This window comes from Haliotis asinina, chromosome 5, assembly GCF_037392515.1.
Source record: "Haliotis asinina isolate JCU_RB_2024 chromosome 5, JCU_Hal_asi_v2, whole genome shotgun sequence".
Lineage (NCBI taxonomy): Eukaryota > Metazoa > Mollusca > Gastropoda > Lepetellida > Haliotidae > Haliotis > Haliotis asinina.
The window spans coordinates 39,014,055-39,158,233 of record NC_090284.1 but is presented as its reverse complement, the minus strand read 5'-3'; the positions used below and the strand labels follow the sequence as shown (position 1 = coordinate 39,158,233).

Below are 144,179 nucleotides of genomic sequence, written 5' to 3'. Positions count from 1 at the left end.
CACTTTTGCACGTCTTTACATATTCGTGACGGGATGGCGATAAGTGAAGCTGATATATTTAATATAAATAGTCGTATAATGGCAGTACGTAGTACGTACATGCTTCTGCACAATAACCGTTTTGGAATATACCATCTACGGTGGATTCCACTTCTGGTTTAAATCACAGAATTTCGGCTCAGCGCCTTGATTAGTCTGTATTCTCCACAAGGAGGGGATACTGTGAGGTAGTAACTTCCTTGGATGGGTGACCGTGTTTGGCAGCTTGATTCCTTAGAGTTTCTAGGAGTTTCCAGCACCACGAAGCACATGTGAATACACACACATTCACAGACACACAAGCACGCACGCACACACACATACACACACATTATACTATAATGTTCTCGAAAGAAAAAAAATCTCATATAGCAAAATTAGCTTACAACAGTAACTCTGGAATTTGTCGACCACTTGGCTAGTCAAACAATATCCCCCGGTTGAACTTGTATCCTAACATAACTCTTATGTTGGATATTTGATAAATTGATGCTTGTGCCAGGTGTAGTAGTGTAATACGGATGCTTATATGGGACAAGAATAGAATTCAACATGATGCGATTTTAAGGCGTCTACCTTGCATCGTCATCTATGGTTAAACATTTTTAGATCTCATTATTAGTTCCAAATAAGAAATCTGTGATAATCTAGTTACTTTATTGTTCTTCTATGACAACTATGTCTAAACTTAATTCTTCTCCTCACGATATGGCTGAAATATTGACGATGTGACAATCAATTTTAACTCACTCACACACTTTAACGCATCTAACATCGTTAAAGACTGTTTGAAAAGTTTGTTTTGTTTGTTATTTAACGCCGCACTCCATAAAGGTGGCGGCCTGTAAATATACGAGCCTAGACTAAACAATTCAGTATGAGCATCGATTTTCCGCAATGGGGACACGATCAACTCAGCACGCCTGACCATCCAATCCCGTTAGTCACCTCCTGTCACAAGCAATGCTTGCTGAAGACCAATTTTAGCCCTAATCTTCAGTGGTTTATTCTTAAAGTAATAATTCAGTTTTTGATCAGTTCACGTGATAGGTCTGCTCAAGGATGTCATAAGGTAGTCACTGTCCAGGTGGACAATATTATTTCTTCACTGTGATGAAGATGAAGGATTATGTTTGCTGTCTTTGCCAGGGCTGGGCAGTCTGTGACCCGTGAAAGTCCGGGGTAGAATGGGTCTTCAACAACCCAACGCCTTGCCACAAAAGGCAACAATGCTTCTCGTAAGAGGCGATCGGGTTGTGAGTGCGGCATAAAACCAAACTCACTCTGATCACTCCCATGGATTCTGTCCTTTACGATATGATGTAAAATGAAAGAAACCCTCATTACCATAGAGTCAATATGATTATTCAAAGGATCTTCGGCGGATTATTAACTCCACGTGAGCTGACGGAAATGCTCACCGTGTAAGAAGTGCCTTAAAATTCGGTCACTGCAACGTACTATTGATATTACGTGTATTAAAGAGAGTTATGAGATAAATTTCAAACTGAAACACAAAGAATAGCCCCGAAATCTATCAGTATGACTGTAAGTTGGCAATCAGTAATTTTCAACACTTTATTAATGAATAATCGGAACGTGCCTCCAGTAAAACACTCAGTTTTAGTTTTACAATTGAAACAGTCAATACTAGCTCTGTAAGCGCACCCACGATGTCCAGACGTTGTCGATTTCGAGTGTTTTGAATGAGGTGTTTCTTGAGTTTGGAACTATTAACGGGATGTCAGGAATTAGGTAGATGTTTTCCTGTTCTCGGTTTGGCATGTGCGGCTACAGCTAGTTTTTGGAAACTCTCACGTCTGGAATCGTCTCTCGAGATTAATCTTGCTATCGTTTTAACAACCAGGGGAAGTAAATCTAATCATAGTTCCGTTTAAACTCCGGCCGGAACAGGAGGCGACATTTTACGAGGATTTCAGTCATTTCTTTCCCCAGAAACTCACCGCTAACAAATCTGCAGCAGCACAAAGAAGGATTTTCAACTCTGTCTCCGTGTGAAAAAGGAACATCTGAAACTAAGATCTTTAATCGTGGCTAATTCCGTTTAAAGATCACAACACGTCTCTGTAATCTGACAGAATCCGTCTGGAATGTCAGTGCAATATCTGTCTTAAAGCGCCAAAGGCTCCTCAAATAGCAGTGTGTTACTGTCTCATGTATGGATATTCAGAAGGTCAGTGTCTGTGGCGTGAATCTTCGTCATCATCACCACAACTACCATAATTACTCTCTCTGTGTCTTCCTCATCCACCACTTCATTATCAACACAACAGCATTACCATATCACATCTTCAGCATATTTTCATAAATTCATTCTGCTATAAGTACAACTTTGACGTAAGTATTTCATTTTCCAGGTACAGCATAAAGTGTTAATTCCATATTGTACTTCTTTCATTCTGCTTATTTATCGCGTTGATTCCTTAAACGCACGGGCTAATTCCGCAAATGAACCGCGTTATTCCCATTACAAACCCCTATCGTTCCGCCACTGCATCGCGCTAACTGCTCGTCAGTTCCACAGCAATACACAGCTTTCTCGGGGTTTTGACAATGATAGCACAGTGTGATGATCTGAGAATCTGAATTTCTTTTCCATTATTTTCGTCAAAGCAACAGGTAATAATGCGTGGACCTTGATTCCAAGCTATGTTGAGAACAACCTTGACAGTTTCTTGACAAATTCCAGCAGATATTCAGGGGCTTGTTCAGGAATACTGATAAATATGCTTATACTTTATGTATGAATACATGTACTGTAAAATCTAGCTCGTATCAATATACAATTTATTCTGTTGCATACAGTGAACCATAGCTGGGCGGTTACAACAAGGAATGGGCATACGTACAAAACGTATCTCACATCCATTTCCATGATTTGATATCACGAACACATATTTATCTTGTTGTTTCCAGCGATTCACGGGGTTCCACTATGTATCTTTTTTCAATTAATGAAACGATGGTCGTTTGAGACAGCCGAAAATCAGTACATCACCTCACGGAACCATACGCCAAGGACATATCCGGCAGACGATGATACTGACATGTTCGTTGATGGTATGACCACAATAAATTATTATTATATATAGATGTGTAGGATGGCTGATAGGTCTTCAGCGTTTCCAAACATTGTCGTTATTATTTGAGCTTCTATTGCTTATGCATCTCTTATAAAGTATCTCGTTGCAGCCTGTATACATTGTGCACCAAGTGTTAAAGGTAGACATAGAACACTTCTGGATATTTTGAAAGCATCCTGTTTTGTTTCTCAGTGATTTGGATGCATTGCTCAGAATCCATATAAGGTGTCTACAATCCAACCAGGATTGCGTCTATATGCCAACGTCTTGAACGAGGTATTTAGGTATTACACGTTTAGAAGTCTCTAAAGATCGTGAACAACCAACGCTAACAAAGTGCATAGTGCTAAAGTGATGCAAAAAGAGATATGGTCTCAATGTCATATTCTTTTGCCCTCTTGGTCATTTCTGCCAATATTCGAGGATATATCCTGATTGACTAGTACGTCTTTGATCATGTGTGATGGTCTGTCTCGTGTCCGCAGCTTAGTGTCATTGATAGTGTGGTTTCTTCAGACGCCTGTCTCATACCATGTCGTCCGTTCATAACAACCTAAAGCCTATGATGGACGCTGGTCAGTTCGATAAAACCGCCCGTCACACTTACACCACCAGCAGCTTAATATATATGGAAATACTCTTACCCAGACTTGGTAATAAATGGGCAATTGTTTTCCAAGCTACCCATGGTTGATAAGCTGGAGATATTAACCGCGCCTCGGTAGACGTAATAATGACGTGTGTGTGTTTGATGCCAAATATAATGAACTGTCCTATGCCTCTGTCTTTCATCCAAAACATACCACGCGTATAAAAGAAGGAACACCCTGTTTCAGAAAGGCATATACTAAGTGCCATTCACTCTCGCTTGCTTTACCTAACAAAGATGAAAATAAACGAAACAATTAACAAACATTATTCGGTGTCCTGCCTGAATCTTAGCATTCGTTTTCCAAGTGAAGGCAACCTCTGTACCAGGCTGTGCGGCAAGAGGGGTGATTTCGAGATTTTCCCATTCACGTGAGCAATGTTTCAGCAACACATTTTTATGGCGTTTGATCGTTGCATGGCAGTTTTATTTGGTTAACCGAATATTCGTATTAATTCGAGACAATAGTACTTGAATGTGACTTTTGTCAGTGTTATGTACAGCTTTTGCTTATGTCTCACTGATAAATACATTGTATAAAACAATTGAATCTTTTGTTATTACAATTAGCAAGTTAATCTTCAATACATAACGTACCTCAAAGTCAGAGTGCATCAAACATTGTTTCACGCTACAATAAAATGGGGGGTATAATATGTATAAATCGAATATACGTAATAATGTTATATGTAAAGGAAAGTTTGATAGAAGAATTAGTTTTGGTAAAAGTTCCATCAGTAAAACCCAGTTTTGTTTCAGAGTTGCTGAGAATGTTCTCGTTACATAAGAACGTGTTTTGGTCTTGGAGCTACACATGTGATTGTATATTTTTATGACTTTATGGAACATCTGGACTACAACAGGTATTTAATATTTGTGTAATGAAACGGGATCGGGGGGTCAGACAGGGTAACTTGTTTCGTTGATTGTCACATTGTTTTGATTGTACTGGTTTGTCTGGTCAAGATTGCTTTCAAGCCACTGTGGTATACTGCTTTGTGTGGTATACAAAACAAGACATGAAATCGATATATTTGTTTCGGCCATTACATTCAGAGTGTCAAGTCCATGCCTATTTATGGCAAATGCACCAGATGCCACAGCGTTTTTTTAAACACTTGGCTCACAAAGCTAAAAAGACAACAGTATTGACAAGAATGTATAAAGAGTGAATATAATCATACTTATTTAAGATATTGTATTATTATCATTGTAAAGCTTTACTTTTCCGTAATTTTAAGAATAATTTAATGATGTCTACCTTACTGAAAAAAACAGGACGAAGCCAGTTTTTCGAAGGAATCCTAAAGGTGTCCAGTTCTTCGGATAAAACATTGGGAGGTGTCAGGGAAAACGGAAAGGGTTTTTTATGCTGTGATTGTAAAGTACAAAAAGGCTGTATGAGAAGGCATAAGAAATGTTTCCAGGGTAACTCAAAGAAGCGTTTCATATTTCAGCGGTCTATTCAGCGAAGTAAGGAATGATGCACAATCATCAGACGTTCCCTATATATTGTCAAGCTAGAGTGACAAAATTGAGAGGAAATTGAAATGATCTTCACAGCAGTCATGTTTATTGTCAAAAACGTATTGAGAAAAAGTTGAGCCATGTTTTCAGATGGCATCAGTAATGGAGGACAGCAGTACCCATAGTAAAGGGCTGAAGCGTTTAACTTCATTTAACTTCTCCACTCGAAATGGTTCCTGGATCTATTTTCACATACGGTCGATATTGTTTGGTAGTCAAAACGTGAACAAATCTTTTTTTTCAATCAAGGAATCCTGAAGAAACTTCGATAGATAAGAGCTCTGATGCAGAGCCGGTGTTGGAATTACATACCCACGATAGACATCACGAAGTCTTGCATGGCTGATATATGTGCCTATCGCCAAATCACAAAGTGAACTGTAACTCAAGCACTCCCTATGTCTCAAGCTTTAGCTTCCAGTTAGTTCCGTCTTGGTTTGAGTTCTTGATCAACTGAGTGATATCTGTTTTGTCATGGCACTCAAATGTTTAAAACAAACAACTATCGTGCAAAACATCTCGGATGTGGCAACGGAATACAATGCACGTGGCAGGAAAAACATGAACAAACAAAGCAGACAACGAAAGAACCATTGAGTTGTCATTTATGAAATCTGGACGTTAAATAGACGTTGGATATACCCTGACACAATCATCCCATATAATGGCCAGCCACCTTCGAGATATTCTCATCTGGATCCAGAAGTGACGAACGACACCGAACCCAATACTCCTCTCTTCTGTATTTGTAACTGATACTATTACGCTTGCAAACATCTCTCCTGAAAAATGCGATACTATATACATTTCATTGCTCAAGTACACCAAAGGCCAACTACGCCTCTTCCAGACAAGAAGGCCTGTGAGGATCCAAGTAAGAATAACTTATCTTCAGCAAACCGTGCCCACGCTTGTCCTGTGAGGCGACTGACGGGTTCGATCACTGGATTGTCCGGTCGATTATTTACAGACCGCCGCCATATGGCTGGAATACTGCTGAGTGTGGCGTAAAGCTAACTCACTCCCTCACTCTAGGTCGGAATACTCTCAAGAAGCTGTGCAACGGTTGCGAGGGAAATATAGATTCAATTTTCTCTGTGGTTATATTACATGAAAACCTCTTGATATGAGGAACTATTTCCAATAGTTCGCACAATGTTGTATATGCAAGCAGGTCAGACCACGAATGACCTTTTTACCATTTTTTGCTTCCACAATTTACATACATCTCTAGTACATTCAAATAAGTATAGGTATAAGTACAAGTGAGTTGGTACTCAATACAAACTTAATACACTTTCACATATCCCGGTCGTAAAGTGAATAAACGTTTTTGAATATATTTATCATACTTTATCTGTCTTTCCAATTACAATGATCGTAGTTAAAAATCTTACAGGTTTTCTGACGTAGTATTTCCTGTAAATAGAGCATGGAAAGATGACCAGAAGGTAAAGAACCTATCATTGCTGCCCTCTTAGCAGGACAAATAGCTGGATTCGTTGATAAAAGCTGAATAACTTTGCTTCACACAAACGATTTAAAACCCTAGGGCAGTATAAATATTTACAAATATTTACAAAATCAGTTTCGTTATTCAGTCATTTGTTGGTGTCCTGTGTCGGTGTCCTGTGTCGGTGTCCTGTGTTATTCTCTTGCCTTGGGAGTCCTCGAAGATCCGGGTTGCAATTGATCTTCAGCAACGCAAAGCTACTTGACAATATCGGGTATCAGCTTCTCATTGCCTCCCAAACGACTGAATCACCTTTTCTCACAGTACATTAAGATGGCAATGGAAGCTATATTAGTGTTCCAATTGTCGCTTATTAATGTTGATATTATTTGATGTTCAACATAGCCAGCATTTAAGACCATTCATAAATTTGCAAGATGAGGTAAGGATCCGTTACTTCTAGCACATCCATGATATATATGCCGCACCTATTAGGTCTGTTAGAATCCTCTGACATACAACAATATTCAAAGCGCAAGTAAACCAAACTCAATGGCTTTCACCTGAATATGTTTACAGTATAACATATACTTTATTCACTGAACTTGATGTAATCAGCATCATACAAATCGATTTGTGTTTCCGCTTCAATGAACAAATTAATCAAGGCTTGTCATTCGTTTCCACTGAAGGGGAATGAAGGGCGATGTTCAACCCTGAACCAAAATTGATTTACGTAATCCGATATAACTGATAAACACGTGTGGTGCCTGTATTCTCATGTCCATGAACATTTAGGAGAGCGTACATCATAAAGAAGGGAATCTATGATGGAACTACTTAAGACAAACATCAAATGATTTTTCACTTGACGTACCAATGCTGGCAAACGGCAATGACCCAAACTCTGCACTGGAAGGCTGATGTGATCTCATTAGAGGTCTGGGCGTGTGAAGGGGAGATATATCACCTCGAATATGTAAACTGCGTCAAAGAACCACATGGTGTAATTCATGTATCTCACGCGATGCATTGCATTGTATGTTTGACACAGTCATTGGCTATGGTTTATGATAAACGTTAGAATATATTTCAAAGAAAAGTCCAACAGATCTTACATTGCCAAGGTTGAAAGTTAATCGTTTATGTTAATTTAAGTCAATTTAAAGGAACTTGACATAAATCAAACACTTTAGGGTAATAACTGTCACGTCAGAATAATGAGGCTTTTGAACGCCACTATCGTAGAAAAGGTATAAGTGTCTTATGTGGCCTTGGGCGCCAAGACATGCCTGGTCACGACGGCATTGGTCATGTACTGCTTCTCCTCCAGTGGTGCCCGCTCCAGGTACTGTTTGCGTTTAGGTGTGCTTTCATAAGTGATTTCCTAAATTACGTTTCTCTTGCATTCTGAAACTTGATGTCGGTACTTCGTCACCAAAAGGTTGATGCAACAGCTCTCAGTCGGTTATGGCTGAAATTTAGTTCTGCAGGAAATTGTTACAACTTGGCATTGCGTGATTGATTAATGATCCTATTTCACCTCTGTCGTGGCAACGGAACCGATAAAACTGCTAGCGTGTGGTAATAATATAATGAAAGTGTTTTAGTTTCCTTTATAAAATGTTGAAAGATAATACTGTGTGCAACATATGTTGAAAGATAATACTGTGAGCAACATATGTTGAAAGATAATACTGTGTGCAACATATGTTGAAAGATAATACTGTGTGCAACATGTATCATCGTTGCCTTGTCATGTTGTTGACATGTATGTGCTTATGTCTCTGGGCCTCTGTATGTGTGTGCTTGTAATTCTGTTTTCTTATGTCTTTATATGTGTTACGTTATAATTGTTAAATAATCGACGTAAAGATCGTTTCTACCTAACCTCTCCTCTCAGTGTGAGACTATCCCATCAACTTGGCAACATACAGTGAGGGGTTATGATTAAAGTGACATGACGCCCCGTTACAGCAATATAAATCCACGGGCGTTTGGGAAGACCTGCAGAGAACTGACGGATTTCTTATCACCAAATACCTCTCAGCATGCAGCCCATACATTTTTCCTATTTTGGACATTCAATTTCAACAGCGTCAAGCAGTCACACTAAGATATATATTTAGCAGAAGTAGTTTTGAAAACTCTCACCAAATCATCACAGACACACACACACACACACACACACACAGAGAGAGAGAGAGAGAGAGAGAGAGAGAGAATAGAATGACATGATATCTTCTTTCGTACATATAACACATAAACATACATTATACGCTGCAGTTTAAAATATGTTATTGTTTCAAACAAAAAGAAAATTCCAACATACTTAGACCTTCTGGTGACGGAGGTTTAGTTTTTGACATCTTAATTACGTCTCCAGCCTTCATAGCAATAATGAATGTTGGTTATGTTCTGGTGAACCATTCGAGGGTGTACAACTGAATGTGCATTAATCATATTCAGCTGTTCTTTCGCTTTATGTCCCACGCCAACCTGGAAACGACATGAACCGTAACCTACTTCCAGTAATGCTTGATTATGACACGTTCACATTCTGGGTGAGAAACGGGCGGTCCAGTCGCCAGAGACCAACCACACTATTCCCTTTGTTGTCGTCATTGAACATGCCAGAAACGTATGGCGGTGGGTCCGGTTACAGGTTAGCAGTGAATATTTTCCATGTTATTCAGCATCGTACCTCTGCTTGCTCGTTTAACCAAGTTATCACATCTGGGTTTCCTCTCACATTATGGTGGTAGGCCGTGATGTAACTGGAATTCTGTTCAATGCCATGTCACTCAAATTCAAAGATTCATATTAGTTGTAGGCGCCACTGCATGCCCCGTGGGTATTGTCCGTGAGAATCGATCCTCGGCAACAGGCGATCGTCATAAGAGCAATCGTAATGTATGCAGTGGACATAGTCAGTGGATGGATATGGTCTGATTGTGTGTCTGTTAACATGAAGTCGTCGGACTCGATGTAGACGGCTGTAATATTTCAAAAGTGCCGTAACAAACAACAAAGAAAAGTCAAGTCATGCCATGTCTTTCTACAGTGAAACACAAGGACTGAATACATCATGGGTATGCCATACGTGTCCTAAAATCCAATGTAAATGTTTCACTTCATCGTCCATGTCATTTAAAACATGCTTTGTGAAGGATTCTTTCAACAACCTAATTCAAATCTTTCATTCCCAGTTGATACCCCTCTCCATCAAGTCCTGACATGCAACTCTCCTGGAGGTCCTATCTGGAGTTCTTTCTGATGACGAGTCTTAATATTTGGCACGAGTGATGTATTCAGAACAGGATGTCTTATTTTTGCATCGCGGAAACGAATGCAACTTTAGCACGATATTTTTAATATCGTACTCCTTTCATGTTGGAAGTAGTAAACTGCTTCTGAGACCACTGACATCTTTTCTTCAAAAGGTGTTACGAAGACTACCGGGCCAAAAAAAAACAAAACAAAACAAAACAAAATAAAAAACAAGAAAAGAAAAACAAAACAAACAAACAAACAGGGGCGTCAGTTGCCATACCCAAGACTGCAAAAAAACAATACACCAATATCCGGAACATATTCGTGACGTCAACACAACTAGGACCCACCATCAGTAGATGCGCAGTCCTCCTTCGACGAGATATGTCTGGTAAACAAACCTACCACCCATGCCATTGAATTGGGTGATTGTCATTTTTTACCCCGACAAAGCTTGGCCTCACACTGCCAGTATTGTTTGTAAACAAAACCTCAAGGTATTGCCAGCTCCTTTTCCAGACATAGACACCACTGAACATTTCTCGGGTAATTTCGTCAGCCGAGACATCATGTACCGCTTCCAACGAACCTCCAACAGGAAGTTAAATGGACTCTCCTGGACTTATGGAACAGGAACACAGCCGACGTGAAGTTGGTTTAACTTTCTTTTGCCTGGCTGCTTATGCACAACATTTGAGTTGTGTACGTTCTGTGTGGTTAGATTCAATTCATCGAATGAAGGTGGTGCAGAAATTCAGTCAAACCATTTTAGAAATCTGATTTCTGGGGGGTTCAAGACCTGTTGAGCTGATGCATCTTTTATTTAGATTGGATGGTCATAGTTAGCTCAGAACCCGTGAAAATATTTGCATGTCTTCATGCATAGGCATCCTGACAGAATGTAATTTATAATGAAACTTGAAGGCTTAGTCCGAAAGACTTACGCGACCCAGGGTACATACCGCGATGCAATTGCGGTCATCTATCAGATGTTCTGGGATGTACTTGTGTTACGATTTCAATCTCTTGTTAAATATATTTCAAAGAAAACTCTTGTTTTTTTCGATTGGCTATACTGACTGCCTGTAAGTAGCTTCATTTTCATTATGTTGTGAGTTCGAGAAAGATGGATCTGATGATGTAACTAGTTGAAGTGTCCATCCCCAAATGGATGAAATCAGTGTATGCTCTTCTTGTAATGGCATAACTGAAGATCACTTAGTGTTTGTTTTGTTCCAAAAAAAGTCATCTCTTTCGTCATGCCGCTAATTATTCAGGAGTATCTTTCATAGGTTTTTGAGGTAAAGAGGCGCAACGCTTTACATAACAAAAGATTCAGTATCAATGAACTGTTTACTTCGATATTATATATAATGGAACTGGGACTTTGGCAACGAAAGGATACCATTGCGTTGGTCTTGCATACACCATACATGTAATATAAGCTACTCAAAAAAAAAAGAAACGCATAGGTATTATTTTTCCGTGTAACTTTTCGAATTCGAATCATTGGTGTCTGTGTAATCAGTATATCCATGGTGAACGTTGTCTGCAGACATTCCGAGTCTGAATCCATTGTCATTGAGGACAGCTCGCCAAATCGCACCAAAATCTGTTTTCCTCAATAAATGCGATAAATTGCGAATGGGAAGAATTTCATACGTTTCCTTTTGCACACACATTCCATGCATCATTTCCAATAAAAGTCGGGGGTTTCAATGCCTTTGCGACATTGACAATCTTAAATTTGGTGTTAAAGTCGTACTAGACTTACTGAGGCTCAGCGCAACAATGCGATAGGTCATTTGGAGGCTGGGGAGTCTCAGTCTGCGATTGCAAGGCAACTGAATGTGTCACGAGTACCATAACAAGACTTTGGCATCGCTACCAACAGCAAAGGTCAGCACGTGATCGTCCCAGGTCAAGTCGACCCCGTGTGACCACGCCCGCTCAGAACAGGTTTATTCGTCTTCGACATTTGCGGAACAGGTTCACCACGGCATCCTCCACAACACCGGTAGTGCCAGGACTCAACATCGGCAACAACGCAGACAGTGGTGTCACCGACATCTCCCATGACCATTGCCAAGGTGGAGAAATGTTATCTTCAGTGATGAGTCACGTTACATGCTCCTACGTCCCGACGGAAGAGCACGTGCATATCGACGTCGTAACGAACGCTACACTGCAAATAGTGTACAGGAAGTGGACAGATTTGGCGATAGGAGTGTCATGGTTTGGGCTAGAATCTCATACAGTGGCAGGACAGATCTCATTCAGGTTCAGGGCACTTTGATAGCTCGACGTTAGCGTGATGAAATCATCAAGCCGCATGTCTTTCGTTTCATGAACCGCCAGAACGTTGTTTCTCAGCATGATAACGCTCGGTCGCATACAGCAAAAATAAACAGGGGTTTCCTTGCCCAGAATAACTTTCATTTTCTTGATTGACCCTCATGATCACCGGATCTTAACCCTACTGAACACTTGTGGAACGAATTGGAGCGTCGTGTGCGACAGCATGACCCTCAGACACCGACGTTACCTGCTCTGTTTGTGGCCTTGAGGGAAGAGTACCAACTCATTCCCAGGCACTTCATCCCTGGTCTGGTCCAGTCTATGGGACGCAGATGCCAAGCAACCATTGATGCTAACGGTGGCCACACAAGATACTGACTGCTTTGCGACCTTGACCTTGGAACCGTTAATGTTCATTCAGGTTTTCTTCATGACTGCCCTCTATTACTGAACCTTAATTATAAGTGTATAAACTGATAACAATTTTCAGCTATGCGTTTCTTTTTTGAGTAGTATAGTTTCTTTATCAATGTAATACCGACTTATGTGAACAACTCGGCCTCTTTGTCTTGCAAGATTTTACAGACAAGAGCCAAAATGGTATCAATAAATATCCTACTTACATCATGTACAGATCCTAAGCAGTTTTTTTTTCAAACCCTTGTTGATATCATGTCACAGATGGATTGCAAATCCGATCCGAAACCCTCAGGGCAAAAATACTCTGAAGCAACCCAGTTCTCAATAGCAAATGTTGTGTTACTCATAACCAAAGTCATTGAAACGATTGTGAAGGTTGTGTTCTTAGCTATCGTTTCGATTATAGTACCCACCGTACTTTCTTTTTAAAAATTGATGCACCTACTCAAAATCAAGTGGACGTGCTCAGTCCACATTTGCGCCAGAATATCGGTTATGGTCAGCTATACGTACTGGTAGTCTGTACATAATGGAGTGTACCAGGAAAACACGTGATGGAAGATGTGAGCACCGGTTCCTTCATGATAACACGCCATCGTAGAGCCTGATCACCCGATTCCAATTCGACAAACGTTTTTGGAATTGTTAGGTTATTCCGATGTGTAGGCCCCAATGGCGCATGCTTATGGAAAGGTGTCCGTAAAACGGAAATGGAACTTGTGTTTTGAAAATTTCAAGATAAAAAAAAATCATGTGAGGAGGTATAAGAAATTCCACGATGTTGCGAGGGTAATTCAAAACAGCGTTTCATAGTTCAGTGCCCTAATTGAGGAAACTGGGATGACCTTTATATATAGCCCTATATATATTGTCAACGTGCATTGAGAAAACCTAGAACCATGCTTTCAGAAGGCGTCAGTAATGGCAAATAGCAGAGACTACAGCAAAGGCTTAAGTGTTTAACTTCCGTCATCTAATCCACTCCAAAAGAGTCCCTAGTTCCATGTTCATAATGCTAGATTAACATATAAACGGTAGACATGATGCAGTCATGCATTTGAATGTCTGACGACAAAACACAAAGCGCTCTAATTATCACTTTAGCACTTCTTCCATGTCAAGCTTTAGCTTCCAGTGTGTTGGTTTAGGGTAGTCTCATGATGTTCTGTATCAACCCAAATCTTTCTCGTTTGTCATATCACTCAAGATGTAAACGACTGTAGAGACTTGAGGCCTGGAAACGGGAATAAAATGAACGTAATAAAAACTATAACAAACAACGAAAAACCTATGAAGTTGGTACTAATTATTTATGAACACTTAACCATATTCACCCCACACAATATTTTACAATGTAATGGCCTGTCGCCTTCTACATGTAACCATTTGAATCCGCGAATGGTGGTGCAAAGGTGACCTTAGGAAAGACACCGAAAATACACTACCCTTTGATGTTTGTAACTTATCATATTAACAGAAGTTATGGTTGAAATTGTTGACACCACTCGTGTGAGTGGTTGATGTTTGCTATATGCATTTGTTTGATTGTTTAAGCACATCAAAAGAAATCTGCATCGGAACACTGGGCAACGGTTGTTAAGGAGACACAGATTCGATTCTCTTTGTGGGTATATACATGAAAGCCTCTTGGTAAGAGTAAATGAATACCAAAAGTCAGAACTGTCATGACTGAAATCACACACGTGTCTTGTTAAGTCTATTTGCATATAAGGAGGTGGTTACAAAAATGCCAGGTCCATGCAGGTAGCAAAGGTACTGTAAGTCCCCATGGTTCCTGGTATGGTGATCTACCTTCAGTTGTTGGCGATCTACAGCCCGTATTTTATGTTGTATTGTCCAAATAGTGGCATTTGTTTTAACTCTCCACACTAGTTTTAACTGGAAATGTGATATTCTAGTGGTTTTACTGTCCTTTGACGACAGGTTCTTATAATGTACACATATTTCATTTCAGTATCCAAAATTGTCTCGTCACGATATGGCTGAAATATTGCCAATGTGACGGTAAATATTAACTCACTCCCTCACTCACTCAAAAATGCCAGCATGTATGCTCTACTCTGGGAGACAGTGTACACAAGGAATCATTTATAAACAGTGTTTTGTAATAGTTGGAAAATTCAATCGAGAGAAACCTTTTAATGGAACAGATCAAATTAGGAGCCAGTGTCGCTGTACGTAAATCCAAGACAATATGCTCAAATTGAACACTTGCGTGATACAGTCACCCCAATTCAACAATGAGTAGTTTTACTCCACAGCGGTGCTTGATGCGGATCCTCCTATTAAATTGTTAGTATTAATGAACAAAGAAATGTGTACGCCTTGTCCTCTTCCATTCAATTTCTGTTGGTCGGTAAGTTCGTAAACTTGCATGGAAGACCGGCTTCATTAGAATCAGTCGACCGTTTCCTGGTCTCGAGCTCAAATAAGGATGACCTGAAGAAATGGCGCCATTAATGTCAAACGATGAATATAGATTGATACTCCTGTGTTTATTTCTGAAATGTCTTGAAGATGTCCTCAAGAAGAGCAGACATCTTCCCTTCGTCTGTGGTACAACTTAAGTCACACAAATGTGGAGGAATTACTGGCTCTCCATCGAAGTGGCAAGGTTATTGTAAAGTTTTACATCGCATGTACAACCAAAGCTAATTGAAAATATCAGGTGTCAGCTTCTCATTGCCTAAGAAACGAGAAGGATGCATGACTCAACATTTCGGACTTGACAACAGTGCATTAAATGTGGCAATAGAAGCTTTATTAGTTTTCCAACTTGGGCGTATTAATGTTGACATTATTTGATTTTCAACATAACCAGCATTTAATATCCATTCTGAAACATGATTGAATTCGCAGAGGTAAGTGTCCGTTTACTTCAAGCACATCCATGATATACATACCGCACCCATTATAGTCTGCTTGCCGTGAAAACATACCGATGAATTTCACTTTAATCAAATAAGTAAATCGAATACAGTGCAAATAAGACTGCGAAACCTCATGATTGTACCTTGCCAACTGAACCCTTAAGAATTGTATTCAACTTAGGATAAATGATCGGCACGCTTTCACTGACTACGGGTGTGTTGGATTCCTCTGACCTAGAACAATATTCAAAGCGCAAGTAAACCAAACTCAATGGCTTTCACCTGAATATGTTTACAGTATAACATATACTTTATTCACTGAACTTGATGTAATCAGCATCATACAAATCGATTTGTGTTTCCGCTTCAATGAACAAATTAATCACGGCTTGTCGTTCGTGTGTCGTGAAGACAAGTGATGGGTGATCTTCAGTCCTGACCCAAAATTGATTTACGTAATCGGATATAATAACTGATAAACACGCTAAAAGAATGTGTGTGATGTCTGTATCCTCATGTCCATGGACATTTAGACTCGCGTACATCACAAGGAAGGGGATGCATGAGCGAACTACTTAAGACAAACATCAAATAATTTGTCACTTGACGTAACAATGCTGGCAAACGGCAATGACCCAAACTCTGCACTGGAAGGCTGATGTGATCTCATTAGAGGTCTGGGCGTGTGAAGGGGAGATATATCACCTCGAATATGTAAACTGCGTCAACGAACCACATGGTTTGGGGGAGGTCACTGATGTAATTCAACCATGTCACGCGAGGCATTGCGTTGTGTGTTTGATCAAAACGAATAACATCACTTCGATGAGCTGCTGCAGTGACACAGCCATTGACATAAAGTATTGAACTGAGCTGACTATGGTTATGATAAACCTATATACTTCAACGAAATGCCCAATACATGCGTAAACCAATGTTCGTTACAATTTGGCATTGCATGATTATTTAATGATCCTATTTCACACACACACACACACACACACACACACACACACACACACACACACACACACACACACACACACACACACACACACATATATATATATATAATGCTGAAGGATGAAGGATAATACTGAATGGAACGTGTATCATCGTTGTCTTGCCATGTTCTTCACATGTATGTGCGTTTGGTTGTGTACCTGTCTGTCTGTGTACGTGTGTGCATGTAGCTGTATTTCTTCCGTTGTTAAATAATCATGATCGGGATGTAAAGGTCCTTTTTACCTGACCTCTCCTCTCACCTGGTGTGAGACTATTCCATCCACTTGTCATACAGTGAGCGGTTATGCTTGAAGTGACACGACGCCTTGTTACAAGAACATGAAGTCACTAGCGTCGGTTTGTCAAGACCCATACACTTTTTCCATTCTGGATATTCAATTTCATCAACGTCTAGCAGTCACATTAAGATTTATATTTAGCAAAAATTGTATTCAAAATCTCATCAAAACTGCAGAAGCAGCATCGAACTTATTCCATCGTGTTAGTGCACAGTTTATACTGAAAATCAAAGCTACTTATATTGTCGTTGTAATATAAATGAAGAGTGAGTGAGTTAAGTAAGTCACATCGGCAATATTGTAGTCATATCGTGACTAAATCAATCAATATATATATATTAACAATCATAGATAAACTATAAAAAAGCCTGTCAACGAACAACAGTAAAACAACTATATTATCACAGATATAAATATAAAATAAGTAACTGAATCTATAATGTTTGAACTATGTATGCGAATACAACATAAACATAGACTATAGATTACTAACGACTGAAGGTAGATCACCACACTGGGAACCATGGGGACTTACAATACAATGGGTCCCTGCGTGGGCCCTACCTGGATATAAATGAAGACATTCCATCTATCCTGGTTATTACTGTGTACCTGTGTTGCTCGTGGCTGTGATGATATTAGGATACTTTCTAAAATTTGGTTCAAGCAAGGAATGGTCCATGTAACATTAGTTTACAGTTATCACTTTTCCAAGGCTGTGGGGATTCTCTTGAACAGTTCCGATTGGCGTTTGTATACACCTGGAAATTAATCAAGCAACACCCCAATTTTTTCTATTGGAGCAACTTTGAAGTGTTCTGACAATCAAAATATGCCGGGTTGATATAGTTTGACACTTTTTTATTCAACAGACGATCCCTGACAAACAACTTAAAGGGAAAAAGTATCAAGACTTTGCTTTATTGCAACGAAATCCAAATTCTTAAAACTGTCTTAAATTCATGAAAAAATGGACACAATTTACTATTCATCCACAGACGTTGTTGTCAGGTGTATTAACACAAATGTCACATGGAAAGAAAGAACAGTCATCTGAGAGTCTGCACACCGACTTTCATCAATATCTAGTGTGTCCTCCCTGCGCACGCACCACCGATTCCAGACGCCTCCTCATTCCTTGGATGAGTCTCCGGATCTGATTCTGGGGGATCCTGTTCCACTCCTCATGCAGGGCAGCCGTCAATTCGTTGAGATTATGGACTGGTGGGTCTCTCTGCCTCACACGACGGCCAATAAAGTCCCACAAATGTTCAATGGGGTTGAGGTCAGGGCTCATGGCAGGCCATGGAATTCTGTCAATTGCATTTTGCCGCAAAAAATCATTTACAGCATGCGCCCTGTGAGGTCTAGCATTGTCGTCCATAAATATGGGTCTCGTTGCCAGAGGATGGTTCTCAAAATGAGGTACCACAGCCCTGTCAAGAACCTCCTGTTGGTAACGAACACCGTTAAGGTTGCCACGGATGGTAATGATATCCAACTTGCAGTTCATGGAAATGCACCCCCATACCATAACGGAACCTCCCCCAAAGGCCACAGTCTCCTGGATGTTCCGTGGAGCCATTGCTGTGTTCCTCTGCCTCCAGACCCGAGTACGACCGTCCACCATGTGCAGCAAGAACCGGCTCTCATCTGAGAAATGGACCTTCCTCCAAGAGGCAATGTTCCAGTGCAAACGGTCATTACACCAGGCCAGTCGGGCTGCCTTATGGGCTGGAGACAGTCTGGGTCGCTTGATTGGCCTCCTTGCCCGGTATCCTGCAGCTTTCAGACGATTCCGAACAGTCCTGTTCGAGATGGGTCTCCCTGGAAGCCACTCCTGTCTCAACCGAGAGCTCGAGTCGAAGGACCTGCGCCGTACAAGTCTCAGTAAAGCTCTGTCCTCCCGGACTGTGGTCTTCCTGGGTCTTCCTGGTCTAGGCAGGTCTTTAACTTCATTAGTGGCCCGGTATTTTTTCAAAAGTTTTGAAATTATGGAATGATGTCGTCCGATTTGAGTCCCGATTTGTCTTAGAGACATACCAGCATTCCTCATGCCGATTATTTGCCAACGAGTGGCCTCTGATAATTTCCTACGTGCCATGACATTGAAATGAATGAAAAACCGAATGCAATCGACAACCTGCGCTTGTAAACACCCCAGGGAAAAAGTGCATTTTTCGAAAGTTGAGGTTAAAGCAATGCACGTGCGCTGTGCAAGCTTCACGCGCGTCATATCAACCCATGAAAAGCTCATGCTGTATGTCAATACATCAAAATTGAATAATCAATCATCAAAATTACTTCGTTAAACTTTGTTAAGTTTTTATGTGTCTTTGAATTTGGTGTTGCTTAATTAATTTCCATATGTATATTTAACACATACACATACCTTACACGCTGACATTTCAACACATGCTATTGTGTTAAATAAGCTTTGCCGATAAATTTCCAACATACTTAGACCTTCTGGTGACGGGGGTTAGTTTTTGACATCTTAATTACGTCTCCAGCCTTCATGGCAATAATCAATGTTGGGTATGTTCTGGTGAACCCAGTCAAGTCGTGAGTATATAACTGAAAATGCATTAATCATATTCAGCTGTTCTTTTGCTTTATGTCCCACGCCAACCTGGAAGCGACATGAAACCTGATCTATTCCCAGTATGCTTCATTATGACACGTTTATAATCTGGGTGGACAACGGGCGGTCCAGTCGCCTGAGACAACGCTGTTCACTTCGTTGTCGTCATCGAACATGCCAGATACGTATGGCGGTGGGTCCGGTTACAGGTTAGCAGTGAATATTTTCCATGTTATTCAGCATCGTACCTCTGCTTACTGGTTTTAACCAGGTTATCACATCTGGGTTTCCTCTCACATTATGGTGGTAGGCCGTGATGAAACTGGAATTCTGTTCAATGCCATGTCACTCAAATTCAAAGATTCATATTACTTGTAGGCGCCACTGCATGCCCCGTGGGTATTGTCCGTGAGAATCGATCCTCGGCAACAGGCGATTGTCAAAAGAGCAATCGTAATGGATGGAGTGGACACAGTCAGTGGATGGATGTGGATTGATGGTGTGTCTGTTAACATCAATTCATTGGACGTTCTTATGAATGACTCGATGTAGACGGCTGTAATATTTCAAAAGTGCCGCAACAAACTTAAGTGACATCATGTCATGTCTTTCTACATTCAAACACATTACATTACAATGAGATATATAGGTTATCATGCGAGTGGCTAGTGAAGGTCCCGGGGTAGAATAGGCCTTCAGCAACCCATGCTTGCTATAAAAGGTGACTATGCATGTCGTTCCCAATTGCTCAGACGGATGCTCATGTTGTTGGTCACTGGATTGTCTGTTCCAGACTCGATCACTTACAGACCGCCGCCATATGGTTGGAACATTGCTGAGTGCGGCGTAAAACTAAACTCACCCACTCACTTACTATCACGCGAATATGTTTTGGGATGGTTTATAACCTGCATTAGGAAAAAAACATTGTAAACATTGTATTTAGCGAGCCTTAGCGAGCTGTATACAGTGTTTATTCTTAATGCAGCATAAATCATCCCCCAAAAGAGTGTGATAACCTATTTATCATACAATGTCATTCTTACTTTGGATTTTATTTTACAAAAAGGCGATTTCCTTTGCCTCAGATCATGAAACTTAGTTTCGTGGGATGTACCCGCATTATAATGAAGTCACAAATAGGTGCGTTGTAATACGTGACATCACAAGCTCAGAGACGCAATTTTCTACTGATTTGACTGCTTTACGTCATCTAGTTTTCAGTCAGCTTTATGTTATGTTTTCAACAACTCCTAACTTACGTTTGAAAAATAACAAACAATCTCGCGTGGAATTTCAGACAACTTCAATTGACCATTTGAACAAGAAATACACTTTAATGTGACATTGGATTTCCATGTCGTCCTCTCGCTAACACTGACAGTCGGTTGGTAAACTGTCGTTGGTATCTTCGCAAGCCAATGGATTTCTGTCTTCGCTCTGCAATCTACTCCATCTATCATAACCAAGCACGAAGTTTCTGAGATCAAAGCACCGTCACAACGGCCGTCAATCCGGACACGATCACCGACCTTTGACATCATGTTTTACACTCTGAAAGTAGTCACAAAAATTTGCATATGACCTCACTCATTTGCATCGATATTCCTATATGTCTAAAACGGATACCAAAAATATCCGTTTGCTTTATCCTGCAGAGAACGCTATCCATTGTATGATAAAAATAAAAGATCAAGACTGAATACGTAATTGGTATCCCATACTTGTCCTAAAACATAACATCATGACGAGGATGTCCTAAAAATGTGGGACATTATTACTCATAACATTAAGCATTGGTCAGTCTCGCCTGTATTTGAAAGCTGCAACTTAAACCAGTGTTTACTCACTCACTTGATAATCAGTTCAAAATGTAAACAGTTAGTGATACTTCACCGATGACATCCAGTCAACCGACGACTGCACTATTGACAGGATATTGTATGATGTTTTTGAAGTAGCTTTGAAAATCAATCTGAGGAAATGAAAAAGGTTTTTGAAAAATAATGTAAAATAAAAATGTTTCACATCATTTAAAACATGCTGTTTCATGTCATTTGAAACATGCTGTGAAGGATTGTTTAGACAACCTCATTGAAATCTTTCACTCCAAGTCGATACCCCTCTCCATCAAGTCCTGACAAGCACCTCCACAGGAGGCCCTAAATGGAGTTCTTTCTAATGAGGATTCTAAATTTTCGGCACGAGTGATGCGTTCAGAGCACGATATCTTATTCTGCATCTCGAAAACGAAACCCGTGAAGGTCCCGGGGTAGAATAGGCCTTCAGCAACCCATGCTTGCCATAAAAGGCGACTATGCTTGTTGTAAGAGGCGACTAAAGGGATCGGGTGGTCAGACTCGCTGACTTGGTTGACACATGTCATCAGTTCCTAATTGCGCAGATCGATGCTCATGTTGTTGATCACTGGATTGTCTGGTCCAGACTCGATCATTTGCAGACCACCGCCATATAGTGCGGCGTTAAACTAAACTCACTCACACACTCAGTCACTCGAAAACGAACGCAGCTTGGCAATTTCGCATGAAAAATGTAATGTCTTAATCCTTTTATGTTGCACGTAATAAATATACCTTTCTGAGACCACTGACATCTTTTCATCAAAAAGTGCTACGGACTAAACCACCGGTCAAAAGAAAGTTATCAATTTACCCAAAGAGTGATTATGTAAGTAAAAACAAAACCAAAAGAACACAGATTAGAACCTATACATAAAACATTCGCCAAAACGCAATGTGATCCCGATAATGACAGAACTGTCAAAACATTTCGCAAAAATCGTGCAGATTTCAAAACGTGAGACACGTAATTGTGGGATATTTTCCCAGTGCACGTGCGTGCCTGTGCCACAAATACCGATGTTGGACAGAGCAAGCATGCGGCAGTAAATAATAAATTAAATAATAAAAAAAATAAATTAAAAAAAACCAAACAGTTACGCAAACTCAACTAGACAGGACGGTCGGTGTGGACAAAATGGGAGCTTTGCAACGTCAGCTGGCAGGCCTGTTTCAGCAAATTGACAAACCGCAACCAGTAAACTATCCAAACCCAAGGCAACCCAAGAGTCACGACACGCGACCAAAGTCCACTATAACCACCTCCGGAACATTTTCGTGACGGCGACGTCAACACAGTTAGGACCCAAAATCAGCAGACGCACAGTCGCTCGACGATTTGATACGGCCGGTATACAAGCCTACCACCCCTGCCGCAGAATGGAGTCATTTTGCAGCCCGACAAGGTTAGCCCTCACACTGCCAGTATCGTTTGTGAATACCTGCAACACACCAGCATCAACGTATTTCCAGCGCCTTCTCCAGACATTGAGAGAGCGAGAGAGTTACAGGTCTTCCACAACGATTTCCCGCTTCAATAGAATACACCTTTAAACTGGAAAGACTTACACGACCGAGGGGACATACCGCGATGCAACTTCGGTCATCTATCAGATACTGTGAGATGTACTTGTGTTTCGATTTCAGTCTGTTGTTAAATCTATTCTAAACATGTAATGTTTCAGTGAATGGTTGAGTCGACTGCCTTTGAGTCATTTCATTTCGTTGTGAGTTCGCGAAAGGTCGTTCTGATGATGTAACTAGTTGAAATGACCATTACCAAAATCGATGAAATCAGTGAATGCTCTACCTGTAATGGCCTGTTTCAGCTGCAACGAACTGATTTGGAAGATCACTTAGTCTTCGTGATGTTCCAAAATGATCATTTATTTCGTTATACTGATAATTTTCTTTCAAAGGTTTATGAGGTAAAGAGGCACAACGTTTTAAATATCAAAAGGTCCAGTGTCAATATAGCATTTACTTCGATATTTTCTGTGATGGGAGTGGAACTTTGGCAACGAAAGGTTACCATTGCGTTGACCTTGCTTACACAATTTATATATAGTTCCTTAATGCTAAATCTCTAGTCTCTAGTCTACAAACAACAGCGCCCTTTATCATGAAAGACTTTGCAGACCGATTTACGACCTTAAAGTGAAAAATGGTATCATAACACATCCCATGGAGCACTTTCCAAACCTTTCATTTTTTCAAAATGTTGGAGATGTCTTGTCCAGCTGTACATTTTAATATTCTTTAAATAATCAAGTGTAGCGTGCAAACAAGTGATAGAAGATGTGAGCACCAGTTCATTCGCGATGACACACCATCACAGAACTTGACCACCAGAGTCGAATTTGACAAACGTTTCTGAAGTATTAAGTTTGAATGACACACGTGGAATCCCCCAATGGAGCATGATTATCAGGGACCGTACTGCAAATGTACGTCAGGCCCTATTTATTGTGTGAAACAGGAATGACAGCAATTTAATCATATTGCATTCACTTGGTTTTAGATCTGAAAGTAATAACGTCCACTTATTTAAATATTGAAGTGTATTGATTGTTTTAAAAAAAACAAAATAATGGATAAAGCCTATACGGACCTTTGGTCTTATGTTTAATTTATTTTTACCATTGTATATTTAACTTTAAAATATCATTTCCGTTTCTGTTGTCTTCTTCACTGTAATACCTTTTTGTCGGAAGTCGCCATGTCGTAGTGTTTCCGGGGTCCCACTGGACCCACTTTGCCCCAATATTATGGAATGAACGGAGTAGAGTTCAACTGGGCTGGTCATGATGGGGGGTTCCATGACCTCGCCGATACTTTGCAATACTACCGCTATGCCACGGCTCATTTTTCATGTCAGTTATGAGGCTGCCTGTTCCAGAATCTGTTATTTACATCTCGGGAATTGTTGATTGCGATGTTACGCCATTCATTCTTTCAAACACGCAACGACTAAAATATACATGTACCGTCGCAATCAATTCCAAATTTATTATATGTCTGCTTAAAATTGTAATGCATAAATGTAATCAGGAACCGTTTTATATAATAAACTGACGACGGTTCAATACCTGCTTTTATGCAGTGTACAACGTAATCCATTTGGATTGAACGCAGTTAATGTACTTTAATCCCAAGTGTTCTCGACAACTGCACGGCAACGCCACTGTCTATTACACCGTAACTTCGCTGGGCATTTGTGAGGACTTTGATATTCTATCGAGGTATTGACATGACGACAGTTGCAGGGTCGCCTTAATGTAATCGTATCAGTCACTAACACCAATACCCTATAATCGAATACATACAGGTTTCGTCTGCCCTGGTCAACGTGAAACAATAAGGTCAATGACTTGTGACGTTTTAATTGTTAGATGTCCGGTCTTGTTAAGTGCCTAATTGTTAAAATCACAACAAGTCACCTATATGTTAAAGTGGATACCACAATGGACTGCAATTGTTAATACAAATAATTTGACAACAACTTACTGTACTTGCGAGTGTGTTATTGTCGAAAATGAAAAATATCGATTTGGGCACGCCGGTTCAGCACCCAATGCATCAGCTTACAGTGCGACTCGCATTAATGAATACATCAATCTGGAGTTTTAGAATGGACAGGTGATTGATAAGGTGTCAAGGAATTCGTTTTACCTGCATGATAAATAACCTAATGAACATCCTGTGTCTTGTTGGTCTGTCAAAGACACTTTTCCGTACAGTTTGGTTTGTTGTAATCTTGATAAACATCCAGTGACGTTAATACAATCAATCATCGTTTCTGGTCGAGACAAACAGAACTTAGTTCTAGGTAACTAGATCATTACATTAAAATGAATGAATGGGTTATGGTCTTATTCCGAATGCAACAATCTACTTCAAACGATTGCTATCTCGGGCACACAACGGACAGGTACAGAAAGACTGAGTTTAATGCTGACTTTTTCATCTGACAAAACCAATTCTCATAATATCAGGTGTTATTGCAAATAAGCATGCATGGCTGAGTTTCCCTATCACAGTGTGAGTGGAATTCCTTAACTAAGATCACGTTGTAACTACTTAACCAACAAAAAGGACACATGATATAATGAACAGCGCTGATGTCATTTCAAGATAACGGATTCAGAGGATGACAATGATAATTCTTTCAATCATTGCTTGTCAACACAAGGTTGTGTTAAGTCACGTGCTGTGTTTCTTGTCATCTGCAGTAATCACCTCCTTGGTCCACTTGGGAAATGACAGTCTCATCCATCTGACTGAGTTAATCTACCAAGGGTTTCGAGGTGCTCCGACACAAAACACGGCGGAGGTGTTAATCGTACGATTTAACTTCATAGGTAAAACTGGTAGTTTTGTACTGAGACTTGATACTATATGTTGATATTTAAAAGCGTCATGTTGACACAAACATTGAACTAAAATCATTTTATCGAGAGTTGACGACAGCTGTATGCGTATTATCTCACATGTCGGTTTGTATAGACGTTTTCGGACATTTTGACCGATTGTTGGTGGCGAGTGAGTCAGTGCTGTTTAACATCGTTATGGTAGTTCAGCAGCATGGTAATACCAGACAGGCCAGTGCAATCAATGAGCAACGCCATTCAAGGTCATTAGGCAATGTCATCCAATTCTCTTTTTCCGTCGTTAAGACTGGGAAAACATTTCACATGAGAAACTGTTGGGCATACACGTCCCTCAAGTTTCCTGTCCTAAAGTGATCTTGAACGATGTACGTAAAATAACGTATGACGTCAACAAATTCACATATCAATGGTTTATCTCCAATACGTTGTCAGACCATCGAAGGGGTGGCCCTGTCAGCAACGAAGAATACATCAAGCTCGGCTCGGAAATTGAATTTCTGGATTTGTTGGCATAATCACCGTTTCCTTAGGTTCAACAAAAATGCCAAAAGTTTGAGACCTTAGCTTCTTCACACTGTGCTTCTCTCCCATGTCAAAGCGACACGCTCTACTTGAACAGGAATACTGTTTAAAGCAGTGCTACACCAAACTTAGATCAATATGGGAACTGAGTCCTCGCTGAAGCATGTAGAGCTCATCTCATGTTTTGACATGGAATTCTAATACAGACATCGTCTAGGTAAATGCTACAATATAATGTACATACATTTGTTACACCTATTGTGGCATCACGAGTGTTAATTCCAAGAACCAATCCTATCAGCTAATGGCTTTTTCGTATGTTTGTCAACGGGGTCAAAAGGCTGAATAGTTTCCCCTTAATCTAATTGCTGTTCCGTAGATTCGTGTCCCTTGGGGAATGAAACACATTTGATATATATTTGTCTGTGATTATTTTGAGTACAGTCCCATTTTTAAAGCCAGCAAAGTTTAATCCCAAGTTGAGCAGCGTGTAGTTTAACCATAGATGATGCCTTCTTTGATTGGCGTTCTGGAAGCTGGGTTAATGAAGAATGGAAGAGTTTTGTTACTGGATATAACTTTTTTATTCTGTCTAAACGAGGTTTCGAAACAGATTCTAATGTTGTCAAGTAATTTAGGGCGATAATATATACATGAAGTGTTTGGACAATAGATGAGGGATTAGACAAATGATCTGTTTTACAATAGAAAAGGTAGATAACACAGGTGGTATACGGGGTTAAGTAGGTTGGTCGGAAGACAGTAGAAGATGTACATTTTGTTGTATACACCAGAAAACCTTCCTTATTCTCCTTTTAGATGATGCATTGGATTCCTTGAACACTGATGTTTTCACCTTTTTTTATAAAATCCCTCACAATCTATCCATTTGAGCTGATAATGCGTCTGACTAGTATGAGTGAGACACCAGAAACCCCTTTCGTGTATTTAGTCCTTTCAATTTGAAAAAAATGATATTTGATATAATTTTCTGCTTAATACAGAGAAGGGTTATCATCTCGGAACTCCAAAGTACAGATCTCGAACACTGCGTACTTATCTCTTGGATGGCATGCCAACGGAGGCGCTAGTCTTGAAATATAAATTTAGGAGAAGCTCCAGAATGTCTCGATTTAAGATAAACATTGGGCCGAGTATTTATATTCCTGAAAAAACCCGTGGAGCTAAATGCTTCAAACCAGGTCAAAGAAACAAAAACTTTTGTTGTTCCTTTTTTGTTCCGTGTAGTTGAATACACAAAGCAAAACTCCGAGAGTCTTGACCACCTCACTAGGAGGAGCATGTCTGAAAACAGAGTCCACAACCCTTTCTTAATCATATATGTCAATCAGATCGGAATGCCGGGTGCGATGCTTTGTGGAGACCTTTCGTGATAGAGCACACTGAGGCTGTTGGACAGAATATCAACATTGAGTTAATTTTGTTGATGACAGTATACTACTCCTATCAGTGTAACGATGGGTGTAAATCAGGTGAAATCTTTCATAAAGTCTACCCAGAGTCGGTCAGTTAAGGAGAAACTTTCTGGTAGGGCACATATCCGTGTATATATATAGTGGGTGGAACAGAATAGCAATCCAACCTTTGCCTGGTAGAAATCGTGGAATCTTAAAAGTGAAGTAGTGGGCGTTCCTGTTGCCGCTCGTAATCCGATACTGAAAGAACTGTAATTATCAAATGTGTAATGAATGAGCCGCGATTGGTCAACACTTTGTCAGTGGTTGCCTATCCTTTGCAAAAACAACATATGGTGAACGACACAATGGCATGCGCGTTGTTTCTATTGCAATTTTGCCATGTGGATTTGATACCGAGGTGTTGAATATGTCAAAGACGTAGCTGACAATGATGTTTAATAGGCCACATACACCGAAAAATACGGTTGGTCTCGGCGCCCAGATACCACACCAGGGCCTGGATTTTCGAAGCTCTCTTAGCGCTAAGCTTCTCGTAAGTTAATGTTAATGTACGGCATTTACGACTTTCTTAGTGCTAAGAGAGCTTCGAAAATCTAGGCCCTGGTATGGTACCAACTGATCTGTTGATGTATGTCAGGGGTGTGCCTAGTATCCGGTTTTCTTCTCTTCTGACACGCTAAGAGATACAGAAAGTTCTTGGTGGTTTCAGCTAGCAGGTAGGCAAAGTTTTCTGGAAGAATCCCTATTCCTTGTCTGGCCTGCGTCTGAAGGAGGCAAAGTTCAGCTGATGATGAGTTTATCAGCCTAAGCCATGTTCACCCGAACCGTCTTTCATTTACTTTAATCTGTAAAAATAAAACAGTATTATAGACATTACGTTCTTGACATATAGACTTGTGTTTCAGTGTGGGGTAGGACCGAAGTCATTCAAACATTTCAGCCTGCCCATTGATCTTGTGTTACAACGTGTAAGTCTGAACATATCTAGATTTCAAGTTTCAAATATACCATAATCTGAAACTTGCTAAGAAGCAGTGAATCAGGAAAAGTCAAAGCATCATGAATTTTGCGGGAAAAGAATCAAACTGACAAAAAAGCTATATACAACTGGGGACCATAATTGCAGTTCGATACTCAAACGATTTCCGCAAAGATCAATATAATGCAACCTCAGACCTTGGCACGGTAACAAGTATGTGTTCTTACTAAATGTCGACATCAGGTCGTCGGAACACGGAGCCGGAAGAAACACAAAGTGAGGTTACCGCTCAAGGATATCCTGCAATTTGCACCTGATTAAATCCTTTGCAGATCTTGTGATATGACGTCATCTGATTAAGTGAACTCCACAAAAGCTACTGATTACAAGAAGTGGCTGAAGTGGAAAGTGTCTTCGATTTTTGGTCAGCTTTGCACTCAGCAATATTTAGCTGTCTATGTGATGGCGACCTGTAAATAATCGAGTGTAAACCAATCATTCCAGTGACTGATATGACGAGCGACGATATATAAAATCTGCGTACGATGACCTGCACTTAGCCAAAACACCGAACAAGTCCATTCGATCTATGGCGACGCTTCTGATTACCATTAGTGATTGCCTCAACACCTTTGAAGAAGTGGAATATAATTCTGAACTAACCATGATGCTTTGTTACTGTTTGAAATAATGAATTTAAAAAACATCTATGGGTGAACCGTCAGTTAAATAGTACTGCTAAATGTAATTGCATAATACAATAAAACTCATTCTGTCTGCTAGGAAAGTTGTAAAGCGTTGTTTAGAAGTTGTATTATCTTGTATTCATCATCCCTTCAAAAGTAATATTGATTGTGAACATTTCATTTCATTGCAATTTTCTGTTTCATCCATTTTGGTAAAATAACTTCAAGGCGACTCTCTGTACAAAGCTCATACAACTCAATAAGTAATATTACGTTTTTATCTCTCTGTCTGTCGATACAAACGTAGTTAAATCTAGCAGTGTGAATAGTTCTGCGCCGTAAACGACAACAAAGTTTGAATTAGAGTTTCGCATTCCAGATGGGTACCCCCGCAAACAGACTCGGTGAGACAAAGAACAAAAGGTCAAATCTGCCTTTTATGGTACTTGTTATTACGCAAGTTTTACAAATGCAGCCATATATTACTTTTTGAGATTGTCCAAACACGGTCTGCTTCGAAAACGACAGGCGTAACACCAAATCTCTTCCAGAGACAACGTTTAAAGTTGTATCCAATAAAACCGATAAACAGAATAATTGAGATAATCAAGATAAAAGGTTTGTAACATCTTCATACATTTTCTGCCGAACTTGACATAAGTAATATCAGTATCCTACCCGAAACCGTCTCCATCTGTGTGAGTTGGAAACTAAACGGACACTTAGATTGTCAGTTGGTGCGTACAGAGCATGGGCGTATACTTGCATGATTAAATCGATGTCAAATCACACAGTCTACAAAAGATATTTTGCTCTCCCTGATAAAATGTCAGCATTAACACGCATTCAGTGGGTATCATTAGACACGACTAGTTGGAAAAACGTTTTGGAACATCTGCATTAAAGACTAATTCTTACATCTACTCTTTCAAACAAATCGTCAAATAGTTTTAACTTTTTATATATCTTTTAATACCCGAAAGAGAATGTTGCTTCAGGTTGCTTTTATTTCAGCTAATACGAATATGTCATCGTTCAACATAAACGACAGGGAGTGTGGCGAAACCGAATCTAACGGCCAAAAGAAAATGACTATCATCTGAGTAGTTATTTATACCCAGGAACCAGTAATCAATCGAATACCAAACTGGAAAATCGATACAAGTGACATGGCATGTGCCTGTGAATCGTCGGGCAATCATACACTATAGTGGTTGTGAAAATCAGGAGTTTATTTTTTCCAGCTACAGGGCTTGGCAAGCTGTTGATCGTCCAATAGAGACGGGGGTAATTGACAAGCCTGTGTGAAGAGGCCTGTGCCTGTCGAAGACGGGCATTTGATTGCAGCATCAGTAAAGCCGAGGGACTCCGTCTCGAGACCGTGGCTTGTGTAAGAGCTGGTCTATCGCGGATTCTACAGTGCTGTGCAACAATCACGTGTCCGTCTTCGGCTGAGACAGCGCACCTGGTAGTGCGTTTATGCGAGAGAAGGAACTTTAGTCATCTTTGACGCTGTGTGGTATAGCGCGTCCTGGGTTCGTCTTATAAATGGCGGACTTTTAGTCCAAGTGAGGTTTTGCGAAACCTTGGATTTACATTCTACTTGCCTTGATGAATTATCGTTGCCGTTAGTGTTAAGACCCTTTTCCCATCGGAACCATACAAATATGCCTGACAAGACAAAGCCTATTGAACTTTCTGGAACTCCTCATGTCCACAAGATCGCTACGGGTAAGTGATGTAACCTGTCGGTGTACACCACCTTTCAATACCTGCGCTGCTTCTACGCATTGATCCATTTCATATCTGATCACATGTCATTAATTGCCTTCAGCTTGTTGGGTGAAATGTTGCATACTTATATTGTATGCATGGACATTGCAAGACATGATATCACTACAAAACTACACTTGATGTCCGCTTAAAGGCTGGTCAAACACTTAACCAAGTCACTGACGTTGACTATGTGATATCGTATCCGGTTGTTCAGAGTATCAGTCACTAGTTCCTTCAAACGTTTGAATACCGCTGAGTTTACCTAAAACAGCAAACTACCTTGATACTCTGAAGAAAGCTGCAATTGTTCAGATGTCTTATAAATGTTTGCAAATAATCTAATATTGGCTGAAATACTATATATTTCAGATGCAACTTTAAATTTCAGCCTCCGTGATTAACTTTTGGATAGCTGTTTAGACATTTTGAATGGGGAGTCACCGTGGTGTATTCCGATGATTTTTTTGTGAGAGGAAATCTTTTCAACACTAGTTATGAAAGGTCATATTTTGTGAATGACAAGGTAACTCAAAGATGTGGGAGGTTGTCACTTGATTATCTGGTCCAGGGGCGATTCAAGTTACTATGTTTTGGATTATTTTAATCACAAGCGACAACCGAAGTGAATAAAAGGCACGAGTGCGAATATGAATTCTCACTGTTATACATATCTCAGACACAGCACACAGAGTGACAACACAGTGAAGTCACGACATATGTAGATGTGCTTTTTAAAATACGGGCATCTTTTTCTAATAAAGAAAACAAAGTGGTCTGTCTGTTAAATGTACATGTTCCATGAATGCTCATTCTGAATTATATTCTGGTGGACTGTGTTAACTCATGTGTATGATCTTCAATTCAACATACTCCTTCTTCTAATTTTGCGATGAAGTGCATAGTCCGACTCGTGTAGACGGCCTCGTCTCAGTGAACAATGTTACCCGCGACAGTGACATCACTATAATGTGCATAACCCTTGCCATATGTTTAGAAAGGGGTGAACATGAATAAAGCACATTGGCATACCCTTGGATATCCTTTATGAACTTTGATAGGTAAATTGAGCATGAAAATGTATAATTATTCTTGTAAATGTATCAGCAACATATACATGTTCATGTTGACAATTAGTGATCTGACCTTTCAGGAGCTGGGGTAACAGGAGGATTCATTCCAGACTTAATTAGCACAAATCCAAATTCATCACTGAAACCTGTGTCATACCGAGTTCATTTCTCAGAATAGTCTGAACTCTTTTATACAGGATGCATACTGCACATGCTATGTGGCGTGTCGTCCGTCGTCATTCTATACTCATTCATCCAAGCACGTTACCAACATGTGCCTTATTAGTGGCAGTTTGAAGTGTTTTCTTTTTACTCTTGAATCATCCTTATTTCTATCTTGCTGTATTGAACTCCGCTGCCCGCAGAGTGACGGGAAAGGAAGGAGCACTACTAACCATCTGTAGCTGACGGCCTGATCAGATGGATGGATGTTTGAAGAAGCCCATTCAATTAGTGATTCCGCAACTGGGAATAGTCACTGTGTGCAGATTTAATTTGGATGGTTGTGTAAATGGTTCAAATACATCCTTTACCCATCAGAAGTACTGTACAGATTGTTTGGGGTACACAGTCTTTGTGACGCGCATGGCTTTTCAGCCACATCTGGTATGTAATTAAAAATACCAAGTACTGAATTCATCAGATATTTCCAAGAGCTGTAGCTCACCTATGTGGAATGTATCTGTATGCTTAGGGCACGGTTTGTCCCAGACACTCAAGTAGACAACAGACGGGGGGCAAATAGCAGCCATCTGAGCAAGAACACGTTCTCTCTGCTAATAGACAGTACATCTCTGTCATATTTTACTTGACAGCTGACACAAAATCAATGGCGGGCACATTTAATGTCTTTGTCGCCCTTAATGATAACAAAATACACAAGGCAGTGGACGAAAGGCTTGCGAAACATCGAGTCTAGACTAACATTGACCCACGCCCTTCGGGATACGATGACACGCAATAGACTAAGTCATCTACAGTGATATGTCTTTCAATTAAATCGAATTTAGCGTATCACGAGATTGATGGGGACCAACTCTAATGCGGTAACCCCACACGTTCTAATGTGTATTGTATGTGGATAATGGACTGTCACGTATCAATCCACCCAATCCCCTCTCTCTTACTTATGGAGCTATGACAAGTTATCGTCCAAGAATGAGTTTCCACAATATTATGTACAAACTAAAGCTCTTATGTTGTGTACAGAAGAAATACGTTTTGGACATTCCATGCACTTAACCGAAAGATAGTGTACTTGAACACGTCTTTGAAATATAAGCATGATATAGGAAATGCCAAATCAAGTTCATTGGTATAAGTGAGTGACCAGATAGCTCATTTTTCTAGGTGGGTCTTACGGTTTCTGTGAATGTTCAAAGCGTAACAATAATTGGCCAGTGTTTAGAACAGATTGAACTGTAAGGGATAGCCTGAAGTTTATTGGTGTAACCCGTGTCCAGATACACCATGTTTCTTTTCTGTGTACCATGTGTTCTGTAAACATTTAAAATGAACGAGAATGATATTTTTTTAAAAGTCACAATTTGTAATTTGACATTAGGATATAAAGATTTCTTATGGCTAACAATACCATCTCATCTCCATTGACCCTGAAGACATTCTGAAGGAAATGAGAACACTGTGCTTGTAACATCGTCCACAGTGGCCGATCTTATTAGTGATTGAGTGAAAGTTGCTTAACGCCAGAAGCAGCAATATTCCAGCTCCATCTGCAAATAATCAAGTCTCAACCAGCCAAATATGAGTAACAATCTACGCCAACGGGGTACAAAGTCACAGAGATTGATACCATATATGACTGCCTGATTCCGATCTCAGCTTGACATATCAGAGACTCATTCAGAATCGGCATCACCTCGGCATCATCATAATTAGTGCCTCAAGTAAACAGGCAACAGTTTTGGTGTCCTTCGTGAAAACATGTATCCTAAGATGGCGACTTAATTTCCGAGGTTCACGTACAAACCTTTCTTCTTACCATTTTACCTTTTCGATTCTTCATTTTCAAACTAAAATTCACGTTTATGTTGAAAGCAAAGCAAGATGTGACTTGCTAAATATGAATGAAGACCCTTAATTATTTTTGTGGCACATACATAATGCATAAATGATACATAGCTGAACGACATTTTCCGGGGTTTTTTTCGTTCTGAATATTTAGTTGCTTTTAGTATTTAAGTTGCTAGATGGAATACAGATCCTTCCATCCCCGAAAACGATACCCGATATATATACGATATAACTATATCCTCAGCTATACACGACTCCAGTACATATCTGATAAACTATGACCCGATATATATTATCTAAATATACATATGTGTTATCTCTGTGTATCAAAATAATGAAAATTACACGACCTCATCAACAGCCAGCCAGACCTCTCTGTTTCACGGTAATGCTCACTCTTAACAAATTAATTTTGCCCTTGTCGACTTAGTCATATCTGGATTGTTTCAGAAGAGCATTGAAATTAAGCCAACAAACAGGGTCGTCAAGCATGGATTTCATAGACATATGTGCTCGTAAAGCTCGTTGCTCAGTGCGACTTCATATGTTTTGCTTACCTTGGATTTATTGTTGTTTAACGGACATTCGGTGAAAATCCCTGCTGAGTTAGGATGTACTAAATAAGCCTGCGCCGGAGATGACACTATGGACGAATTTCCATGCATTTTGGATGGCTTAATATCATCACAACTCTAAACATTTAGCGGCCATGTATGGTTAGCGGAGGCTTTCTTACCGGTATCATCACGGAGACGACATATCTTGTATATGTACATTGTACAGTCTTCTCCATATACATTTGATTTATAGCTGTATTACCTATGTTTAACTAACATATCAAGACATGAGCAACATGTAGGTAGATATCCCGTCTCTGAAATGAGTATATTTTACTGACAATAACCCAGTTCTTTACTTGTCTTAATAAAATATAATGAAAGAAGCCAAGAGACGTTCTTATCTTACAGACTTGAATAGGCGTCCTTTAGGGTATATTTGTTGTTGTGTCTGGAGATAGTTAATTATCTAATCTATTTTAATTATGGACAGAGGACACAAACTGAATAATGTTCAACTTGAAAGATAATCTGATTGCTGACATAAATTGCACCAACAACGATAATGAAAACGTCCAAGTGGAATTGGATTTTACTCTTCTCCGTTGTATGTACTCACACGAAGACACATGATGTTCCCCAGATGCAAGGCATTGCATAGCTTCTTATTAAAATGTATGAGTATAAATTGTACATCTTGCAACGACTGTGACGTGCGTTTCTTTTGTGAATCTAGTCATTATCAGTTGTTCCATCAGTAATGCATGAGCCCCGTTCATACACAAAAGTCCGTTATTATGCTGGTATAATTCCCGGACAATTAATTACATATATACATTGTTTGCTGAAGTTGAGAAATATTGGGAAAGGACATGCATAAACATATTATTTTCATAATATGTTATTATGTATAAGTTGCATGATATGAATAATCTTGATCGGAGAGACACGGGTGATCTAGTGGTCAGTGACGGGGAGTTACGCCCCTATACGCTGCCAGGATCCGCTCCTCGCGGGTTTTAACAATGAGGTAAGCGCCTGAGGAACTGTGTGGCTTCAGCTGACGCCAATGGTATGCTATATACATGGTGCTTTCATGCCAGACCAGATGTTCAAACATTTCTGCTGATTTATGAAACCCTTTAGGAATAGGAAATTTTAATGTTAATCCATTTCAACTTTAGTTGTGCAATGACGAGGTAACACATGACATATTATTAAAACAGGGGGTCTCGACTTGTATGAATATACAATGATATAATGGCACCATTGTCCGGAACTCCATACAATTTGACATCAAAACGTGCTTCTGAAAGATGCGACCACAACAATGTTACGTTCAAGCATTACATAAAATAATGTTATGTCATATATGTCTCATATATATGTATATGGATGTAAGCAATGCTAATGCGCCACCCATTATTTGTGACACAGAAGAACCGAAGAAAGTTGACACATTTACATCCTCCTCTGAAAGCTCTAGGAATAGACCCAATACAGATTTTTTAGCAAACACTTGGATTATTTTATAGGACAATCCATGCAATTACTGCCTTGGTGAAGTTAGTGGATGTAATTTGGTACGACCATGTCTGATGCCATGAGTCCAGTACTCCATTCAACCTCGTTTGCAAATACTCGTTACTGTGCTAATGAAATTGTCCACTAATGTGTATTGACTTAGGTGCTGGGCAACTGGAGAAAAGGAACCTAAGTACTTTAATCCTGTTTAGCCACATGTGGTTTGGGATTCGGGATATTTGGTGACCCAATGTCTTGAGCCTATGTAAATATAACCTACAAATCGAAAGTATAATTACTAGATAAAATCCTTTCGATAGGGTTAAATCATTAATCGGGCCTACACAAATGACGAAGAACGAATGTTATAAATATACTTCGTGTTAATGGAATGATGTGTACAAACAAATGCAGTTTGAAAAGTAAAAGGGTTGGTGTCTAAATTGATTTTTTAAATAGTTTAACTACTTTACAAATTATGAACCAAAATGATCATTTATGAAGAATTTATTGTTTTCATCTTCCTGATGCGCATTAACATCGCTGTTTCAAACATCCTATCTACAAATGATTGTCTATGTCCTGGTTTTATTCGCCTTAGTCCAAATGGCTATGACGATGTGCTAGGAGTGTGGGGCAATACAGCAACGGTTAAAACGTTATAAACGGCGTTTTGGATGAAACATCCGCTCTGAAGGGTACCTTCTGATTAATTTACTGATGATATTAAGCATGGTGTCACTCCTGAATTTGACTCTTTCGGACCATCATTTCTATCAGTTTATTGAATTCCCTATACTGGAGTAAAGAGGTACATATTGGTATTTGCACTAGTGTGTATGAACGTGCGATGAGGAGACTGCAGTGGGCAGTTGACATGCTGCAAACTACTAGTCAACTAATACTAATTAACTGAGGAAGTCGATGTAAAACTGACTGTAACTTTCATGAGTCTTCTGGAGATACGAATCAGGCCAGTGACATACCTGCAATATTGTTGAGTGCGTCCTTGACCAAACGGATCAGGCGTTCAGGAATCATCCACATGCACTTCATCTCGAGGGCGGTGGGGTAGCCTAGTGGTTAACGCGTTAACTCGTCACGCCGAAGACCCTGGTTCGATTCCCCACATGGGTGCAATGTGTGAAGCCCATTGCTGGTGTAGCATGTCGTGATATTGCTTGAATATTGTTAAAATGGTGTAAAACTAAAGTCACTTCATCTCGGCTTCAAACTGCCATATTGCCAACATACACCTTTGATATACACAACTTTAAAACTAGGATATTTGTCAGGTCAAATGTCATGTTTTCAAATGATTGCACCTCAGTGAAGGTTGAGTCTGACAACATAGAAGGAAGGATATGTAAGAGTATAGTACTGTATATCAGGATAACATTATGACAGCTTTTGTTGTCCAGCTTGAATCTTTAGGAGTCACATAAAAGTCACAAATCGTAGCAGCACACCATCCGTAGAATGCCATGAACAGCAGTGAGAACTTTTCCCCGCTGAACTTGTCAGAACGGGATAGGAAGACGTATGGTCAGGGACAAAGGAGCCGTGTGCCTCAATGTCATAGGCCGGCTACAATGTTTATTGGTCTTGGTCAGGGTCCTTGATACTAGAAGGGTGTGTGCGTCAGTGTCTTAGGCCGACGTCAATGTTGGTAGACTTAGGTCAGGGACATGATACTAGAAAGTCGTGTGGCAACAATGTTGGCTGAACTTGGTGAGGCGCTGCGAGAGGTGCGGAAGAAATTTGAAATGTGTCTCGTCATCCCTAATCAGAACATACATGTATATGATGCAGTAACTGTTTTGTGAGCGTCGAAACCAACGACATATGTCTACTAAGTCAGCGAGCCTCACCACCATCCCGTTAGTCGCCTGTTACGACAAGCACAGTCGCCATTGTAGCAGGCATGGTTTGCTGAAGGCCTGTTCTACCCCGGCGTCAGAATGAGCAGTAACTGACCCGTCCTTCGTATGTTCTCTGAAGACTGAACATGCTCATGCATTTTAAAACTCCTAATGCCTTCGATATTAATGTCATATTTAACAAAGTTAATTCCTTATCATTTACCTTGCAATTTAGTCTCAACTGTTAAGAGTATCCGAAGACCGACGCCTCTTGGAGGCTTTCTTTCATTTTTGTCGTGGTTGATTTTCATTTACTTTTTTCATTCCGTCAGAGGATTGTACTGAATTGGCAAGATATGTTGAAATATGTTGAAATGTGTGCCCCAAATCTTAACCTTCTCTCGCGTAATTATTACTTTGTCACCATATGAAATTCTAAGTTAACCCCAAAACAAAGATTAACAACAACGTGAGCAACAGAAAAGAACCCCAAATCAAACCAACGTTGAGAATATGTTGTCAACATCTTTTTTTAATATTCACTTAGTTCACTTAGATAACTCGGATATAGCTAGCTGCATAACCCCTAAATTAGAGCCTCAATCGTGTCAGTAAATGGTAGTGTCTGTACATGGATATAGCCCCGGGATAAGATTTCGTTACCATAGTAACAGTTTATCCATCACATTGTCTTACTGTATCCGAGAACAGAAAGAATACAAGCTTTGTTATCAATCTTAAAATCATAAGACAAGAATGTTTTCTACTGTTGTCCTATGTCTTTATATTTTGGTCCTTAAAATATCGATTGTACGGTATCACTGGTAAACATGCGGAATGTGACGATCAGATCAAGCATGTTCTTCGATCATAGTGGAGTAGTTGACACCCCCTCTCATTCTCTTTTCACAAGACACTGTGTTAAGATACGGTCGACTATCTTAATATTTTAGGGCATTATACTCAGAAATCTCAAAACATTCAGGGCGTATCGACAATCACAGGTTCCTGGTGTACTTAAGGGGCAGAACTCTGCAAACCATTACGGCGCTTTAGACGACTCGGCCACACGTATACCATACAGTCAAAGATCACCACACCACCATCAGGATACTTCATCGATCACACTGAAACTTGATTAACGATGGAAATTATGCATGAGGGACAAGTAAGGAAGGCCTCATTGAAAGTTAATGCGATAATGTTTCAATCAACAATGATATAGAGACTGACATCATACAATTTGGTGATTCGATTTGGGTATTGTGATGTAAATTTCACGAGAAATGAACCTCAAGACGCCGTCGACCGATTGCACAGATTACCATCGCGGTAAGAAGGACCTTTGTGTCCAGACTGACAGCTATTGATGATTTACGTCACCTGCGACCTTAATTAGGGTAGGATGAAATCTACAACATCAATAAAATGCTTGGTGGTACCATGGTTACTTAACCAGTTGACATACCCACGTTCGGTAACGAACTTAATCAACTCAGTGTTTGAACATATCACTGGCTCAAAGAATGAATTTTCCTATTTTACAAAGGTTCCAATTTTATTAGTCTTCCTGTCTGACAATTCAATGTTCAGGAGGTGCCAACATTGTCCATCCACATGTGTGATACTTGTAATCATGACTGCACAGCTGAGAAGAACTACATGGTATTACCATTGCTGTTGTTTTCTAATTGTGCAGACAATCCATTCAATGTCTCAGAATTATTGCTGTAGACGACATGATTCTCCTTTACCCTCACAGTAAAGAGTTTGGGTTACATTTTCATTTTCAAAATGAGATTGACCTTTACTTGTTCCACGTCTGGAAATCTCATCGAAAAGAAATTTAAGATTTGAATCATGTGCATATATAACTACAACGGGTGATATCAAATCAAACGTGATGACAGTTGTTCTTGCCTTCATATGAGTTCATATCTGACGTAAAATTAGGATGTGGTTAGGTCGTGCAGAGCACCTAATTCATCTAACTGGCTCCCTTGGGCGTACCAGAAATATGTAATCGCAGGTTCGAATACTAGATTCGCCCTAATTATCTATGCAGCCTTGCTAACATCATACCCATGCTGGTGTTAAACGTTGAATGCCGACGTTATCTCTGATGCTTTATCAGATCTATCTAACACGCTATCACATCACAGGAATCCTCTTCAAATCTCGTTTAACCAATCCCAATCATTCATCCGGTTGATATGGAGGTACCAAGACAATTGCAAGTAGGTAATACAGCTCAAATTAAATGTGTTGTGCCACCTGATTCCTAAGAAGGTGTCGCTCCAGTTCGAGCCAGAAAACGACATTAGTGAAACAAAAGCGAAATGTGTAATACTATCTTGAACATGTGAATGAGTGTCTAGTTTTCTATTTCAGATTATATAAATTATTAATATTCATCTGGAAACAACTTTACACACATTTAAACGTCCTAGCTGACACAATTTAACAAGGAATCTTGTGTGAAGATAGTTGCATTAACAATATTTGTTAATGGTTAAGGTTAGAACGTTAACGTTAGGCATCTGATGCGTTCATCTATTAAGACACATTTTATCTTATGCATTGTTAATGGAATGCATTGTTGTTAAAAGAACAAACATCATCTACAACTTGTTTCAAATGTGAAAATGTGATTGAAAAATTTCAGGCACAAATATTCTATTGGTATTCATTCATTCATTCATTCATTCTATAACTAAGTAATGACTTGTGACAAAAAATAAGAATAACTTTTATGAACACACTCAAATTCCTTCTAAAACATGTATTAGATCTCTAATGGTCCATCGTAATCGTGCTCACAAGGCATATGTTCAACGCCATCTCCTGCTGTCTTTTCGTAAAGAAGCATGCTACTGTAGCGCTATCACAATCGCCGATAGATATGCTCATCCGATACGCGAAGTGCTGTTATCTAAACCGGTCACTGAATCTTAAATCTCAATTCTATTCGCTGTAGGACATGTCCACTCGCTTTGCGAACACCAGCTGTCCATCTGGTTTCAGAAATAATTATCACTGTATCGCAAACAAATCATACCTTCAGTAATACTTATTAATTTGTCCTAATTTTAGGACGTTGTAGAGACAAGAACCACATTCATCAAAGGTTTCAGTCACAAAACACTGTACAAAGAAATAATCACGTTTCAACATGTTGTTTTGCCACTTTCAGCAATGCACGCGCACACGATGTGTACTATTTATATGAAAGTACTTAACGAAACAAGCCCTTGTGTGCTAGTTGGACACGATTTGTATCTAGTTAACATAGTTTTTTCGAGGACGTGAAAACTCTCATCACGTAAGTTCTGCGTGTTGGTAAACGTCTCATTTTCATCTTTGTATGGACTTTAGAAATGGGTACTTCTTTCCGCTTTGTCGCCGTCAGGCCGGGTCTTCAACTGGTGAGTACGTTCACTTCACTTGATATTCTTGTTAACAGAGATGCATGGTCAGGGCTGCAAGTTCTCTGAAGATGGCTACCCAACGAGGTGTACACACTTATCAACTTCATAGTTTTTATGGAGACAGACAGGCGCTGAAAGGGCGTAAAATTGAGTGAGACGTATGTCTGCAACGCTGAACATTTCAATTTTTGATTGGAACTTCTATAAGAATCGATCATTTCTGTTCCGAGTGGGTTATATTCATTGTCAGAAACGAGAAGGTTTTGCTGTACATGTAGCTACGGATGAGAACTTCGAAAGAGTTCCACTCAAGGTCAACAGGAAGGACAAATGCTGTAGTCTGTGTATACCTAATTCAGCGTAAAGTAAAGTTCTTAAAATACATTTCAATAAGGGTCTTGACACCAGTATCTTAAGGCATAACATAAATGCGCTACGTATTTCTTCAGCAACAAAGCGCAATTATAGGAAATTCCAACACCATGTCCATTGGGTGATGGACTATGTAGCTCTGTTTGTGGAATTCAGTTCCAGAATAGATTTTATGCATTCTTGTTTTCCCACTGTAAATAACCATATTGTCTCTTCCATGTACTAAGAGAAAAATGCGTTTAATATGCACTTTCAGCGAAACCACAGGGACATGCGTGCAGAGTTTCATATCCCAGTGACGGCAACAGACGGCTATAAAAGGATTGGCACTTAAAACGTAACCTAACACGGTACAGCAATTTCCTAACACAACACATCGACCGTTATGGTTGGGGTTGTCGGTACGGAATAAAGCATCCATACCTAAATCAAAGCTGCCATCTATCAAGTAAGGTCAGGTGGGGAAGGGATGACTTAGGCGCTGTGAGGTGATTCTGCAACTACATGACATCAACCAGGTCATGCATGGCAGTGGTAAAACCATCTTGAAAATCATTTCATATTTAGTGCACTGAATACATAGAAAGAATTAACATTATCAAGTAGTTTCAGAAGAAGTAATGAAAACGGAGTGGATGAGTGAGTTTTACGGGTCGCTTTTAGCAATATTCCAGCAATATCCAGCGGGGAACACTAGAAATGGATTTCACACATTGTATCCAAGTGGGGAATCGTACCCTGGTCTTTGGCGTGATTAGCGGACGCTTTATCCACTGGGCTATCACTCATTTAGAGTGACATCATGCCAGCTACCCGTGAAGATCCGAGTTAGGATTGGACTTCAGCAGCCCATGCTTGTCTTAAGAGACAGCAGGGGATCGGGATGTCGGGTCGTTGGGTAGGTGGTCACGTATTATTATCTTATTGGCGTAGATCTATATGTGCAAAATGTTGATTACTGGATTTACTGATCCAGACTGGATTATTTCTGAGTTCGTTGTTAAACAACACTAAAACAATCACATCAACACAACTTTTCTTTCTGTACAAGCCTGGAAATACTGAATACATGTACACCGACGATGATGTAAACGCAATTGTTCCAAAACAATCAATATGTAGCTCAATATTGTCTCCGACGAAATTACACTGTGACGTAACAGAAGTGAGCATACTCTTCAGTCGGTCGTAAATTGGTATTTCACTCGATTTAGTAGGGCTGATGTACCTCAGGCATATAGCACAAACCAGACATTGTTCATATTTAACAGACTTCATACTCGACATGCAACATGTATTTAAAGCGTTCAATTAGACAGAGTTCAAAATGGGGACGAGATATTATTGCACTATGCAGCATGACATCTCCAAATGTGGCCTACATTATCGTAATTACAAATGTGTCAAACCTAGATTCCTTTGATGTAATTATCTTGAAATGATTCACTAATCCACCATCAAGTGATTGATATTATACGAGTTATTTAACGTATAACGACTTGTATACACAGACCCAGGGGATGTCATCAAGTGTAGATACTGAGTAATCAAAACATTATTCGACTTTATACGAGACCTATTAAAATACTACAGTAGAAAAAACATGCAATTATCACTTAAAGCGATTTCAATCACTCAGTCGCCTTTGACGCTCAAAATGCGTTTGATCATAGGAGCGGTACGCGTATAAGCTTTCATGTGTGTACGGTTCATCAATATCAAAGTTGAACATATCTACTACTGTTATGTTGTATTGTGCATCCCGACTGAAGCTGGAGCCTAGCAATGCCCCAATACTTTACATGTCGTCAGTAAGATAATGTTTTGCCTTCATATCGACTCACTTTGAAGCATCGGTATCCCTTTCTCCTGTTTCAAGGAACATGCAATATTACTGCACAAAGAGTAAAACTATCGTGCTATTTTTGCAACCATGTTATTTTCCTTCAAGACTAATTAATATTGTTGGACTCGGTCTTGGACTTAGGACATACTTTTTCTACCACTGCATGCTTCAGGAGTTGCATTTTCTTTATTAATGGTGGACAACAATTTCGTGTTCTTTTTTAAAAGTCATTTGCTTCGTGACAGCGTGGATATTACTCGAACGTTTATTTTCTTTGTCGTTTAATAAACCCAAGGCAGAGTCCGAGACCTTCAAACAAAGACAAACACGGCTTCGTACATGCGTCTAATCATAATATAGTGTTACCAATTTAATACGAGTGTCGACCCAGAGTCAATAATGCGAGTAGGACAGGAACTGCGTCTTTGGACGTGAAAGTACATACCGACGACTATGGACTACTCTTACCTATGAGGTTACATGCCAACTATGGGGTTGAAAAGCCATATAGTTAGTTAAACTCATTATTATTATGTACTTTCAGTAATCAATAAACTCTCACAGCTTCTCTTGCCTCTGGTCTTTGATAAAGTCGGGTATTTTTTTATTACAACACGATGGAGTTTATATGTGACTGGCTTGAATGAAAAGGATGCACTATAAAAGCTCACTATGAGAACAGATCGTGTACACCAATAAAGATATTGAGATCCGCGAGCGCAGTTATGTAATCATTGGCAAACAGGCGTCCAAATTTTATATCTTTTGTGCTTGTCGGTGTCGAGGTATAAATCAACCCGCAGAGAATTTTACTATAAGCCCGAAATTTTATACCGAGATGAAATGCTTCACTGGGTTTTTTTTTGCGTTGTTATTTTTGCAACTCGAAAGCATCTTTGTTGTAATGTATGTGTGTGTCATAATTCGTCACGCCGAAGGCCCTGGTTCGATTCCCACGACGTGTGAAGTCTATTGCTTGTGTTCCTCGCCGAGGTAGTGCTGGAGTAAAGCTAAAATAGCCGTAAAACCACAATACACTCTCTCATTCGACTTTCTGAACTCTGAGTGAATGATTTTATTTTTGCGTCGCACTCAGCAATATTCCAGTTATATGGTGGTGGTTTGTAAATAATTGAATCTGGACCAGACAAGCCAGTGATCAACAAAATGAACGTCGATCTACACCGATGGTAGCTGATGCATGACGTGTCAGCGAGCCTGACAACCCGATCCCGTTAGTCGACTCTTATGACAAGCATAGTCGCCTTTTGTGGCAAGCATGGACTCTATCCCGGATCTTCACGGGCATTCTGAACACTGACGTCAAACATGAACGATATGGCAACGCTGAATGACCCCTTGTAAATGTTTACGATTATATTTGAAATGTCAAAACAAACTGAACTGCAATATGACGAAGACGTCTGGAATTTTAACAACAGCTTGGATATAGTACGAAGACGTTTATTCGTGCTGAGCAATGAAGATTTAATACATAGCTTCAAACGAGCCCCTCCCGTATGACAGTATGATTGCAATTTAATTTTATCACATTTGATTTTAATGTATCAGAAATCATGCACACATTTCCAAACTTGCATTAGGCATGGCACAGCAAAGCGTTGTATTTCGTTGTTAGGCACCAACAGTCTGTTGCAATACATCCATGGCGAATGTGTTTTTTTTCAAGTTCGGCGTAATGTAGTTCCCAAGTTATTGCCGTTTCTTTACTTTTGGAGCGGAATGGACAAAGAACTAACACAAATTTTGTGACAATGATATTCAAACCCATGATCAGCATATGCTTACGTAATGCATATCGGCAGCCCAGACCACAAGCCCTTGATGATAACATCAGCACATCCCTTGATGATAACATCAGCACATCCCTTGATGATAACATCAGCACATCCCAAGTACATATGCTTAATTGATGTATTAAGTTGTGTACTGTGGGTTATATCAAGGCAACAGCTGACAGGCTGTCCTTCGTTGGCATTCTATGCTAAACTAAAATAGAGAGCATATTGTTTGAAAAACAGAATTCAAATCAAGATAATTAGGGATTTGAACCTCAATCTATGACTGAAAAAAAGCTACGAAATCTGAATAATATATATATGAAGTTCGTTTAAATTGCTTTGATCATTATTTCACTTTCACCAGTGTTTGATGTGGGACGGATGACCGTAATGTATGTCTACAGCATTAGTGAGTTTATTAAAATAAAGTAAATGATGCGTCAGAATGTGACCTTACGTCTTGAGAGTATCCATAATACACGTGTGAAGATCCGGCTTAGAACTGGTCTTCGGGAACCCATTTTTGTCTCAGGAGGAGATTAACGGGATCGGGTGGTCAGGGTCGCTGACTTGCATCTTATTTTCATAGATCGATGCTCATAATGTTGATCACTGGATTGTCTGTTCCAGGCTTATTGTATTCACACACCGCTGGCATGCTGGACTATTCTGAATGTGGTGTGTAACAGCATCAAAAGCAACAGCAACAACAGCAGCAACAGCAGCAACAGCTGCAACAATACGTTGCATATTCGACCACTTCATGCGTAACGGTTCCTTCCACATTCCGCATCTACTGACTCTGACCATCGACTGATCTTTCATACTGTTAACGCTCTGAAAATGTTCAGCCAAATTGAGCGCTAATGGCAATTATCGTAAAACGCAATAGGCACTATCAGATATATCCAGCTTCTCGTCAAGAAAATGCAATAGAAAGTAACAGTCGATATATATGTATATTTTAAATGTAAAACTTCACTCCCTCATAAGCTGATCTATTTTGTGACATAAAAAGTTTTTAATACCACCCAAAATAGACACCAACCCATAACTAATCTTCTTCCAAACATGGCTAGAGCCGTTCATCCAATTGACCTACCACGTACAACATTAACGCAAATGCTGATCTCAACAAAATAATAAAATCCAACTGACTTTCTAGACCTGTGATCTACAACGCGGAAAGAAATGTTTGCAATTTATTCTTTGAGGGAATATATCGATGACAAAAGTGCGGATTTCAAACAAGACGTGCCAAGGCTCATTACCCAAAGGACTGAATGCCACATCATGGCGATCAATGAAACCGATTTCTCGTGTGATCTTTATTTAGACCGTCAATTACATGTCCACATGGAAATTAATGGCATAAATTCTATAGAAAACATGGATTTACTTCAACGTTTATATTGACGATGCCAACGTTTCAGCATCGTGCTAATGTCTAGAGGCAGCTCATTCAAATCCCGTGTTCGCTGTATTTACCAAATGGTATTTCATTTTGATCTTTTTTCACTGCGTTCAATGTTGAAATTCGTTACAGTGTCGCCCGTGATGTCCATTTTCAATATTCTTCTACCTGAATTTCTTAAGAGGAATTGAACTGTAATTAATGTTGGCATTTTCTGTCAACGATGTCAGGTTTCGAATTTCCTGGATAAATATAATCATTAGTGGATTGAAATATCTATAAAGACATGTAAGACTGAATGTCACTGAAATATTGAATACGAAGGAAAGCTATAATCTGTGAGAGACAAAAAAAGGTTTCAATCATTTAGCTATTATTTCTTCTGTATGCTTTTATAAAGACATTTAAGACTTAAAGAAGCATAGAAGTGTACAGTGATCTTTGTGATCAATAACGTAATGACATCATGTATCGTAAAAGATATGAAAAAAATCATGATTCATTATCGAAATTGCGTTTGATGTTTGTATCGTGAACTTTAAAATTTGAATTCAAATATGTGATTTAACTGAGTGATTATTAAATATTCTTACCCATGTATGGAAACTAATGTTATATTTCTGTCTTATTATGAGTATGATCCCAGGAAGTTGAGATTGACACATCTATGTGCCGCTGAGATGGTCGAGGGAAAAACAAAGAGTCTTTGAGCAGCTGAACTGGATGCTGGCGCTATACAAATGTTAGCATGAAATAAAATTGGTGTTGAATAAGAAATTGTTAGTTGCCTCAGGGCAGAGTACCAGGACACCGATATTTTGACCGAGACATTGGAATATAAGACGTAAACGCCAGAAATTACCTAATCTCGATTATCCACCAAAACAGTGCACTGGGTGTTACTGCCAAATTGGTAACACTGACAGTCGCACAAGAACTCCTCTCAAAGTACGGTTCTTCTGTTCTAAGTCACCTCAAGGAGTAATATCAAAGATCGACCACATGTATCTTCGACGGACCGACATTCCCTTCAGTCGAGGTCAAGGCGTTGCAATACGTGCCGTGTATTAAATTGGGACACTGTCTCTGTATAATTACATGTACGTGTTAGGAGATCGGTTACTGCCACTTTGATGTATATATCATTGACTTCATGTTACGAGACGGGAATAAGGGTTATTACTGACTTGAATCAGTTTGGGCTGTACTTCCAATTCGCCCCAATGCGTGAGGGAATATAATTACAAGCAACATCACGTTTTCATCATCTAAAAAAGAAATTATCTCTTTCAAAAACACTGACTTTCACGTACCTTGTGCACATGTCATCGAACCCCAACTGCGTAGATCGACGCTCGCGCTGTTTTGATCGCTGGAATGCTTCATCCGGACTTGATAATTTACAGACTGTCGCCATGTAAGTGGAATATTGCTGAGGGTGTCGTAAAACTAAACTCACTCACACACTCACTCACGCAAGCACGCACTCACTCACTCATCCGTCACTTTCAATCCTGAACTTTTTATTGTGTTTATTTATACGTTTATGTTTTACACCCAGCATAACCGGGCAACCACCAAGATCAGGGTGAGAGTTCAAGGTCATGACCTTCAACGTCCAGTGCCTGTCCTCAGATGCTTCTGACGCTATCAGTGTCGACAATATCATTGTCACACCAGCAGTTGCCACTGGGTTAGGGGCGGTTTCCGTCAATTTAAATCCTGACCTTTTTAGTGATTTTTGTTTTTATTATTATTAATATGTTTTATTGTCACAGTCCTTTATCGTAAAACGTATACAGTAAGTGTGATATCGTCATAAACTGTACTGGATGTTCAACATGCTCTGATCTACTGAAGGTATCAGGGTCGACCACCTCATTGACTTGGTTGAGGCATGTCATCGTATTCCAACTATGTGAGTGAGTGGGTTAATATTTAGCGTCACTTCGGCAATACTGCAGCCATATCGTGACCCTAATATGTGATCGATGTTCAAGAAGGCAAGCACCAGCTCGTTTGGCCCACATTATGTACAGACTCTCACAACGATGCAGGACTGTTCTTAAATGCGACAAGAAGTAACAACAACAAATGCATTCAATACTTACTCTTTGTATTTTTCTTTTTGTTTGTTTTGGGTTTTTTCCCTGCTTTTTTTTAAAATTCAAAACAGCATCTGGCGTTGCTCAAACGATGTTTGACACAAGGATCTATCACCACGTGGAGGTTGTGGCTCTGGCTTGGGATATAAACCATGCATGAACTCATAAAATCGAACTTCGGTAAACCGTTACTCACGTAAAAGGCTGCAGCTGACAGTTTTATGGCGATTGTCCCCAACATTCAGGAGCCTAAACACTTACAATCTCTCTTTAACAACACTCACCACATCAGTGGTATCAACGCAGAACCTGGTCATTTTTAAGACCATCGCATGATGTTAGGTCTTTCAGGACAGTGCTAACACGCTTTGTCGAGTCATTGATGTAATTGACGATACAACAATTGCTGCCTATATCGCCTGAATTGCGATCCTCAACAACAACACTCGGTCAGATTGAAGTCTCTGCTTATTATCGTGTTCTTAACACTTGTTTGATGTGCATTCTTTGTTGGCAAGACGCTAAATCAGATCCTTGGCAGGAAATCGTTGCAATCCTCTTTGATCAGCGTACGTTTTGGTGAACCACTTAGCCAAGAAACGCAGACCTGAGCAAATAGAGTCATCTTTGTCTCTGTGTACAGCGCATGGAATTGCAAACGTCATCCGCGGGATCATTTCGTAAACTATTAGAAGTACCTTTGGACTATTTTATCACGGAATGGCATGAGCTGTTCATGATAGTGATGGTGATTAGTGCCACCACCTTCAACACTCAATGAACATTGTCTCCTTCACAAATATACATACAGACAATGTACAAAAGTCTTTGAGAAAATTGGAGTGAGAAAGTTTTAAACATTTTAACTTTTAGCCTGTGACTCAAGTTCAGGTTTGTTTGTCGTTCGACTCTTTCGGCTGTATGACGAGAGCTTTCTGACAATTAAGTCCGAGACCAGGGAGAGATATCATACGCATCGATGCATCGACAACACGCATGTAACGCTGTATGCTGGCTACAAGCTGGTACTGTCGGAATCGAATACAGGTTCATCGGTTTCTAAACGTGCTTGAGGGCAATTGGAATCACAACAGGAGCCACCATTGGATATCAAACTGATTATTTATTCTCCTGAATACACCATGCATTTGGGCATTCTCTGTATGAGTGGCTTGCGTGAACTAAACTGACGAACAAACGAAAGAAAATGCAAAGTCACAATGAAAAGACTTTCCTGAATGTGTTCGTTATTGTTATAGCACACCACATGAGTACTTGTGTGCGTCAGATTACTTTCAGAGACGTCAAGGACTCAATATTATTATACGTATTTGCGTCTACAGAGGTAGGAACGTAAAATTACATGTCATCAAAACCAGCCTTAGAGACTCACATTTCACCATTAACAAAAGAAAATGTAGACAACAATGCTAATATTTCACCGTAAATAATAACCAGCACCGCCCACGCTTATTATCGACTAATTAGGAAAGACTATCTCTTTCCGATCGTGACCGTCGTCACCTTATGTTTGTGGACAGATGAAAGAAACGAAATGCGGGGTCTGTAAACGACTGTAATTGAAGAATTGCAATCTCTTGAAAATGGTTGTCTGTATTCCTGCTTGTCCTGTCAACAGAATGGCGACGTCCTTTTTGATCAAAATATATTTCATCTGGAAATTCTTAATCGTTCATCTCAAATATCTAGGTATACACAAATTCATTCTTTCAGCAAGGCATATCATCTCTGCGAAGAGGACGATTCAGTATAAATTCCTTTAATTCCATTTGTGGTGATCATGGACCGATTTTCTTAAAGATCATGATAATGATGCTTGGACATTGAATATCACCAATTACTCTTTAAGGCACTTGCTGATTTGCACACAGGTTCAGTATTTATTCCTGTGGAGAGATTCTGCATTAGTCCTCAGTAAGTAGCACGCATGCTCGTCTTACCAGGCGATTTAATTGTTGCATGACGTCGTACCCTTATGGGAGATTGTTCATTCACCTCATTATATGGTCTTCTTTTTTACTGTCCTCGGTCACACAGCTGAACTATTACCGAGTGCCCCAAAATAAATAGTTTCATCAAAGGCTTTTTCATTGCTGTAAATGTTGCAGACATTTATGGGTGCACATTGATGCTTCGATATCTTAATCTAATCAAATTGTATGAAGGACAAAAGTTGATACTAAATCTGAGGTGCGCATTTGGAAAGAATAATATTTTGCTGAAAATACAAAAAGGATACGAGCACAAATCATTAACTTGTTCACTATTCTCTTATACTTTGAAATGTCTGAACCCAGATGTGAATGTGTGTCCCTAATGTGCCAAAATGTATCAGTAGTGTGACGTAAAGGTTGGAATACTGCATAGCCTGCTAATATGAAATAGATTCCTTGTCAATTATGGTAGACCTTGGGTGACAGCGCCATTTGTTACATCACTTCGTTCTTCTATATGTGGCGTGTTCCAGTATAGTTTCTGATTCCACCTTGCGAGGTCACGGCTGATAAAGGCATCGGAATGGTTCAGCCATAGACATGCGCATGGTAACTTAGTGAAGGGTCAAAGACCCCGGTGTATTGATAAGCTTCGGTTAGTAGTTTCCTTTCATTACATGCTTCCTTTATGAAGACTAATCTACAAAAAGAATACAAACGTAAATTCAGTGGAAAATATACATTGAATGAAAATCACATTTGACAAAGAAATTGCAAACGTTATGTCAGCGTTACGGGCTGAAAAGGCGAAGAGGTTGTGCATGCCTAAGATCCAAAACACCAGAATGATTCCCGTTTATAAAAACGTCACCATTCAAGAACAATTAAGTGTTTGTTTCACTTTTAGCGAAAATAAAAAAATACATGTAGTCAGTTCGTGCAGACAATGAACAAAAGAAGGACACTGAAACGGAGAAAAGACAATTCCAATCGATTCGCAAGTCATAAATAGTCCCCGGGCAACCGTGTATTTGTTCCTGTTCTGTTTCTGTCGTCCTGGAAACTATGCTAAGTATGCGTTCTGAAAGGTTTACTTGGTTTTCTTTTGCAGGTTTACCTGAAAATATTTAACAATCTGTTTTCAAAAGTGTTTGCAACTCTTGGGTATGAATGTGATACAGGAGGTCCCGTCTAGTTCTGTTAACCTCATGATTTGCAAGTTTATGTTACAGGCTGTTGTGTTGAAGTAGGTCGGACCTACGTAATTATTTCGAGTCATCCCAGTCATTTACTCAACCAATAAAGAATACATACGGACCATGCTTTTACTTGGAGACAATCTTTCGACACAACTTGTCAACGTGACTTTACATGTTACAAACGTCCTGAATGACTGAATCACTCTTTCAAAGACATGTTTTCTTCGTAATCAATGTTGAAAGCCACAGCCAAAACGAATTACGTTGTGTTGACTGCGTGTTTATAACAGAATATACTGCATGTACCTTCGTGTGTGCTGTTCATTTACTTTCGCTCTGGAGGCATAAAACTCCCATCAAATACCACCAGGAACTGGGGTTCTGTGCTTCAAAAGGAAAGTCGAACTATCAAACTACACCATTTGCATTGTTCTGCTGGATATTCCAAATGTCACAATGACCAAACAATGCATGCTTCATGACATGACCAGTGATTACGTTGTTGGGCTTTCACTTAAACATTATACAAGAAGTGACACATCTTGCTGGATGAGGCATAGGGAATGAACATTGGAATCAATACGCTTGACTAGTTCTTTTGATCTGAGGACTCAAATGATCTTCCTTTCCAGCTGGATTTTGTTTTTCACATTTCAGGCAAACACAAACTCGTTATTTTTACGAAAGCTTCCGCCCAAAGCTACATCGCAAAAATGGTTATTTTTTTTAAACTCATTTTGCAGCCATTAGGTGCTTTGGTCCGGATATGCCTATTTGAGAAGGACGCTGAATAGAATGACGCCTCGGGGAACAGCTTAATACTTACTTTCTATGGTGACAAGATAGGAGTCGTGCCTCACAACAATTACTACAGAGAACCTAGATGACGGTGATAGAGTTAGTATGATAACCTGTCTTCCTTCAGCTAAGTAGATCGAAATGGTGCGTCATTCAAACACAAATGACATTACACAATGCCACCTGCGGCCAGATACATGGTCTCTTCATTTCACATTCTTGTGGGCTTGGATCAACACTGTCAGAAAACATGGTGGTTTTGGTGGAAGTTTACGTCGCAAATTGGTACAAGAAGGATCGTGCCGTTAGGGTATCTCAGGAAAGAGATTTTTTGAAAATGTGAAAACGACTTCCATAAAAATGTTTTGGAAGAACCCCGGAGTTAATGATACAGTTTTTTGTGCCGTGGTAATTTTTCACTCTCAATACCCGTACATGTAATTATATAAACGAGTTGGTGGCTGTTGTCCACGGTGCTAGTGTTGCTCTCTCTCTCTCTCTCTCTCTCTCTCTCTCTCTCTCTCTCTCTCTCTCTCTCTCTCTCTCTCTCCAACAGAATGTTTATTTATTGAAATGATCTTTTACAAAAGAAAACAAAACCAAAACACTAACCCGAAAGAGTTGAAATGCAATGGGGTTTACGGGTTATTTCAATTATATGTTCACTTGGTCCACAGCTAGTCAGTGCTCTATCACTCTCAGATATCACATCGAAAGCTAATTTAGATACATTACGCTCGTACCGAGTGGGTCAGTCCTTTCCCTCAAAGCTAAACGCCAGACAGAGTACCATTTTGCAGTACCTTTTGGTGCCCAAGGAACCGAACCACCGACCTTTCAGCTCACCAGACACTATGTCTTCTAGCACTACGCCGGCGTGAAAACGTGCATGAAGTTGGCATTAACAGCTCTGATCCTATCCCTAACAACAGTCCATCAGAACAAATCGGAGCTATTCCTTTCTGAGGTAGCGAGGTCAGGGCCACGTTCCACGAGATCGTAGCACTAAGTTGATCACAACTCCCAATATAGACTTACGACTGACATCGCGTAACGATCACTTTGAGGAAGGGGGCACAGGGACCACTTGCACAAAGTGATCTCAGCGCTACGACTATCGTAAACCTATGCTGCAGAATAGGAGTTACAATCATTGTAGCGCTAAGATCGCTTTGTGCATGTGAGCCATGTTCTTATTGGGAACAGACTTTTCGGTTTGTTTAGCTTTCACCGAGTGGAAGGCGTGTATAATGTATTAATGATAATATTACAACATTTCGTGCAATGAAATTCGTAATTACATTGCCTGTTTTGTTCTGAAATTGCTACAGTGGAAGGGAGTCCCGTACAGATTACGTGTTACAGCTAGTCTTCATTAACCCTTGCATGTTTCAAGAAGCTACTAATCGGAGGGTCAGACACGCTTTCTTGGTTGATGCATGTCTCCTTATCCCCACTGCGAAGATCGATGTTCGTGACATAAATCTTTGATTGTCAGGTCCAGATACAATTATGTACAGAACGATATGGCGTAAGTGGAATATTGGAGAGGGCGGTGCTATCCAGTGAACAAACATACAAATCAGAGGGTATTCTTCATAAGTATATTTTTCGGTTGAGATGGAGACAAATTAGTACATTTGAAGAACATCTGGGCAGATCATCTGAGTAATAAAATCACATGCACTGTGTCTACCTTGACGTCATGCAGCACTGATAATACATTCAAGTGACTGTAGAGTGCCTAGGTTTCCGTCAGTACAGTTCGTTTTAGGATCGACCCATCATATACAGAAACATTGGCACTGCATAAACATGGGCACAGCATAAACATGGGCACAGCATACACACAATGGCATCAGACAGCATGAATCACAAATGTATCCCTCGTTGATCAATAAAAAGGCAGTTTATACAACTAAACTTCCTGTTCCTGTGAGTACAAAGTAACATGATCGACCTGACAGCGAGTACCAAGTACCCTTCACATAAAAATAACACATCAAGCGTGGGCGACTTCGACATAATCCCCAAACACTTTCCCCCAAATTTATCTACGATGTCAAGTAAACGAATAATGCAAACAGCAACGAAAACAGAAATGCAAATCTCCGTTGTGGACAAAGAGTATTAGCACTAAGTGTTCTTACAAGGAATAATCAAAGGTCAAGTGACCCTTCCTCTAATTGTCAGGATGCCATTACCTTAGTAACGAGGTCCATTCTGTCTGCTTAACTCCCGCTCTCTCTCTCAGTAAGTGTTTCCAGGACAAATCGGCACTATACACCAAATCCCGAATAAGCCAAGCCCCGCAAACCATGAAGTTACTCCACTTAAGGCCGATACCGGAGAGGTGGAGTTTGGCTGGAATAACATCGTTCTTTGATTTCCAGATTTTCAAACCACAGTGTATTGATCCGCTTTCCTGAATATTCTTTAAATGGTACCAATATTGTCGATATAAAATTATGATGTTGTAAAATTGTATTTGGAACTATTTGTATATCATAAAATAAATCGATTTTCGAACGATTTAGGCATTAAATACGAACTAGAACTATCCCATTCCTTTGGGCGATGTTCGCTAGTATCATATCGGATTATGATTAATAACAAAACATATCTTAGACATACACTATCAGTTTTCAAGCTTGCAGACATAAACACAGTAATTTGTGATTTTATCATATCTAATTTTAAAACAAACTATTTCTTTTTCAAGAAACCACAAAACTGTATTGCTGTTGTTTTGAAAACCATTTTAATCCATCAAGAGTATTGTGCTCTTGGTCGTTTTCTAAAATCACTTTTGATCTCGGATATTGATTTTCCCTGAAATTTTATCGCAAATCACCGACAAGATTCGGGGATGCTGCAATCATTTAATCTACATCCTATATTTATTCGCTGTAGTTCAGACACCACGGTGTGCCATTTCTACGGTTAACTGTCAGAACATAAATTCCAAAGTTATATGTTTTGTCAATTTTTAGGTCTTCATTACCAGTATAACAAACGGTTTGATCCTCATAATATCTGTCAAGTGTGTTCAATCACGTTTGACCGTCTATAGGTTATAATGTGACATTAAACATTACACCAAAATGAGTTCATATTTAAAATATGTCTTACAGAAAATAAAGTGTTATTTTATTGCATGAATTGCATTTACAATTAAACGTAATTGTAAGTAAACATCCAGCTTTAATTGATAGCAACGGTAGGGATCGCCTATACTTTGTAGAAATGTGTACAATAAAGTATTTCTCTGTATATTAACGAATAATAGACCACATGTATTCTACCGTTATTATTCCCAAAATGATCTGTAATAGCTAACGTGATTCAAATATTGTCGACTTGTTCACGATATCCTTGGAATATCGTAGCAAACGGTTCGCGATGGGCGTGATTCATGTTATGTAAGGGATTACTCTTTCTCAGTTGTGAACAGATTCTAGCACTTTTGTTGCGTTTGGGGGGGGGGGGGGGGCCATCGAACCCGCGGCCTCAGAGACAGGAACCTAATCGCCATCACATAGTCAGTCGTTCTCTCTAGTCATTGCGGCCCTCACATACCAAGACACGGCCGAGAGGACGTGTATTTTGAACGGTGGTGTATACTTTTGCATCTCGTGGTTGTCATACAGAGGAGTTATGAACATCAGGCCGCCATGTCATCCAATCTTCCCACAACTCTGGTTTATGACCAGTTAATGACAGCCACCGTTTTGCCCTTCCGGATATGTCTGTTTCTTTCCTTAGTACGTCTCATGTGTGCGAGATTAACGATCTTGACGGACAGGAGGAAGTCAGGGGGTATAATGCCCGATCGCTGAATGGTCAAAATTATTCTGAAGCATTTCGAACCATTACGATCCATACATGTAATCTGTAATCCCAATATATTGATATTGGGTTTTTGGGAGGTTGTTGTTATTATGTACTTTGTTAGGTATGTGAGAAATATTATAAAACAGGAACTTCCAAAATATGGACATAATATGGACTGGGCGTAGATTGTTAAGAACACAAAACAAGTTAAAGCAACAAACAGGCAGTCTGTTATGAGAGCTCATTATGAACATAATCACTGACCTCTTTGTCACGAATTGTGCTCGCGAGAGTGCGGATTGTCCAACGTGGTTGGAGACACTAATAATTGCTTTAAATATTGTTAATATTTGTTAAAACTTAATAGTGTGTGGGGATTCGATCTGACGCATAAAGCGTTAGGTCATCATCTAACTCATTCATACAACTTGACAGTTTATACAGCATACCCTGTTACATATAATGTGTGTCGTGGAACAACAACATTAATGCACACAGTTGTAGACTGTAGACCTCTTTATTCTGGAAATCTCGTTGTCTGTTCCCTCTATATAGCCAAATTTCCAGATGATGATTTTACAAGAGCAACGACATGCGGACTAATTTATACACTGGGTTCTTGCTGAATGACTTGGCTGGTTGCTCGTCATTGTACCCCGAAGGCGTGGTTAGTCTCGGACATTTCAATCACTGGATTGTCTGGTCCATCATTATCTACAGACCGTTGTCATATTTTAGATTTTTACATTCACCAACAAACAAGAAAACAAAACAAAAGAAAATAAATGTAAGACAATGTTTATTATGTCTATGACAGTTACTCACATACATATCTATATTAAATGCTCAGTTGGATTCTTTCTTCTCATGTAATAATTATACTTCTTAGACTCTGTTTTCAAAGTTGCAGAAATGTAGTATGGTATCATAACCGCAACGGTTTCCTAATAGCTAAATTTGAGGTCGGAAACCACCTTCCAAGAAAGCTAATCTTGGGTTCAGTTATTGTTGAAACAGATTCATTTGTCTCAAGAACCAAGTCCAGGAGATGCCAGTAATACACCAAGCTGACGGATGAGGCAGTTTTTAGGTAATCGTGACTTAAGTCATCATCTGACAGAATCGGTTTGTCTGTACCAGATAATTAACAGTTGGCCAGGAGCACCAATTTCTTTCTCCCGCCTACAAGTGAGTATTAACCAGTTCCCTCCGGTGACATATTTATAGAAACGTGTGTCATCTGGCGAGACACGTTTCATGTGTTTTCATGAAATACCACGCTCTCGAAGACATATCGGATCACAAACAGACAAATACACCGCTTACAGCGGGTTTTAGCTGGAATAAATAATTAAACACTGACAGGAACCAAATCATACTGACAAATATTATATATAAAGACTCGGTGAGTCATCTAGCAAAAAATTCCTTAAGTGTGAAATAACATGTGTGTTTGGACATTAACGTGAAGTCTCTTATCTATTTTAAAGAGAATTTCTAATGTTACACGGAGACAGGTCTATAGGAAAACAAATTACAGTCACTGTGTGTTAGCTATTGTAATTTATCGGGTGAGGTGGATCTCTGTTTCTCAGCCGGCAGGGATAATGTTCCAATTTATATTCGGTTTTGTATACATGATGCCCAGTGGAAGGAACACCGACAGAACAGCAGACTAGGGGATATATTAGCTGATGCAGACACAGTGACTTCTCGGGGAGCTTGTCATTATTCCAGCGTCACATTTGATTGCATTTGATGTGGGGTTTTAACACAAAATGCAATGGTTTACGGGAAATCACGATTTGCTTTCAGTAAACACAAATGAGACAGACAGCAAGACTGATGCTATATATCGTTTCCTCTGTCATATGCCAGACTAAGCTCGCGATGTGGGACAGTGATAAAAAGTGTTGATGCTAGTATTCAGAACAGTGAGATAAAAAAATCAATGGTTTCAAGCGAGATTTAGGAGGTGGTGAAGAATCATTATACGTGCGCCTCTGTCAGTAGATCGGAGAATTAAAACTGTTCAAAACAGGTGCCTTGTACACTGGATAGAGAGAGGAAGAGAGACAGAGAGAGAAAGAGAGTACCAATTAGAGAAGGCAGAGAGGGGAGAGAAAGCAGAATGGAGAGAGGAACAGAGGAGAGAGAGAGAGAGAGGAACTGCCATTAACCAGACTTTCCCACTTCTCCCTCAGCGACGGTGCAGTGGTTAAAGCGTTCGCTCGTCACGTCAAAAGCCAGGATTCGATTTCCCACTTTGGTACCCTGTATGAGGCCCTTTTGTAGTGCCCCTCGTCACGATATATACTGGAATATTAAAAGCGGCGTAAATATAACCACGCCTTCACACGCCCTCACATCAACTCCCGCTCAACCTTTCAGAAACCAGGTCCATCCTGCATCATATTTCCATCTGAAGAAAACACTAATCACAGTTCGTGATTTCGCCTGTTTGCGACATTAAGAATACGTATGATCTATTATTAACACCGCAACAATCTGTATGTGTTGTGACACAAAAAACACGTACGTTAGAAGCACCTAGTGTCACGATTTCGAATGTTAACCTTTTCCGTCAGTGGCAAATCCACACTCCTTCTCGGATGATAAGATTATATATGTCATTAATGTTAGCAATACGATGTTAGCATATATCAGACTCTATACAGATTTAGTTGGTAATAAAACTAAATGTGTACATGATCGTGATTAGAATTTCAGAACTACACTCCTCGGGTTGTATACTCAGCAAAATTAGAAACATGACACGCGCATTATTGGTAATGATTGTGAGAGGTAATGTCGTTTCAGTTTCTTTTCCCGACAGTCTGTCGCAACCATGAGGAGATGTTGTGATGCCGTCACAGTCAAGATAGGAGGTCACGCTCGTGGTTGACGTCATCTGTTTCCGCAATGCTTCTTCAATTCGTGTAGTGGATAATGAAACGCCATGCGGTGCTTTTCTAAACAATTATATCAATTACACACTAAGAGGAACTACGGTAGTGTAAACGTCGGTGCGCCTATAAGACGAAATAGGGTAGTGTAGACAGACCGGTACGGTACAACTGTAAGAGAAAATACGGTAATACAGATCCAAAGGTGTGATTGTAAGAGGAAAGATGGTAGGTTGGTCCCACCGATGTCCCTGTAAGAGGAAATGCGTTAAAATAGGAGTCGGTGCGCCTCTGAGAGGAAATAGGCTAGTATAGACACGTCAGTGCGTCCGTAAGAGGAAATACGGTAGTATAGATACGTCAGTGGCCCTGTAAGAGGAAATGCGGTAGTAAAGACACACCAGTGCGCCTGTGAGAGGAAATGGGCATGTACAGGGGGCAGCAGCTACTGACTACCAGCCACTGATATGGTAGCCGACAGCTGTCATAAACCAATCCCTCGGTGTATGTTATGAGAACTATCACGTGCAGAATTATGGCGCAATGATGTAATACACAATCGACACTTCATTGGCTTCCTCCTCTATCACCACCTCGGTTCAGATTAGTCAGGCAAACTAAACCGACAAATATGATGTAATTCCACCCGAAGCGACTAGAGATTAAACGCTTGTATTTAACTGCAAGATAGTATCGTGAGAGTTGATATAACGTTGGATTGCATTTCTCCATTGACTGTCACAGCAGGGGTGGCGTCGCTCTCTGGCCTTGGGCAATACTCGGGTGGGTCAATGGTAGAAGGACGTAACACCTTATGTCCATGGAGAAAGGTAGGTGTTGTCCTTATGAGTTCTATATGATTATGAAAGTCATGTTATGATAGCAGAACCACGAGTAATCGGGTTAGCATGTTTCTTCAACAGCTTCAACAGGTGTAAGGGACGACGTACGGGGTCGGGCTTTGCTAGCAAGTGTATGCATGTCATCATGATCCAGTATCACAATCGATGCTCATGATATTGATCAGAGGAATGTCTGTCCCCAAATCGACTATACAGTCCGCCATCATATAGCTGCAGGGCGTGGCGTTAAAAAACAAACCAAACCAAACAAAACAAGAACCTAAGCAAAACGATGTAATTACAAGAATTTAATTTCCGATCGTTAATGAATAAGAATTAAAACATAGCCTAACTGAAGATATATTTATTGAACGAGGAGAGTCTGTTTTTAAATGTTGAGAAGCAGTGCTATTTATATATTCTTGTTTCGTTCACGAAGTCCCTGTGCAAGGAGACTGGGGCATCATGAACGTTCAAGTAATGTTGACAGGCCTTGGTATTTCAGTGTGTATCACAAATGATAATCCAGTCGATGCTTATGAAGCAAATAATGTGAACAGTATCAAAGCACAAATATGCTAACAGAATAGTTTAAATAACGAAATATTTCATAAATTTGTTTAGACGTTTATAAACCTCTTAATAACGCGGTACTTCAATCAGTATTCGCGTTATTTTTGCCGTTTAAACTACGACATTTCAAGTTGTTAATGTTCTATAATTTTGTGCATACATTTACGCGCTATGCGTGTACAACAAATGACATTCTTTAAAAATAGTTGGTCTTTATGCCTACAGGTAACAACATTCACTGAAATATATTAAATTCAAATCATGCCATTTACTTTGAATAAAATATCTTTGAAGTGATGTAATGTGTGATAGTAAAGACTTAAATAGATTCGAGTGTTTCGGTGACTCATTGTAAATACCGCTGAATCCATCAGTCACGAACTGGTTCTGTCCCGTGTTGACACAGCCGCATTCTGATATCACCATGTGTGTGTGTGTGTGTACGAAGCCATTTATCTCAGGACACCTGTCAATTCCTGAGAGGACTTGTATGCCCCTTAAAGCCCCCTTCAAAGACATTAAAGTACCATATATTGATAACGGTTTATTGGGCACGGAATTACTGTACATTGTCTCTTTATGATATAATTTGTCAAAACGAGACTTATCGCCTGCGTTCTGACGCATCATTTTATCTTTTATATACTCCCGAAAAAGAAAACGCTTTTGAGTTTGCGTGTTTAAGTGGATTTATGTCCTTAAGTTATACTTTTCGTATGGCTTGTCCTCTGATATTTTCTTAAGGTAGAATCAAGGTAGTAACTAGGTTAGAGGTCACGTGCTTTACATAGTTTTTTTTTCTGGAAGGGAATTACGCCCCTGAGCATTGACAAAGTTTAACACTAAGGTCTTTTCGCTAACAATGTTTCTTGGGCAATAAATCAACTCACAGGCGTGAGTTTAAGTGGATTTATGTCCTTAAGTTATGCTTTTAGTATTTTGCTTTTGGTTTTTTCTAAAGGTAAAATTTTTAAGTATTAAGTAAGTAAATATGTTAGAGGTCACCTAACCAATAATAGAGTTTAAATAATAAGGCTTATCGCTAAAATGTTTCTTGGGCGATAAATCAACTCATTTGAAAATGTTTTTCCCCATCAAAACTAGACGCAGGCATACACACCTGTACATGTTTATGTATGGTTGGTTTTGTGTGATACTGAATCTGACTTCTGTTATATTATGATGAAAAACTTGATCATGAAAAATGATCACAGTAAATATAAGTATTCAGGAACCTGTAATGCACACACGTTAAACCCTACGCTACGAATTTGTTAACACTGCGCGTTCAGTAAAGTGCAGTTGACATTTATTTGACACATCCACGCCTTAGTAACGTATTTTAAACACAGAAAATTGCTTGAGAGATGGCAGCAATTATGTCCATGTTTGCCAAATGCATAAATGACACAGTATTGATCCGTGTATAACGCGTTCATTTAGCGCAGGTGTGTATCCGCGATATGAAAACGCGAAATGTTATTCGTTCAACAATAGTTATCTCACAGCACAAGCAAAACATTAAACATCAATCTGAAAATAAATAAGCAGAGCCCGCATAACCTTACAAATGGAATTATTGATTAATAAGTATGTTAAAACTTATAAAATACGTCCATGAATGCATATTAATATTTTCTGTCCAGCATTAACAAGCTTACACAGGTTGAAGGATGATTGAATGAAGCGCCCGTACAATATGACTACTAGCAAGAATAGGACGGCATACATACAGTTTAAAAGCACCACGATTGAGAGAATCAGATCGTAATGACAAGCTGGTACATACTTCATTTATTAGAAAATACTGCTTGAACTCGTGCTATGTTACATAATGTATGAATTTTGCAAAATGACAGTTTTATTGCATGGCACATTTTCAGAAATATATTTCACCTTTCGAAAACTTATCGAATACTATGACCAAAACACAATAAAACAATAATCACATTTAGTCAATTAATTACAAATCTGGTAGTACAAAAGAAAAACAAAACCGGGAATCACTTAGAACCCCATAGGTCTATAATACCTTGCATACTTTACTCAATTATCTAAATGACTTGCGTATGATAATTGCGTATGATAACTTTACAGCAGCGTTAGCGTTAGCGAATGTTAAGCAATGTCAGTATATACATACGCTATTACAAAACCATAGCCACTGTCCGGAGTTTACTATGGTAGTCATGCCCCTTCCATGCTGAGTGTTCAAAATGGCTACCAACTATTTGGCAATATTAGAATTATTAAAAACTTATTTAAAAGCACGTATTTTTATAAACTAAAGAGTGTTAATTACGCGATAAGGAGAAGAAACCCTGTGTAAAAGAAGTCTATTCTTTTTAACTAGTGGGAGCGTACAGAATGCTGGTTACTCCTCAAACCGTGCCATTACTCATACGTGAACAGACATGGGAAAAAACACCCAGTTGCTTGAAAAATTATCTGGACTTCTCTCATTGTCAGTTACTAAAGATTCGATATCAAGCTTGTGGAATGTACAGTTATTTGTGAATGCACACATAGTCCTCCAAAATGTATTCTGTCGGTTGTCAGAACCGTGTACACGTTTCTTGGTCTGTAGTGTTTCAAAATAACTGTCCGTTTCATGAACACTCACTGTTCGAAATTAAACTGTAGGATGTCAGGTGAAGGGAAATAACTCTTCCTTTATTAGGGACACAATGTGCAACGCTTTCCAGAAAATTCCATTATGTGACCTAAAATACATACGTACTTTGTGCAGACGTACTTTGTAATTTTGATCCGCCCAATGTCCCTCTCTGAAGCTGCTGCTGATGGGAAACATTATAATTAATAGAAATGATATAACATTCAGTCCCCGGGCCGTAAGTCAAGCAGTCTGGCAGAAACGATCTGTGATATGTAATTAAAAACGTGTCGGAGTAGGATGATGGCAACACAATTAGACGTCACTGGTAAACAATATTTTGTAAATCGATCATACAGACCTTAAAGGCACAATGTCACACATTTTTGAACAATAGTTTGGCCTATATGCATTCTGGTGTATGTACTCACTTTAGTTTCCTATTGGCGCGATAAAAGAGGTATTATCCCTTACGACTTGCCTGAAATCGATATTTGAAATTTAGAGGAGGACAGCTTTCAAACAGAGAACACTTTCCATATATGGAACGTTGACAATTGCTCCGTATATCGAATACTGTCGCACGAGTGTTGTCGGTGTTTGCCAAACTAGTTTCGATCACAAGTTGTTCGTAGAATATTCAGAAAGAGCGCTTAGATACGTAACTCATCGTTTGAAATAATGTTCGGTCGGTAACATTGCATTAATTCATTGAAAATATTTAATTCAATATTGTAATCTTTATACGTATTTTTAAAATACATTACATGGTAGCTTCCTTTAGGGCCGATAGTCAGTGTTATCGATAGAGATGCTTCGAGAAGTGTGGCGTGACATTGCGCCTTTAAGCCCTGCCACTACTACCTTCTCATGAGATGTCTGGTTTCCGGTCATGTGCTATAACAATACGAAACATTATTGTAGATATTTCCAAATGTCAAATGCGATCGTAAAGTTGCTAACGGAATAAGGATTGGATATGTCAGACATTTTGCCCAGAAACCCGGGCGAACTTTTCAACTACCCGGTCAAAAGTAAGTCCAAATTAATGAACTTTGCGTTCATAACAGTATTGTCATCAAGGCGGCATGTCTGGTCATTGGTAGTCAGAATAAGGACATTTTTAGATGGGGTAGAAGGGAGGTTATATAATTTCGTTCTTGAAAAGTGGAAATGCTTTTAAAGGAGAATGCTAACCATTGGCCCATATCCTCAATTGCGATCGATTGCAAAATAGCATGTACACATTAACCTTTGTTAAGGTGTGGCTGACTAAGCGTATCATGACCACAGGATAACCGTTGGACTTTAGATAAAAACGAACAAGACAAAATGACGAAAATTTAAATCTTGTAACAATCGGCAACTGTCAACACGCGACATTATTTTAACCCCATGTCCATAACACTCTACCGTGACACAGACTTTAAGTTATCATCTTTCATACTGTATTGTGCTATTTCTGGTATGTACAACCTACGTGTTCCACTGACTTCCATTAATACTGTCTGACAAGGTTGTTAAGAGACTTCTCCACAGGGCCTGAAACAAGATAAGCCCCCCGTGTATGTATGCGTGTCAAGGTGACGAAATGAGGCTTTCGGACAGTTGCAATTGCCATGGAGTATGTATTTTGCGTAAATGGACGATTTAGCTGATGTAGTGGGTTGTTGAACGATCAGTACTTTTACCTGGTGATTTATTAGCTTATTCCAGTCTCGGATACATTTCAGGATGTGACGACACGGACTTCCTCGCTACACCGAAACTGCATTCATTCTTGGCGTTTTCCATCTGTGCATAGACTCCGATAAAAGCCGCCATATGTCATTATCAACTGTTCATTACACTGTTCCAGTGTGGAGAATTAACAGTTGTGGAATTTAAGTATTTTAGTGGTATTTACTAAATTTATGTAGATTTGCGTCCCCTTAACCTCAAAGGTATGGATCCAAGATTTTCCTCAATATGATCCCTGGAATACCATACAGCTATACGTGCGGGTATATTTACACCAACATGGTAAACCCGTCAGCTTTTGAATTTACTCCTACAACATGTCAAGCGGAAGACTGTTTTAAGTGGCGTTAAACCTGAAGCGTTCATTCATCTGGCCGACAGATATAGACGTTTCCTTTCTAGGATGGCAGACATGCTTTAATACCGCACATTCACTGCAGCCAGTACAACACTACAAGACACGTCAACAATGCTGACAAGTGAAAACAGCTTTAAGACAACTTCCTGCACATACTTGGAGTCGTTGTTCCTTATAACATAGGACAGGGCGGTGGGGTAGACTGGTGGTTAAAGCCTTGGCTCGTCACAACCGAAGACCCTGGTTCGATTCCTCGCATGAGTACAATGTGTGAAGCTCAGTTCTGGTTTGCCCGCCGTAATAATGCTGAGATATTGCTAAAACACATTCACTGAATCATCCACTGGGTGTACACTGAGGTCACAGATCTGATGACATCGGTTAGCGAGACCTCACGTGTTTACTGACAATCACGAAGTCAGCAGTCCAAGACAAGTTGATCTGAATCTGAATCTCTTTAATCCCGCTCCGTGATTAAACTCTTCTGCAGCACTCCAGATCCCAGGATGAGATACGGCTCCATTCTCTGTCCCTCATCGACCACAGACACATCATTCTTGTAGCTTCCAAGGACGGCTATTCTTACTCGTGGTCTCTCTACCAGCAACAGAGAAACACAACAACTCTATCTCAGCCCCAGAACCACAACGATTCTTCGAGATCTGAGAGGAGTGAGATAGAACTGTTGAGTCTTTAGGGGTATCTAAAATACCAGTCACTCTGGTGCACGGCAACTGTCTCTCCATACCGGTCACTGTGACACACGACAACTGTCTTTGTACAGCTACCACTGTGACACACGACAAACCCATATTCCTTTTGCATTAGTGTTGCATAGGGCATTTTCTACCAGTCACTGTGCCACATGCCACACATTGTCTGTCTACCTGACAATATGAAACATACATCACTAGGTCCAGAAGTCGTAAACATTTTTCTCTTCCCATCAGCCATTTTGACAATTGTTTCTAGATACCACTCACCGCGACTGAGATGAGAATTGTCTGTATATCAGTCACTGTGGCATACGGCAATTGGCTCTCTATACCAGTTACAATGACAGCCGATAATTGTCTCTCCATACCAGTCACCGTGACACACGACTAGTGTCTCTCTCTTTACCAGTCACCGTCACACACTAGTCTCTCTCTCTCTCTCTCTCTCTCTGTCTCTCTCTACCTCTACCAGTCACTCAGGCACACGGTAATTATCTCTCTGTATATGTCACTGTGACACATGACAAGTGGCTCTCTATACTAGTCACAGTGACACACGATAATTGTCTGTCTATACCAGTCACCGTGACACACGACTAGTGTCTCTCTCTCTCTCTACCAGTCACTCTGGCACACGGCAATTATCTCTCTGTATCTGTCACTGTCACACATGACAAGTGGCTCTCCATACTAGTCACTGTGACACACGATAATTGTCTGTCTATACCAGTCACCGTACAAACGACTGGTGTCTCTCTCTCTACCAATCACCGTGACACACGACTAGTGTCTCTCTCTTTACCAATCACCGTGACACACGACTAGTGTCTCTCTCTCTACCAGTCACTCTTGCACACGGCAATTATCTCTCTGTATCTGTCACTGTGACACATGACAAGTGGCTCTCCATACTAGCTAGTCTCTGTGACACACGATAATTGTCTGTCTATACCAGTCACTGTGACACATGGCACCGGTTTTCACTCCCAGTCACTCAGACAATTGTTACTCTCTCAGCCTCTTTGACACAAGTTGTATCTGTGGAGGGGTCACTGGGTCACTGTGTTCATCTGATCCTCTACGAAAAAAGGAGACAATGCAAGCTTACTTTATTTTAGTCAAAGAAATTTCTAGATTTCAATTTTGAAACAGAGGAAGTGAGAAAACTTTTAACGTCACCTCGGCAACATTTCATCCATCTAGTGACGTTTGAAAAAGAAGTGTTAGTCGAGGTTAACTTATACAGTTTGAACAACCAAGACCCCCAAACTATGACAATCAATTAATGTGGGGCCTTGACACTTGACAGGTCACTGTGTTCTGGCGATTACGTGCCTCCCTTTAAAAGTACTGGCTCGAATCCCGGAGGCCTCAACCCGAAAGTTATTGATTCTGAGTGTATTTTACTGAGAAAGTAGAATCCTAAATACAAGATAGGTTGCCCTCATATCAGCTGATGGTGTTCAGTATTTTCACTCACTCATATTCTCACACTAGCTCATTTATCAACCATTGTGATTGCCGAGCAGTCATTGCAAGATGGCTCTAGGCGTCATTTTAGAAATAACATATTATTCATTATGCATTATGCATGATCTATGACGAGCCTTACAGTAGGACGCTCTCTTAAGCCAGCTAATCTCCTTGGACATCTGAGAGCTTCTCTGTCTACTTTGATACGGTTCATGTATGTAGGTTTATCAGGACCCCGGGGGGATGCTACAGATTAAACAGCACTCTAACCCACACTGAGACACAAACCAGATGCTGTCCGATCCGGAGAGAGGCGACTGCACGTCGCTCATACTGCATGATTACTGTTGTTGTCACAGACAACCACTTCCTCCAGGGCCATGGCATAATAATTTCTATGATTATGAAATATGTCTTCTCGAAACTCCGGGCGCTGGAATTCGTATAAGTAGCTTTTTGCCGGCAATGTGAGCAACTGCGTAATTTCTTGGACATCGAAAAAAGAAATGGACGCCGAATTCGGACCTCATTTCATCCTGAAAACCTTATTTGATTGAGACAATTTACATTAATCTACGACATGACTGTTTACCTTGTTTTACCTGCTAAGGTTACCCAGTTGGTTGTGTAAATATACAGAATCTCCAGAACTACTTGTGCATCAGAGTTAGGCGTGGTTTCTGTTTCACTAAACCAGAGACGTGAGTTCAAAATCGATGACTCATTTTGCAGCTTCGTGTACTGCAGTGTGTACATACATATAAGTGTATTAGGGCCTGTTGTTAGCGAGTGTGCTTGTTGTTAAGTGCGCAACAGACTCGCTAGGGTTTAGCGGATGATATTCCTCTGTCGTTGTCGATTGGGGCTGCGGTGTCCGAAGGTGACTTGTCAGGCCGAGTTTTACTTGGAAGTATCTGTAGGAGACTTGAACCAACAGAGATAGCTGTCCTCCAGGCAGTGCGGTCTTCTATTAGACTGCATAAAAAAAATAATTTTTTTGTTCAACAGTTATGAGGGTGGGAGGACTTTACTTTTAATTTTTGAGAGAAAAGAAGTGACGAGGGAGGAATACATTTTATTTTTTTCTCTCTCAGAAATACAGCTTGGGAAGTTTAGCACGTGTTAATGGGTTGAAAATTCAGTCACACTCGTTCTTACAGACACGCATTCTTGTAGTGGACAAATCAATGACCGGGACGCGGCAAGGTCAATATTTTTAAAATGGCAATAAAAAATGTTACGCGCACAAATAAAAGTGACGCACCGATGCCCGAGAAACATTAAACTTTTTTTTATTCAGCTTTAAAAACTGATTATACGCATTCAAAGTTTGAAAAACAACTTCGTTACCAAATGCATATAAATGTAGCCGTTATTCAAGTCTTTATTCGACAACACTGATGGTTACATGGAGAGAGGTCTAGTTCATATATCAGTGACAGATGTTATTGTTTTGTGCAATCCATTATGAATACATTAGCAATACTTTGAATAAAAAGCTCATTCACAGATGACAATATAATACATAATTTATGTCTTGTTAGTTATTTGTAATATTTATAGGAAATGTTTCCATTAGATCCATGCATGGGTTATGAATAAACATAAAGTGATCGTCAACAAATTAAAGGTGGTGGTCGGTCTTAGTTATGGTTTGCAATGGCATGTTGTGTTTTAATTCTGATTGAGTGGGACCCCTATCTTAGACCAACAACTAGTTCCAATGTTATGCATTAGAAATACATTTAGGATTGGTTGAGGAGTATTCAAGCTACATGGAGGTAGTGTGTAAGTAATCGAGTCCACACAACCCAGTGACCAACATCATGGGCATCGATCTACGCAACTGGGATGCTATGACATATGTCAACCAAGTTACAAGTATGACCGCCCGACCCCGAAAGTCGCCTCGCCCCTTACGACTGACATGACAAACATGACCGAAGACCAATTCTTCACGGGTTCGGGACGAATACAATTTTAAATAGAAAAGAACCTACATGTATATTTCTATGGGGGCTGTTAGCCATGAATACATGCCACTCCGGTGCATGATGAATACTTTTAGTATACGTTGTAATGAATGCATTATCAGTACCCAAATACGTCGTGAAATCAGTTTGAGCAAGGAAGAATCTCATTAACTTTGGATACCGAGCTTAACCAAGCAGCAAAAGGCATATTTTAAGTTTAGCATTAAAAATTGTTTAAAGCTAAGAAAAACATATTTAACTTATAATACATAGCTTGAAAGACATGTTCCTATTTTCTATTCTCATAGTAGATATATGGCCTTTAAGTATAATTACGCCTCGTTATTAATCATGATAGTATTCCCTTTCAAAGAAACAAAAGCTGTGAAGAAGGGTCGAGTGGACTGCGCGTCTGCCTGGAAATCGTGCGTTCGTGGTTCGATCCCATGTCGCATCATGAAAAAAAAGCTTAAATGAGGTACTTGATGTTACGCTGTCTTGTGCTTTGTATTCAATACATAAACAAGCACTGGTCGGCATTGGGTGAGTATATAGTAGACTAAATAATCCAAGTTATAAAATCCTTGGTAGGCTGCGGAATAGTTAGCAGTTACACACACATTCACGTTGGTGTACCGATAATCTTTAACGCGATGTAAATCTCACTTTGCCTCATCTGACGGCATTTGCTTTGGTTTTAGACTGAAATATCAATGCTCCAGTCGTATATAGTTTTATAAAATGTCTCGATTATCCAAATTGAAAAATACAAATATGTGGATGGATCAGTGAGAATTCGAGAAGAAACTTCTGAGAATATCAACTTGACATGAGGTGATTGTCATTCAATAATATCTTTCATTCATCCTTTCAATTCTTCACATACGCACATAAAATGTCCTATTGAGGCATATAGTTCATTAAAGTGTCGAAATATGTCATGATATGACATCCAGAATGGCATTATCTTGAACAAGATCGCAACCTCGGCATGTATTATTAACCTCTGTCACTTCATGCACATTCTTAGAATTCATCTGTTTTGCATATATTCGGATCAAGCACAGCGTACGCTGAACCTGTGTGTGTTAATCACGATAGGAATGACAGCACGAACTGTCAAACTCTTTTTCACTCGAGGTGATGCATGTCAAATGTTTGGATACGTTCCCAGAACCGCTCTGTGTTTTGTATAAAGAGCCAAACAAGCGCAGCTGTAGTGCTAAGGAGGGCGTTGTCGTAAGGGTACTACAGTATACATGTATGCACCTCGAGTCCGTTTCTGCATGTACCCTGGCCAAAGTCAGAATGCAGAAACGTATTCTAGGAAGGGTTCACCCGCAACGTTTTCTTGATTGGATCTGTCACACAATTCTATGCGAGTTATGCGATTGTTTTATATAAGAAACGAGCATACGCGATGACGAATATTTCGTGATGCACAATGCGTCGCGCACTCAGTTCCAATGGGAGCTATACCGGTTTAGGCTGAGCAGTGTGGATTCGGCTACCGTTTGGGGTACGGAGGACATTTTGTAACTTTGTTCAGGGTACATTAATACAGGAACATATCTGTAGGGGTTCATATCTGTAGTTATACGTACCACCAACGACACCCTCTAGCAATAGTAACTAAATTGACTGTCGTAGAAATATATTACAGTTTGGTTTCATTTGGCATGAGATATTAATATCAATTAACGATTACATGATATATTGTTATAGGGAGTCAAGAACTAGCTACTGGCAAACAAGGATAAGTTGAGCACCTGACCTGACAACTGAGTGTCCAGAAACACGCGGAATCCATTTCATCGTCATATAATGCACGTGCATTAGCCTACATCTGCTCTACGTTTCACAAACCAGAGGGATTTGCTATTCCCATGCACCGTTTTCCCTCGAAAACACGTTCTCTTCGCCGGTTCAACTTGTCCTTGTTTGCCAGTAAGCCCAGTTATAACTACAGCTGGCCATGTTTTGCTCCCAGTCATGGTGGGGGCATCTGGTTTCTCTAATACAGTCCTGTTCAGTGGTATCAAATGCAATAATACTCGCTGGCTTCTAGCATTCATTCCTTAATGAGATTTAGTATTTCAATTATTCTAATCTATACAAGCTTCCAGCAGTTCCTTTATGCTCAGAAAACACAGGAAAACGGTTTCCAGTAATCATAATGTACTAGACTGAGAAATCTACAGTGTGACTGTGAAGAAGTTGTTTGAATAAATAAAAAGGTAGCATGCAAAAGTACACATGGTTGTTTTATAAACGTATCAACATCTGTATCGTAACATGGAACCGTGTACAGACAAGATCCTCACAAACTAATTCAAGAAAAATATAACTTTATTTCCTAAACAATCCACACAAGTGCTAGAGAAAAGAGTAATTTGTTATCCTCACAAACGGATGTATATTTGACATATCGTCTGTGCATCCTCTCCACACAGAGGTCAAACACCTAATAGATCCATTATGGAATTTACTGATATTGACGTACATCGGGCCTTAGTCGTCACAATCGGTCTCCGTGTCTGAATCACTTGCCAGTCTTACTTTGATCGTCATTCTGTCAACTTCTGTTTTTCCTCCTGCTATTTCTCGTTGCCAGTAGCCATCTTCAATAGCTTTAACAAGTTTATAACATTTGGACAATTCATTGCAGTTTTGTGAACAGCAAGTTTGACCCAAATCAAGTCAGTTTGGTTGAGTTCTGCTTGGTAAGGAGGGAGACGTAGTACATCATGGCCATATTGCTTCAACATAATGCCTACTCTATAGACAGGGCCCGATTTGTTGGATTTTGCCAGACGGCTTTGATCATTTTATCGTCAAATGCAATATTGTGGCTTTGTAACCAAGCTTTCATATCTTCTTTTCTGTTGTTTCTTTTCCCACTAGCTTGTTGTGGTAAGGCAAATAATATACTACCGACAAGAAATAAGGGAACTAATGAAATAATAGCGAATTTGAAACTGCTTTAAATATCCACTAAATCAATTTTAGGCGTCAAGTTCAATATCTGGTGTGTCCACCATGTTGGGCAACACAATCACGGCACCTTGATGGCATGCTGTTAATCAATTTCCTGATGGTTGCCCGTGGTATTGCCCGCCATTCCTCTTGGAGAGCTGCACCAAGCTGGGCCAGGTTCGCGGGTCCTGGGTCCCTGGCGTACACCCTTCGACCAAGAACGTCCCAGAGATATTCAATTGGGGACAGGTCTGGGGACTTAGAGGGCCAGTCCAATGTCTGGATACCTTCTTGTCGGAGATAAGCGGAGACAATTCGGGCCCGATGTGGTCTGGCATTATCATCTTGGAATACAAAATACTCTAGCCAATGGAGCCACAACAGGAAGCAATATTTGGTCAACGTATCGCTGACCAGTCATGGCTCCGTTAATGATGACCAAATCTGATCGTCTGGCATGTGTAATCCCACCCCACACCATGACAATACCACCTCCATATCGATCATGGTCAAGAATTGCTGCTCTGGCATATCGCTCCGCGCTCCGACGCCAACAACGTTTTGTGTCATCTGTGAATCGTAGGCAAAACCTTGACTCATCAGAGAACATGGTGTAACGCCAGTGGCGCATAGCCCGTCCCTGATGCTGCCTTGCCCATGCCAATCTTTGGCGCTTATGGTGAGCTAAAAGGGTGACACCCTTAAAAGGCCGTCTTGCTTTCCAACGAGCTTAATAGAGTCGGTTTTTAACGGTTGAGGTTGAAATGCGTCTTCCAGTGAGTGTGCGGAATTCTCTATTGATGGCAGGGGCCGATTTAAACCTATCGCGTAGAGCAATTAACGTAATGAGACGATCCTGTCGTGGTGTCGTTGATTTTGGTCTACCACGCAAAGGTCTCGTTGCAACCCCACCCGTTTGACGGTACTTATCATACAGGCGTGAAATTACACTTTTTGATTTACCCATCTGCCGGGCAACTTCACATAATGATGTCCCCCCTCTATCATCCCCACAATTCTCCATTTTGTTGCTTCACCGAGATACTGCCTCGGAGGCATTTCTGTCAGTAAGTGTCAATCTCTATTGCATTAGTGATTGCGACTTCTCCAGTACATTTACAGGAGTTAACTTCTGTATGCAAGTGTAGCACGTGCTGGGCATGTATTATGCGAAATTCCATTGTCATTGGTTGTTGCTTTTGGGAGATACGCCACGATAACGGACCCTGTCACAGTCAAAGTCATCTACATTCAATTTCGTGGTTCCCTTATTTTCTGTCGGTAGTATATATAATAATGACTGTGTGGTTGGAATGTGTGGGATCAGTTTTCCTGCAGCCATTTGGAAACATTATCAGAAGTCACCTCATCATGATAATCTGCTGATTTGAGCTTTGAGTCAAATGCAAGTAAACCATTTCCACAGTGTGATTGCGAGGGTTTCATTTGTTTGAATGAATAGAATGCTGCATGCATGTTTGTTTTGTAAAGGCATCAACATCTGTATCTAAATGTGGAATAGTGTCCTCTCTAAAGTTTGATGACGTCAACCGATCGCTGTCACTGAATAGAAATGCATATAAATAGCAGCTTGACATTTGTTCAGTAAATAACAAAAGAAAGTTTAGCCCATTTAGAATTATTTATTTCTTCTCAGAATTAGGAACTTCCAATATACACTTCTTCATACTTATCCAAGGATCTTACATTTCTTGAACTCTATGCACTATTTCGGTGCACAGCTGTTCAGTGAAGGAGCACGACGTGCTCGCGCACGAGGCAGCATCATTCAATGGCGGGTCTCAGCTGGAATGTAGCTAAGCGGTCGTAATGAGAAACTTAAGTTCTTACGCAAGTTAGTCAGTGGGTGAGCATGGTGGTTCATGCGTCTGATCGTCAAGTCCTGCATGGTTCGATTCTTCTCTTAGCTCTTCCAGGATATTGCTACAACATTCCCACAAGATACGAAAGATAGTGCTAACTTGCTCTTATCCCAATATGCAGTAAATCACTGATATTCACAAGACTGTGAGTTGATTGGGTGAGTGAGTGAGTTTAGTTTTACATCGCTTTTAGCAATATTCCAGCCATGTCAAGGCGGGTTCGGGAAGTGTTATCTAATTATTTTATGTTTCCTTGTTGATTCCAGAAAAAGGGTTAGGGCAAACAGTTTTACTATTTCAGTTCTGTGGTAAAAAATAGTTCGTGCAATACAATACAGATATGGAACATTACTATACGGAAAAAAAACATATGAAGAATACCCATATGTGTCAGTATCACACTATCTTAGTGATAGGACATGACGTGTACTAAACCTTGATTGTTAGCGGTAATTTTCTGACAATGCAAGCTGATACAAACACATCCTAATACAATCAGATACAGCTCTGCATACGTCGAAAGAATGCATGTCTTTACTTAAGTCAATATTTGCAAACCACATCTTCACAAAGCTGCCCGTAAAGATCCGAGTTAGAACGTGACATTATGTTTCTCCTGAGTGAGTAAGTGAGAGAGTGAGCGAGTGAGTAGGCTTTTGCACCGTCTTTAGCAATATTCCAGCAATTTATCAAGGCGGGGGACACAGAAATGGGCTTCACACATTGTACCCACTTAGGGAATTGAACCCGGGTCTTCAGCGTCACGAGCCACCGCTGTAACCATTAGGCTATTTCACCGCCCCTGTTTGACCTGAAGACACACTGTACTAGATTGTACTGTCTAAACAAGTGATGCTGGTGTACACAAGTTGAATGTCAATTTCTAAAATATTGTAACCGATATTATAAAACAACAGTCATCAGAAGGTGATATATCCCCCCGGCCCCACATGTTTGAAAGGACAAATAATCTGAGAGTTATTCATTGCTTTTTTAGACTAAGTTTGAATTGTTTCCATGGAATTCATAAAAATTATAAATGCCATATATCAGCAAAGTCACAATTTCAAGATCTGTCTCATATATCTGCCAAGATCTGTTGAAAGATATGAAATGGTTTTCGAGTTGTGCTCTGGGAACGAAGCCCACCCGTCCATTTTGAGACTAAGTCCGAAACGTTTCCATGGAAACCAAGAAAATAATACATCAAAAAACCTTTAAAAACCAAAAGGCACAACTTTGGGGTCTGCCACACAAGAAAGTTTTACTAACAGATATTAAGAAGTTTTTGAGTTCTGCTCTGGAAATGAAACACACCTCTCACTTTTCAGACTAGGTCCAACACGTTTCCATGGAAACCGAGAAAATAATAAATCACAAAATCCTGTACATAGCGAAAGGCACCACTATAGGTTCTGATTGATGTATCTACCAACTTTTGCAGAAAAATATTGAACGTTTTTTTAGTTCTGCTCCGGAAACTAAACTCACCCAACCATAAGACTAACACCAAAATTTTCCATGGAAAAACAAAAAAATATAAATGCCAAAAATCTGTAAATAGCAAAAGGCACAACCATAGGCTGAGATTACTATATCTATCAAGTTTGGTCTAAAAATATTGAACGGTTTCTGAATTATGCTCTGGAAACAATTGATTACGGAGGGACGGACGGGGGACGGACGGACGGACGGACGGACGAGGCGTCGACTACATTCCCCCGCATTACATGCCGGGGGTATAAAAAGTTTAATGTTTCATTGAATAAAATTAAGACAAAACCATCTTTTTAGACTCTTGGCATGCAAAAACAAAATAAGTTGCAATAGCGTCTGTTTTAACATCTACAGATCATGTCGAAAAATTGCTGGATTTATGACATTTGCAAAGAACAGTTGGGAGGATTTAAGCATTACTTTAGGAACAAATTTCAGTCTAAATTAAAACATGAAACGACTCCTTTAAATCCACAAACAAAATATCTAATGTTAAAAGGTTAGTTTAAATGACCCATACACATTAAATTACTAATCGTTATGGCCTGGGTACCCGAGATGGTGTTGTTATCCAACTAATGCCAACACCTTCCTGTACGAAGCGCAGTACGTATTTGCATTATTCAGCTAACCATCGAAGCAAACCGAAAGTGATCCGCGCTAAAAGGGACTTATCTAAGACTTCAGAGGAATCGGTATAAATAGTTACATTACCATGAAATACGTCGGGCTGACCTCAACGCTTACATCGAGGGAAAACCTCTTGCATATCCGGGAGAAAGTGATCTGCATATTGTTTTATCATCTTGAATGCATACTATGCTTAAAGTTACACGTTGAGTCCAAAACATATATGTACCTTCCCCTGGTGTTATTTTTTTATTTATTGTTTTAGTTGTCGGTGAATGTTAGAAATATTTATTTTTTTTACATCGAGTCCTTTATTTGATTATCCAGTGTTTGAAGCAGAAGTGTTTTAAATTTCTACTGGTCATCAAGATAACGTTACCTGTCCCCTTAACTTTGGACAATATGGTTGACTATACGGCCAAAGTGAATAAATCTTTTACTGCAATGTAGAATGAAAAATAATTGACCTAACTTGCATTCAGTTTGTAGTTTTGTGTTTCTTATTCTAAGCTTTTGATCAGTGTCATACACAACCACTGCAACAGAAGCAACCTTCTGTTGTCATGTTCTATTGTTCTGAAGTTTATCTAAATGGTAGCAAATGATATGTTTGATGGAAATTGATGGTGAGTTTTCTTGAAGCCCATTCATTATAACTTAAAAACGACCAAGGCGTGCATTTGTCTTTTTTTTATTTCAAAGTACATGTTAAATCTGAAATGTGAAAAACTTGTTAAGTAAGAAATATTGCAACCGTTATCGCAATGGCATTCATCAATAGTCTATCGCTAACGCAATGGTATTCATCAATAGTCTATCGCTATCGCATAGTATAATATATCAATAATCTATCTGCTATCGCAATAGTAACTTTACCTCAATAGTCACACCTAATAAACAAATCTGAACGATATTGTGGGAAATCAAAGTGTTACATTGAAATCAGATTCTTCACATGTCCACGTAATCGAGAACACTTAGCCACAATTTCAGAGTATAAAAACATTTCTGTAAAGTGAGCTTCAGAACACATGTTGTGAGGACAATTTTCATTAGAGAATATATTTCGGTACAGCATCATGAGTAGCCAGAATAACGACCCCTGTGACATTTACGCAGGTAATAACGAGCTATATAGTAACGAACACATATAATTTCTTAAAAGGGTGTCATCAAATTTGACCAGTACAATATCAATGTCTCTCAAACTAAAACTTTTGAACATACACCAAGAACATGATGGCCATACTGTAACTGTCTTAGCGTCTACAGTATGTCATGCTTTGACATTCAAATTACATTAAGTCGTCAAATTTGTTTATTCGAACAGGTGAATTAACAATCTAAAGGTTACTCGGAAAATCGGATCTGAAAACCAAACAATGTAACCGTTGGTGTCAAGTTTGTACTCTGTCTGAGTTAAATCTTTGATGAGGAATCTGAAACACCGTGTTGATTAAAGTAACACCATGCCTCACTTTCTGATGTTGTATTTAGTTAGCTGCCGTTTCCATGACGTCATGAAAGTGAGGCAGTAAAACCCAAGAAGGTTTTGTTGTTTATCGTGCCTTTTTATCTATATAGATGCATAGATATTTTAGGTGATTTATTTTTTTCCTTTTGTTGTTATAAAATGGTAAGATTCTAAAATACCATGTTGCCGCTTTTAGTTATCACAACCCCCGCGGTTGGCAGGGTGAAGAGACACCAACAGTCAAGTTATATGATGGATACAAGAAAAGTATCTGAAATAGTCGTGTCTTGACAGCACTTTATATGATTGGATATTTTTGTAGGGCATTTGTAGGGGCGGGCTTTACTTTTAATATTATTCAGAGAGCAGAACCTTCATTTCTTGTTTCTGAAAACGGATAAAATGTGTATGTGTAAAATGTGCTACGTATTGACACTGTATTCGATGGTGAGTGAGTAAGTGAAACGATTAACATCCAATTGTGTTATTATTGAATTTTGTCATGGCATGTCATATAAAATTATATTACCAATCATAACAATATCTATCAGTTTACGAGTTTAACCCTACATCCAAACAGTTTCAGAGAAAGTGAGTATGGTCCTTTCTCTCCAAGGTGAAACGCCCATGACAGTGTGCATAAAGCAACAAAACATAATTCAGATAAGCATCTTAGATTCGAACCCGCACCTTCAGAGTCAGACACCTAATCGCCAGCACACAAAATCAGCCGCCTAGCCCGCTCAGCCACCACGACTTCTGTGTGCTGGCGATTAGGTGCCTGACTCTGAGGTTGCCGGCTCGAATCCCGGATGAGACTGAACCAAAAAAGTACTAGAATTTGTACTTTACTAAGAAGGTGAAAGGCCAAATATGACATATGTTGTATTTTTGCCCAGTATATGGCACTGGAGATATGCATGAGGTGATTACGTCACTTGTCTTCAACGATACGTATGTACGTCGCTTATGTAAAACTTGTGTACGTCACTTGTTGAATCCTATTTGAGCGCTAACGTCATCACTTACATACTCATGACGTATGCTCGTCATTTAACTATGATCACTTAATACACACAAGAGAACACTAACCAGGGTTATGATGTCAGTACCTATCAGAACGCATTTGTCCATAGAACATAACCGTTCTATCAGTGCATCCTGCATTGGTCCTTCGTGCAATGTTTTGAGACTATAGCTAATGAGTGTGGCTTTACGCCGTTTTCAGTAATATTCAAGTAATATCACGGCGGGGTAACCAGAAATGAACTTCACACATTGTACCCATGATGGAAATCGAACCCGGGTTTTCAGCGTGACGAATGAGCCCTTTAACCTTTAGGTTATTTCACCGCACTCTTTCAGACTTTAACGTGATAAGGATGAATACGTGTGCTCAGTTCATGTTTTCAAATGAAACTCATTGCCATATCCGATTTAGTTTTCTTATATTTTCATTCCCCATTAAACATGTAGACGCGTAAACCTTTTCTGAAAATTACATAAACCTAAATAAAAACCTCAGTGCCTTTTAAACGTCACCAAGTTCCCTCGTACGTATAAACAAGGAGTTTGTGATACATATATTTACAACAATAATCAATCTTGAAAAATAAGATACCATGTCATTATATTACTAATTAACAAAATAATTTCATTATTTATTTTTGTGTCTTCTTTCTAAAGACGCACAAGGTAATTTTCCAGATTATACGATGGCTGTCTATAACTAATCGAGTCTTGGCCACACAACTCGGTAATTGATACTGCAAGTCACGACCCACGCAGGAATACTCGCAATGAACCAAGTCAACGAGCCAGATCTCCGAAATGATCAATAATGAATACTTGCACGTTTGTACTTGGCCATTATAATGACATCCCTTCCCCTCCATAGATAATCCTATTGTACTACTTATAAACACCAGTCAACGTTACCATGAATGGTAACATTGCAGCACAGTTTTACTATTTGAAGAACACTCTTGATACCGGACAAAATTAATCTTACTCCCATAAACAAAAAAGCACACCATGCGCAGGGGCCGTGCAAGGTAACGGGTTACCCAACGCTAACATGATATCAACATTATGAGTCGTTCCTAGTTATGTAAGACCCATGTCACGAAGACTAATGCAGCAGAGAAGTATTATTACCTTGCCCAGGTAAAACGACAAAAGGTAAATGGACTTTTAATGTCTAATACACGGCGTCTCTTACATCAAAAGTTTTACGTTGTAGTGTGTTTACCTCTCTGTTGTCAGCGAGCTCAGGTAATCAGGTGGTGGTCAGAGCTAATTAGTACCGATTTACGGTTTCGACGGCGAAGCAAACCAACAAGCGCTCACGTGCTGACTATGTTTAAACGATCGATGTCTCCCGTCTAGGGATCACGTTGCGGGATGTATGGAAGCCGTGGACGTCGACAGAAGCTTCATGCTGAGGGCCATCAATCATTCCATAAATTCCAACTTTTAATATTATTTGCTTTTTATGTTCTTTAGAACAAAGACAGGGCGTATTATGAGAATAATTTGATAATAAGCCAATTTACATGGTGAGTACGACAAGAGCTCTGCGAGTTCAATAAGAACGATGCAGTAGGGGAGGGCTTGTTCTTCTAGCACCGGTAGGCTTTATGTAACCCTCTACGGTTCAGTGTATGAGCAGCTTGTAACAGTGGCAAGGAAACCGACATGGCTGTCAAAGAAGAAAGGGTGTGGTTCGAACAAAGCAGCGTTTGAAGTTGTTGTGTTGCCTTTGATGGGGAATGACACGGTCAGATTATACAATCAGTAATATGTCCTGTTTCTATTCTATACCTACGGTCAGACAAAAACAAAGAAATGCGGTTGAACATGAAACTGAAAATAGACATCAAGGTAACGAGAATACTAGTATATAGTAATTCATATTTTGAAAAGCATATTATAGATAAACTTATTGCCTAGTCTTATATCAGTCATAGTTTTCACGCACACGGACACACACACACTCCTTTCCTTGAATTTAGATATATACACATGTAAAAAATATCGCCCTTATCATTTTCTCCAAATATAATCATTTCTAATCTTTTCATTATTACGTTTTGTTTGTATGGTTATTTTTACCCGTCGGGTGCACTACAGATTGATATTGACTGTGCACGTTATGCACGGGAACAGTGTTGCACGGTATGTCAGATATAAACAATGTGATCAGTAAGATTGTATGTCAGATATAAACAATGTGATCAGTAAGATTGTATGTCAGATTCTGGAAACTCCCTGCAGTTATAAACGTCATGCAGTCATAGTTATCGGTACAGTCTGAATCAATGAATGATTCAATTTTTGCCGTGTTTGTTCCTCTGAATGAACTAAATTGTTTTGCCCTGTCTTTGTCATTTGATTAACCTTTAGGGTTAACTTGACGTTTTGATAACTTTTTTGGTACGATTAATGGCAACGTATTGCTATTATGAACAGTATGGGGTGTTGCGAGACCTTTTAAGCTTTTAAGAATATACATTTTAATTAATTGCTCCATCGAATACATGTTGGTAAGATACAAAAGTATCCAATCGAATAAATGTCCACGTTTAAGTTTGTGACCTCATTTCTTTGACTACATTCCCTGAGAAAGTACTGGCTACAATCCTGGCATTTTGATCATTGCATCTTTCAGAAGGTCATAGAAGGACAAAGGATCCTTGATGACGTCGCTAGAGAATGACATTGGTTAAACAAATATCTTTGGTGTAAGAGACTAGCTTATTTGGCGTACATGTGATACTCTCTGTAGCTATATGGCACCACTATGTGAGCTGGTTAAAGTCCAAGTTCATTAGCGCCAAAGAGACACTGAATCTAGATGTTTTACTCTTCTTAGGATGTGGTACGGATAGAATATCAATAGTCTGTTGATAAAATGAACATTCAGCAGAAAACATTCCGGTACCTTTCTACCGTGGATATCCTTGTCAATAACCTTGCCCTAAGGATTGTTTTCGAATTTGGATGCGCATATTCTAATGTGTGTAGTTTCTGTGGAATTTCTTTGCAGAGAGACGAGTGGATTGGGTAGGGTAGAAGACGTAGAGACGTGGATATAGGTTAGATAGAAGACTTAGAATCGAGGATAGAAAAACATTTATTCAGAAGTGTGAATAGACTTTCATACCATTTACCTTCCGTAAAAGAACCCTTTTCTAAATGCGTTATTAGATGCTATCATTAAACTAGCACATCAACTTGGGAATAGACGTATTTTAGCTTTGTTACTTCAAGCTATGTATGTGAGAACACTCCATGTTGTTTCTCTGATTCATTCGTATAATTATCCCTCAGGGTGAACTCCTACATTCATCCTGCACGAGGGAAATTATTACTTTCTGTTATCGCTCAGGGACGACGCGTCCAACACTGGATCAGGAAATTGCAAATGCTCCCCCTTACATCAACATCTTATCAGGCCACGTAAATGCAGACGCGAATATTGTAGGCATATCAGAGCACTGAATGCCCATCTGAGAATTGAATGCCTGGAGTTAATGAGGCATATAACACTCGGTGGCTTATTGTAGTACGTCTTCTTGAACTGTGGATGTCTGTGTTCTGAAAAACACCAATACATTGTTTGTGACACTTGTAAAAAGACGTTTCTAAATGCTAGTAATCTTTGAATGGTTGGGTTTACTGTCAAACTAATCAGGAACAGGGAGACAGCGAATGCTGTTTGAGATGGTTATTATCTGGATATCAAAGACGTTCTGTTGGATATAGATGAAAGCGACCAACTCATGATAATATCCGAAATCGTCTTTTTCCAGCCATTTTGTGCCACCTATTTCCCAGCTTTGAACAAATACGAAATACGTGGTTCTTTCGAAATTGGTATCTGTGGAGTGACAACTTTTTTTTCCATTATGTAAAGGATTGGATTGCATTGAAATCTTTAATCTCTGATTCCGATTGCTTTAAGTGGTTCTCTGATTATGCCCTTTTCACGAGTGTTAACGAATGTTATTTGCTTTGTATGCATCACAACTTGAGGTGTGGTTAGGTTTCAAAGTTGCAGAACGAATTCTCATTCTGACCACCTTAACCATTTGCCGAGGCTGTTAGGGATCTATTCTCCGACATTACGCAGATAATAAGATCTTCAAATCATATCGAGTTGAATAAAAACAAGATAATATCAACGGAAATGCTTTCATCCTAAATACAAGCCCAACAGGACAACGAAAACCGATGAATGGGTGCGTGAATGTGTTTGTATGTGTGTGTGTGTGTGTGTGTGTGTGTGTGTGTGTGTGTGTGTGTGTGTGTGTGTGTGTGTGTGTGTGTGCGTTTGCTCGTCACGCCGAAGACCCGGGTTCGATAACGTTGTGCAATTCTAGATTCATTCCTTTTTGAACGTCACTGGCCTGTCTGCACCAACCCCATGCGCACGGATTTCATCTGAACTATGGACGATGGCGAAGCCTAGTTCTTAAAGCTTCGCGACATAACTGAACTACCTCCAGTGCCATAACGTAATACATTAACTCACTCACGCAACATTTCATACTGCCTGGTTTATGATATATACCATTTAAAAATATAGGGAATATTGGCTTTAAAATCCAAATGATGTAGTCAAGGAGGAAAACAAATGCTGATGAGAAATGAAGGGATACTGTGACAATTTTTTCCGTTCCTTTGGAAAGTTTTCACGTGAATGGATATATATATATATATATATTGGTATTGTCGTAGACTAAATCATTTCAACAAGTTTCCTTAAAACTTCATGTATGCAAACGATATATTAAATTTTGTTTCAATTTAAGTCCAAAGTGCACCGAAAATCTATCCCCTTTGTCTATGTAATGTATTCAGCAAACATTCGGTGTATCCCCTCTTATCATAACCCCCCATCTGGGCAGGATCCTTAATTCTCAAACGCTATCAATACATGTCAGTTAACACCTCCCTAAGTCGCCTAATCTTACGTGCCAGTGACCTTGCACAATGTGGCGTAATGGCCCTGTGTATAAAAATCTGACTGATAGGGTCAGTGGAGAGACCATCCAGCGAGACCAACCAGCAAGACCAACCATGGAGACTAGATCATCGACAGAAGTGGACGGATTGTGCGTCTAGTCGGGGTGTCGGCCACCACCTACGACTACGTCGACGATGAAGAATCGCCGTCGGACTTCTGAATGTGTGTGAGTGACAGAGCGGGTCTCCACATCGGGATCATTGGCCACTCAGTCCCGGTGTGCGTTCTGTCACATGTTTACCACTGTGTATACCATTTCGACCATCGTTCAACCAAACAATAATAAAATATGGCTGCTGCTGTCTTCATCTCTACCGCTGACTTTTGTCTACCGTTACTCTTGTCCACCATCCTAAACTGTCGCCCAAGAGCGACCACGACGACCGCTCTTAGACAGTATTGTCTAGTGGTATGCTCGCAAAACGTAATATCCTCTACTTTTTTAGTAGTATAGTTTCCGTATCAGGGAACACAAAACAGGAGCAGCATGCACCGTTGACATGAAAACATAAAAATACATGTTTATCGCATTGGCCATTATTGAACGAGATTCGGATAGCTTGAGAAGCAATGAAACGTCGCCACCAAAAACCCTATGCACAAGGTGTTTACTTTCACCGTTCCGTGACAGCAGTGTATTACAGTTATTCCGTGTTACCGAGTCTTGCAATTGGTGCCAATTTATCAAGATTACCATTTCCCAGGAGAATCGTTAGGGTAACTGTTAGCATGATTCTAACACATGTTCCTGACAGTTGAGCGAATCTGCGGCTGAAATATAGTGCTTTAGCATGTTCATTTCACATGAAATAAACATAAGTGGATATAAACGTACGCATTCTGTCAACATTGGATTGCGGTCCCACAGGTTTACCGGAGATATCTAAGATCCGAAGACGTTTGGCTTTGCGTTCAATGTTATTTGAAGGAAAAGCCACGCGCTTTCATCTGTGTGTTTATTGTTGTCTTTTGTATCCTGGATTCGCTGTTCGTGAGTTCAAATCCCAGAAATGAACTTAGGTATACGGCAACTGTCTCTACACCCTTCAAATGTTTGAACTGCCTTGCACGTTCCTATCATGTCTGAAGTCAAGTGATTCGCCTCATTTTAGCAGATCGTTAATAACGTTAAAGATGAGATATTTCTCAATATATTTCAAGTGAACTTTTTTAATTTTTTTTCATGACATTATTTTCCAGTAGTTCAAACTATTTTGAATAAATACAGGTACGTGTATAGTGATGTTGGAGAATTCGTTGTCACTTTAAGATGTTAATGTGACGAGTTATTGCGTAAGACCTTCTCATGATTTGATTTTGAAATGTTAACTGACTCTAACCTTTAAATGATGTAATATGTTAGACAGTTTCTTTTATGTTAGTAATGCATGCATAAAGTGGACACATCTGAGGAATATTTAATCGTTGTTCATAGCAAACATCGATATGGTCAGACCGATTTTATTTCTTGTTTTATGGTTCTTCCGGTCGTTTTCAAGAGTAAGCCGCAAATAATAGAAAGAATTTTCCCGGCATGATCCATTCAGAGGAAGGTTGTTTCGTCCCATTTGGCACTTTCTGAACTTGGAGCGCAAATCACACGCAGATCCCCTTGTTCATCCTTTGTAAGCCATCATATGACATAAACAAGTATTTTACACTCGATATATGGTTATTTAAGCATATGCATGAAAAACATTCACAGAAGTTTTAACCCTACTACAATCGCCCAGTGCTATCCCTTTCGCTTAGATAAACTCACACTCTGATTCACTGAATGTGTTTCCTCCACCTGAATGATACCAAGAATATGTGTTTGAGTCGGGTATCTATACTAAAGTTCCGTAGGATAATGTATTTTTGTTGACAAGCATGTTTTAACAAGCGTACGTAGATACAGCCTCACACAAACGCTACATAAGTAAAATGTCCAAGAAATTAAATCACATACAACCTTTTCTCATAGAACCTGTATTTTTTAGCGTCGTTGGCCGGGGTCATCGTCGGGTGTTTGTTGTCCGCTATGATGGTCGTCTTCATGACTGTTCTGGCGTGGCGCATATGTCGCCGGAAGAGGAACAAGGCCAGCACTTACGAACAGATCATGACGGACCACCGGAACCAACAAGTAGCCAATGAAAACGGAGGAATAATCGCCACCGCTGTCAGGTAGGAGACAAATTGTGTCGGCATCTTCGTTTTTAGCGTTTGGCAGTTGGCAGTTGGTTTTCCTTCAAAATGTTACAAGGGTTAGGCCCCATATTATTGCGAGGGATGGGTTATACGTTTTGGTGACGGTGTATGCTTCGGCCATTGTTTCTAGGAAAGAGCTAATTAAATAGTGTTGTTGTTTTATGTTCTTAAACAGTGTATGTCAGCAACTGTTAATTATCTTACGCTATAAGCTACTGACTGTTTGATTGTACAATGTACCTATACAAGGGCATGGGTTGCTACAAACATCACGTTTTATGTAATATGGAAAAATAAATGTGTGACAAGATGTTTTATGCTAAAACTCAAGGACTTAATTTGAATGTACCTTTTATGTGTTGCTTATCTATACAGATATATATGTTGATAAGAATGTCAGTATGGTTTCGTGTTTTGTGGTAAAGTGGTAATAATTACATCGTTCAAAATTGGACAAAATGACATTTTTTCGAATCAGACCTGCGTAATATAACCACGCGTTGATTTTGACATTTAGTAGTAAGTTCATGTAAGTACGATCAGATTATGAGCACCTCTTGGTACTGTATAAGTACGATCAGCTGTAGCCTACATATGTCAGAGAGGAGTGATGCCTGACAGTCCTCTAATCCCGTGAGGCTCTATGACGTGTCAGGGAAGCCTTGTGCAGGATGATATCAGTGAATCATTAATTAATTTTATTTTGATATCAGTGACATACGATCACACGATGCCATTTAGAAAGTGGTCAAATGCAACACAAGAAAGAACTGGAAGTCGCGGTGGCTGAGCGGGCTAGGCGGCTGACTTTGTGTGCTGGCGATTATGTGCCTGACTCTGAGGGCGCGGGTTCAAATCCCGGATGGGACTCAACCAAAAAAGTACTAGAAATTGTACTTTACTGAGAAAGTAAAATCCCAAATATGACATATGTTGCAGTGACATACGTCTCGAAATAGTGGAGACCATAAATCCGACTACGTAACATCCCCTATACTGCAATAATTTTACACCGAATTTGCAGTCGGAATGACGAGACACCTTTGCATTCACCGTAGGGAAGTGTTGCTCTTTGATGAAACATGTATTGTGTCATCATTAGGTGCTCTTAAAATGCTGTATACGTATATCTTTTCTACGGTAGAGATGAAAGTCACAAATTTCAACATAAAACACACATCTTGCACTTTTCAACATGAGTATCCAAAATGAACTACAGCCGTATTGGTGCAATAAAATGTGTTGTCAATATGTCATGGCTAAGCATCAATTGCCCATGAATTGTGTCAGTTGATTGTACTGTTCACATTACGTAGTCCTCGTGTGTCCGTTCCAAGTGCTGCTTGACCCCCAAACGTGACTTGATTGTCGATGATCTATTTACGTAATTTCCAAGCCTGTTACTTAATGCGCATAACTGAATCTGTTCCAGTAGATGATCGGGACTGGCTGTTTTCATTTGGTGTTACAGTGTGAGGATTGGTACACAAAAGTAATAAGTGGTTATAACTCTGAAGTCGAAATAGTGTGACGTGTTGGTCGTCACATGAGAGAGATGAGGGAAAGTAAGAGAGAGAATTAAACGGAGGGAGAGGAAGAGAGAATCAGAGATAGAGGAAAGAGAGTGGACGATAGAGAGAGATGAAGAAAAAGAGGAGAGAGGAGCGAGGAAGAGAGAGGGAGATGAAGAGTAAGAGGAGAGGGATAGAGAGGAAGGGAGAGGAGAGGGGACAGAAGTGAGGAGAGAAAGAGAGAGGAAGAGAGGGGAAAGATATAAGGAAGAGATGAAGAGTTGAGAGGTAGAGATAGAGGGAGAGAGAGGGAGAGAGAGGAAGAGCGAGAAAGAGGGGAGAACGAGGGAGAGAGGAAGATATAGAGAGAGGGCGAGAGGGAGGAAGAGAGAGAGAGGGAGAGAGACAGATTGTCAGTACGTTTCAAATGAGAGGTATCAGAATGTACACTGTACAGTAGAACAGTTCATTAAAGGCGCTGTTCTGACTTCGTTTATTCCTTATTACTTCTCCTATCCATGCACCTCATTTGTCGTACTCATGTGAGACTTTCTTCATGGACAATGACAACAGCAAAGGACGCGTAATTAGAACATCCCACAAACTCTCAAATACTATTTCGTTCACCGCCTCGAGACTACAATCAGATCATACCAAAGAATATCCAAACACCAAGTAGTGACAGCTTCTCTTGAAAATGGAGACATCACAAGCATCAAGGTTATCAGGGATGATGTTTGTGACACGCTTCCTGAAGGCATTGTGTAAATATCACCCACGGAACGGAAGCCTCCGGGGTCGTCTTTGTTTCCAACTTCCGCAACCATTGGTGTGGATCTTGGCTCAGCCTCATCTTTGACAGCTGTGGTTTGAGATAGAGTAGCAACATGATATGCGAAAATTGCAGTCTGATACATGGTGCAGTTTCCTCACATTAGTTTGATGAGGAGGTGCAGGTGCATCTGATAGTGCAGGATAGTAGAGCCATAACGACGACTGTGGAGATTATTCTAGAAGCGTAATGGATACGAATATCTGTTGTCTAAAACACACTCCCCTTGGATGTATCGCTTATATGGCATCAAGTAATATCACAGCGGTGGGACTATTCCGATCCAAGCGGTCGGTACTGGCTTTCTGCTTCGAAGGCCCGGACAAGAGATTGCTTGTCTGTGGGAACGAAACTTTTATCAGAAAACATTTTTTTTCACATTGTTTTGAATAAGGTAATGATTATGTTTTGATCTTTATTCCGGTAAAATCATCGTGTATAGGATTGATGTTGGTAGTAAGTGATGCCGGCCTGAACTCTGACACCACACGAGTTCCGGAATAGTGCTAAAAAACAACATTTGTGATCATGGAATAACCGACGCAGCAAACTGAGACTCTAAAGAAACCGCATCCACGCATTGGGAGAGATTATTTTGGTTGTGCTCATTCTTCACAAACAAAAATACACTTGTCAACTGTGATCATTTGACCGAGTGGCCACCGCGCAAAGGAGGTTGGTTCAGTTCCTTATACTGCTATGGTGTGTGGAGTTTTGTTTCTATTTATTGCTTTGACATTGCAGGGCTATTGCCAAAGATGGAGTCGCCCGCACCCTCTCATTTGAGTGAGGATCGCGGTTAGATTTGATCTTCAGAATCCCATGCCGGCGTGAGAGGCGACAAATAAGATCATGTGGTCAGGCTTGCTGACTTCCTACTTGCATATCGTCGCATCCTTAATAATTAGATCGACGCTCAGTCATTGGATGGTCCAGACTTGATTATGTACACAAAGCCGTCATACAGCTGGTGATTGTTGCGTTATATCACGCCACCGTAGAGAGTCATTGAATTTTCTATATGTTGTTTAGTCATAAAGACTTATTGCGAATATTTTATAAATTTCAATTCCAGTCACACAAATGAATGATATGCAAATTGATGTATGATCATGGTATTAATCCTGGGCAACGTATGTGTTCTAATTGTACTACGGGTTTTGTTGAAGATTAGTATCACTTTGAATTAGTTTGCCCATATTGTACCTCGTCTTTTACATTAAACATGATACAAATTTCAATATTCGTTATAATTTGCTCAATGCATCAAGACAAAATATCCATTCGATGGCGAACCTAACTCGACGATGAATTGCTATCTAGTGAGCATCATATCGCGAACTGTTCGCAGCTCGATCGCGCCCCTATCGTGATCATTTCTTTGACACTTCGTCATACGATCGAACTCTTGCCGCGTCATGATTAAATCGCTATGGCCTCTCGCTATCTCGACTGATGTGGCATTAAACAGACGTGTATCGTTTTTTGTGAACGTGCCATGTGTTGATCGATTCTGTCTCCAATGAACTGACACAAAACAACAGAAGTTGTTTATTGCATATTCGCTGTAACTGATCTTCTCATTCTGTTGACATAACGTCCTTTTCCTCTGGACCTGGTAACCTCTCCGTCTGCTAGAGCAAGTCAACAGTTATATTTCATCCCCAGCTTGAAAAATGTCAACAGTGCCATGTATTTGAAATTGTGTAATATCAATGTCACTGATAAAAGTTAATCTCTTCGACATTAGCTAATAAACCGCGGAAGCAAATGAAATTACCCGCAATAATCCCAGTGTAAGTGATCACTATCGCAATACAAGGAACTATTATAATTAGTATCAACTTGTGTGCAAACATAACCCTGCCTCTCAGATGGTTCTGTCATTTGTTTACGTTTTATTTGAAATATCGGAAGTTAAAGCTTATTGTGTAAAGAAGCTGACGGCACTTAGTATCCAGTGAATTATTGTACATGGTGTTATTTAGTTTAATATATGTATGTGTTTATTGATGAATGTACTAAGGAAATAGCTAGCGTAATACACAGCTCCTGGTGTCCATTTGTATGCATTTAGCATTTATATCAATCACCAAGCAGGCACATTGTTTAATACCGCCCCCACCAACCAATTCTCTCCCCAACAGCACTCACATATCCACACAAAAACAAAAGCGTAATCACAAAGTCATACTTTCAAACAGCTCTACAGAAATTTGTCAAAAATGTTCTGTACTTGCATCCATTTCGAAAACGAGCATTCACAAATAAATATAAAACCATAAGCCCTCGCTCGAAAATAATGGGGCAATAACGATTCAAAATCCAGGAATCCATCGTTTGAAATGTCATTATCTCTATCATGCCTCAGGTGATATCATTAGTGCAAACGTGAAATGGAATCCATAAATACCTTCTCGTGTTCTGTCTGTTCATGATTTTAACCTTTCGTTGCAAAGATACCAATATTACTGAGCATGCCAGGGCGCGTGATTTGCCCATCACGTGTCTCGGAACGTTGTTGCAATGTTTTACGATACATACATTTGTGCAGATTTATGACCTAACAAATTGGTCATATATTTCCACTTACTGCCAAGCAAGCGAGATCTCGGTGCTACGAATATGGTCTTGATATGCCAATATCAGCTCCGGTTCGATTCTTAAAATTCGTCCGGACATTGTCATTTGTTTTCTACGGAAGCGCTGAAGGGACATGAGTATGAGAATTTTTTTAATATATATTTCGTGCGCACGAGATACTAAAATGTGCGCACGATATAATATAGCGTGCGCACGATTTACGAAAGCGTGCGCACGTTATACGAAAACGTGCGCACGATATAATATAGCGTGCGCACGATATACCAAAGCGTGCGCACGATATGATAAAGCGTGCGCACTATATAACATAGCGTGCGCACAAAATGAAAGGAGACACGTATTTTTAAATGTTAAATCGTGCGCACGAGATACTATAGCGTGCGCACGGTATAGTATAGTGTGCGCACGATTTTACATAGCGTGCGCACGATATGATATAGTGTGCGCACGCTTTGTTAAATCGTGCGCACGTTTTGTTAAATCGTGCGCACACTATACTATACCGTGCGCACGCTATAGTATCACGATTTAACATTTAAAAATACGTGTCTCCTTTCATTTTGTGCGCACGCTATGTTATATAGTGCGCACGCTTTATTATATCGTGCGCACGCTTTATCATATCGTGCGCACGCTTTGGTATATCGTGCGCACGCTATATTATATCGTGCGCACGTTTTCGTATAACGTGCGCACGCTTTCGTAAATCGTGCGCACGCTATATTATATCGTGCGCACATTTTAGTATCTCGTGCGCACGAAATATATATTTAAAAAATTCTCATACTCATGTCCCTTCAGCGCTTCCGTAGTTTTCAATAATGGGGCTGTGATTTCGTTTCTCGTGCGCTTTCGATAACATAATGTGTCATTATTACACAAAACGGGAGCCATGTTACTTTGCCGAATATATGCTGTTCTTAGCTGTATTTTTCTCAATGCAAATAAACAAATGATGATAGATAACTACAACATGCACAATGTACATTACAATACTTCTGTGATACAAAAAATATAAACTACATCATAACACCCGGTGGATGGCAAATGCATGATTGTACAATAATGTCTGAGATACCTTAAAGAACTTCAAAAAGGTAAAATAATGTAATATGTTGCAGTTGGGGTCCTTGCTGATACACCATATCAAGTACCTCATACAATGAAGCATTTTGTCTCATGTTTAGTGGAATCGCTAATCCACTGAGAAAATCTTTCATCTTATGTGGATCTGGTTTGGAACAGTCCGTGACTATAAAATTGGAAATCTGTATCATATCTCTCCATTCGGCAAAAGACGTTTTAATTTTCTAAAACGCTCTCAAGAAACAATAAACATGCTGTCAATTGCAACTATGACATTCTGTCTTACATCAGCAAGTTACTGAATCTTCCATGATCACCTTCTTATGTATCATTCTACAACGGTAAAGGGTCAATTCTCAAACAATGACGATAACTACCATGAAATTGTTAGTGTGTGCCGCTTAAATGTTATGATCAAAAACAAAAGGCAATGTTTAACTCCGCTTTGCCTCTAATGATTGCTGACAAGGATCTACAAGAATGTAAAATTACGAGTGTGTTGACAAAACATGCGTCGGTGGTGTTGGCAATCTTATTCACTATTCACTATTCACTCTAATGGCGATGGCATGTTACAGACGGCGGTGTCATGTTACAAGCAACATATTTTATAATTATGTAACTGTTGAGGGTGGCCCTATTATTGAGGGTTTCTGTCCTTTTCAGGATTTGTCAGCACCATACCTCTGACCATATGGGTTTCAACATTGTGGCAAACGTCTTTGTCTTACCTCACACATAAATAACGCTTTCTGATTGGCTAAGCGGTCTTCTGTTATTGTCTCTTATACCCCTCTTTCAAGATAAGTACATTTCAATATACCCCGCTGCCAATAGCAACTCATTCGGTACTTTGCGGCAGTACTTCTTTATCTCGAATAACACGGATTCACGTATAGTGCATGGAACTTACCGATGTTTTGCGATTGCAAACCGGAGGAAGGGAGATAACTCTTCATCAGTTTTTCTTATGCCGTCTGCAAAATCTAGCGATGGCTACGAGACGATTTGCCTCGCATTCCAATAAACAAATTTTGATAAAACGTTCAAACGTAGTCCCTGTGAATATTCTGAAGGTGACAATACCTGCAGGTAAACAGCAAGATGCAATATTCGAACCGTTTGATTCACTCAGGTTGGCTGAAGTGAACGATCCGATACCCATGTTTCAAACAGTTCCAAATTAACATTGAGGAGTTCTGTAAGATAAATACTTTGTTCACTGATCCCTCTTGGTCTGTGGTTTGATGGAACATAAACAAACATCGTATGTCAACCAATGACCCCTCGTGACCAGTGATCAACTTTTTATATACACATAGCGCACTTATCAAAGCAACTTGTACATGAGTGTGTGTTTATGAATTCAAGGTGCTGGTATTTTTTCCATCGACCGCTGGATGTCAGTGTCAATGGGACATCGTGTTATCAATCTCAACTCTCCGGGAATTGAACAACTCATGCAGCCACTAGGCACACCGAGTTACTGCGGCCTTCTCATCCTCACAAGGTACCCAGTCACAGCTGGATGGGCTGGGACACATAGTCACGGTACTTTGTCGACTGGATCACTGGGCTGCCGCTTTAGCAAGCTCGCCCAACTTGCCCCACTCTGAAGTCCAAAGAAAACCTTTAAAAAGAAGTGTTTCCAAATTTGCTTTGTCTGAAAATAACAAAATCCCTGCAAATACACATGAGTAAATCAGACAACCGAACTATCCTCGGAGTATTAATACTCTACACTATCACCCATGAAGATCCGGGTTAGAATTTGTCCAGACTCGATTATTTAGAGACCACCGCCATATAGCTGTGATATTTCTGAGTGGCGTTAAACAGCCATCCAAATAACTCTAATCTGTTATGGCAAATACCCTGGTCCCACGTTTTGGACTGAATGACACCACACGTAAACTAGGCGTAAAAAAATCATGCTATCGTGATGCTGTTCACACTTATAAAAGCGGTAGGATACTTCTACCAGTTCCCAACTGAACCTACATTTATGACAGCTTTTGGACACAGGTAAATTATTGCATATGAATTGAAATAATGAAGGAGAAATTGTGTCCATTATGATATATAATACTAGCATTCCGGCAATGGCTTTCAAAAGAGTGTCAATCGTCTTTGTTATTTCGACGAAAATTAATGATTAAGGAGCTAACAATATCACATGTGTTCCTTTGTGCAATGACGTCATGGAAGAGAATAAAATGTGACACATTATTCTATCTTGATGAAATGGATGAAACTTCATATCAAGCACGACTTGCCTGCAACATATTGACGTTACGATTGTGTGGTTGTAACACAACACTGCTAATGGTTATATCACGGATAATGTTCAATAATGTCACTTTTCACCATGTACATTCTGTGGGTGGCAGGGATTATGGTATTGTTGATGATACTGCTGACGTCTATACCTACATTCGTATACTTTCGTCTGGCAGTTTGTCTGGCAGTTTCTTCATTTACAGGTGGGTGGGGCTGAACGAGCTCACTTACGGTCATGTCGGGATTTGCAGTTCATGGTTTCGAATCCTTCTGCTTCCTAGATTTCAATATTTGTATTTCATCACTGGACCTGTGTGTTTTTCGCAATTTATACTGCCTGCGTTGTTTCAATACAGTTTAGTTCAGTTCAGTTTCAACAACTCATTAATTGTATGTTGTGGGTGGCTTGGCGTGGAATGTGGTGTGGCGCGGCGTGGCGTTGAGTGGCGTGGCGTGGTGTTTTGGCATGGTGTGGTGATGAGTTGAGTGGTGTCTCATGTTTAGTGGAATCGCTAATCCATGATGTACTGAGAAAATCTTTCATCTTATGTGGATCTGGTTTGGAACAGTTCGTGACTATAAAATTGGAAACCTATATAATGTCTCTCCACTCGGCAAAAGACGTTTTTATTTTCTAAAACGCTCTCAATAAAACAATAAACATGCTGTCAATTGCAACTATGACGTTCTGTCTTACATCAGCAAGTTACTGAATTTCCCATGATCACCTTCTTATGTATCTTTCTATAATGGTAAAGGGTCAGTTCGATGTTATGATCAAAAACAAAAGGCAATGTTTAACTCCGCTTTGCCTCTACTAGAATGTAAAATTACACACAAGACAAGCGTGTGTTGACAGGACATGCGTCGGTGGTGTTGGCAATCTTATTCACTATTCACTATCCACTCTAATGACGATGACATGTTACAGACGGCGGTGTCGTATTACAAGCAACATATTATTTTATGATGATGTAACTGTTGAGGATGGTCCTATTATTGAGGGTCTCTGTCCTTTTCAGGATTTGTCAGCACCATACCTCTGACCATATGGGTTTCAACATTGTGGCAAACGTCTTTGTCTTACCTCACACATAAATAACGCTTTCTGATTGGCTAAGCGGTCTTCTGTTATTGTCTCTTATACCCCTCTTTCAAGATAAGTACATTTCAATATACCCTGCTGCCAATAGCAACTCATTCAGTACGTCGCGGCAGTACTTCTTTATCTCGAATAACACTGATTCACGTATAGTGCGTGGAACTTGCCGATGTTTTGCGATTGCAAACCGAAGGAAGATTTGTGTGTAGTGTGAATACATAGTTTGTGGGTGTTTACGTATGTGCCCTGTGTGTGTAGTGTGAATGCATAGTTTGTGGGTGTGTACGTATGTGTCCTGTGTGTGTAGTGTGAATGCACAGTTTGTGGGTGTGTACGTATGTGTGCTATGTGTGTAGTGTGACTCTCTTGCTAACCTACACTTGCGACACTTTGGTGTTACGGCTGTAACCACTGAACCACTCACCACTAACTCCCATATAATCTATACAACTTTTAAAAATGCAAAAAACTAAAGAAACACAAAAGAGAATTCAACTTCCAACACTGGTCTTTAGAATTTCAAAAAAATATCTTTTCGTTGAAAACTTCCCTCCACTAAAGTACATAATGCATGCTCTACATCATTAGACGTCTGATTTCAAATTTTGAAAAGTTGCAAATACACCATTGCAGACATGCAAACGTTTACGGGCGTGTATATCATATCAAATTGTCATATCAAATTTGTCTTCTAGATTCACTGACTCGATATCTCCTGCAGTATCAAGTTATTGCAATGCTAACAATTTTTTTCTGCGGCGACGTGACTTGCATTGCCTAGAAAGGTCAATGGTATAAACGCTACTTTCGTGATATGCATCCACCATTTCGAGTCGCTTTCAATATATGACATTTTCCTAACGCCTACTTGCGTATAATCCTATATTGTCGTGAAATAGTTAATTACACAGTGTAGACTCAAAGGCGACTGTGATGTCTCTCCTATTTTATGAATAGCGTTGTTAACACGACCTGTTAACAGCTGATTAGACGAACACTTATACGAAAGCGTAAGGTCGTGATACTAAAGACGGGTTAAATCAATGTCCGGATTAATGAAATATTGTTATGGAGTAAGAAACAAATCTTCTTTTGAACTTCATGTACGTTCGCTGTTAAATCAGCAATACTGACTGCACATCTGCAACATATACTGGTAAGTGAGTGACTATGTGGGTGAGTGAATGAGTTAGTGAGTGAATACGAAAGTTTGGTTTTCCGCAGCTCTATTCAGCAATATCAGGACGGGGAACACCAGAAATGGACTTCACATATTGTGCCCAAGTGAGGAATCGAACCCGGCTCTTCATCGTGACAAGCCTTAACAACTAGGCTACCCCACCGCTCCATAATATGTATTGGTAAATGTAGCAGGGTAGCACTACCCATACTGATACCTAAATGTCGCACTGTTTCGACTCAACCCTCTTATATTTGTCATCTCGGTGTAATAAGGCACCGTGTTTAATGTTTGGTAATGTGAGAGTAAAGAATGTACCAGTCCATACATTACCCGCATGTACTGAAAGTAACCATAGATATCCTACAGTTACTAACCTTATGAAGGAGATCGTGTCTACAATGGTGACCCCGATGAATGACACTGTATTTCATACATAAGGAACAAAATACGACATACGAAAAAGAGAGTTTCAGATATTCATTTAGATTATGTAATACTTCATAAATACTGTGAAAACCACACATGTTATGTTATCAACATGTCAAATACAAATTTTCCGAGGCACTATAAAGTCCATCTCCAAGTGGGCGCTTACAGTTGTGAGACAGGCATGGCACCACACTGGAAACGCATAATATCATCTCTGAATGAGAGATTTGGTTTACGTCGCTCTTGCAATACTCCAGCGATATCAAGACTGGGGACAACCAAAGGTCTTTGAACCTTTGAAAATCAAAATTGATTTGGTGCGAATATTAATTGTGAAAAAGGCATCAAAGTCTGATAGCTATTTATCCAGCATTACAGTCATCTAACATGGTGTCAATAACGTGTTTAAAATATAAATAAGACTGAGGAAATGACAGTAAAATAAAATGCAGATAAAATGTACAACATCCTCTTTTGCATTCATATCAAATCTCTGCTAAAAGCCAAACCGACTGTACATGTCCGGCTATAGCATGAGTATGTGTCTATGAATTACCATCAAAACAGTGACGATACCAGCCGTTCACATAAAAGTCCTGCATCTTTAGTGGTGCCTGTCATAAACAACTGCAAAGGCTTGTCAACTATTTGCCTGAAAAAAAAACACATCTGGGAAGTATGGTAGAAGTTAAATACAGAAGCACATCATGACACAATTTGTCACCGATGTGTCAATATTTGCATATTAAAGTTTCATCTACATGTCTACCATAAATCTGTTTGAAAACGAGATCTGTTGTAGATTTGATGTAACAACTTCTGAGCTAGAGTCATATGGCTCGAATATTCCTCAAAACAGCAATGGCCGAAGGAATGTATAGTGAATAGTTCACGGATCCTGTTTATCAGCCAATCAGATGACAGCACTCTACCCATTTGTAATGCAATTTTGCTACACTCTGTTTATTGAATTGCTCTGTTGTATGGTTGCATGTTGATATGATGGTATGTGTTCTGCTTCTGCAACATGTGTCCTTCTTGTGAGATGACTACTCGATTATGCATTGCATTCCAACCGAACATTTGATTCACCGCGAATGCACCAAGACACAACAAGATGTGAATATGCATTTCTCCCTTTACAGCATTAATTGTAATGGTGTGATATCTCTGGCATTTATTGTTATGAATATTCGTTGCTTCCCCTGTGACTATAGGTTGATGGCAAACGTATGCTAACACTGTAAACATTCAGCACGTAAATATATAGCTTATAGGTTCCAGGTGATACGATTCTAACGTAGACATTGACAACTGATACAGTCACAGCTTGCAGCTATATTAGCAAGCAAAAAATCATATTCTAAAGGTTTTCGGTTTCGACATGACTCTATATTTCCTGACGCAAAAACGTCCTTCCAAGAAAGGCGTTTTGCTATTGATGTTGGTTGATGACAACATCTGGTTTCCCACTATTAAATTATAGTCTGAACTCACAGTATTAATATTCATATCTTTTAATAAACAATCCACTAACCAAATTGCTATAACGTTTATACATTATATAGTGATTCTTGAAAGATGTTTCTCCAAACTGCTTGCGTTGCAGAAGAGGCACCTATTGTCAGTGACATGTTAGCTTGTGTTCGTACTGTGACCTTTCGTAACTTTTACAAAAGTACCAGAGTATATAATTTGCTACATCTGTCAGAAAGTGACACATTCAGAAGAGAAATGTGTGATTTAAAACACGTTTGTAGTCCAAAAAGGGACGGGTGTACAGATGTTTATTCCTCAGAATGCACTTAGTGTTTAGGGAAACGTTACTGGGATACCATGAGGGCAAGAGGCGTACACTCAAATGAGCTGCTAAAGTAATGTGAATCGGGTCAACGATTAACTGAACAGATGGGCTTACAGCGGTGTTTATAACTAGCGACTATATATGTGAACAATCGTTTACTGCCAAACAGCCGCTCAGCTCAGAAGCTAACATTCGATAATATCCAGGGAACACAAATATTCGTCAGGTCGTGCTACTGATGAATGAATGAATGAATGACTGAACAATATATCAACCTCAAAGTTACTGCAACCAAATAGTGTGACGCTTTTCTACATAGATTTGTATTGTAATTCATTGAAATTTTTTCATTGTTTCATTTTTGAAGTTGCAAAGTACCATAACTGCATGTGTGAAAGGATAAGCGCACAATGTAAATAAAATGTACTCTGTACGTATGTGACCTCAGACTGAACCCAACCTCCATTACACCGTGTCGGTCTTATAGGTTATCTTTTACTCCAGAACGACTTAGTGTATTAAAAGTGATCTATGCAAAGTGTTTGGGACACGAAGACGACAGCTAAAGCGTCAGCATTTGAAAGTGATGTATGAACAATTATTTCTTACATAACTAGAATCGCACACAAATGGTCATCGAAAGGGTCTCATTTTGTCCATCTTTCAACACCAGTAGACTTGGGTTTCGTGAAGACTTAAACAAGACATAAAAGCAGGTCTTTGAATTTGTCATACGGGCGTGTTTGTACGTGGTGTTGAAAAGTAAATATTACTTAAACGGATGAATGTTTTGTTTCATGGTGTGTATCAACCCATGAAATCCATTTGCTAACATCGGTAGTGAAGTTTACAACCAGTGCGCAAACACTCCTGTCGTATAGATTTCTGATCTTGTGTGAGTCATAGCCGCTGAACTACCGCAGTCTCTGGTATTGTGATTACCTGAGTGACAGAGACATGCCACAACGGCATTATCCAGAATCAAGCACAAATCACGTCAGGTGAGATGACAGGCTCGGCATGAGCTCCAACTAGAGCTTCATCTGCGCAGCATCCCTTCAACATCGCACCTCCTAGCTGTCAATTCTTCATCAGAACATCGCTATAGATATAACAAATTAGACGTCTTCGCTTTGTGACTTGTAGCCACGTGACCAATTACAGCACTCGGGCGCATTAATAAAGAGCGTTAAGCGGAGACGTAGAGAGTTCTACCACAAAGTGTGATACGTGCTTCTGTAGCGGACTCTAGTAATGACAGACTCTTCATAACTCTTCACTTTACGATTCTGTAACAAGGTGTTTACTCTTCAGCGTCGACAGAACGAAGACAATGATACACCGGTAAGTGGTATCATGAAATATGTTATTGTGACAGGCACTGTTATCCTGTTGGCTTGTCCTAACGCTAGAATTGGTTTTAATCTGGTGTAAAAGTCTGATACTATTGCTCTTTCAGAATTATCACGGTTCAGTTCCTTACTAAACGGTAGACATTGGTCACCAATGGTTAAACATTTAAGAGCCTGTATGGTAAACACATCGGACGACATTGGTACAAACCCCTCAATTTCCACAGATCAATGACAGCCGTGTAGAAGACGGCAAAGCATGAAGAAATAAAATGGTAATTTACGGCGTAACCCGCTGTCGTCGAGACCATATCATGATACCGACAGACCTATCGATTACTCATTCTGTCTGTTTTCTTGAATATTGAGCGGAGCAACTTCGGCTTTTTCATGAATCCATTAACTACATCTGAATTTCGCGATTGTAAGTTTCTGACAATGGTGCCCCGGTGCTCCTCAGGCTAAAGTGGCATGTTTGAGCGATACTACTATGCTCTTGTCAAGTGTTTGTGGACTTGTAAACCAACGCCGCTGTTGTATACGGTGGCTATGAGCTGATGGAATAGGTTGTCGTTCAGAAAGATGCTGCGAAGGTACTCTTCACTATTGCTCTTGCCTTGCAGCATGAAGCAGATTCCTTTCACTGTGCCCACCCAGGGGTCGGGTCAGAATTCCAGGAGAGGGGACGTGAGACAAGAAGATGCAGCGTTTGGGGGAGGCTCTGAACCTACTTCACCCACCGGGAAACGCCCCTCAGTCGAAATACCAGGTAAGTCATTTTTCCTGTTTTTTTTCTGGTAAAACTTTTGGTGGTTTTATTGACTTACATTCCAACATATTTTCGATGCCTGTGAATACTAGCAAAATACTAACAAAATAGGAATGCCAGCGTCTTTTCATGATCATCTGTTTGTTAAAAGTGAAGAATACCTTTCTCAGAAACCTCATATTTTATGTAGCTTCAACAATGTAACTTCATGTTGGTCAGTTTCAAATCAATGGTATTCAAATATTTATTGTGTAGTTTGTTACCAAATGATAGTGCCCTCCACATTACATGTGTGAATCACCGAAGCAATATTTACATACTTTCATGTAGAAAACCCACATACGTTTCCGTGACATAAATGTAAGTCCGAGACATATTTGTTGTATACAGAACGAATTTGTTGTATACAGAACCGATAATCGCTGAAACAATTTCCATTGGGCTCAAAGTCCAGTCAGTTAGAAAACGTACTATATGAATGAATCACTAAAAGTCAGTGATGATAAAGGTGTTCGAAGAGGTCTAAGCATATTCTGAAGTTCATTTAGCGCCTGCAAACCTCACAGTTTGCCCGCAGTAACCTCTCATATCCATATAGTCACACAGGGGATATGTACGTCAGTGTGACACATGCTGATTATCCGGAAATTAAGGTACATCTTGACATCGATTTTTAATTATACATAGTATTTTAATACCAGTTCCGCATGCCGATGATGCTGATAGTTCATAGTCTGAGGTTTATATGACATTATGTGGTAGATGAAAAACTTCCATAACGTTTTCTCGTCTTTAAGACTGTATCTTGCAACAATAAAGTGATTACGTGGATGCCGATGTTAAACAAACGTATAGTATTTTACAAGTTGATAACTTTTTCTGTACGTTAGGTCTGGAGGCCGATGTTAAATAAACGTATAATAGTATTTTAGAGCCAATAACTTTTTTTCAGTAAGTTAGGGCTCCTAACCTCTTGTGCAGCATCGTGTTGTACTTGATTGTAGTTTACCTCGGCAAATGGCGATTTTCCAATTATTTTGGGTTGGGTAGTGAGATAAAACTTTGAATGGGTCAGATAACGTGAAATGCTATGTACCGCTGGATTTGTATTTCGGAATGGAATAACTCTGTAAGCATTGAGTTCATTAATGAGAAAAGACTCCCCGGTCAACACTGACCACCAAATGTCAAGACAACGATAGCCATAATGGGCAGCCGGCATATGCAGAGTGGTGAAGCTTTGATTTGGATGTGATAATTGCCTGAAGGACAGCGGCTTAAGTCCGGGATGACCGTATTTATTGACAGTGGGCGCTACTGGGACAAACATGGTATTTGTAGCTGAGGGGAAGAGGTCAAGGAATGCATCTATTGTTGAACATGCGACGGTTATCAAGAATAACCCGATTGAACCGCTGTTCATGAATGCGATTTGAACCAGGTGCATTCAGTGAAGAGATGACACGAGCTGTCGTTCAGATGATGACTTTTAAGAGGCTTCACGTCTTTGTTATAGCTTGATATTGTACGAAGGAGACAGTTTCCAGTTTGCGGCGTGACTGACAAAAAACTAATAGAAATATCCGGATATTGACAAACTGTCCTTGTGTTGGTGTATACTGTAAACGTATTGTTTTAAAGAACGGCATAAACACAATTTCTTTGTGTATACATAATTTTCCTTTTAAATAAGACCATCTTTGCATGTCGTTACTTCAAAGATACCTTTAAAGCGAAAATTCGCAATGGAGATTCGCGTTCCGTGGGCACACAAAAGTCAATGATCTTTAGTAAGGTCATATCCCGGCTTCCTCATCAGTACCATTCCGAGGCTCTTGGGTTTCACCAGTAGGTAACCCAGTGGGAACTGCACCGTTTCGGTCTTCAAGCAGATATGACGTGACACATCACGAATGCTATTCAAAGCGGCGTAAAGCCCACCTCATTCACTCGCTCTTACCGTGACTTTAACTACTGATTACTAGAAATGGATTCCATATTCCCATAACGTGCAACTCTTGCATCAAATGTAAAGATATTTGTGCATGACATCAAATGGAACGTGAGATACTCTCATCTAGCAAACCTCAAAATATCTTAACAAAATCAATACGTATTCTCAATGCAACCTATTCTAAGCTATTTGCAAAACAACCTGTAAAAGATTTAATTTGTAGAAGTTCATCTGATGCTCTATTCTGATGAATGCGCGCTTACATTGAACGTATTTACAGCTACTTCTGAACTGCATTGTGCAGACTTCTCCGATTTACCGAGGACAAGAAACATTGCCTGTTTTTGCAAGGCTTTACATTGGACTAATTTAGATCTCTAAATAGAATGTTATTTTCTTTTGTTTGCTTTTTATTACGGAATGCTTCCCGTGAATGAACAGAATGGCGTACGATTTCTCCGTCCAGATGCACAATTAAATTCGATCAACCATGTTTATTGTTACCGTTAGATTCCTCTAGTGTTTTATTGGTGAACCTCCTTCCCAGAAATGTCAGCCTCTTACGTGCTCCTAATGTTGGCGTACTTAACGTTCTTTCAAAATGTCATATCTATATGGAATCTGTCATTCAGACTTGGCATTTTATTCGGCTTTATACATACACAGTAATATAACATCTCATAGTGAACATGTTAACCAACCAACAATCGATATAGATACGAATTCTTTAATATGATTTTCTTTCGCTTCAAATTTCTTCATGCCCTGTAAAATCTGATATTTTTACGATGTTAGTTTATACTGGCTTATTAAGAAGGATTGAAGATGACAGCCTGGCATGAACTCCTATGGCGCATAATTGTAAGGTTCCCTTGAGGATGCACAGGAGGCAATAAAATCTAATGAAATGGTTTGATATTTGAAACACAGGCAGTGTATGACACTGGCTTTATTAATCATACACGTTTCGCTACCCATACAAGACAGTCGCAAATATGTAAATCTGTGTGGATCACATGTACAGAAACATCACAGCAAACTATCACAAGTTTATAGCTGTATGTTAATTTTCTTTTATTTTTTTCTCAAAATAACAGTTACCGACCAAAATACATTCGCGAGAAAGATGGATCTTAATTTTATTTGAACATCACGAGAGACACGTCCATTTTGATTTTGTATAAAGGTGTGCCTGATGTTGCTATTGCTTTCAATGTAGTTGCAAAGACAGTGACATAACATTACCTGCACATTGATCTATTGGCTTGCTTCTTGCTGGTGTACTGTCTGCAGGATCTGCTGGTACGTGGGTTCGTATGATACTTGGCCACTTGCACACCAACACTTAGGGGTGCAGTATACACCTAAACATTCACCTCCCTTTTGGGATGCCTGAGTTAATATAACACTGTGCAAAGTGGTGCTAATAATCTTTCTTAATTCCATAGCGTCAAATCAGAATTCCTGTATGAGATCTTATATATATATATATATATATATATCTGTGTGTGTGTGTGTGTGTGTGTGTGTGTGTGTGTGTGTGTGTGTGTGTGTGTGTGTGTGTGTGTGTATGTATGTATGTATGTGTGTATGTATGTATGTATGTATGTATATGTGTGTATGTATATATGTGCGCTGCGGGTACTACCTTTTTCCATGGCTAGGGCATTGCAAGAAACATCGTCTTGTCCCAATGTTACCGTTTGCAAAATGACACTAATGCTTCTTTTCAGACGACAAGGAACAATATAATAGTGATGATTATACCCGTCCCCAAAGTTCTCCGTACACTCAGGTAGTGCATGCTTCCCAAGTAGTTGTACATAAGAGGCATGTTTATCACTGAAAAACAAATCTCCCATTATCTTATAACATTCTTTCTACGTAAAAAGACATTTCCATAATCACCCGCTCTCTAATATGAATAATATAATTACATCATTCTATTTTCCCTGATAAATGGCCGACACAGGTTGATTTACGCAAAGCGTCGATTGTTCTGTCTGCACAAAGGTAACTCCTCTCTAATGCCTCTTGGTCTAAAAATAAATGTATTTGACGATCCCAGTTTCCACCTCAACCTGTTATAAATAGGCGTTTAGTTCTATAACTAACAACCAGTTCCGAGTGAGGCATATATCGATATATAAGAGGCTCGGTTTTCTAAAAGATAATATCCTCATACATTTCAGCTGTAAATAGATATTAATCTACCAGTGTGAAAGTCTGCTATATATATTATTGCGTGACAACTTCTCCTTTGAGAAGGTGATGGCCTGAACTATTTTAAGCTATAACATTTTTAGGCTGTTTACGGAAAATACAAAATGCCAGTTCATTGAAATGTACCAAACTCAAGAGCTGATGAAAACGAAGTAAAAAGGGAAAGTAGATTGTATTTGGGTCTAAATTCAAATAATGAGCAATAGCTTTAACGAAATAAAGTAGTTGTCTCATTGATTTCTTTATAACCGCCTTTTTCTTGTTTTCTGTGAAAGATCCTTTTTTGACTTTTGACAAGGCTCAGATTGTTTGATTAATTAGCTAAGCTGCATGATTTGCTGAAATAAGCCATAGTCCTGCTGGAATCCACATTCTACAAAATGGAATTTGTTTCCTTGTATTTACGTTAAGAGCATTTCACATCATACCACAAGCCCATGCCAATGCACATGAGAAAAAGTATTATATATATCCATACAGATGAAACATTTCCAAAGGAATGGAATAAATGTCACATTTCCTCTTAATTTCTCTTCATCTGTTTCCTCCTTGGGTTAATTATGTGCATTTTACCAATCTTGTAAATCCAATATCCCCTACTTTTTAATGGTATATTTAAAAACCCAATGAGTTTTTTATAGGATCGCCTATTTGTTCAAACTGTTATGAAACGTAAGTCCCATTGCAGAGTCAAATATCCACAAAATATCAAAGTGGTTTTCAGTTAACCATGTGTTGCGTATCCCTGGTGGGTTTCATATCTATGTATATTAGATTAGGTGTATTGAATGTTGTTTTCTCATGTACTAGACCAGGATTCCAGCCTTCAGTGTCAGGTTGAGATCAATGGGTTACCCTGATTGCCAATCCCACCGCTCTCTGTCACTGTCTTTTGATCTCTACATGGTGTAACACATTGTAAATAATTCATGTAGGCAGTACATGTACACGACAATCGACCCCCGCTGGTGTCACCCTCGTCAGGTTTTAACATGGTCCTCTGCCGGAACCTCACTGATAACTTTTTTCATAACCTTGTAGTCTAACGCAGATCGTCATACATTTGTCATTTTATAACATTGGCGCCTTTTGTCTCTCCTGTGTCGCTACTTGTCATATTAAATGTGTTTCGTTTCTCGATCTCATTTCCGTGTTGGCTAAAATATGAATCGTGTTGAATGTGACTCGATAGATACAGTGAATCAGATCTCGTTGAAGTTTCTCAGTGCACGTTAAAATGTTCTGAACCAGGATGGGTGCCACCGCTGGGGCAGGATAAGCTCATCTTTTAACGAACACCTGGTATCATATATTTTTCATGACGATTCCCAATCATAATCATACGTGTGAACTTTCTTATGATTAAGGAAACGCCTTTCGTTCGAATGTCGAAAGCGTTCATACACTATGAATTCACTGGCAGCAACCAGATCAATACCAGGAAAACGTCAATGCCGGGTGTCCGAAACACACTATTTTGTTCCATGTCTCCTATACACACGTGACCAGGCTGAAAAAAACTCGTTATCGTGTGCAGTAAATAGACGTATATTAAAGGATATGTTAAGAAATGGATGAATGGTATTTGCTCAAAATATCAATTTCAGCAATGTAACGGTCTGACGTGAAGCATTAGTGCTCTGTCGTCATTCTGATTGAATTACTGAGTGAAATTCACTGATGTAATAATTCCGAAAGGCAAGCTCACATAACGTGAAGATTGAATCTCGTGACAACACACAGAGTAGGTGAGCCGAGTACAGTGCCCCTTGGGTATTAGATATAAAACCGACCATTAGAATATACTGCTTTTGAACCATTACACAACCAAGCATCGTGTTTCTGAAGGTAGCCACCAAAGTGACCATGTGGAAAATGTTGAAACAAATGACTGCCATCAGGTATGTCCAACTGAAATGATCAGCCATACAGCCATACAGCCATACAGCCATCCATACGGCCGCTGTATCTCATTTTTAGAAAATAAATGACTTGAGGCTGGTCATTTTGAGCAACAGACCGAACAAGAGTAAAAGTAGAAGAAATATATGTACCTCTACCTAAGAAGAACGCAACGTTTGCTCCATCAGCTGATCATGCTATGGCTGGTAAATATTCATGATGAACGTCATGGAGTCCTTATATGTTGGAGTGCCTGTTGTTGCAATGGCTGCTGTGTCTTCCCATTGATCACCAGCACGCTCTGTGTTCACTAAATTTGGCCCCGTGAGATAGTCACTTCTTGAACGTGAAAGGTATGTGTCTGGCAAAAAATTTTCAAATGGCGAATTATTTCTGTAATATAATGACACAATAGGAAGAAATGTAATACCAGCTGGATATTGACACTTCAGCGTTGCAGTGGTAAAGTGTGAGCACCAAGCAAGGGAAATGATGAAACCTGACGCAATCCCCAAAACCTAATCTTCAAAAAGCTTTCAGCCACACCTCGTAACGATATACGGGTCTTAGTTCTTTTCTTTGGTTTCTTTCCGGTGTGTATTAATTTCAGTATTACAGAGGGCTAATTTAGGAATTCGTAATCTGTTCGACCTCCATTGTATGTGAATATAGTGTTTTAGCTGAGCCACGATGCCCTCTCTAGAAAGTCCATGTAATTTTATCTTTCTTCCTCTGTAAACGCTGAGCATTCAAATACTTTTTCCGTGTAACCCGAGAAGTATCTAGTGTCTGCAACATGCAATACAGCAAATATAAATCAATGCCACTGATAACGCCAGATGGTTGCAGAGAGGTTGATCATGTTCTTCAACGCTGATACCAAAGGTCAAGTGTTAACGTCATGTCGGGAGCTGGATGCAGTCAGTGTGTGAAACAATAATACATATCACAAGAAGACTGTCTGAAAAAAGACAAAGTTATTACTAACACATATAATTCAACTCGCCCCCCACCTCCAAGTCCTAATCCTGCTCAGCTTTCTCAATATACAAGCATCGTCCTGGTTGTGTTTGATGTAAGCCTAAGTTAAAAAGATACAAGGGTCACGTTTAACGGCCATCTGAGCCCAGCATAAGTATTTGTTACAGACCAATCTATGATGTAGTCTGACGTTCCCAGCAGCCAAGAACCATGCCACAGACTGGCGACCATAAATAAAACCAAACTGTAATATTTTTGCCATTATTCAGGTGCCTATGCCCTCGGATCCATTGACCCAAGTCTGTACAAAATTGCCGATGAGGATGATGACTATGATGTCCCAAGGGACCATATCGGCCGCATCTGGTTTGCCGTCGAGTATGAACGGGAAACAGAAAAACTTCTTGTAACACTCATTAAAGCCAAGAACCTACCCAGCCGGGTACTGGGGAACGACAATGGATGCGATCCATTTGTCAGGTAAGCATTCGGAACTTCTGTGTTTAACACTGCTGTCTTAAAGACGGGTAAAGTGTTGGTAGATCTGATGCATCATCGCTATAAGGGACAAGTTGCAAGAATACCCTTGTGATGTGTTTACAAATAGAAGGAGCCAAAATGAATGCGTGTGTTCATCTGATACGAGTCTGGTATGTAGATCCACAAAGTGTTGCACGTCAAGTTAAACAGGACTATATATTTCTTTTGATGTTTGGCTTTTTGTGATGTTTTGTGTGACATGTTGTGCATTAAGTAAAGACTTCCATTTATATTTACCAATAATATTTATTTTCACGCCCATGCCAAAGATCATCCGCGGATTCTTTACATCCCAAGTTGATAGAAGAATTTTCGGCTGTTTAAGAAATTCCGGTAAAATGCTCGTTGACGCAATTCAAAATCAGACTTGAGCAATAAATATTTCAAAGAGGAAACACACAGAACAAGATCTAGAAGAGAAAATAGGTTTCTTTAACAGGAATAAGCAGGAAATGAGAATTAGGAAACAGATGAGGCCTCAATTACTTCCCACCTAACACCTGAAGCTGCCAGGTCGTCGTTTATTTATATTACAGTCCAGAATAGTGCAAGGTTTCACAAGTAAGCAGTCATCCGGGGAAAATTTTGGATTGTATTTTCGGAGAGACTTGTACTTCTGTGTAACACGTGCAATGCCACAGTGTCAAGGTGATGGTTAAATGTCAGTTGAAGGCCCCTCGAATGTTGAAATGCTCAATGTTAGATCTGTGATTAAATTAAAAAATCCTGGCGACATTTGCAGGAAAATTGACATTTTAAAAGTCAGCTAATCAATACTAGAGTCAATTTACGAAACAAGCACATTTGATTCTGTGGACATTATTGAGGGAATCTGAACAAGCGTAACGGAATGTAACGTGATTCACTAACCCTCGGTTCGAATCCCATATAACGAAGTACTAGTCATCATGAGTCCCTGAGCACAATGTCCGTTTCCTTCGGTTGCACCAAAATGGAAAATGCCTCTCGTCATCAGCATATTCGGCTTTTGTTTCTCAATTACTGAAGGAAGCCATTTATGCACTCAAAGTGAAGCCCCGTGTTACACACCTGACCTACAGAACATTAGGGCCTAGAGTGTCGAAGTTGTCTTTGAGCTAAGATAGTCGTAAGTAAATGTTAATCTATGGACTTTACGGCTACCTCAACACTAGAAGAGCTTTGAAAATCTAAGTTTTGAACACTTCACGGAAAACAAGTGGAAATATTTGCTACTGGAATGACAAGAATTAAAGATATAACTAAAACAGAATGATGAAAATAGATCTTAAACTCATCTTATAATCGAGCACAGAGGACCAAGCATGTCACATGTGCGCGATGGTGATGATAAGGAATAGCGGGGTGTATACAATGGTACATTACTGTAGTAAACTTTAATAAGTTATTGTCATGTATCAGCAAATAGGTGACTGAATATATTCATGTATGAGATGATGTTTTTTTCTCCTCAGTATTGAAGCTGAATCACATGGTCTCCAAAGAAGTAAATACAGTAGTTGTCCGAACTGCTTCACCATGAACTTCTACCATCCCGAGCATGTACAAAAATATAAACACTTTTTTTCCGAAATATCAAATATCTAAAGCATATTTCACAACAGTTATTGATGTAGCAGTAAACATTAGGAATGACGAATTAGTTGCCCCGAGTGATCGAATATCGTAACCTTGCGAGGGACTTACATCATATCTCATCTGTAAGCAGCACATAGTACGTAATTATGATCCTCGAGAAGTTATTATGTAGACTTTCTTCACGCAGCGCCGTTACCACAGTGTTCGGCTCCTTCACGCAGCGCCAATACAAATGTGTTCGGCTCCTTCACGCAGCGCCGTTACCACGGTGTTCGGCTCCTTCACGCAGAGCCCCACAATAAGAGAACTGTGTTTCTTATCTGCCAACATGTTTGAACCATTGTGTGAGATCAGATCGTTAAACGTCAGTTGACAACTCTCCACCCTTGACAACAATAGTATGCAGGAAAAATCGAAAATCAGTCTCGATCAAACACGAATTGTTTCAATAACAAAATTGCTATTTACAGATGCGTTTTATCTTGGAGCAGATGACCCGACTTGTCTGTAATTGAAAGATGCGAGCAGGATAGCGTTTCTGGTCAATGTTGTCAAAGGTACAGTGTCAACATCAGGAATCACACGCATCTTCCGGGAACGTGCAAGTTGTGCTGCTGTTGGCGCATGCGCTCTGAATGTTATTAATCTTCTGCCTCCAAATATACTCGAGCTTGAGGAAGGATTAGCTTGCTTGATCTATGGATGTTAGTTCCCATCAAGATTATTGAGAAAAAAAACTAATCACTTATAAAGGTCATACGTGAGATAGCATTAATCAACTTGAAGCCTGTATTGCACGCATGTGTTTCCCCGAGGGGCATCTTATCAATTCAACAGGCTCATAAAGGTGGAATTCCGAATTCAGCGCAGAGGTGGAAAAGTCGTCTCTCTCAATATCATGACCTCAGTATATTCTGAAAGCAGAGGATTCAATTTCTCACTTCATTATGTATCGCAAAGCCGTGGTAATACATAGAGACGAAGATGATGATGATGATGATGATGATGATGATGATGATGATGATTGATGGTGACGAAGATGAAGATGATAAAGCTATGATAATGACAAAATGGGAAAAATGATGTTGAATATGAATATGAAATTTAAACACCAACAGAAGGTGATGAACAGTTATGGTGTTATTATCATCGTATTGATTACACATAATATTTTCTAATGCTATAACGGGCATAAGGAGGATTAGCAATGTGCTCAAAAAGATTCAATTAGCCACATCCACATGCCACTGTGCTTTGAGTTCATTTATAAGTCTACAACGATCATGTCCACTAGCCACTGTGCTTACAGAGATCTCTGACTCTTTTCATAGAGCATCATCACGATAGAGAACCCAATGTCTTGACGTGACTAACGAACGTTTTAACTACTAAACGACCCTAATTTTAACTCCAAAAACGACCGTTGCCATATGCAAGGGCAACCTATCAGAACTCACTGGTTACTCGTTTCGTATGACTGGTAATTTAAATAATCATTACAAACTCTCATTATGTTTTGCTGTTATTTAATACTGTTCAGCAATATGTCCCTTATTGTGGTAGCCTCATTTACAACAATAGTAAGGGAGGGGATTGGAAGCATATATAACTCATGTTACCGTGGTCAGATTCTGGAAGGCAGCAGTAGAGGTTGAAGCCTTGCTTGGAGGGACATTCAAGTGCGTGCCGTAATGGATCAGTCTGGTTGTTATCTGTATAAACAGAACCAGTATCCAGGAGGGCAGGTCTATTTCCGTACACTTTACAAGGAAGGGTCCTAAGTTTCTGTGATACGAGAAAAAGTAGGCAGTCACATTCAAGGAGAAGGCCATTTCAGACAACTGACCGAAGAGGCACTTTACGCGTAACATGTCAAAAAAGCCATGATGGACTCGAACAGCATTTTGAATTATTCAACAGAGCCTGTTTTGTAAATACGTGGTAGATTTCCTGCTTAGATGAAATAAAATTATCTACAATCAGGCCGTATAAAAATACATGATATTCACGATCGTACATTTTCTTATAGTTTTCATGGACAAACAAATAATCTGGAAACGTCATGGGGAAATTTTACATTCTTATGTTTAATACATGAATCATACAGTGGGAGTACCGTGATTTAGGGATCTTATTTGCGAATCGATACTTTAGTAATAGAGTGGGTTCCATTACCTCATATCTTGTATACAAATAACAACCCATTACTATTAATATTATTGAGTTACTCAGAAGGTATAAATATTTCAGAGAGCAATTCATTCTTGTTATACAAACATAGCGATGTATTAATTTCCTTTATATATTCCGTGGAATAGATGCCCCAAATCATGACGATCTTATTTAGACCAATTGCTGTTACAGAAAAGAATCTTGAGTGAATCTTTGGCGTGTCTAGTTGTGTGACAAATTTACTTTTCTGCAGTACGTCCTGATAACATATTAATACATTTCATGCATGTTGCGCTTGTGCGTATGTGACTGGGCGGTTACTCAGAGGTTGTCAGAAAAATGAAGAATCAATATACATGTATATGCAATCGCCTCATGGACATTCAAACGTTAGCAGAAAATCAATACCGTCATTGTCGTGGCTCCTTGTTGGCGCATGGATGAAGTTCTGACACAGGAAGCGAGTTCAGGCCGCTTGTGCTGTTAGTGTGAACACTACCGGTGTTCGTTAACACCAAGTGTCATAACAGATGCCAACTGATCCCTATTCATATATGTTCCAACCCATGAAGATCCCAAGTTAGAATTGGCCTTCATCAACCCACGCTTGTCCTCAGATGAGACTAACGGGATCGGGTGGTCAAGCTCGCTGACCTTTTCGACACGCGTCTTCGTATCTCAGTTGCGTATGTCGATGCTCATGCTGTTGCTCACTGGATTAGTCCAGACTCGATTATCTACATACCGCAGCTGGAATATTGTTGAGTGCAACTTTTAAACAACGGACAACCAACCAATCACAACCTTTCCAATGCTGTTATGCAGTACTGAAAAAATATATCCAAGAAAGAGTGACTTTAAAATGTGTCCTGAAATGAACCAAGCAGCTTTGCTCCGTTTTGTCTTATTAAGATAAATGAAGAACTTGTGTTCTTTTACGAAACATCTTCATTTCATGAATAGATGTTAGTCTGTTTTACGATTGATGGTGATTGTTTCTTTGGATACTCGGGACTGATTGTTTATTCCTTAGAGATGGGTGGGCTACAAATCCCGACAAGTGTATCAATTACACAAGGACACCGAGCCCTTTGGTACCATATGGCCTCTTGACGAGCGAGAGTTTTTGTGTGTTGTAAGTCAGATGAATGACGCTTTAAGAAACAAACATACCATTGTGAAAGTAAGTAAATGAGTATATAAAGAAAAGAGTATTACCTGACCTATATCTGAGTTCAGCGAATGGCCTCCACTGACCTCCAAGACATACTTGAGTCATAGGCTGATCTTGTTCTCTGCAGGGATCACAGCGTATCTCCTCTGCAGTCCTATTTATGAACATTGGCGGTGATAGATGACGCAAACAAGAGTTATTAGTAGCGGGTTGTCTATAGCTTCACATACAATCCCCAGAAAGGTGGTAGCAGGCGTTTCTTCATTAATAGACCACAACAACAAGAATGTGGTGCGTCCCCGAGAAATATTCCTAAATTGAGATATTGAAACTATTACTGACGTGATGACAAATAAGTAAGTACTACAAGAGGAAGACCACACTTGATGATTCGCTCGTACTACATATGTTTTAGGCTTCGGATTACTGTAATATCTTGCCGAGTTGATACTCAAAACGAAAAGGTTATTATTCCCTGTGCGATCAGATTCGTTTTAGCTATTAGACATTACGTGGTATAAGTGGGATGTTAACCATTGTATTGGTTTATGCCGCTTAAAACCTCCTTTAATAAATAATTAATATGGTGACTAACATGTATTTGAAAATAATTCTACACATGAAATTGCAAAAAAAACATAAATGTGACTGTCCTTTGGTGCATGTGTAGCCAATGTAAATTCTTCTTTGTACCCTTAGCATTTTTACTGATTTATCATATACACAAAACGAATACTTAAACGGCTTACCTGCAAACCACCATTATTGCTGTTTCAGCAAAGATTATTACGTACATGTAAGCAGCATGCGGAAGTTTCCACATTTTGCCAGCCAATCGGGCGAGCTAAGCCTGAAACTTTACTGGCCCACGAACTTAATTCACTAGCCAGAAATGGGAATGTACAAACTAAGCAAATGATTACAAACAAGTAAAATTCCATCAAAAGCAAATAAATGTATACATGCCATTGCTAAGCTGTTAATATGATAACATTTATGCCATTATATTGTATGATGTAAACCTGTGTTATGGGTTAACAAGTCGGACCTGTTTCGGAATGGCGTCAAGTAAATTTACAAGCCAGTTTGGCCAGTTACTGTGATGATGTACTGGCCCCACTTGATTTATACCAGCCATTTACCATCGGGCCAGTGACTATTTCGCACCCTGCAGTCAAGCTTATATTCGGTATAATGCATATCACTGACAAAAGTTAATGAACATTCATTATACTATAGCGACGGTATTTCTTGCTAAAGCTAATGGAGACATATTGTTTTAAATTCACGAGTGATTGTTTGGCGAGTCTTATGCAATCGTGGAGTAGTGAAAATATATTATAAGCTGCATAAACCTGAACTCACGCACTCATGCTGCACGAAGACTGATCCTTTGGATTGGGAACGGTTAATAACTCCCAACACTGGTGGATCACTATAAACCGGAGACAAGAAGGTTGTAAAGCCTCGACAGCTTTATTACGGGTTCTGCTGGAGACGAAGTAATTATTTCAAGACATACACTGTTTGAACAGAACGCCGAGACTTTACTATCGGGAGAGATTGTGAACATGTCACACGGCAACCTTTTAACGCGCAGTAACACCGACCAGTCACGTGATTGATCGTCAACGATTTTATCTTATTGTTTAGATCAATACTTGAAGAGGAGTTCCCCCATTTCTGTAATTTCTTAAGTATGGCATTCCGCCTATTTGTGACCTCTCAACCCTTCGCGCCATTGCAAAGTGAATAGTGCCATGCATCCAGCTACGGCTGTTAAATGAGTTACATTGATGACAACTCATCTTTTGATTCCAGATACTTCATTCAAGGATGTGTTAAGACACAGTATGTGGTGTCTGATGTGTTATTAATCCGTTTCTTCTATTCAACCTGTTTGATAAAAGTGTTTACATTTAGTTCAGAGTGTCTTGTTTGACTGAAAGTTACTCGTCATGACATTTGGTTTACTCATACAGTCAAGAGCCATGCTGTATCAGTTTAGATACATGCAGATGGTTTTGTCCGTTCTGAAGACGATCAATGTTATTAACACAGACCATAAAAGCCAACAGATTTTCTCTTTTGTAAACTAATTTTTGAACGTTAATTACAAATTGATGTTCAGTCACACGTTATTGTGTGGGATAAGGATATCCGTGTGTGCGTGCGTGTGCGTGTGCGTGTGTATGTGTGTGTGTGTGCATGCGCGCGCATGGTGGTTAAACTGTTACTCGTCACACCGAAGGCCCGTGTTTTACACCCAACATGAGTACAACAGAGTTGAAGGAGTTCATTTCAGGTGATTGTGGCCATAAGATACTTTTTGTACCTTTGTACCTTTTGAAGTAATCGTGAAGGCGTATTTCTAAAATTATTAATGGTGGTTATGTCATATCTAACTTTCATATTTAGTTACCTTAAGGTCTGTATTTCAAAAACTACTTATTACCTTCAGCACCAGAGGAAGAGAAGGATTCTACTCTGTCAACATCATAAATAACAGAAACGTCTTTGACTTCCTCACCTCAGGATTTCCTTACACATCAAAGTGACAGTTTCTGATATGTCTTGATTTCGGTTCAAAACGAACTTACTTAAACCAAACGTATTTAACTTAATGTGTTGTTTTGGTAGATGTTTTTAATGGCAAAGAGTACGTATGCTTCCAAAGCTGAGTGAGTACGGATGTATACAGTTTCAAACAACATTAAAGAAACATTCACATCAATACTATAATGAGCTTCATGCTACTGCCCCTGTTGAGAACCGAACCTATATTTAAGTTGTAATGAGGGATCACTCGCTTACATAACCGCATAGACGTTTACACACGTCCAGGTGTATATGGTAGCATATACAGATCGACATACCATGTTCGCATGCCCCCCCATTTTACATATGTGTGCATACCTGTGTAAAAATGCATACGTGATCCTTCTTGACATGCTGAGTATATTCATGCTTCATATTTACATCAGAACTAAATTTGCTCTATGCAAGTGTTCACGGAGCAAATTTGTAAATGTCATGTTAAAGTCAGGCTATATGTTCCAATCCATACGTCTTCACATCTGTCATTAGGTAACAACAAAGAACAACCTGTTAAGGGTGTTACTTTTTGCTATCCCTGTCGTATTGAAATATTTATGATAATAGATGGGCATGTTTGCATCCTATCTAGGCTTGAAGAAAATACCATGCTCATAAAATCGCGAATCACTGTATTAAAGAGGCAATTATAATTCAATCTTTGTTTTAACAACTCCACGTTTCTAAGCAATGAGTTGCTCCCTCTCTACAATGACCTTTCTGTGGAACTGGCACAAATCCTCTTTGGAGACAAGAAGTTCTTCTGGGTAACGAGAAGATAACGTCCTTCTATGCTATCTAATCTCTACATAAAAGCCGCTTTAGCCTGATAATATTCCATGTGCAGACCAGCATCACCCTTGCTTTTCATGGAGCAGTGAGCACAAGGTGCAGCTCGCTGCTTCCAGTTTGCATCACTTGTGTCTGTAAATGGAACATCGAGAAACCCATGTCAGAGTCGACATCTCGACTAATAAGTATGTTCACTGAAGAATAGTCTTTCACAAATATGGTCGATCCATGAATAAATTACATGAATAGAAATGAATACATTCACTTCAAAGTGGTAAACAACTCTATGTGCATATATACAAAATAGCCATTCCTGTATTACTCTTTAGCCGATTTTTTTGGTAACTGTTGTATCAATGCGTACGTGTGTTTCCTCTCGATTGCTTCCTTTAAACCGCTTGATGTGAACCAGTACTCAAGTCTGCGAGAGTGGAATATCATGAAAATTCCTACACATTTTTTCTTCAGGAATTGGTTTTACTTGTTAGACAATAGAATGGCATCGATATCATAGGTAGACTGTTGCCAAAAGTTTCTTCGAACTCCAGTGACAGGAGTGAGTTTAGCTTTACGCCGCTGTCTTCAAGAAATATCGCGGCGGGGTCACCAGAAATGTGGTCACACTTTGTATCCATGTGGGAATTGAACCCGGTTTGACAACCGAACACAACTACTAACTAGCCTGTCGCACGAGTTTTATCAAAGTTGAAAAGCTGATATCGATGGTTTGTATTGCTGAATGAATGTGTTGGACATATTGTTTCATAATAACCTTTTGCCATCTACAGTAGAGGCATGTTTGTTACATATCAATTACTTGTATAAAATATACATCAGCGTAGCAATACGAAAACACGTGTGTCACAATATACTAGTACATGTTGTAAGGAATAAATGCATTCAGTTGTACGTCGCACTACGCAATATTCTAGCTGTGTAATAAATATTCGAGTCTGGGCCGGACAATCTAGTGATCAACTGCATGAGCATTTATCTACTCAGTTTGAATACGATGGAATGTGTCAACCACGTCAGCGAGTCTGACCATCCGATCCCGCTGGTTACCTCAAACGACAAGTATGGGTTACTGAAGATCAGTTTCAACCCGGATCTTCACGGGTCTGTAGACACTGTATACCTGTTACAATGCAAGTGACTGTTACGGGTCCATGTAAAAACATTGGAACTTGTCAATATATTTACAAGAGTAATACGGTTGTGATGTTTCTTTATTGCGGTATGAACATTAATATATTTTTAATAATATGTGTTACATCATAATATTTGCAATATTCCCGTAATCTTGTCACAACAGATTGAATATCTTATACAGCATTGCAGTGCATATAGGATTAACACGTCTACACATGCATAATCTGTGTTCATGTCTTTTACATAAAATACACCTTTTTGCCTCGTAACCGTTTTTTCAATGCCCTTATGTAAGCGAGTGAGAAGATCTTAACTATCTTTGTGGTACCTGCTATTGCGGATAAAAACAAGGACTTGTTGTGAAGACAGCAGGATCCTTGAATGCTCAAGGGAAGCAACTCGGCACGGCCTCTGCAACAGCCTAAGCATATATCGTCCAGTAAAACCAAAAACCATAAAAAGTTTTATCATTTCATTTTCTGCTTTATCATACCCTTTTCACTGCTTTACGTGTTTTACTTCTATTAATGTGTAAGGCGCAAAGAGACCCTACTTCTGGTGCAAGTCAATCTAAAACTGTCACGACCACAACACCACCACATGTTGCTGCTGAGACAAGACGATTAAGTCAGACCTTTGTCACTGTATGTAGGTCACTATAGGAACCGATATCTTCTCATCATTACATAGAAGCGAACTTACAAGACGACATTAGTCAGTCAGTCAGTCGGTCCAGGAAAAAGGAGATGAGGTAAAAGGTAATGAGACTGCATTAAAGATGTCCGAACACTTCACAGTGATTGAGAACAACAGGATCGGGTGGTCAGACTCAATGACATGGTTGACTCATGTCATCGTATCCCATTTGCGCTGAACGATGCCGATGCTGCTGATCACTGGATTGTCTATTCCAGACTCGATTGTTTGCTGGAGTATTGTTGAGTGCGACGTAAAACTAAATTCACCCACCCAGGTTTTCCAGTCTTTTGGCATGAATCAGGGTCGCGGGGTAGCCTTATGATTAAAAGCGTCCACTCGACAAGCTGAGCATCCGGGTTCGATTTCCCGCATGGATGTGAAACACATTTCTGTTGTCCCCCTCCCTGATAGTGCTTGAATATTGTAAAAGCGGCATGAAGCCATAATAACTTACTAGTATGAATCGATGACTATCTTTAATGAATGCAGATACAATTGCTTGAAACAAAAGAACCGTATGCGTGAGTTTTGTGATTTAAAAAAGGAAAAAGAAACGAAAGAAATAAGCATTTTTTTCGTCCCCTTCTTCCACCCATGTCAGTCGAAGACAAAGTACTGTATTGTTAAAAAGGATATTTCGACGACGTGAGTGTAAGATTTTCTAAAGATAAAGATAAAATAATTATCAATGAAATCTTTGATAGACAGTGTCAATAAATGTAAGTTATCTTTGTTACAGGCTGTACCTGATGCCGGACGAAAGACGTTATCTCCAGTCGAAGTTCAGAAAGAAAACCTGTAACCCGAAGTTCGAAGAGAGTTACGTCTTTCAGGTAGTACGAAAATGTGTTGAATGTTTAAGTGGGATACAGGTCAAACGTAGCCCGCGACGTAACCACCTACCTACCTACCCATCCACCCATTCATACACCGACCCACCTATTCACCCATCCATCCAAACACTCACCCACCCACCCATCTTTCCATCAACCCCCAAATCCATCCATCCATTCATCTACATGCACACACTGTAATATTACATACTGCAATAATACTGTATCCGATGTAATAGCTATTAATTGCGTTCTTCTTTCTTTATTCTGAATGCAATTAGATGGATAAAGCAATGTGGGTCATGCTTACAACGTGTTTGCTAGATAATGAACAGATGAATTTCTGAATTGTCCTTTAGGCAGTGGGATCTGATGTACCTCGTTGTGTTTAACAGCTCTATCCTCAGCAGTATGGCCCAGCAGACTTAAGGGAAATATCCGTGCTTGAGCGAGAATCTTCGGATCCATCTTTTATATTAAATTTACAATTAATTATTTCTCCATTTGTCAGGTTTGAAACCAAATTGACCCGATATATCCCTACATTAGGATAGTGGTACCATGCTGTCGTATATATCTGAAGCGTTCATCTTCCGACCATGGCTTTAAGTCGCGTCGTATCGACCACTTGGGGATGCCCTGTTAAAGGGTCTACTAACTGTCTGTGGGTACAAGCAGTATTCCTGTGGTTGCAGGTGAATTCTCGGACCATTGACGACCGCGTTCTGAAGTTGACAGTATACGACGTGGATAGACACAAGCGCCACAACGTCATCGGCCACGCCCTGTACCCTCTCCGTGACCACGACTGTTTGCTGGAGGGGAGGCTGGTAGTATGGAGGGACCTGGAGAGAGAGGTGTCTGAGGTGGGTGATGGTGGATCGAACGTTGTTGATGAGGTTGACAGATGGTACGTGAGGGAGGGTTCCATGGTGGGTAACGATGAAGGGAGCGTTGTTTAAGGTTACAGATGATAGATATGGAATTGTAATGTCATCTCGGTGAGGGAGGGTTTGGTGTTGCAGTTTCCTGAAGGTGTATGACGCTGACGGAGACGTTTAAGTGGAGAGTATACGATGAAGTGACTGAAGGAGTACTAAATGCCCCTAAAATGAGTTTGACTTAACCGGGAATTCGACTCATCAAATTCGAGACATCAGGGTAAAAACAATGAAAAATATAAGGAAATCGGCAGGAACCGGGAGATGAGTACGAGATAACTGAGAATTCGCCTCCACTGAGCTCGAGATATTGGGATTCGACTGTGTATGGGAGATGGGTGATGGTGGAGAGAGCCAGTGAGATGTCGATCGGGGGCAGTTATTGGAGGGTGTGCAAAGGGGAGGTTGTAGTTTACTTCCTTATTACTGACGTTCAATTCAAAATCGTCAATGGTCTCTAAAATTTTCGAGATAGTTAAATGCTCACGACATTACGTCATCGCCTCTGGATCACTGGATTGTCTGGTCCAGATTCGATTATTTACACACCAGACTATATTTCCATGTGACAGAGTGACTGCGTGGTGTGTTACACCACTTACAGAAACATCCAAGATATATTAGGCTTCGCTGGGATCAAACCCCTGTCCTCTGAATGACGAGGGAACGATTGACTATAGCGATATAGTCGCTACCCTTTTTCATGTGTGAATGTCTCATTGAACTTTAAATCTCCAGCCACAAAACAGTATCATCTCATCAAATTCACTCCATGTTTTTCTCTATTCAGTAAGGCATTCACAAAATTACACACAAATATCTTACCTCCTCAATAATATAAATGTCTTTCCATATATAAAGCACAAGTGCTTCTGCACTGGCGATATCTAAGAGAAAAAGTAATCAGATAATCAAACAATCACATATTCTTTCCGTCTTCGCTTCAAAACTAGTATTATCGGCGCCACTCGCAGTCATCTGTTTGAAAAAATTATGACCTTTTAAAAGCTTGAAAGAAACATGTTTAAACAGATGAAATTGTTGCTTTGAACACCCCACGCTTTCACTTTGAAGCAACTACTACTTAGATACATATTTATCTCTATGCACTGCATATCTAATGAAGGGGCGGTTGTTAAGCGTTCGCAAGTCACGCTGAAGACCCGAGTTCGATTCCCCACATGAGTACAATATGTGAAGCCTATTTCCACCGTGTCATTGCAGGAATATTGCTAAAATAGGCGTAAACTAAACTCACTCTCACTTACATAGTTAAAAAGGGGGCGTCAGTAAGAGACTCCCAACTTAACGAACCGATTAGGACTTATTACATGACGAATCTGTATTTAGAAGTTGCATCGGCATTATTCCATGACTCTTTACCTATCTCATCTTAAAAAGACACCTTTGCAACAACTTTACGTTATTTCATTTGAGTGTTATGTGACGTGTTACGTCAATTAGTTATAACAGGATTCTATGTTCGTATGTTACCTCGTTTTCCATTTTAAACATGGGAATCGGCTGTACTTGCAATGTAGAATTTTACTCCAGATGGAGCAGGCCCTACTACTATAAACCACAAACCTTTAGGTACGGCGTACAACCTGACGATCGCTGAATGTTTCAGTAAGAGAAGTGACTCCTCCATCAGCATAGGTTATGAACTATCAGCTAGGTGAGAAGAATCCTACGTGAATCCTCCCCTACGACTAGTTTGTCCTGAATGGTTTACCCAAGGTGGCAAACGTCAACAACCTACGTCATCTTTGCATCATCATCGATAATGCACAAAGTATGATATTTCTGTTATGATAATGACATTATACCCCAATGACGACCACAGTTTTGGCTTGAGAACGATCGTATGGCACGTCACCAGTACATCACATTGTCTCATGGCAATAGGCTGCGGAAACGTACAGATGGAAAAGCAGATGATGACGTCACTTCCTGAACTGTTTGCGGTTTGTTACTTTAAGTGAAACCATAAAAAAGTGTCATTACAGTACTGCGATTCATGGATTCGGTTATAGACCGTATATAATTAGTTCACATGTTTAGAACTGATAAAGAGTGAATACTTTTCTTCCAAATTTTAAAACTGGTAAGTACCTAAACATTCAGGATAACGCCAATGTAACGTCACGATGTGTTCTGTAGTTGTTCCACAGTGACATTATGAAAACATCATTCTTTAGATAGAGCTAGGCTAATTCTAAACCGGTTCATCAATATTTGTAGTGATTTTTTAGCGAATCAATATCGTGATAGGTTTCCATAAGTTAAGTTCCCTGACTTAGTTCCTATTTCTATCTCCGTAGATTTTTAAATCAAGAATCAAGTTATGCATATAATCGTGACTCGTGAACACATATATGAAAAGGCTGTGTGGATTGAATCATTAATCTTCTTCCTCAGACAAATCGTTACTGATTAAGGAGAAACGCCAATGGTCTACACGCGTAAACGAGATAAACGGTTTTATTGAGACCTTGTCGTAGGTAGATAAGCACATGAGTAATCCTTGTTGCATGACCGTACAAGTGTTAATGTGGTTTGCAATTATTGTAAGTCATACAGATTTGTTGACTGGCAAACAAACGAAATGAACTATACTGATGATCAAAAGAAAGCATACATCAACCTTTCATAGTAGGTGAAAACGAAACATCTCAAATGTGAAACGAAACTATTGTATTGTACATCGTATGATTTTCTTTTTACCTTACGTTTACATTTTTGAGCGAGAGATTGCAGCCAAGTATTGTTTTGATAGCGTTTGCTTGGTTTTGCTTAAAGCAAGCTCATTAGAATAATTATACATTCTTTTGTCTTGGATGTAATCAAAGAAAATGTCAAATCTAATCAATTCGTTTTTGTAAAAAATCAATTCGAGAAAAAAGTAACCCCGTTACATCCGATAATTTTTTCACCTCCGTGCAAAATCAAAGACGATTGTCCAGTTTGGATTATATCGTGAACATATTTTTCTAATGGTATCAGATGTCTGCGAACGAGGCAGGGGTCACAAACACACGCAAAGAGAAAAACAAACAAACAAAAAAGTTTTAGCTGAGTCTATGACTATCATTTCTTTTGATTTTAACACTTTTGTAAAATCGTCCGGATTTACAGGAGAGCAAAACATGTCATTTTTACACCGTTAAATTGAAGTCAAAATGTACGTTTCTGATGCAAAGTATGGTATGCCAATAAGGTGTGCTCTACATAGGCTCGCGGAGTAAATATATTTAATGAAAACCGTCATATACCATTCATCAGTTATGTATTTTATCCTAATTGATATTCAAAACGTTTGATTTAGGGATTTTTTCAGTATATTTATCATGTCTGTACTCGTAATGGAAGTTTACTGTTTTTACGAGTTTATTTATGATAGCTTTGTTTGTCAATTGCGCAATCGCTATGGCAACGCACGTGCAAATGCATTTTCCGTCTAAACAGTGCTACAGGTAAATACCACCCATTCTTGATTGTGACGTAAGTCATAACATGTTTCTAAATTTGTTGAAAACAAGCCTACTTTCGTTACTTGTATCTGTACAATGGTATTTTGGATGATGATTAAAAGGGCCAATGAAAAGACCAAGTTGGGAAAACATACTTAGTTAACCATTTATTTCTATTTAAGTGAGTACTATAGTAAGACCTTTCTCGATTACAGCGCAAAAGTCGCCCAATGGAAACAACAAAACGTAAACTGAAGTTATATTGCTCAACAGTAGGGAAAACTGACTGATAGACTTATTTAAGTTGTCATCTCTCGCATCTCTCGTATCATAAGTCTTGTGGACAGTTGTTTTTATTTCAGTGTCGCTGAAGTTATGAATACACAGTACTCCTTCGCTGGTCCTGATCAATTAACAGTCATCCTTAATAAATAGTGTTCAAAATGACAATCAATGACGAATAATGGCTAGGAGTAATATGTCTATAAGTTTACTGTTATGTCCACTCTGTGGAGGGGTTTTCCAGATTAAACAGGTTTCAGTGAATCAGACACAAGGCTGACATGACCCAATGTCACAACAGCTCTCAGGTCCCAGCTGTTAAATATAAAGACAGACATTTATGCATTATTGAACGGAATCTACAGGGCACGGATACTTCTAAGATTACCATCAATACGTTGACATTATCAGTAGGTAGCACCGTTGTTGGCAGGAAGTCGGACGTCATGACCTTCAAGGTATAGGTCGCAGATTAGCAAGTTCTCGGTGTCTATCAAATTGGACACGGACTGCAGCCAATCTTGGAGTCAACTGTGAGGACGGATGTGGAATAATTAATCCCGAATGATTAATGCAACTTGGTTTCTGCCATTCATATCATGATGCCATCTTGATTGAATATTCCACGATTACTTACGGAGAGGAGTGATACAAGCTGCTAGGAATTACATCAGTCTTGTCATCCTTGACACATCTTCATGAGCGATGACGTGTTACAGCTCAGCTAAGACAATGCGTTAAAGATCTTGTCGTTCCACACCGCCAGGGTACAAAGACACGAAAGCAAGTCAGCTCTGACCATCCGGTCCCTTCCATGGTCAGAGTCGGGTACTGGACACCTGTTCAAACTCGGCATTCTCACTGTTTAGCCAAAAAATACCTACACTAAACAGCAAGAGAAATGCAAGTTTTAAAAAAAATAAATCTCATAAAAGTAAGCCTTCATGGTTATGTCTTCTATTAAAAATCTTGACAAAAAGACAGAGTTGCGTTTCTTGTACTTTTCAGCATATATATGCTCAGATTTATGAAAGGGGAAAACATTTTCTATCAATTTCAACAGTTTCAATTGTTGAAACGATACGCAAGCATTGTCTGACGAATATGACCACAGACTAGTTTTCCCAAAGTGACAAATAGTTTTTGATGGAAAAGAAAATCGGACTCGCATGTACTCTCACCTTTATACCTCTGGAGCGGAAACGTAAGGCGCGTCTTAACTGCACGCTTATTCGTGTTATCTAAATAAATACACATATTTAGGTTATATATGGTGTTTTAGATATATATTTATCTCGATTTGTAGCACTAGCGTCTCTATCAAAATCAAGCCAGGCGCCTTTCTGCCGCTGAAGCAACGCACAGCTGACTTTCAACTTCGTCTGTTCCGTTGCCACTGTAGTTAGGCGAAATTACCCCATACACTTATTTGCTGGTTATGTTCCCTAATTCAAGGGCTTGTCGCTAGCTCTTCCCCAGAGAGCCCAATGAGACTTTGATTGCATGTGTTTTTCAAACACATTAATTGCTCATTACACATCGGGAAATATCATTTACAGATCGTTGCTCGTAGCATTTAGAAAATTGGGCAATTATGTACTGAGGTGAAGTTTGTTGGGGTTACTTGTTTGTTGACACAATGCTAGTTGAGGAAAAAATGTCAATGCAATAGGCAAACCAGTTTTCATGCCATATTTTAGAGGGTAAATATACATGTATGTTGACTGAGATTTCTTATACATCATTAGGATTATATTTGCTTGTTGAAATTCTGATTTTCTTCCCAACTTTGGTATCTTTCCTCTTAGATATTAATAGAATTTGAATAAATAGGTTGTAAAATAACAACCACGAAGATCAGAGAAGATCATGGTTAGTATTGGTCTTAAGCAACCTATACGAATCGTTTTTGTGCATCGGATGGTCTGGCTCGCTTTTTTGGTTTATGCACGTCTTTTTATCTCATCGTTTCATTCCTCGTGATGTTGATAATTGGATTATCTTTTCCAGAATATAACATTGACAAAACTCCGCCATAAACTTGAATATTGATAAGTAAATGCATTCAAAAACTAAAAACATATTTGCTAATTTGGGAAATATTTTTTCTGATATATAGATTAATAAAACCCCAATAATTCTGACGGCGATTAACTCAACACAAATGTCCATTTTTACCGCTTAGAGTATCAATAATGGCATTCGCCTCTCAAATCGTCTCATCTACTGTTGATTTATCAAGTTAGTGTCATCCTTGCTGGTGTTTGTTCTTTACGAATAATCATTGTGTCTCAACATATAATTTACAAAAACGTAATCTTTTTCAAAGGATTGCATCGTCAGCATGCAGCGGTCATGTTATTTTAAACCGAGTGACATATGTCTTGACTTTTCTCTTCATGTTGTTTGAGTTCAGAGAGTGAGAGATATCAATAACATTTATTTTGAGAAATATTAGAATCAATATTCAGACGCCTGTGAACATGTACTTAACAGATCGTGTTGTATTAAAATGTTATTAAAAATAATATTATTACATTATTGCATAATGATTAACAATACTTCGTGAGCGAGAGGGTTTGTCAATAGCTCTTAATGCACCAACCTTCCTCCTGTCGTCGTTTCTTCTTCTTAAGTTCTAAGTCTCTGAGCCATATTAGGGTCTTACGCATACTCTGCAGTAGACTAACACAAACACGCAACACACACGCGCGCAGTCATGCACGCAGAGTGTACAATGCAACAAAGCGGAAAAATAGATCTGACTAAAAAATATTAAGTTGGCGGAACTATGATACCTACCTTATTAATGTACACCATTTGGGACATCCACTGACTTCAGATAACCAGATAACTACATTAAGGAGTCGTAGTCCTGTGAAGACAGTTATTATGTTTTTACTGTCAAAGAAATAGGGCCTGTGACACAGCCTTGATGCAGTCCCTATTTCACAGATGTATTTAAGTATCAGTTGTATGTCGTCCACTCTATCTCTGACCATTTACCATACATCTTGCGTCTTATATCGCTCGCCCAGGAGTCACTTGTCATAGCCCTACTCATTCAACTTTATATAGTCTTATTAAAACGACAGTGCCAATGACAAGTGACAATATAATTATTTGTTGTCTGACATCACGTTTCCATTTAGAAACTGAATCTGAATCAATACCAGACACTAAAACCGTAAGTGTCCAGACTGCATATAAGATGATGCAGTTTATTTTTTCTGCACGAAAATATAGTTAAAACTACCGAATAATCTGCTAGTAGAGGAGTTGAGGTCTGGAATAGAAAGAGTGCACATGGTCCAGTCGTATCAGGCACCACAATGTGCAATGCAGTGTAGCACCCCAGAATCCAGTCATCTTCGGTCCAAATGCCAGAACCACTTTGTTTGCTATGTTTTGTTTGGAAAAACGTGACAAACATGCATTACTCCAAGGCGACGTACTGAAGCGGGTTTGACAAATGTCATAGCTTCCCATTTGCGTAGATCGATGGTCATGCTGCTGTTTACTTGGTTGTCTGGTGCAGACTCGATTATTTACAAACCGTCGCTGGAATATTTCTGAGTGCGGCGTAAAACCAACTCATTCACAGAGTTGACGAGTGACGTAACCGCGATACCGTTCATAGTAAAACAATACTCATTCACTCTGCCTTCAGACAACGTCAGACCGAGGGGAGATTCTGGTGTCCTTGTCGTACAACAACCATCTGGAACGTCTCACTGTCAGCGTGTTCGAGGGGAAGACCTTTAAACGAGTGGACGGCGTCACAAGTGTCGGTGAGTATGGGTGTAATGAGTTTTGGAACTGTAAACAGCACAGTGTAAGCAATAGTAGCGACAGTTATGAATGTGGTTTTCGCTAGCCCATGTTATGTCCCATGAATTTTAATCATGTATAGTTGTGAACGCATTTCTCTACTACAGGCAGTAATTCGGAGTCAATATGTAATATCCAGTGGGGTGGATATCTGAACACCCTGTAATCGTTGATGGTTATTGGATCCGAAACATGTCAAACGGGTAAATATACAGAAATAGTGTACAGTCAATCAATCTGGAGTCCTCTCTCTGAAGTTTGAAACTGTTTCTTGAAGTGAACTTGCTTCTGTTTATCTATGCAGCAGAATATGCCATGAAACGTTGAATGTCAGACCCATGAACCCGGCCTATTTTTGCGGATTAACAAACCAAAATTGCAGGTTTATTCACTTTGTTTGCACATTAGAGTTAGAAACAGGAGGGGTGGTGGGTTATCCTAGTTGTCAAAACGTTCGATCGTAAAGCCGAAAACTCAGGCCCGATTCCCCACGGGCACAATGTCTGACGCCCTTTTCTGGCTTCCCCCTCTGTGATATTGCTGTAATATTGCTAAATCCGGCGTAAAACTAAAGTCACTCACTCATACCAAACAGGAAGGTAGGGTTTCCAGATTATCTGTGTTCGATCTATCAAGATTGACAACACTAGTTTGCCAATATTTCGCACTAGTCAACCCCCTCTGCTATTTGTATCCAACTTCGCCTATGCGATGCACTTTATACAATAAGAACATGCAAAACCTTTCTTACAATCCAAGCTGGACACTGCCAAGATTACATTTCATTTAAGCAGCTACAACATAAATCATTGTCAAATACACGCACCATGTACATGTATTTGCCATTCACAGTAGCACAGTCTAATTAATACTCGCTCCAGACATGTTTCTTAGATAAACATCCCTAAAGTTGCTATTCGATCAGTGTATGTGCGTGTTTGCCAACTTTCACAATGTGTCTCAGTGTCCACGGCAATACGATCAGTGACCTCTGGTCATTAAGAGTTTTGCACTGAGTATTCCCAATATTGTCTGTTGCTATAATTGGGCGGCGATTTACAGTAGCATTCTCAGTATCACTGGAAATACGTCTAGACTAGCCTTAGCTAAAGACTCGATATTAAGGACTTCAAGTGCTGTTCGCGAGATAGAACCAAGTCCGTGTTGTTATTGCGTCTGGGCGGGGATGTCTTTGCTGGCTATTGCCTATTGTTATTATGACGTGTCTGAACCACTGGGTCTGTCTGATCCAAGGTTTCTTTGTAGTTGTCACAGCTGATCATTCTCTCAAACAGCTTATTACAGGTATGAATCACAGATTGAGTAAGGATAAATACGGTTATCGAAGGTTTGGAAAGAAAGGTGTTTGCTTAACGATTTTACAACTATTCTTCAGTAATAACACATACGTGTTTTATTTACTCTTGCAGACTTGATCTTACATGTATATTGCACACCGCCTCTGTTATTGTGATGAAATAGTGAAGTCGGAAAGGGTATAATAAGTGGGCTGTTTTAGGACTGTGCATTCGTCGGACCGAAGATCCTGGTTCCGCCCCTGGAACAATATGTGAACAATAGTGGTGGCCATCATGGTGATATGGCTGTCATATAGGCGCTGTAAGAGTCGTGACCCTACTTCCGGTATTAATCTAGTTCCCGGCTCCCGTTGCGCACGCCGAATTGCGGCATCCGAGACAGGGCCCAACTTACTTCCGGTACCAGATTTACTGTGACAAGTGTATATTCAGCAATCAGTTCTGGTTCAAATTGCGCGACCTACAAACATGACTTTACTGGTCCGGACCAAGTGGACAACCATGCATGGCTGTCACAGCTGTTGAAAGTCGTAATAGTCGGCTAATATGGGTATAGTTAGGTCGGAAATTACCTGCAAGGACTATCCTTTTTGTCAACTGGCAACCATGTGATCATTCGAAAAGGCATGGACCGTTGTTTGTCGCCTGAAGTACGAAGGGCTGGCGAACCTCCTTACGGTTCTAATTTTTTGGAAGGGTTGTAATACATGAACACTCGTCCAGATCAAAGTTTAGGTCTGAGGTGGAAAGGGTGACAGAACCAATTCCTTTCTATTGGGTACACTGACGGTGTATGCGGATGGTCTTTGTAATGAGGAAACCACGATGTAGAACACATCTAAACTTAGGTCGTTAATTGTTAAATATTCTGTAGTGCAACTGCGTTGGTAGTGCAATACTTTGATAAGATAATCAACATTTTTCGAAAATGGCATGCCTAAGCCACGTACATACGTTGAACATCGCGAATACGTTAAGGATTCGTCACTTTTTAATGTTTTTTTTCAAACTATAGGATCTTAGAAGCATTCACTGACGACCAGTAGTAACGGACACCAGGTGTTAACAATCTAGTCCTTCAACCCGTGTGCGATGGCGAAATAGTTTATATCGTTGTCCGTATGTAGATCTATGTATATTATTGAGCTGATACATGTTACGGTAAAATCAAATTTCAGATTCTTACGCGAAGGTCAGCCTGATGGTTCAGAACAAGATGGTCAAGAGCAAGAAAACCGAAGTGGTAAAGAAATCGACAAGCCCAACGTACAATGAGTCCTTCACCTTCAAGCTCCCAGTGACCAGCCTTGATACAGCCAGTATCACTCTTACAGCTATGCAATATCACAGTGGGCACAAAGGTAATGACATCGTCGTTTTGACACCAGAGACAACAAACTATTCACTGAGGACATATTTCTGGACATCATGATGGATATGTTTTCTCGCATAAAAATCATTCTAAATCTGATCGTTAGACTCGAAACAAATGTCATGTTTATTTTAAAAGACCGAGACCCTCAAATTAGGAATCACAGAAACCTAACACACATTTATAATAAAATAGATGGAAATGAAGTGTGAAGGACGCTATTGTGTTTTGACGAAGTAAAGAATGAATCCACCATATGCACTTATCCGCTGAATGCGTTTTCTTGTTAAACTGAATAAGCTTCTTCAAGGTTACAAATTCAGACATGCATGTTTTGTATTATATGCACTTGTGCAATGAAATGTATCTTTTGAAAACATATTAATGCAAACCATTCATATGTAAAGATACCCATCATGTCATACTCAAAGAATGGAAGGCTTACAGTAACTCGCGACCATGATACCATTATTTTCTCTGTCTGCGCTCGCAGCTGGTGTCCCGCAAACAAATAATTAGTTGATTAAATATTGGATAGTGATCTGTTATTTACTCATAGCCATCTCCCCGGCCGTACGTGAGGTGTTGCCTCACTAACTATCTGTCCGTTATCTGACTTCAGATTCATGTAATTTGTTTTCAGATAAAGCAATTGGTCGGGTAGTACTTGGATCGTTCATGTTTGCACGTGGAAAGGAACTGGATCACTGGAATGAAATGGTTGCAAATCAGAAGGAACAGGTGTCACACTGGCACGTGTTGTCATGACAACTAGGATGAGGAAGCTGGATCAAGGTCGTTCGAGACGTCCTTGGTGCCGACGGGAGTGTTATGCAGCGATCAGAACCCGGATGTTGTTGCGTTTTATTTACCGGGATAATTGAGACTTGATGTGCCTACAGAAACTATGACCTTCACCGCGTGACATTATAGCTTTCTGTTGCTTTGTGGGAAATGGCAAATAGTTATTCGATCTGATCGCAGATTGATAATGAAAATTCATGCATTAGAATCACCGTGCTGGATAAAATTGTCATTGACTAAAAATCTCACTGTGCTAATACTGGTTGATTGCATCGCGACTGCTTAAGCACACACGAACATAACATATTATCAGTGATGTTGTGCTTTGTCGGCTTGTCTGTGTCGACATTTGTGCCATCATATTAATGTAGTCGACAGGTGATATGTACAAATGTAATAAATATCAATCGTTGTCTACCATATTTCTGCTATTTTTGTTAACTTGTACTTCCTCGTTGTCTTCTACGGTGAGTGAGTGAGTTAATATTGAACGTCACATCGGCAATATTGCTGCCATATCGTGACGAGAGTGAGTGAGTGAGTGAGTTGGGTTTAACTGTTTTAAAGACAGGAGGAAACCCCGACGTGATGCAGGTCACAGTTTAGAGAGTAAGTGAGTTTAGTTTTGCGCCGCATTTAGCAATATTCCGGCAATATTACTACGCGGGACGCCAGGAATGAGCTTCATACATTGTACCCATGTCGGGAATAGTAGCCAGGTCTTCGGCGTGACGAGTGATCGCGTTAACCACTAGGCTTCGAAACATAATCCTCGGAACTGAGATTCAAACCCACGATTGCAGGCTTGTAGCGTGCCCAAGTGATGCAACACGTCACTCGCAGCTCCTAAGACGACTGGCCCGTGGTATAGCTTGCCTGTTGTTAAAAGCAGCGTAATCTGACTAATTCAGCGTGGAGTTATTTCATAAAAGATGTTGCCTTTAGTGGCAACGTAATGGGAATTCTTCGTTATTAGATATATAGTCGTTCCTTTTACTAAATCGAAAAGAAAAGTCTTACGTGTAGATCTAAATATACATTTGGGTCAGACATTTCAGCTCTATCTTGCCCTCAGAGTTCAACAAGACTCAATACCAGGCGATGGAAATATCCAGTTCATCAGCACCGTCTGTTCATCCACGGAAATCATACATATTGGTTTCATGTGTTGGTGAAAGCTATTTTACGACGCATATGGACTATCGATCCTGTGTCATTGCGACCTGATGTACTTCAGTTTTGACAAAGCAAACTAAAGGTAGAAAAGATGAGCCATGAGTTACGTAAGAAGAGCAAGTAACACATTGTTCTGCTGCCAGCAAATGTGCATTCCATTCTTCGGGTTAGAATTGGTCTTCAGCAAACCATGCTTGTCATCGGAGGCGAATAACGGGATTGTGTGGTCAGGCGCGTTGATCAGATTGACAGTGTGCCATCGTATCCCAACTGCATAGATCTATGCAGGTTGCTGCAATAAGAACTGGCTCTTGGGGGAAAAGAAGAATAACGAGGTGCCATGAAAGAATCTGTGGTCGGCCCTTCTTTGTTAAAATCTCAAATCGCGACGAAACTCTATCATTACAGACCGCTGCTGTTAAACAACAATAGACATTCTACTATTCTTTTAGCAGCGTTTAGCCGAAAATTGGAGTTAATCCCCGTTATTGTAAATGTGGGGCCCCATTTTGCTACCTTGGAATGAAACTGATTACTAGTCATTACTCAAAATGGCGCAAAACATTTATCATGAAAATAAAGAAGGATCCAAACAGGAATTTCGTTCGAAACAGTTTTATCTTCAACAACCCACGCTTGTGATATCTTTCGCGGTTGACATTTGATGACATTTAAGAATACTTTGCTTAAGACGTATTCTGTTTCATTTCGAAATTTGATAATTTCTTCTAATTAGTTTCCACCTGTCCATAGCAAACACGTCGATGTAATGTTTCCACAATACAAGCCGTTGTTTGATAAATCACAAAGAAAGAAATCACGCCAATATTCGTGAGATAGTGTGATTGAATATCAACAATTATTTTACATAAAGCGTTCGAATACAGAACAGAACGACACAGTAATACATCAGCTGTAATATATCGGAAGTATATCAGTAAGTAGTTTTTGAAGTCATGAGATGGGTTGACGAGCAACACCATGAAACATGATTCGCACATTCCGTGGCGGCATTTAAGCAAAACAAAAGAAGCTTGGTGAAAGATGTTTTTTCAGATTTATTTTAGGAGATGCTAAGCTAGGGTTCATTTCTCACGTGTAAGTACATTGCACCCTTATATTCAAGGAGATGTGGGGTCAGCTGGATTTGAACAGCAGATCACTTGGCCAGTTGTGGATGACAAAGTCCCGGAACTTAGTGTATACGATTCTCGACCATGTCCTGAACATTTGGAAACTGTTTGTCAAAACACATTTCAATGGTTTTCAAACAATTGTGGGAATATGGCATTATCGGGTAAAATGTGTTACAGGATACATTCGTGCCATCAGTTCACATCTGGTCATGAAGGGCATGATGACGTCATTCTGATACACTTGTTTGTTATTGCCGTATATCACATATTATTGATAAGGTGGCCTCTTATATCTATTCCTATGTACACACGAGCAGGTACAGGTTAAAACTGGTGTTCAGCAGCCATGGTTGTCATAAGAGGCGACAAACGGGCTCTTTCAGGTTCGTTGATTGGTCTATGCGCGGTGCCGTATCTTATTTGCTTAGATCAGTCACTGTATTTTCTTGTCCTTATAGTTCAAATATTGCTGTGTGTGGCGTCAAAGAACAAAAAACAGACAGATGTTTATATTTGGAGACGACGTACGGGCTCTGTCTGGAAGTATACTAAACATTAAAAGTTTTTGAATAGAGGACATAAACATGAACGCTTACTTTTATGTCATAATATATGATTTCATTTTTTCAAAACTTGCGTTTCTTTTGATGTTCAGTATAATAACATCAGTCAAAAGTTCAGTAGCGCTGTTCTTTAAGGTGCTAACACATCTGCCACAGCTGTAGGTTTGGACGCAGCATTGATCATGGTTCATGGCAACCCAATACTTAATTAGATGTTGTCGCTTCATCTGGGAAATGTGATGCAGTGTAGGTTTTAAGTGATTTACGTCTTATTTTTAGCATTTTAACCTTCAACAATTACAATCTACTATTTTTGACAGAATGCTATCGAATGTTTGGTAATACATGTAAGTGTCTGTCGAAGGTGTAATCCATATCGGAGGTTATTCTTGTGTATGTTTTTTACTATCTCCCATGGTTACTATTCACAAGTAATGTGTACGTGTATTCAAATAAATGTTAAATAATGCTGAAATCTCCGCTGTTATGCACTTCGTGGTGGTGATTTTAATATGAAATACTTCCTGATTCACATATTCAGTAAACATATTCGACGCAAATATAACATCCGTTGGTAAACAATATCTAAGAACCTAAGACACAACCACTACCACCTTGTCCTGGGCTCGTGCTGTGCTATTCCTCTGTTGTAGCGTTATTTAACTAACAAATCAGCTTCCATATGCAAAACTCTTGATAAAACAGTAACGTTGCCGTAAACGCTCGACGAGATTTACAGGCGTTTGACATACAGCAACACTACCTGATACCTCCGAGTTGTATCGTGTAACGGGGAAATGTCTGCCTGGAATGAAGTCAGGAAGATGAAGAGCCAATATTCTATCTACAACCACCGTTCCCAACACATAACAGCCACTCGGAGCGTAACCGCCAAGTAATAAATTCTACCATCGCGTTACAAGGTGTTGTGGATTAACAATCTGAAGTCCAAGCAATTCCTTGCAAATGTTATCAGCCTTTTTGTCTCCGACAGAGTTACAAATAATCGCCAATCGATCCCTCAGATCATATTGTATTTTTCCTACATTCAGATCCCGGTAATCACTGGCGAGTTCAGAATGTTACGATGGCAACGTCAATGTTATAAGCAAACTCGTAGTCGTGAGTTCCGTACCAAAAAATCGTCATCATCAAAACGTCAGGCTTGATTTTGCCAATAATGTCTGATCGATCATAGAAATTTGCGCTTCATAATTTGCCAAATCAAATATTGACAAGCCCTCTCTATTTCACCACTTCACATTTGGGTTAAGGGGTGATGCAAGAAACAGAAAATACCATTCAATGGATGAGAATTAACCCATATCCTAAATAATCCCACAAGGACAAAATGGATGGCTTTATACCACAGGGTCTTGTTCCCATTCCAAACCGTAAATGTCGGATGGGAAAAAGTGAATTATTGTGCTATATGTCAAGCAAATATTGAGCAACTGTTTGGCAATGCTATACTGCACTTTTATTTTGTTCAGCAATTTGAATATTCAGTTGCAAGCTGATGCGTACACGTATAAAACACACGGCTTTATTTGAGAAAAAAGATGTATTCAATAAGGCTTGTTGGAAGGGGTCAGTGGGAAAATCTGATGCCCTTGGCGGGAATCAGACCTTCAGTGTTGCATTTGACCTCTTTAAATGTGAACTTTTTATAGAACACTCGCCAGGGTCTACTTTCACGAAGCAACCTTAAAGTTTACTAAGGTTAACTTTAACTTCCATTCTTTAACATTGCACTAAGGTTACCTTAGTGACTTACCATCACATTGGTGCTTTGTGAAAGGGGGGCCATGCGGTCTATCGAAGGAATAGCATCTATCTCTTGCCTTTTGTTTTAGGTGTGTATGGGTTTCGGGTAGAAGGGATATGCGTGGTCCTCTTGGATTTAGAGTTGGGGACATGTCTTCCCTTCAGATATAATGACGCTAAGAATAATTTGGACAGTTGTTTCGCAGAAACGGTAAGAGTGCGCAAGATGTCGCGGTTAGATTTACCCCTGATTTTTTTTTGTTCTGTTTTTTGTTGTTGTTGTGAATGATACTGCAGCATATCATAAATACTCTAAATCCCTACTGTTTATTTTGAGACTAATATAGATTAACATTGATTTTTATGTTCATAGTTTGATTTTGTGATTGCTCGTGCCCCTACAGGTCTGACAATTTAGCATTACCAACGAATCAAGGGTAACTTTCATCATCGACTCCTTTGGAAGTATACATGCTGATGGAGTTTCAAAACGAATGGCACATGTCTTTCGGCTTCATGTGACAAAGGTTCAAATTGTTCAATATTAATCAATGTCACAAGAGCCTATGTCTGTTTGCACGAGTCTCACTACTTCAGCGTGAGTTATTTGCGTTGTATTTCAACGACATCTGCGGCTAACTGTTGAAACATCGCCATAGCAGCGACGTCCTACTGGCTGGATAACCCGACACCGGCAGCAAGAACATCTGACATTTACTAGGATGAGACGCATCTTGCAGCGACAGTGGATCGCCGAGCTCTCGTTACATACGCACCGGCCTTTCTAATCATATTATCTTTGATTATGAATCTGCAAAAACGGTTATGTCAGCTTTGAGCTGCACTAACAGCATTACTCCCTGCGCCTATAAGCTTCATTGAATTAATATTCACATGCACATTTTGGTATTTAAGAAAGATACTTTTTGCAGTTCTTGGTAATAGTTCAGTAATGCCAGGGTAATGGAAATCACGGGTAGACTGTATGCTATTTCTTAGTGCGTGCGTCTGCGCGCGTGTCTATGGATTGGTGGATGCCGTAGATACCCCTTTTCACTATACACATAAACACTTCGAAGCATCCGAGGTTCGATAGAACCGAAAACTAATCAATAAAGAGAGAATTCGAAGTCTCCAAGTTTTTACCTCGAGAGAACACAACGGTCTTTAACGGTATGCTGGCCGTAAAACGAGGAATATACTAAAACATTTGGACTGGAGCGGAAAGAAACAAATTGTGGGCGTATTTACCTGTCCATTTCGATCACTTCCTTCAGACCATCACCCTGCCCAATCGTTCAAGGCTGGAATGACCTACATGGAGTAACGTTCGCTATTCGTACCAGGATCCTGTGAGCGTCTGTTAGACACTCAGATTCGTGCTACCTTTTATTTGTTTTTCAGTGCCATATCGGTAAGATTTTTTCTACAAGGAGATATTTGACTCAGATGTAGGAAATCCAGCTTCCCAACCATATTAAACTCACACTCACTGATGTGACTGAAGCTACGTTCAATGAAAGGTTACACCATACTCACACGCTCATCATGTTACCCTAATCGATCCTCAGCGAGAATTTAACAAATGGACGAAATGTACTGCACAGTTTTACGTTCAGTTTGCTAATTTGATTATTGGTCATTGTTATGAATCCTATTGTCCACTTAAACAGCTGCCTCGCTCGTGTCTTAACATCAGATAAAAGTGTCGGTGACACATTCGTCTTAAAGGTCGTAAATAAAATGAATAGTTGACATCAACGAAGCTAATTACTCTAATCGGGATCACCGATCCGGGAGTCGCAGTTTTGTATTTATCTCGGTCCAGCACACAGGTGAAGTCTTCCGTTTACATTGTTGGTCAAAGTAGGCCCAAAGTAGTGAATCATTCTAGCATCTTCTAACTCGGAAGAATGAGTGAGTATGGTTTTACGCCTCTTTTAACAATATTGTAGCAATTCATGGCATGGGACACCAGAAATTTACTTTGCACATTGTACACATGAGGGGAATCGAACATGGAACTTCATCGTAACCTGCGAACGCTTTAACTAGTTGGGTACCACAACGGCCAGACAGAGTTTATAGAATGTCAACCAGTGGTCATTACATTTTCGATGTAGATATATCAATAAATCATTGCTGTCAAGACATCTTATAATTACAAATGTATTTGTATGTAGGTGATATACGGATGCATGTGACATTTATCAACAAGCACAGAAAGAAGCGAACGCTTGCTTTAACGATCTTTGCTGTTATTAATTATAAAGGTGTAGGCAAGAGTCAAATTCGAACAATTGATTTAGTGATGCTTAGCTTTTGAAATTTAAAATAACGTGTACCCTCTTATTTTTATGATCTTAGCTAATTATTCCAGAGTCAAATACATTTATATAACCATTGGGTAATGTAATGGAATTCCGGATTACTACACTATTTCAAAGCCCAACTGAAAACATATCATTCCCAAGGTATCTGTATTTTATTTTTGTTGTAAGGACTTTGAGCGTGCCTCTGTGTGACACGGTGCTGTGTAAATGGGAGTATTATTCGAATGGAATTGACCTTTATTATAAGATTTTCTTATTTGTTTCGCTTTTGCTATTTCAGACAAAGTTGTATACTGGCATTTGCACGTGCCAGATACCATATGTCCTTAAAATGACATATAAATTATAAGAATGATGCCCCATGTAATTTCCTGTTTGGCCTTGAATCGTATGTTCAAACACCTAGCCTGCCATAGGGTGTGTTTTTAACTAATTGGGGGAGGTGGATAGGCATAGTAGTTAAAGCGTTCGCTCGTCACGTCGAAGATAAGAGTTCGACTCCCTACGATCACAATGCGTGAAGTCCATTCCTTGTGTCTCCCGCTATGATATTGCTGTAATATTACTAAAGTCGACGTAAAAAAAACTCACTCACTGTAACCAATGGCACCGGAAGGACAGCATCCGCTTACCTTTTCGCAAAATACCTGTCATCACGTCAAACGTATATAATTTCATTAGCACTTGCTTACGATACAGTCTGATTCACACAATGAAGCTTAAGGAAATGCCGCCTCTGTATAGTCTTACTATATTCAACATAATAGGACAATATACAGTCATCATATCATTACTGACACTTTAGATATTATTCATAATATACATAATGATGCAATATATAATGTCAAACACACATTTCTAATTCCTTACCAATGTGGTGACCAACATGCTTCCATAATGTCACTGGTTGGCGTTGGAGAACACTAACTTTACAGGAAGCGTTCGGAGTAATTACCGAACAAAATCAGGCTGCTTGTCAACTTTATGCACGATGAAGAGACAACTGGTCTTCAGGCACCTAAAGGGCAACCAGCCGGATCGGGCGATCAAGGAACGGTCACGTATTTACAGACAGCCGCTATACAAAATGGAATATTCCCGAGTGCGGCTTTAAACAATAAGCACACGAAGCCAACGCTCTGAACCTTCACATGGGATATTAACCACGATGCCTAAAAATGATGAAGTCAGGAAATACTAATTTGAACTTTAAACAGTTTTAACGTCTTCGTTGTGTTGCCAGAGGAGCGTGGCTTGGAGCTTCCGTTTCGTAATTTGTATCTGACTATGTTTAATTTTCTATGCACACGTTTTCCCATCGAAGAAACGAGATGTAGTTCAGAGCAATGGTATATATCATGAAATACACAAATGAAAACGCTCAGTCATAGACTGGGCAAAATAAGATCGTTATTTTATCAGTGTGTCAGTGAGTAGACAGATCATTATTCATAATTTCAAAATTTACATTTCCCCTTACAATTTCTGTCCAGTATACATGAAATTTTGTGCAGTCAGGCGCACACAATATAAAACCAATTACGTACCTTAGCGAACTATCATTATTAATTAATTTAGTAACTCATTATTACTTAATTAATTAGTCGTTATGGAAATTATTTGCATGATTTATAACCTGGAAAATAGGTTTGGCTGTATAATTAAATAGATTTATGACTGAAGTGCCTATAGCAATTATCCGTCGATAAAAAAACAAGTTAGGCGTCGTAGGTGAAGGCCGATGTGAGTTACAAATTGTGTTTGCAGATGCCGAGAAATGTGAATTGTGGTAATTCCAATCCAAAGCATGCGTTATGCATTTATAGCGATCAATGTGTGTGTGGTGGTTTTATGGGAATACTATACGAAGCGTCCCATAAATATGAGACGACATCTCTGTTGTCACAAAGATACATTAAATGTGTAACAGTAGGGCGTGTGAGTGAGTTTAGTTTTACGCCGCGTTTAGCAAAATTCAAGCAATATTACTGCGGGGAACATCAGAAATGGGCGTCACACTTAGTATCCATATGTGTATTGAACCAAGATCTTCGACATGATGAGAGAACACTTTAACCACTAGGCTATTGAACCGCCCCCGATAAGATGGTGAAAAGAACGTGAGTGTATGCATGCGTGTATGCATGTGGGCGAACACTGCACGAGAGAGAGTGCGTTGCGAAAATCATGATAATGTGATATCAGACTAATGCAAAAACTGGATTTCAAACTATCGGGGAGGTGGGGCAACCTTCTGGTAAAGCGTTCGCTCGTCACGCCGATGTCAAGGGTTCGATTGCCCACATGGACAGAATATTTGAAGCTCATTTCTGGTGTCCCTTGCCGTGATATTGCTGGAATACTGTTAAAAGCGGCGTAGAACCCAACTCACTCACACAAAAATATGACAACTGTACTATCATGGCCTTGAGGGAACTGACCTACTTTAGACGTGAGGTGGTAATAGTCCACACACAGCGACAGTAATGACAAATCGCCAGTGCATGATATAGACATGTCAATTAATGTCTCGAATGTGTGGCAAGCAACTCTAACTAGATTTCAACATGGCGCGGCCGGGAGGTTAACCTGACCAGACAATATGACTACGGTCACCTCGATCTCTCTGCAAGTGGCAACATGATTTGCTTCAGTGCATTCAAAAGGTGCAAAGTGTATGTTGTGAAATGTTCAGAGCACTTCTGTGTTTATTGTTTATGATCTTGATGTACATTGCACTGTTCGCACACATCAGGACATCAGAAATATTCTTCGCACAGTGTTAACATGTGGAGAATTCAGCCTTTGAAGTGACTAGCCAACGATTTAGAAATGAATACATATATATGTCCATGGACGTCCACGGTGTCAGTCCTTAGATTGTCTGGTCCAGACTAAATTATTTACAGACGACAATTAGAAGCTAGAACATTGTTGACTCAGACGTGCAGCAAACGCAACCACTTCCAAAAGCTGGGCACTCTACTGCAGCGCAGCGTTCCATGTCTATGCGAATGCTAATAAATCTACAGTTTTCTCACTGGATTACAGTGCTTTCAACGGCTTACCTCCATGTAGAAAATGCAGCATGCCTATTTCGAATAAAACCGTTGAAAGTGACCATTACACAGATTTTGTGTAGTGAGTGAGTAAATGTGCAGTGAGTGTCAGATCAGTGAGTCAAGAGTTCAGATATAAACAAGTCTTTATTACAATCATAGCAATGTGTTTGTGTATTAGCTTTATCGATCATATACAAGTGCACGTATCTATGCAACAGCTGCCCGGTCAACATTTATACCTGCTGGGTACAATATAACAAGAACACTGACCAGCAATACAACACAAGTCAGAATACATGAACATTATTCTTTTTCAGCATGAGTTTGGATTTGATCAAGAAACTAAATTGTTTTGATTTCGTGAATTGCGTTTCTTTGGTCAGTTGGTCAGAATATACCTCGAAAGTTCAGTCTCTTTGATGAATATACAGATGCTGGACAGTGTAATGAAAAACAAGTAGCATACGGGCGACGAATAAGAGGTTCGAGCCTCTGGATTCTGACGCCCCGCACAAACCAACACAACCATATCTCCTGGAAATCATCCACGATAAGCGTACAGCAGTTACTGAAGAAACCGTCCAGAAAAGACCAACGAACAAGTGGAATATCATTATCTTTACACAGACACAATCCAGACAACAGGTCATATGAATATACAAAGTCGATAAATAATATTTAAATATTGTAATACATCAATCACACCGAGAAAGGTTTGTCCACATGTGCATGACACTTCAGAGAAAGATAATTGCACAATACCATCATGACCAACATAAGCATCGGTCTCCACAACTGTGATGACATGTGTCAGCCAAGTCAGTGAATCTGAGCACCTGATCCTGTTAGTCTCCCCTTACGACAAGAATGGGTTTCTGGGGGCCTGTTCTGACCCGGACCTTCACGGGGAATGTACATGTGGCCATCAAGCTTTGTTTCAGAAACAAGGGCCGACCACAGAGATTCGACCATTGCACCTCATTGTTCTTCTCCCCCAGAGCAAGGTCTTGCCTCTGCCGCTGCTGCCACGCGTGCCCCCTTACAAATACGACTGAAACAGTACAAAAAAACAACGGTCCCTGTGTAAAGTGCCACCTTACGAAGTGTGAGTGAAACTGTAGATACAACAACAAGTACAAGTTATGCTGCCCTGTGTAAAGTGCCACCTTACGAATGTGAGTAAAACTCTAGATACAACAAGTACAAGTTATGCTGCCCTGTGTAAAGTGCCACCTTAAGAATGTGATTGAAACAGTAGATACAAGCACATGTTAAGCTCCCCAGTGTAAACTGCCACCTTACAAATGCGACTGAAATAGTAGATACAAACACATGTTACGCTCCCCCTGTAAAGTGCCACCTTACCAATGCGATTGAAACAGTAGATACAACAAGTACAAGTTACGCTCACCAGTGTAAAGTGTGCTTACTTAGTATTTAATTGCAACTTGCACTGACGACGTACAAGTGGAATTTCAAAGTTCACTGTGATGAAGACCGATTAATTTTTCCTCAAATTTCATCCGACATGAAAATTTTGAACGACTCCCTTAACGAGCGCGCTACAATTTCCTCGTTCAGCATGAATTATGCACCACTATGTGGAGTTGTTATCTCGGCTCTCATAAAGGACATAATCTATGAGACGTATAATGGATGAGTATCGTGCTACGCAGGCTGTCATTCTGCTGTAGCAAAAC

General features: G+C 39.7%; 2 protein-coding genes across 5 annotated transcripts in view; one reads left to right on the top strand and one right to left on the bottom strand.

Annotated features, from left to right (window-relative positions):
• Positions 1-30,652: 30,652 nt before the first annotated feature.
• LOC137284393 (synaptotagmin-15-like) lies at positions 30,653-132,864 on the top strand. Of its 4 annotated transcripts, none has more exons than XM_067816179.1 (10): positions 30,653-31,149; positions 86,663-86,849; positions 101,019-101,048; positions 101,680-101,825; positions 109,155-109,365; positions 120,327-120,420; positions 121,116-121,286; positions 128,787-128,907; positions 131,445-131,627; positions 132,282-132,864. In XM_067816179.1, the coding sequence occupies exons 1-10, from the start codon at positions 31,086-31,088 to the stop codon at positions 132,404-132,406; spliced, it is 1,332 nt and encodes a 443-aa protein (XP_067672280.1). In that variant the 5' UTR covers positions 30,653-31,085; the 3' UTR covers positions 132,407-132,864. The 4 variants fall into 4 exon arrangements, with proteins under 4 accessions (XP_067672280.1, XP_067672282.1, XP_067672284.1 ...); XM_067816182.1 differs by lacking the exon at positions 30,653-31,149 and adding an exon at positions 60,416-60,730; XM_067816181.1 differs by lacking the exon at positions 101,019-101,048.
• Positions 132,865-143,457: 10,593 nt separating this feature from the next.
• LOC137283854 (uncharacterized) overlaps positions 143,458-144,179 on the bottom strand; it is a 4,029-nt gene continuing 3,307 nt past the window's right edge. The window contains exon 4 of the mRNA XM_067815533.1: positions 143,458-143,530. Within this exon, the coding sequence (XP_067671634.1) occupies positions 143,458-143,530 (73 nt within the window). The remainder of the gene's footprint in view (positions 143,531-144,179) is intronic.

Excerpts from the sequence above, each read along its gene's own strand:
- LOC137284393 (XM_067816179.1), top strand. The coding sequence starts at position 31,086 with ATGCCTGACAAGACAAAGCCTATTGAACTTTCTGGAACTCCTCATGTC. Across the intron at positions 31,150-86,662 it reads TGTCCACAAGATCGCTACGG|CGTCGTTGGCCGGGGTCATC; the intron begins GTAAGTGATGTA and ends TGTATTTTTTAG. Across the intron at positions 120,421-121,115 it reads AAGAGAGTTACGTCTTTCAG|GTGAATTCTCGGACCATTGA; the intron begins GTAGTACGAAAA and ends CTGTGGTTGCAG.